The sequence below is a fragment of the Cydia strobilella genome, chromosome 5, assembly GCF_947568885.1.
Source record: "Cydia strobilella chromosome 5, ilCydStro3.1, whole genome shotgun sequence".
Lineage (NCBI taxonomy): Eukaryota > Metazoa > Arthropoda > Insecta > Lepidoptera > Tortricidae > Cydia > Cydia strobilella.
This window is the reverse complement of record NC_086045.1, coordinates 21,700,192-21,810,717: the sequence shown is the minus strand read 5'-3', so window position 1 is coordinate 21,810,717 and position 110,526 is coordinate 21,700,192. Positions and strand designations below refer to the sequence as shown.

General features: G+C 37.6%; 4 protein-coding genes and 1 long non-coding RNA gene across 6 annotated transcripts; 3 read left to right on the top strand and 2 right to left on the bottom strand.

Annotated features, from left to right (window-relative positions):
- The first annotated feature begins 36,645 nt into the window (after window positions 1-36,645).
- Window positions 36,646-49,010, top strand: LOC134741621 (uncharacterized). 2 transcript variants are annotated; one of them, XM_063674473.1, is made up of 10 exons: window positions 36,646-36,892; window positions 38,335-38,546; window positions 39,691-39,882; window positions 40,778-40,845; window positions 43,627-43,807; window positions 45,633-45,810; window positions 46,286-46,481; window positions 47,376-47,502; window positions 48,306-48,486; window positions 48,833-49,010. In XM_063674473.1, exons 1-10 carry the CDS (start codon window positions 36,750-36,752, stop codon window positions 48,936-48,938), a joined length of 1,584 nt encoding a protein of 527 aa, XP_063530543.1. In that variant the 5' UTR covers window positions 36,646-36,749; the 3' UTR covers window positions 48,939-49,010. The 2 variants fall into 2 exon arrangements, with proteins under 2 accessions (XP_063530543.1, XP_063530544.1); XM_063674474.1 differs by lacking the exon at window positions 36,646-36,892 and adding an exon at window positions 37,138-37,187.
- Window positions 49,000-65,095, bottom strand: LOC134741619 (cytochrome P450 4g15). Its single transcript, XM_063674470.1, has 9 exons — window positions 64,947-65,095; window positions 58,981-59,207; window positions 57,999-58,202; window positions 57,387-57,566; window positions 53,263-53,459; window positions 50,509-50,796; window positions 50,009-50,246; window positions 49,735-49,920; window positions 49,000-49,522 (listed from the first exon to the last, which is right to left on the bottom strand). Exons 2-9 carry the CDS (start codon window positions 59,189-59,191, stop codon window positions 49,344-49,346), a joined length of 1,683 nt encoding a protein of 560 aa, XP_063530540.1. The 5' UTR covers window positions 59,192-59,207; window positions 64,947-65,095; the 3' UTR covers window positions 49,000-49,343.
- Window positions 65,096-82,540: 17,445 nt separating this feature from the next.
- Window positions 82,541-83,285, top strand: LOC134741886 (uncharacterized). The gene has a single exon (XM_063674780.1). It carries the CDS (start codon window positions 82,612-82,614, stop codon window positions 83,245-83,247), a length of 636 nt encoding a protein of 211 aa, XP_063530850.1. The 5' UTR covers window positions 82,541-82,611; the 3' UTR covers window positions 83,248-83,285.
- A 398-nt stretch (window positions 83,286-83,683) lies between these two features.
- LOC134741643 (uncharacterized) lies at window positions 83,684-96,395 on the top strand. Its single transcript, XR_010127894.1, has 2 exons — window positions 83,684-83,762; window positions 96,286-96,395. It is a non-coding gene; the product is annotated as an uncharacterized LOC134741643 (long non-coding RNA).
- A 3,142-nt stretch (window positions 96,396-99,537) lies between these two features.
- On the bottom strand, window positions 99,538-103,037 carry LOC134741729 (uncharacterized). The gene is made up of 3 exons (XM_063674620.1): window positions 102,369-103,037; window positions 100,476-100,614; window positions 99,538-99,707 (listed from the first exon to the last, which is right to left on the bottom strand). Exons 1-3 carry the CDS (start codon window positions 103,035-103,037, stop codon window positions 99,538-99,540), a joined length of 978 nt encoding a protein of 325 aa, XP_063530690.1.
- Window positions 103,038-110,526: the final 7,489 nt, after the last annotated feature.

Sequence of the window (110,526 nt, the reverse complement as noted above, 5' to 3'; positions counted from 1 at the left end):
CTAGTTATTAATTTCGTTTACGTAGTACCACTATTATCTTATTATTACCACGATATATTATCTTGTACGTAAATAAATGGATAAAAAAAAACCTACACCTAATAAAACAAAGTCCCCCGCCCGCGTCTGTCTTGGAGTTAACGTAAAATAAAAATTTCGCGCGAAAAATCAAGCTGCTAACCTAGGTGCCGCACCAAAGGTGACTCGGTTCTATTACGCTTTACTACTATACACGTGCGAAGCCGGGGCGGGTCGCTAGTTATAAAATAAAATCTTGGCTAGGGCACGGACTTTATATGATTGCATTGGTTTGTTTTGCTGCTTTCCAAGAGAACATATTGTGGTAATGATACTCACGGTTCCCTGTATTTTGATTTTATGAACCCATAAAATATACCTCGATGTTTCTGTAATAATATAATTTATCGTGTAAACGCTAGCAGCCGGCGGCGTGAGCTTGAGTGCCGACGACGCGTACAGTCTCCACTCGCCATCAGATATATCGGAGTGGCCGAGGTGCTCAAAAATATCTTAACAAGCGAACACGCACTCTCAAGGTCCCTCCAGACTATGTGCGTGAATCGCGGCGCGACTTCGCGGAGAGAACATGTCGCGCGCGACGTTGACTATGACTCCACACTCGCAAACTTCACGGCGATTTCGCAGTTTGGTTCTCGCCAAGATGGCAGAAAAGCATCAGCTGAACGAGCTTAACTCCTAGTTATCTATGGCATCATACGTGATTTAGCTGTTTTTCCATTTTGTTTTGTTGTAAAACCGTAAAATATAGCCGCTTTATATAATATAATTATTATTTATCTTGCCTCATATGAGTCAAAATAGTGTGTAATGTAGAGTCTTGCCAGTTCGCGCTTCGCTGATCGCGCCTCCTTTGACGCGGGCTAATAAACCGACAAAAAACGGGGAACTAGGCGCGAAGGCGTGAACAATCTGCGAAATCGACGCTACACTTACGTTCGCGGCTTCGCGCCGTGATTCGCGCATGAGTGTGGTAGGTTGACAAAAGAGGCACGTTCCGGTATTTAAGAGCGCCTTGGCAGCTCTGATATATCTGATGGCGGTTGTACAAACACATGAGACGAAAATATGAATGGGCTTGTTAATAATTTACGTAACTATATTGGTGTTTAATGTTGACGTTTTAACGATTGTACGCACAATTTTTCTATTATAGTCTGGCATAGTTTTCACATCTTATCTTCGTAACAGAACCCAAGCGGTGGCGGTTAAAGGTCACACTTCTAGCTTTGTGCCTGTGTCGTCAGGGGTCCCTCAAGGCTCCCATCTTGGTCCGTTGTTATTCAACGTTTTTATTAATGATGTCATTGAATGTTTTCAGCATTCGGAAGTCTTATTGTACGCAGATGACATGAAGATATTCAGTGTTATCACGTCACATAACGATTGTCTCAATCTACAATATGATCTCGACAGATTGAATAACTACTGTCAAAACAATAAACTAGGCCTTAACATTGAAAAATGTTGTTCTATCACATTTTCCCGTAAACGTAACCCCATAGTTTATGACTACTCCATAAATGACAACCGCCTTAAAAAGGTGACGGAAATAAAAGATCTTGGCGTAAATATTGACCATGAGTTGCGGCTGACCGCCCATGTTGATAAAATTGTTCGGAAGGCCTACAGTATGCTCGGGTTTATATTTAGGCAGAGTAAAGATTTTAAAGATCCTAAAACAATTATTCTTTTATATAATGCTTACGTAAGATCTCACCTAGAGTATGCTTCCACAGTATGGAGTCCTCATTTCTCTATCCATATTAATGCAATAGAAGGAATTAAAAAAAAAATTATCAGGCGGATGAAGTATAAATTCAAAGAATTTGATTCAAATAATATTATACCCCTTCAAATCAGACGCGAAATTAGGGATCAAACCTTACTACATATATAAAATCCTAAATGGGCTGGTCGACTCCCCCGCGCTACTCGCCCGCGCCTCTCTGCGCTGCGCGTACCCCCGCACGCGCTCCTCTAAATTATTCGCTGTCCCTTTCCATCGAACCACTTACGCAAAGAACAGATTTATCGTAAGAGCGTGTAAAAATTACAATGACAAATATTCTCATGTTGACTTGTTTTTCATTCCGTCAGTACAAAAATTTGTTTCTGCAATTAAGAGCAAATGAACAATAGTTATTTGTTATACAAGGGTGCAAAGTTGTATTTTACCCGCGAGTGTGGAATTGAAACATGAGCAAGCGAAAGGATTCTATAGTTGAACCACGAGCGAAGCGAGTGGTTCTAAAATAGAATCCTGAGCGTAGCGGGTGTTTCAACACACGAGAAGTAAAATACATTTGCACCCGTGTGTAACACAAAACTTTTCCCCTCACTATAGCGAGGAAAGTGCAACATCCACAGGCGTTAGATCATCTTCATCACTGGAATCACTAACTTTTTTACGATATTATAACAGAAAACACTAGAAATTCTGATTTTTACGTGAGTCGGTGAGAAGAACAGTAAAAATTTTGTTGACAATGTTGACATTTCTGTTCTGACGTATGAAATGTCAACGATGCGTTTTGAAATTGCATCGACTCAACTTGTGCGTTCAGAATTATATTTAATATCATTACAAAAAATCTAACGTTTCTTATGGAATTTTAAGGTTTATGACTTAAATTTATTAAATAAAGCTAAATTTGGTATTTTTTATTAGATTCTCAAACCATTTATTTAATGATAATTAATATCGAACGAACCATTATCATGAGCGTTTTACGTTTTGTTATCTGTCAAGCTACTTAAACACGCTCCATCCAAGGTCAAATTACTTTCCCCACTAGTGGATAAAATGCGTTTTTCCCCGCTTGTTTTAAAGGATAATAGACGGCTTTCCGAGCTAGTGAGGGGAAAATAATATAATATAACTCTGCTACTATTAGGGCAAATAATATAATTGATTTTGATAGTTTACTACTGTAAAATTAAGTTAAATTAATGCATGTCACGTTTGTGGTTTTAAATTCGCATTGTTTAGTTCTTTAGCACTAGATCTAGAGATAGTTTAATTGAATTGTACAAACAAGTCTTGTCTGAGCAACCATAATTATCTAATTTCAGTAGTGGAAACTGTTTTGGCTTATGTATGTATTTAAGTGTAATTATCTATATGTGTCATCTTTCGCTGTTTGTTTCCCATTATCAATAAATAAATAAAAAAAAAAATTGTTAGTAGAAGTAGCAATAGAAACTAATACTAATGTAAGAATAATACAGTGGAATGTTCTTTGCATATACGCTCCAGTGACAAGTGACTCTTGTCAAATAATTTTAATGTGACTCACGTAAAATTGTGCCGTTCAGCGTCCGAGCATTGGCCGGCAAACAGTGACATCTTGAAAAACTGCATAGCAGATAATGTCAAGCTTTAGGCATATTATGCATAATTGCCTAATTAGAGCAACACCGGCTTCCGACACGTCGGAAAGAAGGAAGGAGCCCAAGCGATATCTTAAATACAGTTATTTTATAAATCAAAATCAAATCAAAAATAAAAATATTTTATTTGTATAATTAAGGGTACAAAACAGGTGGTATACAGGTTTTTTGATGTAGGAGGCAAACGAGCAGACGGATCACCTGATGGTAAGTGTGTTGCCAGCCTTTAAGATGGGAGTACGCTCTTTTCTTAAAGGTTTGAAGGTCGTATCGGTACCGGAAATATCGCAGGCGACAGTTCAGGCAGGTATGTATACCGTAAAATGGGGTGAGTAGGAGCAAAACTGACATTCAAACCTCGATAACATTGTATTTTTACATATGCAAACTGAATGGTGTATATAATAAGTGTTCCGGACGTTTGTATTTTAGTTTTTATTTTATTTTGGGTGGTTACATTTCATAACTTTGACGATAAATAGGAAAACCCACCTCACCCCGTAAGTCCCTCGTAATTGGGGTGAGATGGGTTTTCATACAAAGGTGATTTTGGATTTTGGAAGATTGTTGGATCGTTTTTTTTATTATTATGAGTATTACCATAGCTCCATTTTAAATTGGAATACATTATTTATGTAGCAGTAGCCTAAAAATCCCATCTCACCCCCCTTTCAAACCTTCTCTCCCCATTCATAACCCAACTCTCCCCGCGAACCCTACTCACCCCATTTTACGGTAATTAATTATTAAATAGGTAAAAAAACATCCAACATTAGCCGTTGATTCAAGTCGCTCTAACAAAAGTTTAGAATTACATGAAATATTAATTCTGTTCATATAATTATTGTAATCACGATTAAAATTTTGTTGAATTACACAACGAATTAACGACGGTATTCAAACTCAAATCAAACTCAAACTCAAAATATTCTTTATTCAAATAGGCCTAGCAACAAGCACTTTTAAATTGTCAAGTTTTAAATATTACCTTAATCTAAATATCAGAGCAATTTATTGATGCAGTTATTAGATATTATTCTTAAAAACATTGAATTATTATAGATATGTCAAAGTTAATAATAAGAATTTCACAAAAGGATCGTCAAACACCAAAATTGTATAAAAAAATACTTATATTGACCGGGATATAGACCGTGATTACCTTTTGTATTATTTGTGAGCTCCCGATATTTCGACGCAGTTACATGCATCATGTTCACGGGTGACTGAAGATAGCGGGTGGGTGTCAGTTGTGTAGACAGCGCTCTGTCTACCCTCATTCTTGCGCGTCGGCTGCGTTCACTTTCAACGTTACCAACGGTCGCATTCACACTTGTTGGTCCGGTCGCGTTCACAATCGTTGGTCTGTCCAAACACACTACACTCACGGTGTCACTACGCGTGTTTGATCGGTCTATATCCCGGTCAATATAAGTCTAGTGAAACTAACCGTGAATCATTCAAAACTCTAAAAAAATACTTGTCTAGAAACTTTCTAGAATAAAAATCTAAATGTTAAAAAATACGGATTACCTAATATAGGTATTCATTGAATTATCAATTTCATCATTATTAACATAATAATAAATAATCAACTTCAACTTGCCCTCACACTTTAACGTCAAATCAAAATAGCCCCCGTCAGACGGGTTTTCATTACGAGCTGTTGAAGTTATGACATGAAAGGAGTAAACATGTTCAGCTAGGTTGACGTTACACTGGTCATTGACAGAACGAGGGAAGTATGTTTGTACACCTTTCACAACGTGCTGTATGCTTCAATTCTATTTTGATCAAGCAGACAGTTGAGATGTACTCTATGTGAGTCATTTCCTTTTCGACGTTTACAAAAATAACAAGAATGTTATTGTGAACATTTACTAAAATTTAATTTTATGCTGTTAAAAGTTAATACACCTCGATTTCATCACCTAATAAATATCTGAATTTGCCCCGTCATCAAAATAATTCACCCAATTTGATCAGCTGAATAGAAGGGGCAAGATAACGTAGGACGTGCCCATGCATGATTTGCAGTATCCCCGGGTCGGTTCATAAATATAACTACTGAACTAACTCTAAACTAGCTCTGCGGAGTCACGAACTTTGGCGCTTACCTGATGTATACCTGTGCAATGCAAGCTGTATTTTAAGTTATAGCCTGTAATATAGATAACATAACAGCCACTTTACTAGATGAAGTCAAAAAGATTAATTCAAGCCATTGTACGTTCGGGGCATAGATTGCTTCACGTGTTGGTAGTGCATTATTCATGTGCTTTGATCTAATCAGTATGCCGTAAGTAGTCAACCGCCAATTTATCATTTTAGCAGTGTCAAAAGAACCACAAATGCTCCAAATGGATATCACAAATATCACGATTGTGACTGAAGGCATGAAAGTAAGCTTTGTGGGATGGTGACAATTTGTCAAAGCGACAGAGGCATTCAGTTCAGATTTAATGCGACGGACAGCGGCACACCCCAAGTTCGGAAGGCTTTCGACCCAATTTGTAGCATCATAAGTGTGTCAGTGTCATGGTACGGGTTACGGCATAAGGAAGCTGATTCTGATGTAACTGTTTGTTAAAATGTACCAAATGATATGGCGCTCCGCGCGAAACTTGCGACGGAAGATAGATAGCGCGCCGAATAAATCGGGTTACTTATAAAAGTTTTTACTCATTACTCTGAAAAACCGGACTCGCGCACCGAGGGTTCCGTAATTTTTAGTATTTGTTGTTATAGTAGCGGCAACAGAAATACATCATCTGTGAAAATTTTAACTGTCTAGCTATCACGGTTCATGGATACAGCCTGGTGACAGACAGACGGACAGACGGACAGCGGAGTCTTAGTAATAGGGTTCCGTTTTACCCTTTGGGTACGGAACCCGAAAAATTACTTGTTTATGTGTTGTAATTTTGGTAGCAATATCGATCGACCGGCTATATCACTAGCTGTTTTATACAACAATTTTACTCAAATAGTATGCAAGGTTATAAGTACCTACACCTACAAATAAAATTTATGAATATTAGACGGGTTTCAGTGATTTTTTATATGGAGTTTTTCTTTGACGTGTTTTTGGTTAGTCAGCTCTTGCAAATACGATAGTTTTCATTTTTTTTCATGAGATAAATTTGCCCGTGATTAAAAACAATAACAGTTTAAATGTGTCGCTTTTTTCTATTGACGGAAATGGCTTGTCAGAGTACGTTTTTGGGCAGTGGCATGCTGCTCAGAACCATGTCAAAACCGATACAAGAATCAGGAATCAATCATCGAAGTGGGAGAAGAGAGAGAAAGCTAAAATAAACCAAGGGGTAGAACATGGGTGTCCACTCTCACCGCTAATATTTAACATTTGCATAGAACATGCCATTCAAGAAAATATAAGAGTCAGATTTATCTTTGTGTTAACCTCGGTCTCCCCTACATCCACAAGCATTACGCATAAAATAAATAATTCGCCAACTGCACGTTTTTCAATTTCCCCGTAAGAGGTAAATCAAATAAATCTTGCAGTACTTCGTTACAAAAACACGAAAAGCGATTTAAGTGAAGTTCAAAACAAACCCATCAACACAATTGCTGCGGGAACAATAACAAAGCAAGATTGATCGCACGTGCTTTGCTAAACAAATGTTTTACAGTAAGAACCAGAAGTGGCTAAACGGGCCAGGTGTTAAAAATGATCTCAACACATTTTTGTTCTTAAGGCGGTTCCCTGAGCCAGAAGGCGAAAAAGCTCCTTATATGATCATATTATTCTAACAGACATTGATATTCGTAGACGTGGAAAAAATATAATATATGTAGTTCTTTAAAAGCGGGACCCTATTACTAAGACTCCGCTGTCCTTCTGTCCGTCTCAGATGATGTATTTCTATTGCCGCTAAAACAACAAATACTAAAAACAGAATAAAATAAATATTTAAGTGGGGCCCCCATACAGCAAACGTGATTTTTTTTGCCATTTTTCGCGTTATGGTACGCTTCGTGTGCGAGTTCGACTCGTACTTGGTCGGTTTTTAAATGTTTTGCTTTGCTTTGACCCAATAGGTTAACCGGTTAGCCCCGGGTTAGTGTAATGGTGCAAGGCCTTAAAGCTATGGCTCTATGAAATATAAGGTTAGATTATCCCGCGCCCCGCGCCCTAACCTGCCTTCTGAGCTCGGAATTCGATTTAGATAAACGGGCACCCAGGCATCCTGCCATACATCATATGATAAGGTAGGAATTATGGAGGTCACTCAGATTTACCAGATAAAATAGCATAACAAGCAAAACGGGGTACCTTCACAGCACTTCAACGTCATTTTACTACGAAGGGAAGACTTTTTGCGAACATTTTTTACGTAACGTTCGCTATAATAAAAAAAATTACACTCATTATATTTTCATATTTTGGACCCATGGTTCAAAAGTTACAGGTAGGAGGGACACATTTTTTTCCTTTTGGAGCAGCTATTTCCGAAAATATTCTTTATAAAAAAACCGGTCAAGTGCGAGTCGGACTCGCGCACGAAGGGTTTCGTAACATTACGCAAAAAACAGCCCAAAAATCACGTTTGTTGTATGTGAGCCGTGAGCCCCACTTAAACATTTATTTTATTGTATATTTAGTATTTGTTGTTATACCGCTAAGAAAACCCCATTTACTGTGGTCCTTCAGTTCGAAGGCACAGCCCTTACCATGTCGGGGAGTATTGGGATCCTCGGTGTCGACATCTCCAGTGACGTCCAATTCCGTAGCCACCTGGAAGGGAAGGCTGCACTGGCATCCAAAAACTCGGTGTGCTCAATAAAGCGAGGCGATACTTTACTCCAGGGCAAAGACTGCTGCTATATAAATCGCAAGTCAGACCCCATATGGAGTACTGCTGTCACCTTTGGGCAGGAGCACCTGGATGCCAGCTTGGACCCTTCGACTCGGTCCAAAAGGCGCGCTGTACGAATTGTCGACGATCCCAAACTCACAAGCGGTATTGAACCTTTAAGTCTACGGAGAGACTGCCGCCTTGTGTGTGTTCTACCGCCTGTACAATGGGCTGTGCTCTGAAGAATTGTTTGACATGATGCCAACGGCCGCTTTCTATCACCGCACCGCTCGCCATCGGCAGGGCGTTCATCCTCACACCCTAGCACCTAAATGGTCGCGTACTGTGCGGTTTAAGAGGAATTTCCTCCCGCGTACGCTTCGGCTGTGGAATGAGCTCCCTGCCGAGGTTTTCCCGAGGGGCTACAGTATGGGGTTCTTCAAAAAAGGAGTGTACAGGTTTTTAAAGGGTCGGCAACGCGCATGTAATTTCTCTGGTGTTGCAGGCGTCCATAGGCTACGGTGACTGCTTACCATCAGGCGGGCCGGATGCTTGTTTGCTACCGTCGTGGTATAAAAAAATATAAAAATAGCGGCGACAGAAATACATCATCTGTGAAAATTTCAACTTCAACTGTCTAGTTATCACGGTTCATGAGTTACAGCCTGGTGACAGACAGACGGATATCGGACGCGGGCGGACAGACAGACGGACATCGGACACGAAACTATAAGGGTTCCTAACTTCCTAGTTGACTACGAAACTCGAAAAAATTTTGTGATGTTACACCCACAAAGCGCATTACACCCGCGGGGCTCAGACAGTTGAGACTACAATAAAATAAACCAAATGACTATCGCCGCTCATAAAATTGCCTGATTCATTTCAAATTCACCACTCCAAGCAGATGTTGGACGGATGTCATAAAATATTACGTAGATGAGATTTAATAATAGAGCGTTTGAAATTACGACTGTTCTATTTTAATGTATGTGTCTATTTTAATGGAAGAACAAAGTGATTCAGACAGTATTTTTTTATACCATTATACAGTTTTGAATTTAGGGTTATTTGCTAAAAGTCACAAAATTTATTCGTTACCCATTTTGTACTTTGTCCCACTCATAGTGCCAATAGTATGAGGTCGCATATGGATATTAATTTTTTTAATTATACTTCTAATCTACCAAATCACAAGAAATGCCATCAAAACCTTCAGTCCTGAAAGTCGCCAGCATCGTGCTGAGACCATTTCGGGGCACTTTCTTCTTCCTGTGTTTTTTCTGCTATGTAGTAATAATTTCTGATAGCTAACGGGGTGGACTGTATGACGAGATGGGATGATAGAAACACGTATTATAAATAATACCTTTAATTAAAATGCTAAACCAGAAAATACGGCACAATATTTATAAGTGACAAGGCAGACTGACATAAATAGTATCTGACATACAAGAAGAAGCAAGAGTAAAAGGATTTTACAAAATAACATGTTCGAAAGAGGTCGCATGCCAGCCAGTCGCCAATAATTTCCTTTTCTGTGTTTGTGCTTACAAATATTTGAATTATTGCTAATCTATTCTATTATATTATGTGTTTACAAAAAGGTGACCACAACAGTCAGCGGCTTTCGCAATTACAAGTTTTGTCCCATATCTGATTCTACTGAAAAGCAATGTGTTTAATTTAACGTTCCAGTAATTACCAAAAACTACGTGTTTGTGAACCAAGGCGTGACATAATTAAGGGGTGTGTCTAAATTGGTGTAATCGACACAAGTGTTGGTTACAAGTTACAATACCGTTCACCTGTAGGGTTCCGTGCTGAAAATACGGTGAATAGATGGTGAATAGGGAATATTACGCGAAACTCTGCGTAGCTGGCGCCACTACCACAATCTGAGGGTCTATCGCGAAACGAGATAATCGAAATTTCGTTATCTAACATCTCTGTCACTTGCATATTCGAGCGATAAAGAGGCAAATAGCGAAATTTCGAATTCGCGTTTCACGGTAGGTCCTCTCCTCTGTAAACAAACCGCCTTGATGCATCAATGTCATATTTTATTATCTCTGAAAACTTTTCAAAAACCTGTTAAAGGTACAGATAACAGTATGTAACATGCGTAAGCGCCATTTTCACGGCGCTTACGACGTTTTGGTCGCATGGTTTACGCCCCGCTCCCCTTGCCTACGTTGCGATTGCGTCGGTTTCATGGCTTCTCTGTATGAAGCAAAGATAGATATAACTCCGTAATAGATGGATACAGTCTAAGGAAAAAACGTGCCTCGAAAATCAAGAAAATTTGATTCTCGTTCAGAGGGCGCTACTAGCTTTGGCCTACTGTCGTATAGATGGCGTTGACGGTTTCGTTTGTTATTTAACAATTTTAACGCATATCAGTAAAAGAACATGGGTCAAAATTATAAAAATTATTAATGCAAATAAAAAAAAAACATTTATCCATATTTAAATACATTTTAACGTATTTTTATAAATCTTCATTTTTAGTTTTAAAGTATGTCGATAGATGGCAGGGAATTTACAGTGGTTACAAAATTTACTATGACAGTACCGCTCTATCTTATTATATCCCTCTTTGGTATGAAGATGAAGTAATAGCAACTCAATGTGGAAACACGGAAATAAAAGCACGTTAGACATTTATAACAATTACTGATTTTATTTAAGCCCACTTGAAATCAAAAAAATGTTGAATTGACAAAATAAAATGTTTAATGTAATTTTAATCAGTGTCAATCGCTCTTTGTGTGACATTGAATATGTAAATAAAATGTATATAGGTATTAACCTCTAGCCGCCCAGAGACCTATAAAAGGGTCCCATTCCATTCTATTTTGAATCTTTATATTGACAAATCAATCTTTATTTGTCTTGGCAAGTTTTTACATGGGCGGCTAGCTAGAGGATAAAGTTCTCATTGTAATGACCAATGCACACGCGTTTCATACGACTTTTTCAACACACTTGCGAGGAAAAAAACTAGATTTCCATAATAATGAAATTTAAATTGTTAAAACAGTTACAAAATGTGTCATAATCAGGTCATAATGCCTGCCGCAGCCCCCTCGACTCGCCGCTGGCGGCCGGGCCCCGGCGCCTTCCAGTCTTTGTTGTAAAAGTTACTCCTTCTCCATACATACATATTAGCAATTGTTACAATCTTAACTCGATCGGATTACTTATCATACATTACTTTATTTTCATTATTTTCTTTTAATGTATGTCTATTGTCTGTGTCTTTACGAATAAAAACTATTCTATTCTATTCTATTACCGCACAAGTGCGATAATGTAATGAAAAAGCACGCGTGCGGAATGTTTCGGATTATGAACCTAAAAGCGGTGCAATAAGTTCCACGTTACATATTTTTCCTCCTCGCTACATTATTCCAATTACCTACAGAGGTAATAAATAAGACTCGTTTCAATTAATAGAGGTCGTGAAAAAACTTTAATAACTGAACTTTTTAGCACAGTTTTAATTATAGAGGTCTTAGTTGTGATGTGTTCAATTACTGAGGCAAATTTAAGAAATCCGGTAAAATCTGAATTTCATTTAAAGAGGTTCCATAATTTGTATTTTAAAGAAGCTCCAAGGGACCGGGACCGGACCGGTTGCAATTATTGAGGTTTCCCATTTATCCAGATCCCAATTCACCAGGTCACCGTTCTTGAAATTTCTATGAGATTACACTTAAATCACCATTGAAATAAAATAAAAATTGTTGAAATCGGTTAAGACGACACGATAGTTTTTTTTCTAAACAAACTTATATGCCGGGGATGTCATCGAAACGCCCGACCATGTTGATGAATACGAAGATCTGCGCGCTGCAAAAATTAAGCGCCAGAAGGACGAAGCGCGCGTTGAGCGGCAGCGCGCGCATCACGCTGTAGTGCGCGCCGCGCCGTTCCAGCGCGCCCAGGAACGAGCGCATCTCATGACGCTGCTCTGCTGCTGCGAATACGAAAGCGCACTCAAGAATTCCATTTACCTAATTAATCATTTCTCAAAGCCAATTGGTTGGAAATTGACTAATTGAATCCCCCCTCGTCCCTCCAATCGTTCGTTATAGCATATAAGCAAATAGCTGTTGATTTGTAAATCTAAATACTTATGTGCCTCAAATGTGACATTGTGCTGTTAAGTACTTGTTTACAATATATCAAGCTTTGAATGGCTTGGATACCGGTTAAATTTTCAATCTGTTATCAAGTATTTGACGTTTTATTTTGGTTTTGTTTCAATAACGGTTTCTGAGGGAGTTAATCAAGATTATTTTGAAATGACAGGTTTACACCTATTGAAACTAGCTAAAAGAACAATAAAAGTCACATAAGAAATGCTTCAAAAGTCAACAAAACAATGAAAATAGAAAAAAAAAACGCCAAAGTGAATGGATGGATGGATGGATTTAGGAATTTTAGCTAAAAAGGTAACTCACTGGGTGTTTTGATGAGCTCCGTGGCCGTGTAGACGGCCATGTCCTCGCAGTGAGAGGCGGCCGACTCCAGCAGCGCCACGTGACCAAACGATTGCAACACAATTTTTACCGTCCAGATGATGGAAATTATTACTTGCCAAGCTCCAAAGCTCTAAAATTATAGGGCCTAGTGTTTAAAATCGCATTACTTAATGTATATAGCAAGCTTGGAATGGCTTGAATACCGGTCAAATTTTCAACCTGTTATCAAGTATTTAATACGACACGATTGACACGTTTATATTTCGGTTTCGTTTCCAAAACGGTATGGATGCGTTCTGCGGTCAGCGCCGTCAGCGGTCAGGTTAAACCCGCATTATGTATGAATAACATTGACAGCAACCTTCGAAGTTGAAGTTCGACCTGACCGCTGCCCGCAGCGCGCATTCAGTGTGGCAAATCCTTTAATCAAAATTATTTTGGAATGACAGGTTTACACCATTACACCTACTAAAACCTAGGAGGATATAACCAAACGGAGACGCCACGTCTGTAATTTTGTGTACAAACAAGTCTGCCAATTTTAGCGGGGGTGGGGAACGTCAAATGTATACGTAACGTCAAAATAGCTATGTCAGATAAACATCAGTCCATACATTACAACGACTATTACCGACAGAGGGGAACGCCTGTTAACGGCTACTCCGTTTGGTTATATCCTCCTAGATTGAAACTAGTTACAAAAATAATAAAAGTCACATAAGACATGCTTCAAAAATTATTTATCCATCAGCCCGCCGTCTGATATCCCAAACTTTCCAAACAAGCCAACCAAAGTAGATATCATCAGTTTTACAGATCTCGAAAAGCCAGTAAAATCGATTTAAGTAGTCTAAATGTAATAGGTATATTGAAGAACTGCTGTTGCAGGTAAAAATGGCTGCGGCTTGCCGACCCCTGGTCTTACGTTAAAAGGAGGAGGTATCTTAGAACTTCGTCATTTCTGAACCGATTTAGAAAATTATTTTTTTGTTTGAATGTATATAGTTCCAAGTTGGCCCCGTGTTTGTCAAAACCCAGTTCTGATGATGGAATCCATGAGGAATCTAGGGAACTTCTCAAATCTTATAGGCATTATAGCGGTTTAAGTATTTTCATCAACAAACTAGGTATTTTGATCCAAAACAGAGCCATTTGATGAAGTGGAATTGCGGATGATGACCAGAACGGGACTCTTTAACACCGCATATTTCACTTTTGGCGACTTGTCCTCTTCGTCATGTTTGTTAAGCAAATAAGTTTTGAAGGAACATTTGTATTAAGATCTAGTTCTGATGAGGGGTTCTATGAGGTCCAACTCCTCAAATCTTGATAGCTTCAGATCTAGACCTTGAAACTTAATACGTACGCGAAGTGCGAAAATGTTTAGTGAAATGACAGTTTAGCCAGACAGGAACGAGTCTTACTGAATGATACTGTATCACTCATAAGAAAAACTTAAAACTAAAAATGGATAAATAAAATTATTCTTTTAAAAAAAGTAAAACCGACTTCAAAAAGGATAAAATAAAATATTATCTCGTTTTATATGCGCTAGCAACTGAACCGTTTGAAGACAGTGCCAAGCCAAATAATTACAATACTGATCATATTCTTATCAAACTACACCAGGGTTGCCATTCGATTTGACGGGGTGTTGACGCTTTTAAAATTTGTTTTGGCACCGACTTTAAACGTTTCATTTGCTAGCGCAAATAAAACGGGATAATATTTGATTTTATCCTTTTTGAAGTTGGTTTTACTTTTTTTTAAAGATTAATTTTATCTTAATTCAATATCGGAGTAAAACTTAAAATAAACCGGCATATTTTTAAGCGGTTCCGAACCTTAATATTTATTTTACTTCTGACCTGAGTTTGCAGATCATATGTGGCGATCAGAACACCGACTATTATCTTGCTGCAACTAAATATTAGATCGAAGAACAACTGGAAACAATAAAGAAACTTTGTTATTAATCGAAATAACGAATTTAAATGAAATCCATATTCAAGCCAAGTTTCGAAAAAGTTCGAAAATCTGCTGTGTCATAAAAAAATTGGTTGATAATAAAGCAATACATACTCTTAAATATTCGTACCTACGTACGTATGTTTATTTCAGTTTATACGTATGTATTTGAAGTAAATTGGCGCAACTAAAGCGCTTAGAAAAAATATATCCATTGTACCCCCCACTCTTCTATTTTTCGAGCAAATAAAAATACTTCCCAATAAATAAATAAGTACTAAAATGGCGTAAGTGAGTTAAGGAGCAAATCAGCTTCCTGAAGCGCCTCACCAACAGTTTGAGCGGTTTGTCCGTATCATCGAGTCCCTGCAGGATTTGGTGATAGATTTGGAAGTAGGGCTGCGGGCGCGCGCGGCCCGCCCTCCGGAACCCGTACCTCTGCAGCCGCCTCTTAAGCACCAGCAGCCGAGCGTCGAACAGCGCCATTACCAGCAGCTTTGTTGAAAACAATAATAAAACAAAGACTTCCAGTACGGATAGAGGAATCATAACCATGAAATTGATTTGGTAAGTCGTTACTAATTGGTACCAATTGTACCCAATCAAGGCAGCGCTAAGCAAAATAAATACAAAACCTATTTTTTTAAATCGTCTTTGTACATTGCCAAAAACCACCGGAGAGTCCAAAGTGACGTCGGTTGCATTTTGAGTATAGAATTGGTAGATGAATTTGTCTCCAGTCCATAGTGAGGTCAAAGCATTAACCAGGTAAAAACCAAAATTTAACGTCAAATTCAGTAACAATCGCCAACTGGCGCTCTTTAATATACAGAATGTGTAAATCTGGAATGCAACGACCAAAGCGATGCAGTAGGCTCTTGCGAGAGGTCGCCAGCGCGGGGGCACGGCGCGGGCGCTGTACAGCCCACACAGCAGCCGCGCGCGCACGACCAGCGTCAGGTCCAACACGCTGGGCCCTGGAGCCGCGGACATCGCGCTGTCACACGTCAGCTTGCTGCTCTCGACCTCAACAGACTGCCGCTGACGCTAGTAGCATTATTATCTCGTACTCCATCTAATTTGAAGTATAAATAAGGCCAAATCAATATTGGATAAGGTGCACCGCGGCGGTTACTATGGAAACCAGTTGAAATTTTTTTTTTTTTACTAGCCCATTATGGTGTCCCACTGCTGGGCAAAGGCCTCTCCCCTTGTTTTCCACGACTCCCGATATAGTGAATCCCGATATAGTTGAAATTATCCCGCTTAAATCTATTAAGTCTTTTTTTGCGGAAATAAACGTAGCTACATAAATAAACGGGTTCAATATAGATCCCTTGCGCCATGACTAACCACAGGAGCTCAGGTTTAGCTGTGCAAGTTTACTCTAACGAAACTTATTATTTATTATCAATAGTTGTAATTGCCCCGCGACGGGATAATTACAACAATTTTTGCCTTTTTATATAAAATGCTTATTTTAAAGTATACAGACTCAACATTTTTGGATGTGAGTCTGAAATAATGAAAAAGAGATCTAATCTACAGTATGAAGGCAATCAATTGCTAGTAAACGTACTGTAGAAATAGTAGTTTTCGGTGTTCAAAGTTGCACATATATAAATTGTGTTTTCAGACAAATAACTAAGAATGCGTAGCGAGGGATATTAAGAACCAATAGAATAATTTGTCCATTAGCGCTGCGCTGACCTAGAATAGGTAAATGAACAATGAACTCATAGCAAATACTTGATTCATAAGTCATAACAAACACATCCCTCACAAAACATCCTCGCACAGTTCAGTAGCCTCTACACATGCTGCACATTGAGACATTGACGTTATATTTATAAACAAGCACATCGATTGTGTAGGTACTGTTCTACATTTGTAGATTTCAATGGAGCTTCAATACAGCTTCCATTACAAACTGACATACCTACGTAAATTCTAATGTTTACATTACATTTCAAGCATCGCTGTTTACATTAACAAATGATACTGAACAGAATACTTATATCCGAATCTGATATCCGTCGACTATCGTTACTATCCAATAGTCACGGTCATTTATAGAAAACGTGTCAAGGAGATATATTATTATAAGCTGACGTAAAATATGACTGTTTATTACCCGTATTTGTTTTCGGACGCGGAGCGAAACGGAACCAGCCGGGCTAGCACATGACTGGCGCGACAGTATCTCGCGGCGAGATAGACTACCCTTGCTAGTAGATACCACTGCTACGTTTTAGGCTGTGACGTTCAAATTAAAACAAGAAATCTCACTTATTAACAACTAGCTTTTGCCCACGACTTCGTCTGCGTGGAATTAGTAATTATGGTACCTTAATTCTTAAACAAATCTGCTTTTTAATCCACCCTTTTTTCACCCCCAAATTGGTCCACACTATACATTTCCACCCCATTTTTACACCTTTAAGGGATGATTTCGGGGATAAAAGTTATTCTATATCCTTTCCCACAGCTCAAACTATCCCCATACCAAGTTTCATCTAAATCGGTTCAGCGGTTATTGATTCCCTATACAAATTTCCACCCCCTTTTCACCCCCTTGAGGGGCGAGTTCTGGGATAAAAAGTATCCTATGTCCTTCCCCGGGACTCAAACTATCTGTATACCAAATTTCAACTAAATCGGTTCAGCGGTTTAAGCGTGAAGAGGTAACACACAGACAGACAGACAGACTTTCGCATTTATAATATTAGTATGGATATATTTCTAACTTAAAACGTCGCGAGCCTACGAGAACGTTGAAGGTTCAAAGTCCGATAAGCCGTCTGATTTCTACTCCCGGTTGACGAAAGTAGTTGCTGCCCACACGCTAGTACTTCCCTGGACCCGCTGTGTTGTTGTGAGCGATGAAGTGCTGAGGGACGTCAGCAGTGTTCAGCCAGGGTCAGCACCAGGTCTTCAGGGTCAGCGCGGGCGTGTCATCATCAGCCTTCTAGCCTCTTTTATTAACATAGTTAGAAAAAGACGGGTAGTCTATCTCGCCGCGAGATACTGTCGCGCCAATCATGTGCTAGGCCTACAGGGGAAATGAGATTCGTATAATTTATATGTGTGCTGAGAAAACATATATTCAGCTGGTAAACACAGATACACATTAAACTCAAGACATTTCATTTTGTTAACACTGTATATGCAGCTTGTATTATTAAATGATATAACAGGACAATTTTACACAGATTGACCTAGTTCCACAGTAAGCTGAATAAGGCTTTAGTTGTGAGTACTAGACGACGATATCTATATAAAAAAACCGGACAAGTGCGAGTCGGACTCGCCCACCGAGGGTTCCGTACTTTTTAGTATTTGTTGTTATAGCGGCAACAGAAACACATCATCTGTGAAAATTTTAACTGTCTAGCTATCACGGTTCATGAGATACAGCCTGGTGACAGACAGACGGACAGACGGACAGTGGAGTCTTAGTAATAAGGTCCCGTTTTTACCCTTTGGGTACGGAACCCTAACAACCTTAACTCAGGAACAAATATTTGTGATAATGATAAACACAAACCATAAGTATTTTATTAGTAAAACTAATTTACACGTAATCACTCAATAGTTATTTGTGCAACAAAGGAAAGTTGGTTTTTCTTGCGAGTGTTAATTTTGAGTCCCGAAAGCGAAAGATTCTATAATTGTTTTTCGTTCTATAATTCGTAGCTAGTAGCGATATATGTATGAATTATCCTATTAATATCTCTATTCTTTAACCTTTGGTTTTGAGTTGGTTTTATAAATATCTCAGGGTTGTTCCGCACAAATTTTGCTTGTTAATTAATAATAAATGCTAGCCAAGGCCAAGGCTTTAATTTAATTTATTTAAAAAAAATGAATTTTGAATTTTGTAAAAAGAGGTCTGCACGAATCTAATGTCCCTACTCCACCCACAGCACGTATACAACTTTTTTGCGTCAAAAATTCCAGATTAACAGCTGTAGAGTTTCCCCAAATAATAATTCCATAACGAAGAACAGATGTGACGTAACCGTGATAAGCTGTCAGAGCAGTTGATTCATCTGCTACCCTTCTCAATCTTCCGTTAGCGCAAAGATAGATATAACTCCGTAATAGATGGATACAGTGTTGGCAACTGTCAAAGGTTTGCAGAGATGGCGCCATCATAGCTTGCCCCTTTTTCTATGAGATTTGGCTTAAAGGGCTGGCATCCAGGGCATTAAAAAAACAAAAATTTGACACAATTCTAGGGATTGACAGGGCAAGCTATGCTGGCGCCATCTGCTAATTATTTCGACCGGCCAACCCTATTATACATCTACGTACGAGAACTTAGGTCACGTGTAAAAAGGAGCGCCCTATTTATTGGTGTGAAGTGTCAATGTCAACCATGAATCTAGTATAACTGGATCGGTCATGAGGAGTGGGGGAAAATGACCGAACGGGATAGTCTTATGTATCTTTCAGTAGGAGTAGCAGAGAAAGCGCTGTTATTGTTTGTCCTTGTCATAGTTTCACTTTTCCACCGCTGCCACAACCGAGGTTGTGGCAAACAAATAAGTACGTGACATGTCATGTTTGTTCGTTGCTTGTTTAATTATCGTTGTTTTGTATGAAATTGTGCTTTCTCTTATGAAATATAGTGATGGTTAGCGTTTTGAATACTTGAACTTTGATAAAATACTGGTGAATTGTTCTGTAATCGGCTGTAATAGCCGCTCTGAGCAAAAATATGAGATCATAACCTTTCACACGTAAGTACGGTATTTTACACCTTCCTCTTAACGCAATATGTGAGAATAACATCGTAAAATTACGTTACACTCAAAGCAATGTAGAATCAAACGATTTCAATAAAAATATCACAATTATTTACGCAAATTAACAAAACATTATTTGTAAAATTATCCGCCCAAATTACGTAGGTAGGTAGGAGTCTGAGGTCAGCCATTTTTAAACTTCTTCTTAATTTAGCTGCATAACAATCATGTTAGGGATACCAGATGAAAATATTATAATTTTATGGGTAATTTTGACCTCGAAGTTTTTTCGTACTTCTAATTCCAAAAAATAAATAAACAAATGTTGTGAAGATTAAATGTGGTGTACATTAATTGGTGTGATTGCGATTTGTGATTTCTTTAAATTAAAACCCATAATACATTTTATTTTACGTTTTATTTACTAAACATGTTTAGTTTTGTACCACCTGCGCGAATTATAGGAGGTATTTCATTGTTTATACGCCTAAAAAGAACGGCCTATTGACATTTTATTTAACAATTTTTTAATACCGTCAAACAAGCTAACTTTGCCTCCAGGGTAATCGCCCCAACGTGATATCAAATATTGGGGTAATTTTTACCAATATGGTATCCCCACGTTTATGACGTCATCTATGTCTATCCCTTACGGGCGCACGCGTATAGCTGGTCTATGTAATGCTAGGTCTATGATGTCAACTATATATTTTGTTTTCAGGCAAGGGCCTGACACTCTTTGATAGAGAAAGATAGTCTTATTGCGATTCCTATAAGATGAAAGAGAAAATAGTGCTATGCTTTGTCCTTATCACCGACTGGGTGGCATCACAGGTAGGGGGCGATGGCGAAATTCATAAGAGTGAAAGAGAAAAAATCCTATGCTGCCCAAATTTTATATGAATTCTTTCTCTTACCCCCGGTCGCTCGGTGGCGCGTCTATAACTATTTGTATATACTATGTCTATGTTTTCAGGCCTAGGGTTTTATAAATCAATTTTAAATAAGACTATGAACGTAATAAAATGCAAACAAGAAGTTAATGTTATAAAAAGTAAGATTCTAAGGCAATCAGTAGGTCTGGAAAACGAATAATTCATTTAGTAAATAAACGAAACTCCTATTTGAAATGCAAATCGTCGGCAATGTCTGTATGAATAAAACATTTCAATAAATTTTTTCAACATTTTAATTATATTGGTAGGTACCTACTTACTCATTTAAGGTTTGTTTGATAAAGATAATTCAGTTCTCTTGGTAGTTAATTAATTTTTAATTTTATGATTTTTTTGAGCACAATTGATTGCAGGTTTATTTCGCAAATGATTTAAAATGCTACTTGAAATTCCATAGTAATGTTTGCTAAATAATTTATTTTTGTGTCCATGCATTTATAACGAAGACTTACTATTCCGATTCACAAATTTATTTACATACAAGATATATACAGTGGTACTACGTAAACGAAATTAATAACTAGCTTAAATCTAAAATAGGCCCTTGAGGCATTGTACCAAGGATGCTGGCGGCATTTCCCCGCTGTATCGCAATGCTGATACGTTGTGCGAGAAAGCCGCCAGCTCTTCGGTCACCAGTTACGTCAACCAGACGCTTCGCGATTTCTGCAAACAACTTATGCGCGCTGGGACCCCATGGACCTAGTTTCAACTCCGAATGGAACGAAATGATACTCTCTACCGAGGCTCTCATATTTATTACGTTTTAAAATTTCGGCGCTTTCCGCCGTTTATTCCGATTTATATAAAAACTGATATTTAAATAACACGACCTAACCTGGGTTGCCACTTGTCTAGTAGCACTTCGGTTGTGTAAAGGTTGCAGTTCTAATTTTCACAGATGATGTATTTCTGTTGCCGCTATAACAACAAATACTAAAAAGTACGGAACCCTCGGCGCGCGAGTCCTACTCGCACTTGGCCGGTTTTTACTCCCCTATGTCGTTGATTTAGGTATCTATCCAATATATTCCTCGTACCAAAGTCACCAAAGCGATAACATTACCCGAACAAAGCCTTCGACATTATCATAATGTTCTTTAACGTCCTCGGCCTATGAATGTGCGACATTTTTATTAGCCTATCGACGAGATAGCAGAGAATGGATTGGTTTATTTAGGAGCCTTTCCCAGTTTAGTGAATGATTAATTTTCTTACCTTTGAAAATTATTGTCATCAAAGTTGTCTCCGTACTTGACCGAGCGTTAGATGAACGAGCGTTAGCGAAGCTATCCGTTTTAGTTTGGGCAAAAATGCATACATATAATTCATAATCTAGGTCCATGGGGTCCCAGCGCGCATAAGTTGTTTGCAGAAATCGCGAAGCGTCTGGTTGACGTAACTGGTGACCGAAGAGCTGGCGGCTTCCTCGCACAACGTATACACACATTGCATGCATTACATGCATTGCGATACAGCGAGGAAATGCCGCCAGCATCCTTGGTATAATGCCTCAAGGGCCTTTTTTAGATTTAAGCTACTTATTAATTTCGTTTACGTAGTACCACTGTATATATCTTATATGTAAATAAAGCGTATTATTAAATAAAATAAAATTAAACATTAGAGCCGGTTTAATTGAACACCCGCTGACACCACATTGGCAGAGGGCCAACAAAATCGATGTGATTTAGGGGTTTGAGTCCCTGGAAGATAAAACAAACCCGATCCCTCACTACTTAGTCACAATACAAACAATACAATGTATCAAATCTGTAATAACTCAACCTAAGAGGGTGGGTTGATAAAGAACCGAAACGACGATTAAGTTTCGAAATATTGATATAAATTCCTTCTGTAACGTAATTTGCAATCTTTCTCAATTGAGTATTTAAACCCTGGGACCCCATGGAACTATGTAGAGTTTCAATTCAAATGGAACGAAATGGTACTCTCTACCGAGGCTTATATTTTCTTAGTTCCACATTAATGTATAGCTTTTTAACTAAATTGAAATTACAGCCAACATGTTTTGTCCACAGAAGTGACCTTTTTCAAAAGTGAGATTGATCCACCTAGTTATTGATTTATAAAAGCAAAGCGAATGGAATTTGAGGAATTTCCATTACCTATGTTTACAAATAAATAATGTACATGCTTGCGACAGAAATCTCGTGCCACGGAACCATTAATTTTGTTCTGTCGGGGTGCAAGTCACTGGACAATCAGGCCAATTCGAACTAGCACTCAGCAGAATCATATTTGAATCATGTTATTTTGTTATCGTGCACTTGTCCGTACCTACATGTATTTGCGCGGGCGAGACGCACGATAACTAAGTAACATTATTCAAATATTCTGATGTCAGTGTACTACATACGAATTGGCTTGTGTATTATTAAACTAACGCTATGCTGCGGAAATTATAATGTACGTTGTGCTTTAGCAAAACGCTCATCCCTTCCGGTTTTCCTTATATGTGTTCTAAAATACACTTTCGCCGGGATTTTATGTTACTAATTTCCTTTTCCAGTGTAGTAGATTATGCTCATAATTTTTAAGAAAAAAAAACGACTTCAATGGGGGATGCCGTTGAAAGATTAGGTACTTATTGTTGATGCACTCTTAGATTCCAGACAATGAAATTAAAAATACAGCATCTTTTGCCTTATTATGTAGAAAAGGAGGTAAAACCACCCACTTTTCTAGTAGCATTTCGTTTCTGTAAGGGTCGCAGTTCAAACCTAACATAACCCACTCTTCTGATAGCATTTCGTTACTGTAAGGGTCACAGTTCTAACCTAACCTAACCTACTTTTTTGATAGAAGTTCTGTTCTGTGAGAATCGCAGTTCAAACACACCCACCCACCTAACCCACTTTTCTAGTAGCATTTCCGGGTCCGGGTCTGGGTTCGGATTCCTCATGGATCCCATCATCAGAACTCGAGCTTGACAAAAATTTGTCCTGAAAACCTAACTTGCTTAACAAACATAACGAAGAGGACAAATCGCCAAACGTGAACTATGCGTCATTGAAGCGTTCCGTTCCGATCATCATCATCAATTTTTTTTTTTTTTTAGGTGGAAACATTTATTTACATACAAGATATATACAGTGGCCGCCAGCGCTTCGCGATTTCTGCAATCAACTTATGCGCGCTGGGACCCCATGGACCTAGAGTTTCAACTCCAAATGGAACGAAATGATACTCTCTACCGAGGCTCTTATATTTATTACGTTTTAAAATTTCGGCACTTTCCGCCGCTCCGCCCGCTTTTACATTAGTCCGTTGGAGGTGGGACGGTGCCAGTGTGTCTACGCAGGTAGCATCCCACACCAACATCCGTCCCAAACTCCAAGGAACCAAGGACATCCCATCGGGCCTCTTGCCATCATCTCTGATAATGCCAGTCGGCTCAAAAAGAGCGGGTACATTTTTCATCAATTTCACTTCTTCAAATGTCACTTATTTACTTGGGGTCGGGATTCACTGTCCTTTTTTTCCACTGCACGATTTAGTGCCAACTTTAATGATTTCAGGTCTCTTTGGACCGTCGTTCGGTGGTGGGGGTCTTCCGCGTCTGCATAAGGTCCCAGGTAAATCCAGAACTAGTTTGACTACGTGGTCGTCTGGACGTCTTTGAATATATCTCAAACGTCGTTCAACCAATTTATTTTTATTTTTTATTTTTATTTTATTGGGAAACAAACAGCTTACAATCTTACACAATATGAATTAATATTAATAAAACACAAGTCAAAACAGTTTCCACTAATTAATTAAGGCAGAAAAGCTCAAAGGGAACTTAATGAAATTCAAAATGTAGAAAAGTAATTATTCAAAGCAATCAGGCAAACCAAAAGCTATTAACTTGAATTATAGCTGAAACTTATGCTTGAGAGAAAAAAATAAAATAAAAATTACATAAGTATGCTAGGTAACTAGTTAATAACTGCTATTTTTTTTTTTTTTTTTTTAATATTTTTATCTGCAATAGGTGCTATTTTGCAGCCTCTGATGTATTTATGTATTGCGTATTTTATCGAGAAGTGTGACACCAACTGACTGTATGGAGTTTATTTACGTGGTTCTTGTTTGTGCCCCAGCATTCTGATCCATATAGTATAGCGGGTCTTATTGCTGTTTAGTATATTTTTCACATAAATTATGCACAGGGCAAGTAACTCATGAATAAAGGAATAAAGGATGACTCACGTTAGACCGGGCCGTGTCCGGACCGGAGCTTCCGGCGCTTAGTTTTCTATGACATGACAGGTGATCACGTGATGCCTTCCATAGAAAACGAAGCGCCGGAAGCTCCGGCCCGGACACGGCCCGGTCTAACGTGAGTCATCCTTAAAGCAAGGGTGCAAAAAGTTGCATAGTTGCAATATGTGGTTGCGTTGAATGAACCTAGCAGTGGTGGTGTGTAGCATGCACGAAGATTAATAGTGACGCTCTGATGGCCTGCCACATGCCACGTACTTTACACGCCACTCGTAGCTATTACTGGTAATGCACCAAGAATACATGTTGTACTTAAGGCCGTTCCATCGGTTTGCCGCTGTCACTGTCACATTTCGCAAGAAAGAACGTCAAATCAAATTTTTCCTTGTATATTGTTTCTAATTTGTCCTAATTATTAGTTACTGCCTTTACTGTTCTGAGCTATCTTCTTGCCCTGGGCTCCACGGAAGACCAGCGCTGTAGCATATACCTATATGTTAGAGCATATGCTGAGTGGTGTCCATTTGTAGCCTCTATAGCAGCATGAATATTGTAATTATTGCATGTTAGTATAAGCTACTTGTAATTTTACGTGTTAGTGTATAAGATCTTCTTCTTTTTAAATTTGTATGGTGCTGTATGTAGATTTTTACAATAAACGTTTTCTATTCTATTCTATTCTATTCAAAGACCATGCGCGCCATAATTTTGATCGAATTTTGTCGATTTTTATTTATTTTCAAAACGTTACTATCGAAATTCGAAAGCTATGAAATTACTATTTAAGTTAAGATTGTTTTTGTTTATAATAGTATCACATAATACATAACCGAGTAAAGTTTGATTAGAAGTCCGAGTAAGAGTTTACTTTGGCAATTAATTGTATCGAGCGAAGTGTCATAATACATGTATCGGAAGCTACGTTATTAAAGATAATATAGTCAAGAACTACATATATTTTTTCTACGTCGACGAATATCAACGCCTGTTAGAAAAACATGATCATATAAGGAGATTTTCCGCCTTCTGGCTCAGGGAACCGCCTTAAGTATAAATCGTAGCGTCGGGGTTATTATTTGTGTAAGCAAAGGAATTTATGTAGTTTATTCCGGATGCGATATGAAATGTTATTTAAGCATTTTTAGGGTTGCGTACTCAAATGGTAAAAACGGAACTCTATTACTATGACTCCGCTGTCTGTCTGTCTGTCCGTCTGTCACCAGGCTGTATCTCACGAACCGTGATAGCTAGACAGCTGAAATTTTCACAGATGATGTATTTTCTGTTGCCGCTATAACAACAAATAAAAACAGAATAAAATAAATATTTAACTGGGGCTCCCATACAACAAACGTGATTTTTTTGCAGTTTTTTTTTCGTAATGGTACGGATTCCGTACTACGGAACCCTTCGTGCACGAGCCCGACTCGCACTTGGCCGGTTTTATAATAAACGATTTTTAGGGTTCAGTAGCCAAAATGGCCATTTATGTCTGTCAGCCGTCCGTCCGTCTGTCTGTTCGTATGTCACAGCTATTTCTGTCAAGAATTATTAGTGACATAAGTAATTACATATTATGAATGAAATCTGGTAACAAAAAATTACGTTTAAGAAAGAATAATTTGAAGTAACTGCGCAATATCATTTGGGAAGACGAAGATATATGCTGGCGCTGTCATTTAATCCTTTGCAGAGGCATCTTCTCGTAAGATCTCATCGCATTAGGTAATTTAATATGCACACCAACATTATATTATACAAGAATGATTGATGGGAATGAGATTACTTTACGAATAAATAAGCGGGTACTTAGCCTTTACGATCTAAGCACATATTAATTTCGATAACACGTAAGCTCTTTTGCGCAAATTGGATTGCAGCTTTTAATAATGGAATAACTATTAAATTAAAAAAAAAACAAATTTGATGCCAAATATCTCAAAGAAAATTAACTTTTAAAGTAAATATGGGATAATTACTATATTTCTTAAAGCTGTTGCTGTTAATATTATGATAAGCTACAAAAAACATAATAAAACTAAGGGATTCAGATCGAAGTTCATTGGCGCCAGCCCCTTAAACGAGTATATTCAACCTCGGCAAAGGAAAAGATAGATATGTAGTTTTTGTCTATGACCAACACCACTATAGGAAAAAGTTATCGATGACTTTCTTTGACTTCAACCTTTCATCTCACGCTATTAATGTCAAAACTGCCTTTATCGAGCAAAATAGAAAAGATGTAATGAAATCGTTTTATGGTAAAAACATCGGCATAATAATATAATGCCTCTCTCGGCGAACTTTCGACGAGGTAAGTTATACAGGTTGGCTAAAAAATAAGTGCATTCCCATTGCAGGGAGGTTTTGGGATTATACTGAGCAACTTTTACTATGGGAGCAGCCACGAAATCGCGAAAAGTTACGCTCCCATAGAAAATGGACCAGCCAAAATATATGAAACAGCCAAATTTTTTTAGCGATTTCGGGGTTAGTCCCATAGTAAAAGTTGCTCGGTATAATCCCAAAACCTCCATATATTTGCCACAAATAAGTTAGTAATGTTAGTACTTATATGCAAAATATTTGTTTAAAGAAAATACTATATTTCAATTTGATCCTTCGGTCCGGTTAAAGATATCTTGAAAAAGGCCGGATAAAATGGCGAAAGGTCACGGTTGAAGGGTAAAATATATAAAACCGTTGTAAGACCTGTCGTCATCCGTGTTGGGCCCTAAAAGTGAAACGAGATTGCGTGTGACGGAGATGAGAATGTTAGGAGGGATGAGTGGCTTGTTGAGAAAGGATCGGATAAGGAACGAAAAAGGAAAACCAAGGAATAGGTGGATGGGTTGTATGCGAGTTGAATATAAAGAATATGAATGAATGAAGGGCAAGCGAATGATCCCTTGACAAGAAAACCAACCAGAATAATTCCGTAATTCTTCTCACCTGATGGTCTCATCGGAAGATCAGCGCTGGAAGTCACCAGCAACATGCTGAGATGAGGCAATTTCGTGGCACTTCAATCTTATTTTATGTTTCCTTTTATATTATGTAATGTTTGTTTGTGCTTACGAATAAAATCTTATTCTATTCTATTCTAATAATACTCGTAGTCACATTGTTTCGTTTGCCTATTTACCTAGTACTATGTATTTCTCATTCAGAAATGTTAACGGCTATAAAGAACGCAAAGAAGAAAAAGGAAGGGGACGAAGCACAAAACGACCCGAGCGAAGAAGACGCTTCAAGTGACATCGTCCGCTACAGCTCCAAGATACTTGCTAAGCCGGCCATGTCCAGGCGGGATATACTTGCTGGTCAGACGCCCAACAGTGGGCAGTCGTCGTCCGTGGAACCCGGGCCAGAGGATAAAGTGCCCAACAAGGAATAGTACACTGCATGTTTTTATTACACTTCTAAAAGGTATTTTATTATCAAGTTAACGAATCAATTCTAAATATAACAATTATATAACAGAATACATCTGTCTTAATTAGGTGTTTGAGATTTTTATTTAATCCGAGTATCTAGAATCCGTGAGACCTATCGTAAGTTTGGAGTTCGTCTATTTTATACCATAGAGTAACTTATACTAGAGCGGTACTGTCATAGTAAATTTTGTAACCCCAGTAAATTCACTGCCATCTGTCGACACACTTTAAAACTAAAAATGAAGATTTATAAAAATACGATAGAATGTATTTAAATATAAGTAGATAAATGACTTTTATTTGCATTAATTATTTTTATGATTTTGACTCATGTTCTTTCACTGATATGCGTTAAAATTGTTAAATAATAAACGAAACCGTCAACGCCATCTATACGACTGTAGGCCAAAACTAGTAGCGCCCTCTGAACGAGAATCAAATTTTCTTGATTTTCGAGGCACGTTTTTTCCTTAGACTGTATCCATCTATTACGGAGTTATATCTATCTTTGTTTATACCTATTGATAAATTTTCAAAACAAATATATGATTCCGGTTTCCACAAGACAGCAGACACTAATTAGTCAGCAAATTAAATGAATGGAAACATTTATTCAAGCTAATTATGAATGTTCCATTACTCCCTTACCTTACCTTGGGTAGCATGCAACACGGAACTTAACGTTATCTATTAAAACTATTTTACAGTACATACGGTGCTACTTTCTCGCACTAGTGCGTCAAATAGCACTTTTCGTGCATATGTCGAAAGTTTAAAGGGCCATATGTACTGTAAAACGTTGTACGATACACGTGCGAATAGGTAATTCGCAACTCGTGTCGATTTAAAACACTCCCTGCGGTCGTGTTTTAATTTATCGCCACTCGTTTCGAATTTCCTCTTTTCCGCACTTGTATCGTAAATAACTATTCTACAATGAGCGGTTTCATTCGAAAAAGTCCTCTTTAAAGCCGCATTTCCATTTGTACCTATAGATTGATATCCACATTATTTGTCTAAGTATTTATCTAAAAGATCTTGAAGGCGGTTGAACTTGAGACTCAGGGATTTGAGAATTGATCGCGTCGCAGCGGCTACGACGGGTTGGCGCCTTGCCACTGCCAGGCTTGCCCCAGTAAGGATTAAGTTGGCAACACACAGGCATAATGTAATAGTTTTTTTTTTGGGGTAGTTTGTTTAGCGCAGTTTTCTCGTCAAGTATATAATTTGGGAATGAATGTGACCTAAGTTGACGTTCATTACAAATAATATATTCAGCCTGTTTGTAGTACAGATTTCCGATTTGACCCTCATATAATTGACCAATGAAAGTTACTTAAGGCGGTTCCCTGAGCCAGAAGGCGAAAAATCTTCTTACATGATCATGTTTTTCTAAGAGGCGTTGATATTAGTAGACGTGGAAAAAATATATGTAGTTCTTGACTATATTATCTTTAATAACATAGCTTCCGATACACGAATTATGACACTTCGCTCGATACAATTAATTCCCAAAGTAACCTCTAACTCGGACTTTTAATCCAACTTTACTCTGTTATTTATTATGTGATACTATAAACAAAAAAAGAAGAAAAAACAATCTTAACTTAAATAGTAATTTCATAGCTTTCGAATTTCGATATTGTAAGGTAACGTTTTTAAAATAAATAAAAATCGACAAAATTTGATCAAAATTGACACTTGGCGTGCATTATCTTTCCCGTTCTTTCTTGCGAAATGTGACAGTGACAGCGGCAAACCGATGGAACGGCCTTAATGGTTTCGGAGATTCTCGATTTTGTATTCTTAAGCTACTTTTACGCTATAAACATTTTTTTAATATAAGTACCTACTGTGTTGGTGTAGGTAACAAAGTTTCTCAGAAAATGTGTGGCGCTCATTGCGAAACATTGTTTATAAATCAGGTTTATAAACATAAATGTTTATAGTGAATACGCGGCTTTAGATCGTGCCGTGCTACCCTATCTTTTGCGCTTTATTATTTTATTTTTGAATATAATTCAAATATGCCATTAGCAAATACTTAACGGTCAGCAGAACTAGAATCTATTACATATTAACCAAATTTGACTGGAAACTGTTCTGATGGTTTTCAATGTTCCACACATTGAAAATTTCGATGATTTCTCCGAAACCATTAATTTTTCGCAGGGGTTCATATCGGTATCTTATCGTATGAGGTTGTCGATCATTGGTCTTCGTATGCTCCATACTGAACTACGTACCGTAGTATGGAGGTCAAATACTTAAGTAAAGTAAAGTAGGTAATAGTACATTATTGTCGAGGCTCGGAAGTAGCTACTTGCTGGCTGAGGATTCGTTTTAAACGGACGACCTTGGGAGTCCGTTTAATTGAATCCGAAGCCTGCAAGTAGCCTTCCAGCCGAGTCATATATAGTGCTTTTCTCAAAAATGGCGCAATAAACACAAATATAATAGAAATATTTTACAGAAGCAACGTTATTATGTATATATTTTCACAGAAAAAGTAAAAAGATTTGCTTTGCCGCCTTTTTATTTTTTTAATTAAAAATAGAAGTGTATTTTTCTGCTGAAAATACGCCAACCTATTTGAGACACGAAAATAGTCGCGGTACCAACATTGTAATAATAAGTACTGATCATCTGTTTGGCTGTTTAATGGACCTATGCCTTCATTTGATATGGCCACTTCAACTTTTAAAAAGTTTGGAACTCGACAAATAATGGAATTTGTATGCAACATTGCAGTCCCGAAATCGAGACTGCAATGTTTTTTACTTTTTAATTTTTCGACTGACCATAAACTACGCACTTCGCGACCTACTTTTTAACCGGCAACGTCGACTTTGCCGTCCATTTTTGAGAAAAATAATTTATTGTACACAAAGAATTAGGCAGAAACAAAATTAACTGGTCTTAAAACTAAGGGACAATTTATGTACATTTATGCATTTACAATGACGGTTGTACCGGTTCCTACACTAGGCGTAGCCTGTCACGTAGGTAACCAATCCAGACACGAAATATCAGTGACATGATTTGTGCGAAATGCCAATAAGACACTATACTTATATTTAAAGAAGTTACTAATCAGCCCCCTCCCTTAACCCTCCTTTCTTCACCGCAATCAGGTAAGAATAAGATTAGTCGAATAAACACAACCAAGTCCAAGTTATGTATAAGTAACGCGATTTTATCCAGTTATCTATGAAATGAACATGGGGGCTCCGACATGGCTGAAATTATCGGAAGCGCCTTTCCGATATCGGATGTCGGAAGGCGCCTATGACAAAAACAGCTGCAAGAGAGTGCCATTGCATTAAGTCCGCCTTGCGTTTTTGTCGTTTTTTAGTAATAATGATTTATTAAATGCATAAATAAATACAGAGAAACACATATGGGGCATTTTCTATGAAAAGGGACCTTATTGTCGATGGCGCTTACGTTTTGCGCGGCATTGTATTTATATCGGAGTATCGTTTACAATGGCGTAAGCGCCATCGACAATAAGGTCCCTTTTTATAGAAAATACCACATACATTCTATATTTCACTTCCTTCCGACATCCGATATCGGATCAGACAATGTGAAAACACTCTAAGAGTACTTAAATGGATATAAAGTGTCTTCTGCGTACCATTATTTGGGGCATTTTCTATGAAAAGGGACCTTATTGTCGATGGCGCTTACGCCGCACAGCGTCGCGCGGCATTGTATTTACATCGGAGTATCGTTAATAATGGCGTAAGCGCCATCGACAATAAGGTCCCTTTTTATAGAAAATGCCACATTTAGTATCCTATTGGTTACGAGCGTTACGCGCGATTGATTATAAGAACCCATGTGTTCTAATCAATAGTGGAAGCCGTTTTATTTATATACCAATAAATTTTGATACAAGCGAATGTTTCCCTTTGATAAATGCCTGACTAAAGTAGGGACGATGAGCACGATGAATTTTGTTGTTTCAATTCATTTATTTACTGCAATCCATGGTAAATATAAGTGTTATAATCATTTAAATTGTAACAGCATGGACCCTGAATAGGGTATGGGTTTGTTTACATAGGATCGACCGGGAAACGCGAATCCGAAATTTCGCTATCTGTCTCTTTATCGCTCGAATATGCAAAAGTGAAGAGATAGATAATGAAATTTCTATTTCCTTGTTTTGCGATAGACCCTCAGATTGTGGTAGTGGCGCCCCCTACGCATAGTTATATGCTGTAGCATGTTAATCTTGAAATATGAACTCTTCGTACGCCTAAACTCATCATGGTTATCATTATGTCACCATCAATCATCTACTCGTAAAGCCTGACCAGAAATATATGATCATTGTCAAGAGGGCGCTGTTATTCTCATGTATAGGGTGACAGTTCAGTAAAGTATGAAAAAATTAGTTCCAGTAAAATTCCGCAACATGGCGCGTGATCATATATTCCTGGTCAGGCTTTAGATAACAGATAAATAACTGTTACCCGTAAGTGCCCGTGATGAGGAAGTAGGTAAGTTAGTAAAGACAAAGGGAATATAAGTACAGTATTGGAAAAAATTATGGGCCCTGAAGGGAAAGTGCCTTAAAACCTAAAGTTACCTCATTTTACTTAAAGGAAGCATTCTTTTACTTTTAAAAAGAAACAAAATTGCATTCACAGATTTTTTTAATTCGCTTGTATCGCCTGGAAATCGAACCGACATAATATTTCTTTAACAAATCAGCACTGCTAGCTGATAAACTAATATAGTACATTTCGATGCTAGTGCGGAAAGTATGTCATTACTCCACGAGTACCGAGATATCTTACCACGAGCCGTAGGCGAGTGGCAAGACTCGGGACGAGTGAAGAATGACATATCCGCACGTGTATCGAACGACGTTTTTTAATACAGTTGCGAAAAAATAAGAAAAGCAACAAGTAAGGAACGGAATTCGAAACTTTTATATTATTAATTCTGTGATGATTCTGTGACATCATTGACATTGACATTATGAAGAAGTGTTTTTCTAGTTTTTATTCGACTAGAATAGATTTTGTTATTATTATTGAACCCACTTCAATATAAGTTTTTTTTTTCAAATGCATGTTCTATAAGACAGAAACAATTGTAAATATTAAAACATTGTACTATTATTACCTAAATATCGTTATTTATGATTATTTGTGTATCGTAAATTTATTAAAACAATATCGAATGTTGCCTTTGGAAACTTAAAACATTCTTGCAGTAAGAAAATACGCCTCTTCTTTGACAGGCGTTCCGTTCCATTCAGACAACTTATTAAGAACGGTTTTTCAACATTAAAAAATAAACGTGTTATAACCTACTTATAATGATGAGGAGGTAAGTAATAAAATATGAAATATGCATATTTTTCGTATTCTTACATTAACAGTAGGTTTTTATGTTGATTACGACGTTTAAAGGAAACTAATATTAACAGTCATAAATTGGAACAAGTAAAAATTTTAAAAAATTGGAAAAGTAAAAAGCACTAGTTCGCGAAAACCAACTTTCCGCACGCTAAACAGCCACGAAAAGTAACACTTTTTGAGCAACTGTATTAAAAAAGTTTTTTACACAGTTAAATGTACGATTTTGTATACCTCTAAATTATTTGTCTGTGACAAATGAGTGTCATTTGGTTTTATTACAGAAGTTGGGCCAACATTTCACCTTAAACTTATTTCCCAGATAGCTTTTCAGTAAAACTTAGCCCAACATAAATTTTCCCCGAGGGTTTGTAATTTTGTATGCTTAAACTATAAGTATCTGCTAGGTTTAAAATTACAAACTTCTAGATACATAATTATACTTACTCATATCACTTAATATATATTACTTATTATATATTACTTAATGTAATTTAGAATAGCATTGTAAATTACTATGACGTGTAAATTTTTAATTTTATTAATAAATGATTGTATTGTATTGTATTGTATGTTTATCGAGCAAAGCTCGGTCTCACAGATATTAAATATTTAAGTAAGTACCTATTTTCATATGTTAAAGCAGACTACGGAAAAGCAAATTTGTCTTTTTTTATAACTTTTATATAAGTATTATTACATAAAAAAAATATTATAAAAAATAAAAAGGATGTATAAGTATTCCATGGGTGCAGTATTACTGTATAGCCGGGTACTCACTAGCGAGCCGTAACTGTAACCGTTGCATGTACGAAAAAACATAGTGTGTACGTGGTTCGCGAGCCTGCAACGAACGCTACACGAGCGACTCGCAGCGAGCCGACGATTGTCGGTTTTTGCCGCGAATCAAAGGGCGCTCGCAGTGCGCTCGTGGACGTCAAGAGGAGAGATTGTTGCTAGCCGCTGCGAACCAGCTGTATTTTCGAGTTATTTCTTCGTCATGAGTGAATGGTCAGAGGATAAATGTCTTTTGCTGATAGACGCCTACAGGGAAAATACTGTACTATGGAACCCTAAGGACAAAGATGAATACAAAAAAACATTTGAAAGAAGATGCCTGGGCTAAATTCGGAGGTATTCAATATGAACAGTAGATCACTTCTTTCTCGATACATTCTATGAATCCACCATCTTCGTGGCCGTTTATGATTATCGAGTAAGGCATCTATAAGTAAGTATGCTGCACAGGCGAGAGACACTTCGTCCGACATCGTGGAGTTACAAACCAAAATTAAGGATAGATCCGACAGGCCTCCCCGTACACACTAGAACCTCGTTACTGTATCTGTTTGGTTACAGTTACAGCTCGCAAAATGAGTACGCTCGCGGTGAAATCGTTCCGGCGACGTCGTGAGCCGTAACTGTAACACGCGTACACACTAGAACCTCGTTACTGTATCACGCATGTTACGGTTACGGCTCGCTAGTGAGTACCCGGCTTATCGTGAGAGCGTTTTCACATTGTCCGATCCGATATCGGATGTCGGAATCGGAAGGAAGTAAAATGTAAGATATAGGTATGTGTTTCTCTGTACTTATGCATTTAATAAATCATTATTATTGTTACTAAATGATAGATATCGCAAAAAAGGCGGACTTAATGCCAATGGCACTCTCCTGCAGCTGTTTTTGTCATAAGCGCCTTCCGACATTCGGAAAGGCGCTACCGATAAATTCAGCCATGTCGGAGCCCTTTTCGTCAGCTGTCGTACCGATAATATTTGTCTGTGTGCGTATGTGTAGGCATAATGCTTGTTGTAGTGTGCGTGACCGCTAAAGATGGCGAGCGGGCGCGCCCCCGCGGCCTGACTACGCGGATGTAGGATCTTACGTGAAAAACGCTCTGATAATGATAACCTTGAAAACGATTTCACTACACAGTTTAAAATGGCATCAATTTATGGTCTTCATTCGGTCAATTCCTCCTCGAGACAAACATTTATAAGAACACGATACAAATAAATCCATACTTAATATTATAAATGCGAAAGTCTGTCTGTCTGTCTTTCTGTCTGTGTGTTCCCTCTTCACGCTTAAACCGCTGAACCGATTGAAATGAAATTTGGCATAGAGATAGGTTAAGTCCCTGAAAAGGACATAGGATAGTTTTTATCCCGAAAATCATCCCTTAAGAAAGTAAAAAGCGGGGTGGAATTGAGATAATTAACGAAGTGCCTGCTAATTTGTGTGAATAATATGCTCAAATTTAGATTGCTATGAGATTTTCTCCAGGCGCTATTCTTAATCTAGCTGCGGTTACTAAGTCCACGCAGACGAAGTCGCTGGCAAAAGCTAGTAAGAAAATATGCGGAAGGAAGCTAAAGTAAAAGCGTGTCAGTCAAATAAATTACTTATTTAATGTAAATAATTATTGCTCGACTTGGCGGATTCTCAATACGGACCACTGAATTTGCTGATTCTTGTCGTGGCAGTCTAATTGTAGTGACGCGTTTAAATGTAGATTGATCGTTCATCCGGGCCCCGAGAGAATACCAAGGGCAATTACGCTTAACGATTTGGATGTTTCGACTAACTACCGAACGACGGCGACAGAGAAAACGATTTACCCGACACGCCCGTCTAATACAACTAACAAAACATTCCGCAACTTGGCCTTTCCCTTAGAATCGGGCAAATCCGTGTTGGCATTTCTTTATTATGTTAAAGAAAGCACCCCCGATGGCCGAGAAGCGAAATCCCCAAAGACATTTCAACAACTCACGGAGTTTTGTAGCGTTCTTGTTAGGTCAAAAAGTTCGCTTTATACGAACTATTACGAACAATCCCGCATTACGACGGCATTGTTACCCGCAAAACTAAGCCCCTAGGGATATAATTTCTCTGCAACATTTCCTGAGCTAGTAAAATTTAACAAGGTCCATATAAGAGTAATAAGATGTCTACGGTTTTTTCTTACAGCTTTATTTATGAAAGGTTTTTGGGACACTCAATAAATTTAGACAATGTTAATAAGCGCCTATAAATAATGTAATCGCAATGCGGCATCGCGTGAAAATAAGGTTATATATGTCATTTGGCTATTAGGCACCTATTCAAAGAATCACCTATTCTAGTCTCCATGCTCGCAGTGACGAGTGATGGATGAGTGGGCAAAAAAAAAAAATTAATGCCAAAATTGACAGTTACGTAACAAATGGAATATCAATTTTTATTTTTATATGGTATTGTTTATTTAAAGTAGTTAAAAGCGGTGCGCAAGAACAATGGCAGCTATTCCGAGTAGCCAATTTCCTAAAAAGCGTGAGCTGCCGAAACTGATGGCATGTATGACTAAATCTAGTGTAGATAATATGAGGAACAATTTGATTTATGCCATGGATGCGCTGGACTCGAACGCAGTAAGGAGGTAGGCAATAAAGTAGTATGAGGAACAATTTGATTTATGCCATGGATGCGCTGGACTCGAACGCAGTTAGGAGGTAGGCAATAAAGTAGTATGAGGAACAATTTGATTTATGCCATGGATGCGCTGGACTCGAACGCAGTAAGGAGGTAGGCAATAAAGTAGTATGAGGAACAATTTGAGTTATGCCATGGATGCGCTGGACTCGAACGCAGTAGTAAGGAGGTAGGCAATAAAGTAGTATGAGGAACAATTTGATTTATGCCATGGATGCGCTGGACTCGAACGCAGTAAGGAGGTAGGCAATAAAGTAGTGCCTTGCGTAATCCATATAATAAATCCGATAGTAACTGTCTGTCTGTCTGTTATCTCTTCACACTTAAACCGCGAAAGCGATTAAGATGAAATTTCGTAAATATGGAGATAAGTAGTTTGAGGTGCGAGGAATAAAATAAGTTTTTATCAATCATCATGGCGGACAGAACCTAGTTGGTTATAAAATGTTTAATTTCATAATACCTACAGCCATCTGCAATGGTATCAGACAGCACAACGCGCCAAAAGTATATCTTATACGCCTATTTGTACAACTATTCGGTTGTGGGAGATACATTAAGCGCGCTTTCCTTTCCTATATTATTTCCTATATTTGACTTAATAATAATATCTAAATCATTTATTTCGAGTAAGTTAGTTAGTAAAAATTAATTCTAAATTATGTATTAGTAATTAAACCTAGCTTAAGTAGCGGGGTCTTCTGCCACAAGTATTTACAATACTTACAAGGAGATTCCAAGCATAACTAAATTGTAAATTGTGAAATGTTTTAACCAAAATAAACAATTTTTCATTTTCATTTTTTCATTTTCATTTCAAACCTGATGTAGATTACTTTCATTGTTTGTGAAATGTTGGCACATGTGTTTTAAGACAGTATTAATACCCTCACAGCGCACTGTTGCGAGTTAGGTATTAAGCAGAAATATTAACATATCTGTAAAAAAACATCATCATCATCATCATGTCAGCCGATAGACGTTCACACAGACCTCCCCGAAGGCTCGCCACTCCGACCGATCCTGTGCCGCTCGCATCCACCGAATTCCCGCGACCTTCACCACGTCGTCGCTCCATCTTGTTGGAGGCCTACCGGCAGTTCGTCTTCCGGTACGCGGACGCCACTCCAGAACCTTCCGGCCCCACCGGCCATCAGTTCTGCAAGCAATGTGCCCCGCCCACTGCCTCTTAAGATTCGCAATTCTGCGAGATATGTCGGTGACCCTAGTTCTACTGCGGATATCATCATTTCTGATTCTATCACGCAGAGAAACCCCGAGCATAGCTCTCTCCATTTATTTATTGTAAAAAATAATTGCGGCCTATTCTTTGACTTTTAGTTTTGCTGTTATTAAGTTTTTCCCATTTGCCTAAAATTTATTTTTCAGGCGTAAGTTACCGCTACACGAATGCCTGATTTTGGAGCTGAGAGAGGCGGGATATCGAGAATCTTCCGATTACATACAAGACCTTCTGTACGACAACATGCAACTTGTAATGGAAGATGATATCGGGATTATAGTCGATCTTACAAAGAGACCCGATTATCTGGAACATATTTGTGGCGAGCTACAGAAAGCTGAAAAAGAACGGGATAAAGGTGGGTACTTTATTGAATGAATGAATGAATATGTATTTATTGCCACAACAGCGAATACAGAAAACACGATATCAAAAAAATTACTTAACCTATAAACATACTATATTATAATCGTAATGGTATAATGTAGATTGTTTCCGTAAGGAATAACATTACGAGTTACGAGTATAAAGTTATAAACCCTACTGTGGTCGCCATCTGTTCTAAAATGAGCAATATTCGTGGATTAGGTTAACGCACTGCCACCAAGTTAATCTTTGATTGTTAATATACAATCTCTTAGCTCAGTTAGTGAAGTGATACCGGTATTTGGCGACTTTAATGATCCTGTTAAACAGTGACCAAAACCGATTGTCTTAATATTGAAAGGCTCTTTTTAGGGTTCCGTACCCAAAGGGTAACAACGGGACCCTATTACTAAGACTCCGCTGTCCGTCTGTCCGTCCGTCTGTCCGTCTGTCTGTCTGTCAGCAGGCTGTATCTCATGAACCGTGATAGCTAGACAGTTGAAATTTTCACAGATGATGTATTTCTGTTGCCGCTATAACAACAAATACTAAAAACAGAATAATATAAATATTTAAATGGGGCTCCCATACAACAAACGTGATTTTTTTGCTGTTTTTTTCCGTAATGGTACGGAACCCTTCGTGCGCGAGTCCGACTCGCACTTGGCCGGTTTTTTATTAGGTGCTTGGGTATCTTAGTTGTTGGATTTTTTAAATGTATAATCTTATTTCTTTAATACTTAGCAGTTAAATAGGAAAAGGAAGAATTGGCTCCTCAAGTATATTTATATCATCGTTTTACGAACCCTTTTACATTTGAATAACATTAGCGTTCGCGGAATTCTACATCATTCATATGGGGCATTTTCTATGAAAAGGGACCTTATTATCGATGGCGCTTACGCCGCACAACGTCGCGCTGCATTGTATTTATATCGGAGCATCGTTTATAATGGCGTAAGCGCCATCGACAATAAGGTCCCTTTTTATAGAAAATACCACATATAACAGGTAAACAAGTTCACAACTCAGGTTGAGCTCTGTCATTAAGTAGTCATGTTATGTTCGCATGGCAAGGAAAAATACCATTTCAAACGCCATAACTGGTTATCAACCCGATTATTATCTTATTCAAGGTAACACCAAAAGTGAAGCCCTGTATTTATTGGGGCTAGCATTGTGCTACGCCGAAAAGGGAAAGGGAATACTTTGGTTGGCTGAAAAGTTCTACATGGCATCTATTGCTGTGGCCAGTCAGTATTTGGTGGACGGTGGACGGCAAAAAGGATGCTGCAAGTACCATTACGCGAAATTTTTGCTTGACAAATGTAAGTTGTAGGTAAAAATTTGTATTTGTATTATATGTTTTTATATACACACATGGTCTATCAGGGTTTTAAGTTTGTTTATAAATGTTTTATTAATTATACTTGATTTGGATGAAAATTAAAATTCTCCGATTTTAGTTGTTAAATTAATACCTTTGTTTGGACAACACGAAACTATTAGATATTTAATAAACTACATTCCCGCACGCGTGCGGATAAGTGGCACTTACTAATGCCAATGTTGTCCCACTTTCTGAGCATATGCATTGTAAAAAGATTAATAGCATCTCCATGGACATATCTAATCTTCAAAAATATTTTCTATACCGATTTTTTTGTAATAACTATCATTAAATTGTAGTCAAAACTATTTTTAGGCTGAACTAAGAGGTCTCTAAACTCTAAAGTGTAATAGGGACCGTGCGCATTGGAGGGTCTGCCATCTTGTGGCCTGAATCGGAACCATAAACATGCACATTGACACTTTACGCCAAAGCAAGTGCTGCCATCTTGTGGGCTACTTTGGAAGCATAAACTACACATTTACGCCTCGCGCCAAAAATCTGACGTCTCCTGTGCTGCCCCCTACAGTTTATGCACGCTCCCTATAAGAAATCGTGACTTGAATTCGTTGTCAAAGTTGACGTTTGACAATTTAGTTAGCACAAAACATCGCGCCATATAGCGGCATCTAGTTTGGCTGTCAAACCGGGGGCACGATTTTATTCTTAGAGTTTACACCTTTTCTACAATCAATAATTATTTGATAACAGTAACATTAGTTGGTCCCGGTCTTTGATAGGCTTGCGTGGAGATATAGCCCCAAGGCCCAACAACCCAACATATAGAGGCCCCTTGGAGAGCTTTAGTTGTGTACTTTAATTTTACATTTCAGTTCCAGGAGTTGATCAAGATGAACCTTTCCAGATGTTGACTCAAGTTCGGGATTCTGCTATTGGAAAGGTATTTTTCAAACTAATTTTCAAACAACTTTTTTTTGATTATTTTGTGCCCTACGTAGCGTCTTACGTAGGCGATCGACGCGCGAACGCGCAGCGAAGCGGCGCTACGCGGCTAAATCAATCCTTTGATACTCATAGAAGTGTCCTACGTGAGCGTAAAGCGTCTGGTGGGTGCGTAATGTAGGTAAGCTATCTAGGGTTCGATAGAGAATAGAGAGAGTCCCATAGATGGCGCTGTTAACACGTTCGCGGACGCGGATTGCATAGCATCCGTTTTTGTACTACTCCTGGTGACGCGGATGCTATTGAATCCTTTTTTCCGTTGAAATTTTTGGGTTGCTATGCTTACCAATCCGCTTTGTCACAGACCACAGTATAATATTATTCACCAACATTTCCTCTACCAGTGCCCAGAGTCACAGAAGACCTACTGTCATATTACATAGTTTTATCGCAGTTAAAAACTATGCTGTGACGTCTCCAATTGTGCCCCCCTTTTCTTGCTCTCTGTTCTTGCGTTCTTGCGTGAGTCATCCTTATAGACCGCGAGCCAGGCGCAAATTTTGTCAGTCATCGCCTCCCGGGCGAAAACTCGTATAGCGGTTAACGGCTGTGTATGATAAACCATCGTGAACGTCAGCTGCCGCTCCGTTGGTGGGTTGAGGAATGTCAGCCTCCGAAACGCGTAACACGGTCTTTCCGTGTATGTAAAGATGTTTTTGAACGCGATCGTACCACAAGGGACGAGGAACTCATTATAATTCAATGAAGGATCCTTCTCAATGTTTCCTACACTATTTATGAGCGACAACCAAAACGCGACGTAGGGTAAACTGGGGAAGTCGTTATATTTGTGCTCTATAAACCCAAAAACCGGCCAAGTGCGAGTCGGACTCGCGCACGACGGGCTACGTACCATTACGCAAAAAACGGCAAAAAAATCATGTTTGTTGTATGGGAGCCCCACTTGAATATTTATTTAATTCCGTTTTTAGTATTTTGTATTATAGCGGCAACAGAAATACATCATCTGTGAAAATTTCAACTGTCTAGCTATCACGGTTCATGAGATACAGCCTGAGACAGACAGACAGCGGAGTCTTAGTAATATTAAGGTCCCGTTTTTACCGTTTGGTTACGGCAGAACCCTAAAAGCGTGTAAGGTCTATACGGAGAAGACCGACTACAAGATTTTTTATCGCTTTTCACTCTTTCGTTTATATACACATAGGTACTCCGCCTACAGAAGGTTGGTCGGTCAGAAGACGAAGTTGCGGGCAGAAACACAGAACTAAAAGTGACTATAATAATGAATAAAAAAAATCGTGTTTCATAAAACAAATGCGAGACACGTATGATGGTTTGATACGTGCATTGGATAGTTTATTATGCTGTAGGAGTAGATATCGACCATTTTAGTAAGTTAGTTTGAGCATGTTTGAGTAGCTCAAATCTTCTAACCAAGTTTTGGACCAGTTCTCGAAGTAGGTAGCTATATAAAAATGCTTAACGTTATCGCGTATGTACATATTAAATCACATTTACAATCGGGTCTAACGCAAAATTATTTTGTTACCTTTATTTACCGACGTTTCGACACAGGTTTCACTGGTCGTGGTCGCGACTAACTGACGTCCCAGCGAAATGTCAAAACAGAGATTTGTGTAACTACCCGATGAAAAGTGAATGAAAAAGTTTGAGGTAGACATCACATTTTTAAACCACCACAAAACGTACCACATTGTCGCTTACCATAAGGAGCAAAATCTGCTTGTATCTTTATACGAATAACCTGTCAGAGCGTCGTTACGGCAAGCGACAATGTGGTACCTTTTGCTTGAAAACGACACATATACGGAACGCGTGTGGGCCTCCATCATGGCTGACTAAATCTGTGTTTTATTCAGGGCCGCAAGGCTTGCAAGCACGCCACCTGGCTGCTATTTATTACAAAAAGGCAAGCATTTGACCGCAATCTCACCTGATGGTAAGGGCCGATGCAGTCTAGGGTGGGTGCATCATCATGTGTCACGTGAGGAGCTTGTTACTCGGAGATGGATTGGCGAACTGCGATCAGCAAGGGTCTCCATGACTCCGAAAGCGCCCGCCTTGTAGATCTTAACGCCAATGACAGCTCGGAAAATCTTGGCCCAAACCCTCCTCCTGACTTGACTGCCACCTGCTTGAAAACGACACAAATGTTAATTATTGTCAATAATCCGACACGCAACACTGACAACATCCACGCACACATCCGAAGATAGATCCCTTGGCTTTAACGTCTGGATCATCGGTCCCCAAGTTGCCAATAAATTGAATCCATCTGTGTTTCTTGATTTCAATTGTCTCTCGCACAACTCGACGATAATATGGCGTTCAGTGGAGACAATTTTTGGTTTATGAAGCTCAATCCAGTGATTTGCGCCAGATGTAAGAATATGTTCGGCGATCGCGGATTTGTGTACTTGGCGATTTTTAACTGCCTGTATAAATGTGCTCTTTCATCCTCTCTTGCACGCTCCCGCAAATTTGCGTTAGACCCGATTTTAACGATTTAATATGGGGCATTGTCTATGAAAAGGGATCTTAATGTCGATGGCGCTTACGCCGCCCGGCGTCGCGCGGCATTGTATTTATATCGGATCATCGTTTATAATGGCGTAAGCGCCATCGACAATAAGGTCCCTTTTTATAGAAAATACCACATATGTGTTCAAAACGCGAAAGTTTTAAATTTAAGTACGTCAATAGTATTGTGCTTATATTTTTTGTCTTATTCAAGTCATGGCTCCTTTATGAGCCTGCAGAAGGCGATCAGAAGGAACATTCAAATGAGACACTGTTTAAAGCAACGGCATTGCAACTGCACAGAGTTTTGATCAGCCAAGCGCGAACAGTTCGCAAGCAAGATCCGGGCAAGGCAGAAAGGCTCGCTCGCTTGGCTGAAAGGCGTGCGGTAGACGGTAAGTCCATCATCGGTCCTAAATCCCAGCTTTTCTTAAACGTCATAGTCCTAGAGGCCTCTTGTTCATTTTTTTGCACATAATAAATATTTGCTGTCAGCCCTGAACAGACTATTTACAACTCTATGGACTGTCAGGATACTCCGCGCGAGCATTCAAATTTGAAAGCGGGGGGCATCTAATAAACATTTTGTAGCGAAATATGTACTATCGGTGTTTATATAGTAATTTACTTAATGCTGGGGCTGAAGGGTGACTTTTATTATGTACAAAATTTAGTAGGTACCCCAGGACTTAGGAGGATACTATTGTGAACTGAGTGGACGCTCGAGTTGAGTACGTTCATACCAAAGAGAATATAGTGTATAGTGGCTTATTGTCTTAGTAAATTTTGTGGTCACAGTAAATTTACTGCCATCTTTCGACACATAATTAAAACTAAAAATGAAAATGAATAAAACTATCAAAAACAACACATACCTATATTATATGGATAAATGATTTTTCATTTTTATTTTTTATTATTTTTAGAACGCCATATGACTTCGCCCCATGTTCTTTCACTGATGTGTTAGAATTGTTAAATATCAAACGGTGTCGCCATCTATTCGAGCATAATTTTTTCTTGATTTTCCCAGGTAAGTAGGTATGTTTTTCTTAGAATTTACTTATCTTATACGTAGTTACAGTAGCGGAAAATAATCTATAATAGACGCGGGTTCGATTTCCGCCTCGGCCACCGGCCACCTTTAAAAGTGGAAAAATTACTGCCCTGAGTTAGGCTTGAACTCACGGCCTTTGGATCGATACTCCAGCGCCCGACCTCAAGACCTCATCCATAGTCAACAAATCTTCCCACTATGTGGGTCTAGGGGACCCTAGCGACATCTACCGTAACTAGCGTTATACTTCTTAAACAACCACCGGTTCTAAGTCATATTGAAATTCACCAGTTACGATGTGTACCCATTTTAAATTAATTTTTAATCTAACCTTTATAGCATCCTTCGCATATGTTTCTGCTTGTTAAAAATTTATAGGGGATATAACTGCAATGTTCTGCCACCAGAGTGCATCACTAGCGCGTTTAGTAAACCATAGAGTAACTTATACATACTGTGCCTTTAACAGTTTTTTGACAAGTTTTCAGAGATAATAAAATATGACATTGATGCATAAAGGCGGTTTGTTTAAACAGTACGTACCGGGAAACGCGGGAAATTTCGCTATCTGCCTCTTTATCGCTCAAATATGCAAGAGCGACAGAGATGTTAGATAACGAAATTTCGATTTTCTTGTTTCCGCGATAGACCATCAGATTGTGGTAGTGGCAGCTGCGCAGAGTTTCGCGTAATATTCCCTTACTTACTTACTTACTGCTGTGGCGCGACGACCCGAAGTGGATCTTGGCCTCCGACACCAAAGACCGCCATGCTACTCTGTCCTAAGCCGTTTCTGTCCAGTCGACGGCGCCGAGTTCGGTGAGGTCTTTCTGCGCTTCGTCTCTCCAGGGCGTCCTAGGGCGTCCAGACGGTCTTCGGCCACTTGGTACTCCAGAGTACTCCCTCCAGACTGCGCGATCTTCCCCCATCCGGACTACGTGCCCGAGCCATCGGAGCCTGGCGGCTTTCGTTTCTCCAATGATGTTCGGCTCGGACACCAGATCTTCAATCTCCTGGTTCTTGCGGAGTCTCCAGGTTCCACCCTCTCGACGTGTGGGTCCCAATATCTTGCGGTAGATCTTCCGCTCGGCTACCAGCAGCGCGCGCAATATTCCCTAGTGTATAGTAATGTAAACTAACCTAAACTATTATTAAATACTCAGCTGAAGAAACGGATAAAACTGCGGACGCCATAATCGAAATCGGGATCTGTCAGTTGGCTATCAACAACCTAAACAACGCCCAGAAGACGTTCGAGCGTGCGTTCAAGATACACACCGAAAGCAACAACATCGAGGGCATATGCGATTGTAAAATGCACATGGCGGCTGTTATGCAAAAGTAGGTTTTCTCAGGATACTCAGTACTCTCAGGATATTGTAGTTAAAATGCATTTGAGCTTATTGGGACGTGAAGTCCGTGCATTAATCGATCCGTTGGTTCGAGACTATACAATATTATACCTAATTAGCCCAGGGGTTCATGGCGTTAGGCGCGATAGCTAAAGACGCCGGCTCGAATCCGGCCTTCACCACTGGAGAGCTTCGTCACTTTTTCTTTAATATATGAATCTATTACAGTTTATACTTTATATGTAGGTATATAGTAGTAGTAGTATCGTTGTCTGAGTACCTATAATACAAGCCTTCTTGAGATTACTGTGGGACTTAGTCAATATGTGTAAGAAAAAGAATGTCCTGTAATATTTATTATTTATTTTACATCCCTCGCTACGCATCCTCGTACATCTGCGGTGTTTCCAGCCTTATTCTCGGCTAGCTCAGTAGTAGAAATAAGATTTTTAAAATGTATTCAGATTAGGCGACCACGAGACGGCAGCCAAGCTACTGACGGAGATGGGCAGTATGGCGATGGAGCACGGCCTCAGGCTGCAGCTCGGCCGCGCGCTGCATCTCATAGGAGAGCTGCATCTCAGACGCGAACGACCCGAACTGGGCACCCAACACTTGAAGGAAGCGTTCGCCTGTTTTATGGGATTCAATTGGCAGTTTGTAAGTATTTTAAAATGAAAGGGAACGAAGACACGTGACCACTTCTCCATACAAGCGTAGTCCCTATTTTCTTCCCTGGATATTAACATCATCATCGTCATCATAACTCTTAAGAGCCTGGCTCTTGTCGGTGGAGTAACCGCCACTCCGTTCTTCTTTCTGCCACTGTTTTGAGCTTCTGATACGTCACTACGTTGATTTTCTCTTTGGCTTGGTCCAAAAACGCACGTCTCGGTCTTCCTCTGCCTCCCCTTTGTTCTATTCTTCCTTCTATTATAGACTTTATGTAAGTATCGTGCCGTATCAGGTGCCCCAACATGTTTCCCCTTCTGTTTTCAATTATTCTCAGCAGAGATCGCTTCTCACCTACCAAATCCAATACTTCTGCATTCGTTTTCCTCTCTTTCCAGCTTATACCTTCCATTCTTCTTCATGTCCACATTTCAAAAGCGCTTAATCTAACATAACATCAAATATTTTTTGTAACAATTTGTTTCAACAATAAAAACACAATTTGTTGTATATTAACCACAGGAACCCTTTTGTTTTGTTAAGATTTTTTTAATTATTTGAGTTAGGAGCTTTCAAATTATTTTATTGAATTAGTATTTTTGTTCGTTACTCTTGTGTTAATTAAATAAAAAAGGCAAACAAAGGGGCAATGGTTAATATATAATAAATTGCGTAAAAATATTTTACTTAATGTTTAAATGCAGGGAGGAAAATGGGGATTACATTTGGATGGAGAAGCGATTATCCACTATCATCTTAACACTATACATTTATTATTAGATAATGAGTGCAACAATGGTACCGCTTGAAAAGTTGGAAAGATTAGACGAAAGTAGGAAAAGGTTGATTTCCATATTTCGTTAAAAAAATACGTCGTTTTAGCCAGGCGCACAGGCATCGATGGATATTGGTAATATTGGAAGTGAGTTGGGCATAATTTTTGAGAACAAAACAGAGGTTTATGAGGAGGAAGCGGAACAATCAAGGTTAATGATGGCGATATCTTCAGGTACTTTCATAAATTTTTATACCTACATGAAAAAATCTTTATTGCTAACATTTCTCCCGTCTTAAGTATACGGGATGGACTCTTTAAATGGGGCACTGAGAGCAGCTACCAGATCCCTGCTACACCAACATGGTCTTAGAAGATCTTCCCTAACTTTTGAATAAAGCACTTCAAGCTAAAACTAAGAAGCTTTCGATCCTGAGTAGAAATGGAATCAATTAGCATAAACATTTTTTTTGGATAATTTACTATTTTTTCGCTGGCTGTAAATTTTTCTCGAAATCTGTAAATAGCCATAATATTAAAAAGTTAGGGATGGTCTAGTGAAAAGCTAAGACCATTTTGGCATAGCAGCGCGGGATCTGGTAGCTGCGCTCAGTGTCCGATTTAAAAAATCCACCCAGTATAGCATGGGTATTTTTTAAAACACTTTCTTACTTACTTCGCTGGCTCAGCGACCCGAAGCGGATCTTGGGCTCCGATACTAAATTTCGCCATTAGTTCCTATCCTGTGCGATCCGACGCCATTCAGCCGCTTGGAAGTCACATAGGTCTTCCTGGACCTCATCGATCCACCGCTCGAAGGAATTAGTAATGGAGTACGCATCGCTACATCTTTCCTAACAAAAAAATCTGCCGTTTTTCGAGGGGGACGAGGTAGCACTCATATAAAGATACTAACTACAAATGCATCTTTTCCCCTCGTTACTATGCACCCATACTAAAACAAGACTACAACACTAAGTTAAATTAGCACACTAAGTCCATCCAGTAATTTACTCTTTGTCTAACTCTTTTTTAAGGTCAAGAGAAGATGTCATCATATTTCAGTATTCTAAAGGAAGCCAAAGACTGTACGATAGCTAAAATGAAGATTATTGAATGGAAGCTGTCTCTTGCCCCTTGGTGGATGAAGAGAACACACCATAACTTCTTGCCCTGTCCGTGCGCACAGCATCACCGAACACCATTGGATGTGTTAAGGTAGGTCTGGGCCGATATTTATTTTGTTGTCGATTTTTTGTGTCAGATTTCGATAAAATTTGGTGTATAGATAGAGTTCCCTATTTAGTACGATATTAGCGCAATTTTACCTTAATAACCTTCCACTGAGTACACTTCGTAACTTAACGGAGCAAGTTGTCATTACGTAAGAAGAGCTCTTCAATCCAGCCAAATTTTATTCGAATCTAACGAAAAAAATAACGACAATACAATAAAAATCGGCCCATCTACTATTTGATTTACAATTATAATGTTCTGTATTCTGTACTGTTATCATATTTTCAAGATTATGACAATGTAATTTTAATCATTATCATAAATATAGAACAAAGTTGGAGTTTGAACGGAAACAAATGGAGATGCAATCAAGAGAGGAAACTCTGCAGAGAAATAAAAGTGCTCAGCAATTGACAAGTGAAAATGTTTTATAGAGCAAATATTTGTTTCCTAAGGCTGATTTGCCTTAAGGCTGTAATAAGGTAAATAATACGATTATATTTTTCTATGCCAATTTTTATTGGATCATCACAAGAATATTAGCTATTTACAAACGTTTTATTACCAAGTAGTTTGAGCAAACAAGATAGTCGGACACAATTGAGCTATTTGAGCCATCCTTGCACCGAGTTTTTATCTATTACTATTCCGTGAAGAATGCTACCACCATTTTTTCAACGTTCTTAAAAATATAATTAACAATAATTTAGTCAGTACTGGTATCACAAGCTCTGTTCTAATTCTAAGAACCGTAAAAAATGTAAACACTTTTACTAATAGGGTACCTACCAACAAATATATTAATATATATTAATTCGTTTTAGTTAAAGTCCCGTGAGTTAGTAAGCCTTCGCGAGCCTCTTGCGAGGCTGTAGCTTCACTTTAAAACCTTCTGCGCGTTTTAATATGATGTCGGCCTGCAGTTTAAAGTCAGATTCTTTGAGGTCGGACTGCACGCGGAAGTTTCTCAGGATGGTGGATAGAATGATCTTGAGCTTCAGCATAGCGTATTTACGTCCTGTTGGCAATAAATTTAATTAATATCACAGTAGAAGATGAACATTTTATTTGTAGATAAGAATAAGTACTGTCCGCGCGCCAATTCCGTGCATTCGGAGGTCGAGGAAGTGGGAGGGTGTGCGCCGCGCCCGTACGTACAAAATGACACCACTCTGTCATGACGCCCAACATTCCTAACACTCCTCAGCCGTTAAATGAGTGATCACTTACCGACACAACTCCTGGGTCCGGCGGAGAAGGGCACGAACGCGTAGTAATGACGGTTGGCAGAACGCTCAGGGAGGAAATTGTCAGGGTCGAATTTGTTGGGGTTGGGGTATACGTCGGGACGGCGGTGCAGCTTGTATGTTGTGATGATCACGGTGGTGCCAGCGGGTATTTTCTTGCCGTTGGATGCTGTATATAAAATTAATATTATACGCATTTATATTATATTTATATTATAATAACAAATGTATTCCTTGACAAATATTTTAATACTTACGCATAGTGATATCTTGCTTGATGTGTCGAGCGATGACAGGTACTGGCGGGTACATCCTAAGGGTCTCCATGAGACACCTTTCGAGGTATTTCATCTCAAGGGTGTCTTGGAAAGTGGCGGGGCGGTCGGAGTCCCCGAAGATTTGGTCCAGCTCCTCGATAACTTTGTCTTGGATGTCTTGGTGCACTCCCATCATGGACAAGAAGAAGCTGCTGCCGGCAGCAGTGGTGTCGTGACCCTAAATTAAAAATAAATTATATGCCTTCTCATTATCGGTGGTAAGGGAATCCACACAGTGATATTGAATTCAAAATAAATTAAGAGTTCAATACCTACTAACGCGAACCTGCTTTCCGGCGTAATTATAAATTAAAACCTAGTTACATGCACAGAGCTAGAATTTAAAAATATAAGCGCCAGACTCTAATTGGTTAAGTTCACCAGTTCACCATCATATAGGCTAATAACATATAGGCTAATAAATAACAGGTAAAACTCACCTCAAACATGATTGTGTCGACTTGCTCCTTGATTTCCTCGTCGGAGATAACGACTCCGCTTTGCGAGCTCTCTAAGAGCAAGTCAAGGAAAGCCAGACGCTTCTTTTGTCCGACGTCATTGTCCTCAACGTCCAAGTCGTCTTTCAGACCAGAGGCCTGACCGAAAGACAGACCCTCTACTGACGTTTCCTTGGCAGGTTCGGCAGAAGATGAGTTGGATTCAGTGTACTCATTCAAGATGGTGGCCTTCTTGCCAGATTTGAACTCTTCCTTCTTCCTTGAGATGACCTAAAGGTTAAAATAAAATTACATAAATATTAAATCAAATAAAATTATTGCTTAGCCCCTGGTAACAAGTATACGATATTTTATTTATTTATTTATTCTACCTATATATTAAAATCTTACATTACATCAGACAGAAAAGTGCCGTGAAACCCTATCGGGTTTGTATCGACACTGCATTCGTGGATACATTTTACATTTAAACATTATTTACATAAAAAAATTAAAAAATGATATAAAGTTAAAAATGAGATTACTTAATTACAAGAAATAAGATTATCGGCGGGTAAAACAAAATAGCTCCCACTCAAATACACAACCGGCATATTTATTTTTCTTTTCAGAGCCCGGTAACGATTTTGGAACAAAAATGTAAATTTGACAGATTTAGTCGTTGAAATTATACACGTTTTGTTACGTAATATCTAAATAACAAGTATTGGTTTCTATTAGCACGTCTTCTCATCTTGCCTTTTAATAATGAGGTCGCAAGCGTGCGTCATTCACCGGTAATATATTATTATGAATAGTACAATCCGATTAGGTGAATTAGGTCTAACCTCGAAATCCCGCCAAAGTTATGAAATTTGGTATGTATGTTAATCATAGAGTAACTTATACTAGAGCGGTACTGTCATAGTTAATTTTTAACCCCAGTAAATTCATTGCCATCTGTCGACACACTTTAAAACTAAAAATTAAGATTTATAAAAATACGATAAAATGTATTTAAATATGGGTAAATGATTTTTTTTATTTGAATTAATAATTTTTATATGATTTTGACCTATGTTCTTTCACTGGTATGCGTTAAAATTGTTAAATAACAAACGAAACAGTCAACGCCATCTATACGACAGTGGGCCAAAACTAGTGGCGCCCTCTGAACGAGAATCAAATTTTCTTAATTTTCGAGGCACGTTTTTTCCTTAGACTGTAAACATCTATTACGGAGTTATATCTATCTTTGATGTTAATTAAAGGTCTCTTTTTCATGTCCACACTATTTGACATTTGGAAAATGTGTACCACCCTGGAGATGCGTTTTACTCTAAATATACGTTCTTTATGAAAATATGGTGTAAGGCAACATTAAAGCTTATTAAATTCTACACAAAAAGTCCTAAATATCTTTGCGGAAAAAATACATCTTGTTATAGAAAATAATAGCTGAATCCAGATTTAGCGCTTATACCCTTTCAGGGGATATTCTCTTAATAGGAAACTTGTAGGAATATGAGTTCCATTTTTGTCTATACATTTGTACCAAAGAGGATATAATAGGTACTGTCATAGTAAATTTTGTAACCACAGTAAATTCACTGCCATCTATCGACACACTTTAAAACTAAAAATGAAGATTTATAAAAATACGATAAAATGTATTTAAATATGGATAAATGATTTTTTTTATTTGCATTAATTATTTTTATGATTTTGACCCATGTTCTTTCACTGATATGCGTTAAAATTGTTAAATAACAAACAAAACCGTCAACGCCCTCTATACGAGAGTAGGCCAAAGGTAGCGCCATCTGATCGAGAATCAAATTTTCTTGATTTTCGAGGCACGTTTTTTCCTTAGACTGTATCTATCTATTACGGAGTTATATCTATCTTTGATTTGTACACGTTATACCCCAATATCAACATTTTACTCGACTGCGACTTAAACAGAAAGTAGGGTTATGGGTTTAAATACCGATAATCAGTACACCCTGTAGCTCAGGATACTGGACGATTTTCTTTAAATGACGTATCGGTAGATTCCTCTTGCCCTTCACAGCCTGTTTACACTTGTTTTATTAAAGAAAAATCAATACAGCCGCCTTGAGAGGATGCCGAATATTAAATCATATTTTTACTTCTACCGCCTAAACTTGAGTGGATTTCAATGAAATAGACACCAGTAGATCCATAATTGGTACACTAGTGCTATGCAATACAAATTTACTAAAATAAATGGAGGAAAAATATTTAGGACTTAAAAATGTGACTGCAAAAACAGATTTTAGGTCTTAAATGGGGTTTAAACAATAGTGACAGTAACGAAATTTGACACCTACAATTTCAGGGCTCCCTGTTTGCGTGTCATAAAATTGGAGCTTCGGGGACCACGGGGATCAAACGCTATCTTGAAAAGTATAAGTCTTTTTTGGTTTTTCTTTTTTTCTCGGAATATTTGGGTTTAATGTAAATACGGTGTATGACGAAACGAAAGCTTATTAAATTCCACACTAAAAAGGTACACCACAATGTCCCAAAAACGAAGCCTTTTTCTAGAAATAGGGCAATCATTTCTAATTAACTGTTTTAAAAAAACTGATGTAGAAAGCGGCAAGATGAGAAGACGTGCTGATAGGAAACCAGTACACAGACTTGTTATTTCTATTACGAATCAAAAGTTGTACAATTTCAGCGACTATATCTATCAATTCGATAACGGGCTCTTTAGAAATAATTTAATACCTTCTTGGTAAGCCCATGGATGGTGCTCAGAAGCTTGGTTTGGTTCTTGGCGTATTGGGTGAGGCCAAAAAGTAGATCGGGTCTCAGCCAAATCTTGGTGTGTCTCAAATGCAGGATGTCGCACATCTTCATAACCGCCATAGCGTATTCAAAGCCGCTCTGGTCCTGTGTGCTCTTGCTGACTCCCATAGCGGTTTCTGTGAACATTAAAGGTGAAAAGAGCTATTAACCTTCAAGGGTTTCAGTACGTTGCTTAACGAACGTCATAATGGGGGCTACAAGTAACAGTTGACGCCGTCGATGGCGAGAACTGCCCATTATGTGGTGCGACGTGAGTCCGTGGGGGGTCGCCTCACTTGACACACCGCTTACCTTCTACGCGTATTTCCTCTTAGACCGTCATACAATAATAAATACAAACAATTATAGTGTAATGTATCATTGCAAGGAAGTAATTCCATACAATCTCGGTAATTGTTGTCGTAAACAACCTGCGAAGGCAAGGTAGTGGACGGTATTCTCTATTTACCGCGATTCCAGTAATATAGGTAATTTTATTTCACAATTATTATTTTGTTGATTATTTTGACCGAGAAAGAGATGGCGGGACGATTTGGATGCGTTCCAGCGGGATTGGCGGGATTTTGCTCAGCACAGGGAGGATTGGAAAGGGAGAGGTGAGGCCTTTGCCCAGCAGTGGGGCTGACACATAGGCTGATAAGAAAAAAATTGAAACCTAATCGAGTGTTTTAGCAAATCATTCAGCAATCGGGAATGCAAAACCGGTTTTTAATTGTATTAAAAAAAAAACTGGTTAATAACCGGTTATTAACCGAAACTTCATACAAATAAAAACCGGTTTGCATTCCCTATTCAGCAAATACGTTATCAAACATAATTCTCTTCATCGGATATAAACAAGTTAATTATTCAAATTAGTCTGAGCTGATCACAAACTGGATTCTCTAGCATCGCTAAACGTGTCACGGTTAAGTATTATTGCAGATTTTATAATATTGCCAATCTACAGTTGACAATGTTAGCAACTTTGTAACGTTTATACCGTTGAAGATCAGTGAGGATCTGGGGGCACGGCAGGGCCCCCGCCAAGTCGAACAAACCAAAGAGGCACGGCCGTACCATCCTTTTCTCGAAGCCATTCAGGCCATTTTCGATGTCCTGTAATTTTGTGCTGGCTAAAGCTAGAGCCCTGAATTTTCAGTGACATATAGGGCATGATATGGCTTACATATATTCCCAAGAGCATTCAATTTGAACTTGTAGTTTAAGAATTATTGCACGTCAAAGTTCTAAGTTGGCCAAGTCATTATAAATACGTATTAAAAATTAAAGATATCTAATATTGATGCGGTTTTAACACCCCCTGGCACTGACTAAAACAACCAACTTGGTATCACATTACATCTCTACTTTTTTGTAGTAGAAGTATTGCGTTGCGAGACTGGCATCTTTTTACATGTAATGTTTTTGATGGGATATAAGTATACTAGATATATGAGAATTCGCGAATTACTCATCATATAAACATTAATGGTTCGCAGGTTTCGCAAACGTGATCATTTGCGTCAAAAGCACGCTTAGCAAATGGCGTGGCCTATGTGGTCACCGCTTCACTAGCTAAGTACGTGCGAGACATCGAAATCACTTCATTTTTATTAGGGTTCCGTACCCAAAGGGTAAAAAGTGTAAAAACCGTACCCTATTACTAAGACTCCTCTGTCCGTCTGTCGGTTTGTCTGTCTGTCTGTTTGTCTGGCTGTCCGTCTGTCTGTCACCAGGTTGTATCTCACGAGCTAGATGGTTGAAATTTACACAGATGATGTATTTCTGTTGCCGCTATAACAAAAAGTCAAATCAAGTTTTTAAAAGTCGCTGAACAAATCGTCGCTATACTTACTCAACCTCATATCTGCAACAATCATCTGATGGAAATGTCGCTTTTCTTTCATTCGGAATACGGGTGTTTTCGTCATCAAATGAGTGTTCAAGTGTTGCAGATACGAGGTTGAAAGTATAACGGCGAAATGTTGGTCAGTATGAGGACAGTTTAATTTAATTTTACTACAGTTTAATTTTTTACCCGTACAGGCCACACCCGGTATATATCGTAATTAAATTTTTCCTTGTCATGTATGATTAATGTTGTTACACATTTACAATTTAAATACTGAGATTAAATTTGTAAAGCAACATTGAACCTGCACGTACGTCTTTAGCACGGCTGGAGAAGAATATATATGAGATAGGCTTCCGTATTAGGCAATGGGATACCGACTACGAGTCCAGATGTATTCGTCACCGCTTTTTGAGTCTCCAGAATAGAAGAGTATTATTAGACATCACTGCACTATGTGATATACTCTCAGGTCGCATTGACAGTCCTTCTTTGCTGTCGGAGATCAATTTCTCAGTGCCATCTATTAGAACGCGTAATTCCGAGCGCTGCCTGTTTAGTCTACCCAGAGTTCATACCAACTATGCTCAAAATTCGCCCATAAATCGTATTCTAAAACTTTATAATAAACATAATATTGTCTTCGGTTACCGCGATAGTTACTCATGAAATAAAACTATGAAAACGGATTATATCGGGATTTTTTTTTTTCTCTACCACCAGCTTGGGATCCTGTAGTCCACCTGATAAAGGAGCAAGCGAGACATAGACTGTGAGACCGTAGTGTTGGATGATGCTGGACATTCTGATGTTTTGAAAAGATGTGTCCCGCCGAGTTTGTTGCCGGTCCCATATTGGGATACCCTCCTACAATTTAGGAGGGAATTAAATCTTCTCGGGTCCGTGGTGTAGGGTTGGAGCCGGCATAGTTTATTTTTATCGCGTATATATATATATCTTTACTTGAAAAATAATTATAGTGTATAACTAGCCTTATGAACCGATTTTGCATGTACAACCAGCCTTAAAGTTTGTAGTCTATGATTGTTCATTATTTTAGTATGTGGGTATTTTTGCATTTTGTAATTTTTCCTCAGTCACCCGTTGACCACGAACGCTGTAAAGAGTTCGAAACGTCGGGATGTATTATAAATTCAATATACGCGATATAATCCGTTTTCATAGTTTTATTTCATTTATAATAAACAATTTAGTAGTATCGACTTGTTCGACTGCACAAAACCAACTTTAAAAAAATGAGTTCAGTCACTGCTACTGAAATATAAAAATAACGACAATTGACGAAATCTAACTAGGTAAATAATTACAAACCTTAATCTTTCCGTCTTCCATTACACACTCAGTCACAGTCACATACACACACACACGAACACGCACACACAATCACTCAAAACACACACGTACACATGTTATGCAAGCCATATCTAGTTTGTATAGAATGCTTTTTTACTCCCTTCTTTTTTTTGTGTTTCCACTTAGTTATTGCATGTTAATTGTACTTTTGTGGACATTAGTTATTGGCTATGTTTTCTGTTCACTATGATTTGTATAAATTTTTGTATTGCTGTTGATGCCCCAATAAAATAAAAAAAAACGTTATTTTAAACCCTTTGTTATGATAATACGCAATGCTATTAAAACTCAATTAAGTGAATTCGGTAATAACTTAAGTTCTTATCGAGACAGGATTGAACAATACTCGTAATAGATTTAGGCGTTACGGTCTGAGTTTTATAGAACCACGTTATTAAACTAGAAAATTTCCATCGTCTGTGTATTAGTTAATTACCTTATGTGTGTTCATTAAAAGCATTGACTTATTTTCTATTGAATTTAATTACTTAGCAATATGATATGACGATCATTATTGGAAGTATCCATATTATTGACTTATGTTGGCATTAAATTAATTTACAAATGTTCTCATTATATTATATAAAAATATTAATCGGTATGGGTTACTCGGCTTTTCTTTCGACAAATTCGATCTAGTTAGTTAGTTAGTTTTGCTGGGCATTTTCCGCAAATCGACATCCAAATGTGCCTATTTTGCGTGAGACGAGGTAGCGCTACTCTAACCACCCCGGCTCCTCCACGAAGCCTAGCAAAGTCTTCAGGTTGCTAGCTGCCTCCTTCAGTGTACAATGGATTCCCTAGGTTAGGCTAGTTAGTCAACAAAGTAAGTTACCAAGCAGAATTTCTACGGTGCATTCGCTCATATAATCGTGGCAGTCGAAGTCTGCGGTTTCCTTCTTCAGCTTCTCCACCACAGCTCGGGAGTTCGCGTTGAACAGGTCGATAAAGCTCTTGAGCACGTTCAAGTGGAAGGTGGGGGCGATCAGTTTGCGGTGAGAACGCCACTTTTGACCTTAAATAAAAGATTAATTCAAAAACTGCTATAGATTCAAAAGTATGATGCAAAAATGTGTGGAAGAGTTATTTACATGTACACAGAGAAGAACTGTTTATAAAGATATAAGTTGCTACGTTACCAATAATTTATTCTCTCATCTGACAGTTTTATATAAATAATCTAGGATGAACTACCGTTACCTAGTTGGCGTTTGTAACAGCGCCATCTTTCATGAAATTTGGACATCAAACTAAACAAGAACTGAGCATAATAATGTAACGGAATGGCTTGTGCCTGAGCCGTTGCTGTCAGACTTCTCACTCCCGTTCCGTTTCGCGTGTAGTGTACTACATTAAGAGCAGAATCATTACGGAATAGTTCGGTCTAGTACCGTGGAGGGAATTGAGTCTTTGACTTTAGTACATGTAAGTACTACACAAGATTTACCAGTGCTGATGAGAAGACCGTTTCCAAGCCAGGGCTTGAAGAATCGGTATTCGTCGGCCTTGTCGATGAGCACGTGGCTGCTGAGTATCAGCTCAACGTCCCGGGGGTCGTAAAGGAACACTAGCAGTCTTGGCCCGATCCATAGCTTTACCATGCCTTCTTTATCGAATTCCGCGCTCTTCGCGACGAGATTCTTGAAGATATCTAAAAACATACAACAGGTATGTAGTTAAGTTTTATCATAAGATTTAATAGCGATGTTGGCTGTAGTTAAAATAAATTAGTTTTCACGCTATGGATGAAATAAGGTTCAGTCAGACATCCTAGCATGAGTTGCGTTCTCGCACGCGACTCCATACATCTAGCGCGATTTCAAGTATGGACTCGCGCGCGAGAACACTACTCATGCTAGCCGGTCAGCAATACTATTAGCTTGGCACTTTAAATTTCGATGAAATGGGGTACCTTTTCTCTGCAGCTGACTGTACTAGAAAATTAATGGAAAATTATAAACCCAAGTCATTTTTGGACAGAATTTGTATTTATAAATCACTTAATAATAACTACGAAGAACAGAGGTAATTTGACATTAATGGCGATCTGACGTCATTGCCTGGTATTTCATATGTCTCCTCTATGATATCGTTTTGATAGTTCGAAACATAAGCTAATGGGATTGGCAACTGTCAAAGGTTTGCAGAGATGGCGCCATCATAGCATTGCTCCGAGCAATTATTAGGGTTGGCACAACTTGACGTCCCTTTGCGTGCACGACCACAGATAAGATAATGCCTTGAATTTTGACAACCCCAAGTAGCCGAAAGGGATAGTGCCATATATTAGAAAGGGATAGCATCGACCCTGAACCGCTGTCAAACTTCTAGGAAATTTCCTTTCTGTACGGTAGTACTATCATTTATTCTGTGACAATACTATTATTTTGCTATGGAACTGTCGTTGACTTGTTGCTTTCGGCACTTACCATCAGAACCGCCGGTGAATTCAAGGGCGTTTCCGAGAAGGGGTAGGCCGGGGGGTCCGTCGATTTTCTCGGCTAATTCGTACATGTGTCGCCTGGACATTCTCCAGTAGGCGTACCATAGGATGAGGGCAGGCACGAGAAGCATGTAAAACATGCTGGTTGCCGCCCATGTGGTGCTCGCGGCAACGCTTTCCGCTGCTGTGTAACTCATTTTGGTGGATTTTGCTCTGTAAACAAAGAGTAAACTTTAATTAAGAACGCTGCTGGTAAAAAAACCGGCCAAGTGCGAGTCGGACTCGCGCACGGACTTCCGTACCATTACGGAAAAAACAGCAAAAAAATCACGTTTGTTGTATGGGCCCCATTTCAATATTTATATTATTCTGTTTATAGTATTTGTTGTTATAGCAGCAACAGAAATACATCATCTGTGAAAATTTCAACTGTCTAGCTATCACGGTTCATGAGATACAACCTGGTGACAGACAGACAGACGGACAGACGGACAGCGGAGTCTTAGTAATAGGGTCCCGTTTTTACCCTTTGGGTACGGAACCCTACAAAGAATGTGGACGCATTCGGTACACCACCGTTAACCCTAAGTCCATATAGCGGCAACATACATGCCATCATAATACTTTAAACAAGAAGGCATCTCAACAATAGGAATTACGGTATGAAATCGAACGATTAGAAATTGTCAAATGGTTTAAGGGTTATGCCGTTATTCATAAACGTTCCAAAATCCTCAAATAATATTATCCGTTTCTTATCATTCGTCAATTTGATATTTGTGTTATTAGGAAAGTATAAAACGTATTTAGCTTATGGTCACGTAGCACACGAGTGGTTGAACTCCTATACCGGTTTAAAGAAAATAAATTAAATCCTTGTTTTTTAAAATTCTTTCAATCCATGATTTCAAGTGTCTCTGAACCCTTTTGATAGGTACAAAGTTATTGGAACAGGTTAGGTAAGGTTTGGTGACGTCAATGGCTGCGAACTTGTTTCAAATATGTAAATTTGGTAGTATAATTTGTTATTATAATTGCAAAATTACGAGAATTTGCGTCATACAACCAATCTTGATATGTTGAACATTTTATATGTAATTTTACGACAATATTGGATTGTGTTGTCCGATCGCTGAATAGTCGCCCATTATAATCTTCTATTCTATCTTAATATTAATCTTAATCTAATTAACCGGATCCAAAGGTGCCCATCACGCTCGCCGCGTTGCCACGTTGAACCGCGATGGATATCCTTTGCATCAAGAAGGACCCAGAGCGAGGATCCAAGCCTATCTCCCATCTATCTTAATTAATTCACGTAAAGGTACCTCCTACTATTGTATCTACCGCTAAAGTGCTTAAAACTAATGAGGTATTTATATACTTTTCTTGAACACATAGCCGTATGCTTCTAAGTCCCAATGTTCTTGTACAACGGAATAAAAAATCCGGCCAAGTGCGAGTCGGACTCGCGCACAAAGGGTTCCGTACCATTACGGAATAAAACAGCAAAAAAAATCACGTTTGTTGTATGGGAGCCCCATTTAAATAGTTATATTATTTTGTTTTTAGTATTTGTTGTTATAGCGGCAACAGAAATACATCATCTTTGAAAATTTCAACTGCCTAACTATCACGGTTCATGAGATACAGCCTGGTGACAGACAGACGGACAGACGGACAGCGGAGTCTTAGTAATAGGGTCCCGTTTTTACCCTTTGGGTACGGAACCCTAAAAACGCTCCAAATTCAAAATTGCAGAAATGATGATAATTATAATTGTGCCTTTTTCAACCAAAATGGTACTTATTGTCGGTTGTGAATAAGGCGCTATTTCCATATAGCTTCAATTCGAAATCAACCTTATCGACAAGCGACAATGTGGTACCTTTTGGTTGAAAACGTCAGATATATGTAAAGTAAACATTTAATTGTTTATACGTAGTTGAATGTGCATCATTACGAGTATAGGCAGGTAATAAAGAACCACTTCTGAGTTGTCGGGGTTAACTGGTTATTCTGCTAAGGTTATGCGTATGCACATATTTTTAATCATATTTCTGTATTAGATTTAATTGTATAGTCCGACAAGAAATTGTGGAGAATCATTGAGAGCGCCACTTCCTACGTAACTGTCACATTTTTGACGTAAAATGCAGCATGGCAACAATTTAGTATGGAATTTTTTTAGTTCCATTTTATTTAATTTCTACTATTTTATGCCGCACTATAAATGTAGTGTCATAATGTGCGTGGTAGTGGGTATTAAGATACCTACTATGCATTAAATGGGCATTTGTATGTACCCAACTGGCATTTTATATTTTGGAATTTGCATATTATTTCCACTCAGAATCACGAGCTCTTTCGATCCTAATAAAAGACAATAACGAGAAAAAAGTTGTCCCCAAATGTTTTTTTATATCTCATGCTCTGACAGTGGGTCGTTGTTGTTCTAAAAAGTGCGCAGAAGGTGATACGTTTCTGCTCTAGTGCAGAAAGGTGGCGTACTCCTCTGCGTCCCCGTCCCACGAGCAACATGGGTGGAAACAAAATGGAAAAATTGTGTCTTTATTTCCCCGGTTGGTTATTAATCTACTATTTTTTTTCGTTTTGTAACGATCATAGAAGATTGTATTGAAAAAAAAACCGGCCAAGTGCGAGTCGGACTCGCGCACGAAGGGTTCCATACCATTACGGAAAAAACAGCAAAATCACGTTTGTTGTATGGGAGCCCCATTTACATATTTATATTATTCTGTTTTTAGTATTTGTTGTTGTACCATCTGACGAAGCATTTGAACGCCAATTGAGGTCCTTTTTATTGGATATTTGGATAATCCATATAATATTATATAATATTATATTTATTGTAATGCATTGTACTATAATTTGACGACCATTACGAGATACCTAGGTATAACTAGCCATATTGACATCTTTTTCGTAACCATGCTATTATTGACATCGTATATTTATTTCCCAACACTTATTTGACTTTGTGATGAATTTTTATCTGTATTGACATTTGTATATAATAAGTGACGATCATAATATAAATTCGTATAGATTAAGTTAAAATAATTTATAATGTAATTTAATATTATGAAATAAATAAATCTAAATCTAAATCTAGCGGCAACAGAAATAACATCATCTGTGAAAATTTCAACTGTCTAGCTATCACGGTTCATCAGACACAGCCTCATTCATTCATTCATTTTGTTTCGGCACAGCCTGGTGACAGACAGACAGACAGACGGACATACGGACAGACGGACAGCGGAGTTTTAGTAATAGGGTCCCGTTTTTACCCTTTGGGTACGGAACCCTAAAAAGTAACCAAATGGACAAACAAATTGGGGCATTTTTTTCTTCAGTAAAAAAGGAAAAAGCTCGTGATGTGATTCTAAGTCATAAAAAAATCCCAATTCTAAACAAACGTTGGAAGTACAATTTTAAATAAAAATGCCCAAATATTAAAACAAAAAATAGTTTTTAACAGCTAACACCATATGCATGTGTAATGAGGTTGGCCGGTCGAAATAATTAGCAGATGGCGCCAGCATAGCTTGTCCTGTCAATCCCTAGAATTGTGTCAATTTTTTTTTAATACCCTGGATGCCAGCCCTTTAAGTCAAATTTCACAGAAAAAGGGGCAAGCTATGATGGCGCCATCTCTGCAAACCTTTGACAGTTGCCAACCCCATTTAATTACCTATTCGGAATTTAAACATTTGTTTTTGCATTCCGTAGATATTATTTCCTATTTTGTCCGTGTGCAAGGTTCTTATATTACCTCGATTCTGGCGACATGCAAAAGAAACTCTATTTTCAACATAATAGGACTAGTTTTCCTCAAAATTTAGTGTTCTAGGCAATGTAAGTAAGGCTAGAATGCTTATGACTCGACCCCGAAGTGGATTTCAAATTGAAATCCATTTAATGCCAATCTGCATTTAACCTCGTAAGACCCACCGTGTAGTTTTTCAATTTTTAATTTGAACCCTATTCTATAAGTAAATTGGAACGAATTTAGTTTAGTTTTGAATGATTCACGGTTAGTTTCACTAGACTTATATTGACCGGGATATAGACCGTGATTACCTTTTGTATTATTTGTGAGCTCCCGCGATATTTAAGCGACCGGACCAACAAGTGTGAATGCGACCTGGTAACGTTGAAAGTGAATGCAGCCGACGCGCAAGAATGAGGGTAGACAGAGCGCTGTCTACACAACTTTGACACCCACCCGCTATCTTCAGTCACCCGTGAACATGATGCATGTAACTGCGTCGAAATATCGGGAGCTCACAAATAATACAAAAGGTAATCACGGTCTATATCCCGGTCAATATAAGTCTAGCGAATTTAGTTTGTTTTACAACGCAGTGATACAAAAGAAATGGTATTCTATTTGTTTCATCAAAAGGTTCAAATTAGATTGCAATGAATATGTACATTTTAATGTACATATAGCCTCACGAAGTTAATGGAGGTGGAAATTAATGCTAGACAAAAAGCTTAATCCTCTCTAGTGCATGTCATATATAATTATTTGTTTTTTTTAATAGCTGTCAATAGAGTTGAATATTATACCTGCCATATATAGGGCTTCATATGAACTAGAGGTTTTGTGTACAGTCGCCATCAGATATATCGGAGCGGCCGAGGTGCTCACAAATATCTGAATCTGAACACGCCTCTATTGTTAAGGCGCTAGAGTGCGTGTTCAGATATTTTTGAGCACCTCGGCCGCTCCAATATCTGATGGCGACTGTACAGCTGCGTAACAATATAATTGGGAGTTGTAACTTTGCTGTATTCGCAGTAAACAAAATTGACCTTCGGAGAACTTGTAAGAAATGAAATGTGTTATTTTATATTTACAGAATTTGTGTATTGTCTTCGGTTACCGCGATAGTTACTCATGAAATAAAACTATGAAAACGGATTATATCGCGTATATTGAATTTATGATACATCCCGACGTTTCGAACCCTTTACAGCGTTCGTGGTCAATATACGCGATATAATCCGTATAGTTTTATTTCATTATTCTTTGTAAGTGCATTAGGTATACTTTTATACAATTTTATTTGTTTAAAATTTAGTCAAATAAGTATTATTTACTGCTGCATAATGTTTTTTCCCATATGTTTATTTTGGGTTTTGGACCTACAAAAAGTTCACCGTCAGATATCCCGATTTGGAAAATTGCCTGTTTTTTTTGTTAGGATCGGTAACGTTTAACCTTTAAGAAAAGCTGGAAAAAGCGGCCAGCGAGGAGTGACCCTACTTACGAATCTGTAGGTTGTTAGTTCGAATCCCGGTAAGAGCATTTATTTGGTTACGTAAGGGATATGTTCGCCTTTTGTTCAATGCATCCCTGTTATGAAAACATGTTTTGTGTTATAAAATCTTTTTTACCTACTACCCACTTAGTACCGGCTTAGCAAAAAACTTCAAAATTTTTCACATCACTAATTTTACACCACTTTAACATTTACCAAATATTAAAAAAAATAGGCTGGTTCATAACTGTGTTCCCAGGACAGCATTATACACTAATCACTGTTATGTTATGTGCATGAAACTTTTTAACAAACTACCTGAAGCTATAAGAGAACTACCTGTACATATATTTAGAAATAAATTGATGAAGCTATTGACTGATAAAAGCTATTACAGTGTAAAAGATTTCCTTTCTCAAGATATACAGCCAGATTTGTAGTAGTTTCTTGTTTTAAGATTTTTACATGATAGTACAACCTGTAAGTATAGTACAAAGCAGAATAAGCAACCAATTGTCACTTACCACCCACACTATTGGAACTACATACTTTTTGCAAATAAGTACTTACTTGCATGTTTAATAATGTAAACATTTTATGAATATTTTATTAAATTTTCACTCGTTCACTTTAAAATGATTGTACAAAACTTTCCTACCTTATTGTTCCGCGGACACCCTTCTTAGTTTGCCAGACACTATAACACAAACACGTTATCCCCAAAGGACGCCTTCGATGTCTCAAGAGAGACTATTTACGAACCGCACGCGCATCGATCTATATACGCGTCCGTGGCGTCACGAGCTCACGAGCGACCACTACGTAAGTACGTACCCTCTGGCCGGACATCATCAATACGCATATAATATGTAAATCATTTCGATCGATTTTGCGTAAATCATTAGTAATTCGATATTGTTTTAAGCAATGACAACAATTTAACACCATCAGTCCATCACATATGCATTGTTACGTTAAAACGAATAAGTTAATTATTTGAATACCACGCTGTTAGTTAAACGTCTTCCGAAGATTTCTTCTATTTGATAAAATAAAATAAAAATAAAATTTATTTGTGTGATGAGCACAGATATTTGTTCCTGAGTCTTGGGTGTTTTCTATGTATTTATATATTATATATATCATTGTCTGAGTACCCATAACACAAGCCTTCTTGAGCTTACTGTGGGACTTAGTCAATCTGTGTAAGAATGTCCTATAATATTTATTTATTTTATAAAAATCGTTTATTTCAGATGTGCATTGATCCATAACGGTGTTAGTATAAAAAACCTAAAAACCATGTTAAGTACTAAATTAATTAATAACAGTACAACTAAAAAAATAACTATCTCTAGGTAAAAATAATATCACTAGGTAAAATGACATTCTGAACGCAGTAGACCAAAAGTATCTCTACTAAAATAAAAAAATTGGGTTTTTCCTTTTAACCAAAGTTTGAATTCTTCCGGTAGTGCCATGTTGAATAAATAGCCAATTTTTTTTATTAACCGTTAAAATTATTAGGTATTGTGTTTTTGTTTGAGAAATTTTAATACGCAACAACGACGTAAACTTGGCACAGTTACATTTACTTATATATAGAAAACTGTACTTTCTGCTTATTGAAACCTAACAGATTATCTACATAAGGCACCTCTGCCGAAATACTGACGCAGACTGTTCTCACACGTGTTAGTAAACTAGTACCTATTCAAGAATTTAAAATATTTAAATATCAACAGTTACAATACGCACCACTGCATATAATTATTATGATTGCAAAACCTGTTCTTAAAAGTCTTCTCTACTTCTATAAATAAATCGAAACGCTACTGAAAAATGCGTCGTTGATAAGTTTCAGTTTGGACTTCACCAGCACTTCACAAATGGTGCTTTCCAAAACCAATAAAACCGGTACCCAATAATGGTACTTGAAGAATTCCCTCAACCCTTTCATGGTCATATTTGACCGACTTTGAACCCAAATGAACATCAAACCGGAATACTTGCATAAAAAAAAAATTAGGACCCCAACGAATTGACTCATTCTTTTTTGAAATCAGTTAAGAAGATTATTCGACGTAAAATATTGTGACCACGTGCTTCAAATTGTGATATTTTATTCACCTTAATTAGGTTAGTTCCATTGCAGTACCTAATGGGTAGACCAATTAACGGCCTATACATCTATATTTAATTGGTTAGTTCTTATAATATCTGTGTTAATCCTAGAGTATATCTCGAAGTCGGAAGTAAACTACAGTTTTAAGGCAAGCGATTTGATTTATTTTAGTATTTTTTTATGTAACACTAGCTTTTGCCCGCGACTTCGTCTGCGTGGAATTAGTAATTTGGGTACCTTTTTAATCCATCCTTTTTCACCCTCAAATTGGTCCACACTATACATTTCCACCCCATTTTTTACACCCTTAAGGGATGATTTCGGGAATAAAAGTTATTCTATATCATTTCCCACAGCTCAAACTATCCCCATACCAAGTTTCATCTAAATCGGTTCAGCGGTTATTGATTCCCCATACAAATTTCCACCCCCTTTTCACCCCCTTGAGGGGTGAGTTCTGGGATAAAAAGTATCCTATGTCCCTCCCCGGGACTCAAACTATCTGTATACCAAATTTCAACTAAATCGGTTCAGCGGTTTAAGCGTGAAGAGGTAACACACAGACAGACAGACAAACTTTCGTATTTATAATATTATAGTATGGATTCCATAACACTGCCGTGATTGCAGATATTGTGTTTTTGGCGAGCTAAAAATTATCGCTAAAAATTGTGGTTAGAGTATAGGTACCGCTGTATGAAAGTATACATCGAAAGTAATACATCTAAGAGCCACTTGCACCAATCCACGAACCCGGGGTTAACCCGTTAAACCTTTTTTTTGCAGGGATACATTTACGTATCTCACAGAGCTGCGAAGGCCCGTTGGGGATGGGGTGGTATGTGGGACTCGCTCCTCCGGTACTCCCTGTTACTCAGAGGGGAGGAGAACACCCACTAACTTCCCCTGCGGCGTTACCCTCTGCCATTATTGGGAAACATCGTGAGGTCACGAGTATTATCACGATGTAACTCGTTAAACCTGGAGTTACCATGGTTACCAGTACAATTTGACACTGGGTTAACGGTTTAACCGCTTAACCCCGGGTTAGTGGGATGGTGCAAATGGCCCTAACTGTATTTATTGTGAACCCAAAATATGTCAATGTAAACATACCTTAAATTTATTTCAGTAGTGCAAATTACGCAAATTACTCATTTACTGAAGTTCAATTTGTGAGTAGGGTGTAGTTTTAGTTAATAAGGCCTATCATATGTAGTTTACTATATTGTGTTGGAAGGTTAGATGACAGTCGCTTTAGTAATATCTAGTAATAATTAGTAAATACTTCCTCCAATTTTTACAATTAACAACTTAATAATAAAAGTGGAAGCGGTATTTCATCATTAATCAAACATATTTTTTAGTTGTTTGATCCCACACATTAAGAAAAGTACCCATACACTAGATAAGTTTTTTAAACAATGACGAAATAATTTCGACAATACTGAATAGCCACATAATTCGGGCAAATTTGCTAAAGCCTTTGTAATAAATGATTTTTATTTGGCTTTTACGATTTTTATTGTTGTATTGTGTGTTAGTTTGAAAGGTATGTATCTATAGGCCTTAATAAATGGTATTTAATTTAATTTTAATTATATTAATTGAAATTGTATGACCTCAGGTTTCCGAATGTGTTTATGTAGAAAACCGCAGTCTACAGCGTCATGTTTTAACGATATCAAGTATTTTCCGAACTGCCTAATTACGAGCTGTTTAGTTTAATCGTTTCATAAGATGGCCCGGGGCTATTCTAGTCATAAAAAATATTTTACAAGGTACATTCAATGTCGGTGATCACATTTTGTTATATTGCATTAGCCATGATGCATCTACATAAGAAAGGTGAGATAGCTGAGAAAATAACGAATCCCGGGAAGAAACGAGTGGGTAAGAGGCCAACGTGTCGGGTGCATTCGTCCAATTCCCACTTTTTGGGAAAATCGTTATAACTTCGCCAAGTTGTGTTGTATCAAATCAGAAATACGCCATTATTACAGACAGATAAGTGGACGATCAAGTAGCATTAGTTTCATTTTAAAATAGCTGTTAGTTTTTATTTTACAACGCTCAGATCAAAAAGCGCACAAAGCTCCACCTTCCCCTTTAGACAACTGTTAAGGGGCCCACTGACTATCAGTCCGCCAGACGATATCGGCCTGTCAGTTAGAACAAAAATTTGACAGTCCCGAACAACTAACAGGCCGATATTGTCCGGCGGACTGATAGTCAGTGGGCCCCTTAGATAGAGAATCGCCGATTTTTTAAGCCGGGCAATATTTTGCATGGTAGGCAATGTTGAGCAAGATTTTGGTTCAATAATCTCATACTAGGAATGATTGTATGTAGTGCATTAGTATTAAGTATAAATATCATGGAAAATTATTAGGTTCTAAAAATATAACAAAATGACCTCATTCATATCCAGTTAACTAAACAGGTCTGGGGTTTGTTAGCTCGTTGCTGATCTTGAATCTTTAAATAACACTTAGGTATGCTAAAAATAACATCATTTAGTTGGGCATATTTTATTTTCAATAACAAATCATCAAGCCAACTAGACTGCAAAATGGACCAAAAGTTTCCTCAAGGTTTTTTTTTAGCTTAATATCGTGCATGATTTTTTCGTTTTGCCTCAAATTAATATACTTACAGGGTGGCTTAAAAATAAGTACATTCGCGTTGCCAGGGAGGTTTTGGGATTTACTGTGGGAGTTTTACTCGTGCTATGGGACCAACCACGATCTCGAAAAAGAAATTTACACTCCCATAGAAAATGGACCAGCCAAAATGTATGAAACAGCTAAATTTTTTGTCGCGTTTTCGTGGTTGGTCTCATAGTAAAAGTTGCTCAGTATAATCCCAAATCCTCCCTGGCAACGGGAATGCACTTATTTTTGAGCCACCGTGTATGTGTCACGTACATAATTGCTTACTGATTCTGGGAAAAATCCAAACTAATATTATAAATGCGAAAGTGTACGTGTCTGTCTGTCTGTGTGTCGGCTTTTACCTATCTACTTTCGTATGGTCGAGGACGGTAGGCAAATTTTGGAAAAAATGTGGATATTTTCTGACGAACTTACAAATTTCAAATACATAAATATATGATGTTGAATGAATCTTTTTAAATAGGTATACATATATTTTTTAATAAATCAAGCTTAAAACTAATTATTACAAATTAAACCTAAACGAGCTACAACTACATAAAACTAAAACAATATTAAATAAAAACTAAATGTAAATAATCTCCCTTAAGTCACCCGCTTCCGGGAAACTCCCCAAAATGCTGGCGGCATTCCCCCTCTGAATCGCCAGGCCCGGCCTCTGCGCAAAGAAGGAGCCCGCCCTATGGTCGCCTGAGACGCCTACTATTAGTCGAACCGACACTTCTTGAAACTCTTTAGTGTCGGTTGACCACGGACCCAACGTTTCCACCGCAAGGGCCGCAAACCCGTATTTGTTCGTTAAGAACGCATACTTGCGGCGCTTCAGTGTCTCACTGTGTCTGTGCCTGGTCCGCGGCCGTCCCTGGCTTCCGAGCAGACCCCTCCACGTGGGACGGGGCCAGCGTGTCGACGCAGGTAGCGTCCCACGCTAAAGGGCGACCCAGGCTCCATAGCACGAGAGTGCAGCCGTCAGGTCTCTTGCCGTCAGCCGCCGACAGGCCCGACGGCTCCAACGTCGCGGGAAGACCGGCGGTGCTGAGGGCGCGGCGGATTAAATCGTTCAGGGTGGAATGCCTGTAGAAACGACCAGCGCTTATCCTGCAGTGCAGGTCATGCCGTCCTAGAATGTCCACCGGTAGGGCGCAGCGACTGCACGCATGGGTCTCACAAATTTTCATGCCCATACGAAGGCAAACCGCGATTTGCAGAGCATTTGGCTGTGGCGCGGTGCCACGGTTGCGCGATGGGAGCGCGTTCAGCCAATACCCCGACTCCTTTGCCGATACAGCCAAGAGTCTAGCGCGCTCATGGTGGTCACGGGATTCCTGAACGAGGCGTTGGTGTCGCATCTTAACGTCGATAACGTCCCACGTCGCTTGGCTTGACATCCTTCAGGACTAGATCGACGGCATGGTCAGCCCCCCAAGCAGATTCTGCCTCTGCCAGGCGCCAGGCACGACGCCAACACGACAGCGGTTGAAGGGATACGTAGAATACCGCCGACGAGAGGGAGTGTGCTGTAGGCAGATGACAGAAACGCCGGGAGTGCTAGATCAGCCGTCAACCGGATACCGAGTCCACCAAACTTTATCGAGAGGGAAGCCTGCGACCAACAGAGGGAGTGAAACTTACATTCAAATTTTACCAACTGCCTCTTACAGAATACGATCAACGTTTGCCGTAATCATGGGAAATTTCCAGACAGGCGAACAGCAATATACATAAAACGCAGCGAGAACAGGCAAAGGCGCAGAATGTACTTACATTGCCCATGTGCGGGTTAGTTTTGTACAATAAGTCCGAACACTTATTAAAATGGTCGACCTTAGAATCTATAGACGCCGGTATAGATTTCTCTACTCGGATTTTATATTGAATAATTGAATAAAATAGGTTCTAAAACTGTCTGGTACTGTAATATAAGCTAGTGTTCGCATGCATTTTTTTTGTAATATGAATATTTCCCTGTATATCTGTACTGTTTCCCCAAGCTTTTAATTAATTTAGGCGGTAATTCGTCGATGCCGTAATTTCATTTTTCAAGTTTCGTATGATCGCGTTTATTTCGTGCGGCTCGACCGGTCGCAACTACATGTGTTGAGTGTGCGTGGACCCGGCCGCCCGCGCGGCTCCTCGCCCCCGGTGACTCGCCCGACACATGCAAAAAATGCATTCGACGATTTCGACGCGTTTGCTACTTGTTTCGGTTCAGACCGTCTGACTCAGACGTAAGATTAGTATTGATCGCTAGTTCAATGTTGTGTTGTGGTCGTTTGATGACTTTGTTTGTGCGTTCCTTAATAATTTTCCACATGGCTATAGACACGTTCTAAATTCGGAATGCTGTTATATATTGATTCCTTTTAGATTGTAAAATGGCGCGTTTTAGTAATTTTGCATATTGCGTGTCTTGTAAGAATTGGAATTTTTGTATGTTACTAGTTAGGGTTCCGTACCCAAAGGGTAAAAACGGGACCCTATTACTAAGACTCCGCTGTCCGTCTGTCCGTCTGTCTGTCTGTCTGTCTGTCTGTCACCAGGCAGTATCTCATGAACCGTGATAGCTAGACAGTTGAAATTTTCACAGATGATGTATTTCTGTTGCCGCTATAACAACAAACACTAAAAACAGAATAATATAAATATTTAAATGGGGCTCCCATACAACAAACGTGTTTTTTTTGCTGTTTTTTTCCGTAACGGTACGGAAACCTTCGTGCGCGAGTCCGACTCGCATTTGGCCGGTTTTTTTTAAAGATTATTTTGTGCTTGCATGATAATTTAAATTTGATCCCTTTAGTTTAGTAATAAGTCATTTTCTTTTATTGTTTGACTTTATTGTGGTAATTTTTTTTGGAATCTCTCTCTCTCCCTCTCCCTCCCTCTCTCTAACCCTACACCTCTGCCTCGAGAAGATATAAATCCCCCCTCAATTTGAGGAGGGTATCCCAATATGGGACCGGCAACAAACTCGGCGGGACATCTTTTCAAAACATTACATCTTCTAATTAACATGCATTACGAGTAAATAAGAAAAAATACAATTTAAATTACTATAAAATTCATGCAATTGTATACAGTAGGTACTTTTCTTTATAGAAATTTGATTTAAAAATATATATGTACATCAAATGATACTAATACTCTTTAGCTCTTTCAGAAAATATATGGAATTCCTAAAAAACGAAAATAAAATAAAATCAATAAAAGATATGAGAATATATAAAGGCTGTTCCAGAATTAAAGAGACAACTTCCAAAGTCTTACTGGATGAAAGTATTATTAAAACAAATGAAAAGTGTTGGTGTCGTTTCATCTTCGATTTCGTTTTCTGTCATTTAAAGCGGGAATTTCGTTATTGCATATCTGGGGGCACGGCCGTGCCTCCGCTAAGACGAGACAAAGGGCAAAAGGCAGTGCCTATCTTTTCTCGGCACGTTTCGTCGTATTTTCGAACCCTTGTAGTTTCGGCTTGGATAATGCTAGAGAGCTGAAATTTTTAGTATACCATGTCCTAAGTAGACTTATCGAAAACACTAAGTTTTATGAGGCTACCTATTATACTTTAAATTTTATAGATACCTTAATTTTTTACTGTCCGAACCATATGAGAAAATACAGACTACTTCCTGAAGTCTTAAAAGGCTGAAATTTGGCATGTAGGGATGGGCCTGTATGCAGACACATATGGTGACCAGAAATCTGTAACTTTCGCCCTGCAACTCCTTAAAATGGGGTACCTAAAAATACCTCTAAACCTGTAAACATTGGTTCCTGAAGTCCTAGAATCGTGAAATTTTGTGTGGTAGCAGTGATCGGAATGCTAATACAAAAACAACAATATTAAAAACAAAAAGTTTTCGAAGTACAGATTTAAACCGGGTTCACGTAAACCAGCCAAATAGCGCCCTCTATATTGACACTGTTTCTTGTCGTAATCTTTTTAAAACCTTACTTCAAACACAAGCGCTGGTGGCCTAGCGGTAGGAGCATGCGACTTTCAATCCAGACGTCGCGGCTTCAAACCCCGGCTCGTACTTATGAGTTTTTCGAAACTTATGTACGAAATTATATTTTTACAGTCGCTTTTCCGTGAAGGAAAACATCGTGAGGAAACGGGACTAATCCTAATAAGGCCTAGTTTTCCCTCTGGGTTGGAAGGTAAGATGGCGGTCGCTTTCGTAAAAATTAGTGCCTAATCACAATCAATGTAATAAGCGTAATCTTGGGATTAGGTGAATGATGAACTTTAAACACAAGGGAGGTTCTGTGAGCTGTAGAACCTCGCGATTTACACGAACCAATGTCCACCGTAATCAATTAGTTATTCTGTGCCTACTGTCAGGGCATCCATCGTATAAAAATAAAAATGGAACCACGACACGAAAAGAAGAAGAAGTAATTAACATAGAAGTAATTAACATAGACTGTGAGACCTTAGTGTGGGATGATGCTGGACATTCTGATGTTTTGAAAAGATGTGTCCCGCCGAGTTTGTTGCCGGTCCCATATTGGGATACCCTCCTACAATTTAGGAGGGAATTAAATCTTCTCGGGTCCGTGGTGTAGGGTTGGAGCCGGCGTAGTTTTTATCGCGTATATATATATATATATATCTTTACTTGAAAATAATTGTAGGTGTATAACTAGCCTTATGAACCGATTTTGCATGTAGCCTTAAAGTTTGTAGTCTATGATTGTTCATTATTTTAGTATGTGGGTATTTTTGCACTTTGTAATTTTTCCTCCACCCGTTGACCACGAACGCTGTAAAGAGTTCGAAACGTCGGGATGTATTATAAATTCAATATACGCGATATAATCCGTTTTCATAGTTTTATTTAAGAAGTAATTAAGTTTACCTCAATAACCTACAATATACATAACGGTTCTTATATGACATAAATATAATGGTATAATATGTACCTAAGTAATTTTATTTTTAAGTTAATTTTAAATTTTCCCCGACCTTTGATTGAGACTTTGACGTTGTAAATATTTTTGTGAAGTTAATCTCATTCTAATTGGCGCGTTCGGTATTGAAAGGTCAACGTGCAGGGTTAATAATGAATTAATTTAACGTGCCTGTTGAAACGGATGGGAACGACCAATTATTGTACACGTTGGAATTTAATCTATATTAAATAGAGTTAGAATCCACTTGGCGTCGTTCTGTGGAGCAAGAGCTGGGTGTATTGGGGATGGGGTGGGAGGAGGTTACCCAAGCTGCCCAAGACCGTAGTCAATGGAAAAACAAGACGCAGGGGGTAACAGGAAAAGAAGAAGAAGAAGAGAAATAGAGTTAGACCAAGAAAAGTCTGAAGAGATTTTGACAGCACACGCAGTGCAGGTGTTATTTTAAACGTCAAACTTCTTTGAAATTATGACTTATAAATAACACTGGCACTGCATATGCTGTCAAAATTTCTGCAGACTTTTCTTGGTCTAACTCGAAAAACGAATTTAGGCTGCACCTTTTAAGTACACTGTACTAAAATCCGTTTTTAATGAAAACGCGTTTTCCCTAGTTAAAACAATTTTTAGGATTCCGTACCCAAAGGGTAAAAACAGGACCCTATTGCTAACACTCCACTGTCCGTCTGTCTGTCTGTCACCAGGCTGTATCTTGTGAACCGTGATAGCTAGACAGTTGAAATGTTCACAAATGATGTATTTCTGTTGCCGCTATAACAACAAATACTAAAAATTGAATTTGTACGGAACCCTCGGTGGGCGAGTCTGATTAGCACTTGTGCGGTTTTTCCGTATCGCCTCGGCGAAAATGCGTTTTTACTAGGTAACCATAAGTAGTTAGGTAAGTTTTGACAGAGGCACTTTGCGAAAACTAGTTTTAACCTGAGAAAACGCGTTTTCACTTAAAACGGGTTTTTACGGTAACATAAATATTTGAAATCCATTCCGTAAATTGAGATTTGTTATTTGTTCAACTATATTTATTTATAATAATGAAATTGACGTATCTATACTTAGTGACCTGGCGTTTTCTCGAAAAGTCTTCTAGAAAATTCTGTGTTGACCTTACATAAACGTGTGTTTTTAGCCTTTTCGCCACCATTGACTTGATATAAAGTCAGTACATTTCGTGCCCCCACTCGACACGACTTGATATGTTATACCTACGGGTTGTTTACTTGCAGTTTGTGGCTTGGCGTTCATGATTTTGGCTTTATTAGGTACTTCATTGACGTGGAGGCGAAAAGGTTAAAAATAAAATTTTTGTCAAAAATAGGCCAGGAAATGAATGCTCAAAAAAAGTTATAGAAGGAAATGCTTGGAACACACTTTTTGACTTCGTAACTTTGTTTTTAGGAGGTGAACATATTATCAAAAGTCCCCGCCCATAATCCCGGTGCCGGGGTGGAGAGGGGGGTTTGAAGGTACCATTTTTCGGTTTTTCGATTATACCTCGGAAACTATTCGTATGAGCGACGTCGTCACTTGATGAAAAGTGGTTTAATTTGTTACAAGTTTTATTCAGTCCAGTTTTTCGATGTCTTGTATAGTTTTTGTGATATCCGTTCCGGCTCTCATTTTTATCTTGATTATATACATCAGTGAAGGTGAAGGTTTGGTATCAAACAGTTATGGAGTCAAAATTTTTGCTCCTAGCATCCCTTCTCTCTTCCATCTTCCCTCTATACCTTCTTATTGCTTTGCCTAAAACATAATTTGAATGATCTCAAACAGAAATTAATCTAAGAGAATTTGTCATTAGCGAAATCTGGTTTCTTTCCACAGTTCCCGTAACTCATTTATTTTTATTTGTTGTTTATCTCTGATCCGCTTGGCTATCTACGTAGGTAGTTAGGTACCTACTACCTACTGACGCAGATGTTCTAATAACCAGTTCCAGCGGTGGCAGCACGGTGGCATTTTTATCGCCTGTCACTATGCATGTCACTTTCGCACATACTTGTTAGAACGTGACAGGCATGGTGACAGGCGAGAAAAATGCGACCGTGCTTAGCCCGCAGTATGATATAATGAACTTGTATATATTTTGCTACTAGAGTACAAACGTGTCTGCACTCAAAATATTATAAAAAACCGGCCAAGTGCGAGTCGGACTCGCGTTCCAAGGGTTCCGCGCGTACATTATACAATTTAAACAATGTATTTTTTATGTGAAACGTGAGTGAAATATCTTTAAAAAACCCGTAGGGGTCGGATTAAAAACTAAGTAATTATGTCCGACTCACGCTTGACTGCACATTTCTAATAGATTTTCCTGTGAGAAAGATCAATTTTTTGTATTTTTTCAAAATTTTAGACCCAGTAGTTTCGTAGATAAAGGGGGGAATGGAAATTTTTTGCCTAGTTTCTTGAATAACTTCTAAACTTTTTATCCTAAAATTATAAAAAAAATATATTTGAGATTCTCACAATAAGCTCTTTCATTTGGTATGTAGCACGATATAGTTTGAAAAACTTTATTTTTTAATTTTATAATTTACCCCCCAAAAGTGGCCCCCATGTTTAAAATTCATTTGTTTACGTTACATGCCCGTCTTTGGGTCACAAACTTACATACGAATACCAAATTTCAACTTAATTGGTCCAGTAGTTTCGGAGAAAATAGGCTGTGACAGATGGACAGACGCACAAGTGATCCTATAAGGGTTCCGTTTTTTCCTTTTGAGGTACGAAACCCTAAAAGTACCAAAACATCATCTGTGGGTGTGATGGTGTTTTACTGTGAAGTTGCTTGTTTATTTGACACTAACTTATAAGGTTTTATTAACTGGGGCCCGTTTATCAAAAGCTTGTAGCTTGTAATACAAGTGGAAGTCTCTTTCTAACAAGAGCTGTCAAAAAGGGACTTCCACTTGTATTACAAGCTACAAGCTTTTGATAAACGGGCCCCTGTAGATAATCAGTAGTACAAATCATCTATAATAACCAATCATTATCTGTATCCATATTTACGACGAACTTATATATATATATATATATTGTCAAAAAAAATATTTCGTGACACACACCTTTATTAGGGTTGGGTAGCTAGAGCCCAAAAATTAAAAACGGGACCCTATTACTAATACTCCACTGTCCGTCTGTCTGTCTGTCTGCCACCAGGCTATCTCATGAATCGTAATGGCTAGACAGTTAAAATTTTCACAGATGATGTATTTCTGTTGCCGCTATAACAACAAACACTGAAAAACAGAATAAAATAAATATTTAAGTGAGGCTCCCATACAACAAACGTGATTTTTTTGCCGTTTTTTGCGTTATGGTACGTAACCCTTCCTGAGCGAGTCCGGCTCGCACTTGACCGGTTTTTGCTGCATGTCTCTAAATTACTTCTTAATAAGCCTAAACACGATGGGTTTTATGTTTTTACATCTAGGAGTTTCGTTTGACAGTACCTTCCGACTGCTTCATCAGAATGTGCCATTTTCAACCAAAAGGGTACTTATTGTCGCTTGTCAGTAAGGCGCTATTTCCATATAGCTTCAATTAGAAATCAACCTTATCGACAAGCGACAATGTGGTACCTTTTGATTGAAAACGTCACAGATTAGCTCCGTGCATTGCCATCCGAATTACGGAAGAATCAGTGGACCTACCGCGAACCAAGTTCGACGTGCTCCCTCCCTGTCACACTTACGTACGAATTGACAAGTGCGTAAGAGAGGCAACACGTCGAACGTGGTTCGCGGTAGACCCTCTGATACCAGAAAGTGGTTTATTTATTTCAATACAATTCTAAATGTTTATTTCAGGCTGAAATGCCTATAGATAATATAAAGATAATATAATAAATACATCTGTTTAAAATTAAAATACATAATTATCAATAACCATGAAATAAAACTATGAAAACGGATTATATCGCGTATATTGAATTTATAATACATCCCGACGTTTCGAACTCTTTACAGCGTTCGTGGACGGGTGGGTGACACCCGTCACGCCCACGTCACCCGTTGACCACGAACGCTCTGAAGAGTTCGAAACGTCGGGATGTATTATAAATTCAATATACGCGATATAATCCGTTTTCATAGTTTTATTTCATGAGTAACTATCGCGGTAACCGAAGACAATATTATCAATAACCATTTAAATTACAAAGTAAATTGACAAAACAAAATAAATAAATAAATGACAATCAATTTCACAACATGTCAAAACAGAGAACAGAGCTAACAAAAAAATATTTCCAATTATTGTATTGTTTTCCCTTCAATTCGGTTACCACGATAGTTACTCATGAAATAAAACTAAGAAAACGGATTATATCGCGTATATTGAATTTATTATATATTTTTTTCCTCATTATTATTCACAACGACGGGACTTAATCGCGTAAAATAAGTTTTTACCTATGCTGTGCGTATTTTTTTCCTTCTATTTAAAAGTAATTAATGCATTTTAGACAATAAGTAATATAATGCCAAATGGCACGTAAGGTTTATCTGTTAGTGCTGATTGATTGATATAAATAAATAAACTAAAAGAAAAAAAACAACACGTTCACGATTTGGCGTTTTACGCTTGACTTTATTTTATTCAATTGCCATCTTCACTGATTTGCCGTTTTAAATAAATGACATGCTATCTTGAATTCATAATTATATGCATATACATATGTAAATGCATTAGCAAGTCAGTGATCAGAACACGTGTAATTTAGTTGACTTCGGATAAAATAGCAGATATTATGATAGAAAGAGGAAGACGTCCACATCTTACGAGTAAGTAATTGAATGTTTCCGCAATTAATTAAATAATAAACAAATATTATAGGACAATGACACACAGAACAATGATTTAAACTTTTACGATTCTTACTCATTATTATTCACAACAGCGGGACTTAATCGCATAAAATAAGTTTTAAATTTACCTGACGTTTCGAGGACGTCGTTGTCCCCGTGGTCTCGAAGAAGACTGACTAAAGTTGACATCAACATCTAGCCGCGCGAGTTTTTCGAACTACCCGCTTATGGTCTTGTTTATCAGGAGGTAAATTTGCAACTTATTTTACGTTATTAAGTCTCGCCGTTGTAAATAATAATGACACACAGATCGACCAAGTCTCACAGTAAGCTCAATACTTACATTTATATAGATAGAAAACATCTATAACTCAGGAACATATTTGTGATAAACACACAAATAATGCGCTTACCAGGATTCGAACCCGCGTCGTTCGAACTTTGCAATCAGGGCCACTAACGACTGCCCGTCAACTTGAGTTGTAATGCCAAGAAATTGAGGATGAAAGCTTTAAGTTTTGTTGATGTAATTATACACGGCCTGCGGGGCTAAGATGGACGGCTGTCTATCGCTTGTCACCATACCTGTCACGCTCTAAGAAGTACGTAAGTGCGAAAGTGACGCATTATATGACAAGTGACAAAAACGCGACCATAATACCGGTGCTGATTCGAACTTTCTTTAAACAAAAACGTCACTTTTGACTGATATATCCGATCCTTAACGTATCTTTGGCAATTTTTTGACGTTGGTATCTTAACCTTTTGGACGCCAGTGACCGATATATACGCACCGTAGTTTCAACGAATGAATGAGGTGTAGGAGGATGGAAAGGATTAAATGGACGGAAAGAAAGACGAATGAAGAGGCTTTGAATATGGTAGGAGAAAGGCGAAGCTTATTAAATAGCATAAGGAATAGGAGAGGCAAGATGTTAGGACACCTAATACGAAACGACAACTTTTTCCTAAACATCCTGGAAGGCAAAATTGAAAAGACGAGAGGCAGTGGAAAGCCTAGAATCACATATCTGAGCCAAGTAAAAGAGAATGCATCGTACGAGCAAACAAAAGACTGGCTCAGGAAAGAAAGGATTGCCAATTACTCTACCGACAAGAGCAAAGCTCTTAAGTTATGATAATGATGAGGTTCAACGCCAAAGACCGATTAATCCCTCACAGACCACAGAACATTGTAGACCTACGTGCATTGTGCATAAAGTTCAATTTCAGTTTTCACACTTCGGTGACGTGGCGTCTGGATGACAGCTTTTGTGTTTGACACGGCGTCGAAAAGGTCAAAGGCTCAAATCAGGCCGACATTAAAAAACGGCAAAAAAATCACGTTTGGTGTATAGGAGCCCTACTTAAATATTTATCTTATTTTGTTTTTAGTATTTGTTGTTATAGCGGCAACAGAAATACATCATCTGTGAAAATTTCAACCGTCTAGCTATCACGTTTCATGGGATACAGCCTGGTGACAGACGGATAGACAACGGACGGACGGACTTAGTAATAGGGTCCCGTTGTTACCCTTTGGGTACGGAACCCGAAACAATGATAAAGCTGTCTTCACATTGCATAGCGCTGTTTCGCTCGCCCTCCGAAGGGCGTTTGTATCTATATCTACTTCAGTTTGATAACTGCGTTGAAACGTTAAAGTACGTTAAAGGTGATAGGTACCCATACTACCTATTATTATAAACAAGTTATAATATGCACTATTCGAAGACACAATAATGATTATGAATTGATTAGTGACTTTGTATAGGTAATGATAAATACAGTATGGAATGTCGTCGCAGTGAATACGACAAAGTATAATGATAATGATATTTAATTCCCATAAAGCGCAACTTGTTCACTGCTCAGAACTGTACAACGTGTTCTGAAGGGGTCTCTATTGTTTGACATAATTATTGAAATTTATAATGTAATGATTGTCATATTATCATTAGTCATAATTTGGTTTTTCTCAGAAACGCGTAACTTTTCAGGATTGCCATAAAACAAACCTAACCTAACCTAACCTATATCTATAGGATAACCCGAGGAAAATCCTGAAAAGTTAACGGTTTCAGAATTTTGACTAATGATAATATGACAATCATTACATTATGACTTTATATAATTATGTCAAACAAAGGGACCCCGTTCTGAACAGTCCTGAGCGAGCAATAGTTCGTTCTTGCAAGGTAAATGTCACTTCAGCGAACGAAAGTGTTCATCCAGTGATCATCAGCTGGACGCGGCGAACTTCTGAGCGACGAACGAACAATTGCTATTTCACTCATTCATTCAGTGAAAAGGACGTCCGAGCTCTTGTTCTGAACATAAACTCGGCGTTGTACGTGCTCGGTGCAAGGGCCTGACACTCTTTGATAGAGAAATATAGTCTTATTGCGATTTGCGATGTAAAGGGGCCCACTGATTACCAGTCCGCCAGACGATATCGGCCTGTCAGTTATTCGGAACTGTCCAATTTTTGTTCTAACTGACAGGCCGATATCGTCCTGCGGACTAATAATCTGTGGCTCCTTAAAAACGAAATCATCATCATCATATCTTCGCCCACTTCCGAGCATAGGCTTCGCTTTGTGTCCGCCACTTGTCCCGGTCCTGAGCTAGTTACATACGACAGAAGTGCATTGCGTAAGCGACAGTCACTCCCTTATACAGAATTACGCTGTCCCTGATTCTTAATTAATTCATCAAGATCTATGCTAATCAGTAATCTCCATTAAATTTCACATTAAACTTCCAAGGCAATGGGGCAGCATCAGGAGTCCCCTGTTTATGAGGGCTACCGCGTTTAATTTCGCTGCTAGGGGCGCTAGTTTGCATGGAGGTCTTTCAAAATGTCAAATGCATAGAGTTTTGGGGGTTTCAATCTTTATTATCGGGAATTTCCACCATATTCATAATTGTGGTAAATCTTTGTCCATTATTGATTAATCATGGTAAACAATAGATATAGCTCATTAATGTTAGTGGTTTAAAAAAGTGCCAACTAAAATATATGCAATATTAAACAGGTTGAAAAAATGGCACATTTAAACGTTAAAATCACAGACCTAAAATTTATGCTTATACCTTTGTGTATATAGAACGCATTGATTTTATAAAAATAAGCATAGAAGAATTTTGAGATCTGTTTTTCTGGACCTACATCTACAGTGGCGCCAACTGGTGAGCACAAATACGGTAGCCCACATTGGCACGAAATGTAAATGTCAAGTTTAAGCTTCCAATGTAGCCCACAAGCTTGTTTGATACAAATAAACATTCATTCATTCATTCATTCAAGATGGCAGAACCTACAATACACAAGAAAAAGAACGTAAATGGGGTTGGCAACTGTCAAAGGTTTGCATAGATGGCGCCATCATAGCTTGCCCCTTTTTCTATGAGATTTGTCTTAAAGGGCTGCCATCCAGGGCATAAAACTCCATTAAAAAAACAATAATTTGACACAATTCTAGGGATTGACAAAGCAAGCTATGCTGGCGCCATCTCCTAAATACTTTGACCGGCCAACTCCATTGTAGAGGGCAACTTTCTTTGGCGTGAAGTGTCAATGTACAGTTTATGTTTCCGATTCAGGCCACAAGATGGCAGACTCTCCAACGCGCACGGCAGCGAAGTATGCGACCTATTCGATGAGACCTCATTACCTATACCTTCCCGATTAAATTTTACAGCTTTTAGTTACGTCAAACAGACAGATAATGTCAAGAAATTTTTTACGGAGAAATTATTGTGTACAAAATTAAAATGCAGAAACGACGACGTAACTCATCGGTTTCATCACCATCTCGATTTGAACGCCCAGTGCCAATAACGCATATGAACAATGGTTCATCTTCAAAAGTTCCTTACCTGCCCACCGCAGCACTCCAAATATTAAAGGAAGAATCAAATATCGACTTGGCTGAGGAACCAAGCGAGCAGTACATCGAGAGTCAAGCTTTCAAATCGGAAATCGAAAGGTTTATAGAAATTTCTAAATATTTTTCAAGTCCTGTAAGAAAAACTGCTTCTTATCTATGCGAAAACCGCCTAGTTGCATATCCTAACCCGTACAGAATCGAGTACAAGCGAGGTAGCATTACGACAGAGCACATCAAGTTCTCCAATCTTACGCTGGATCCGGTTTACATTAAGTTCTTCAAGCTAACCCCTGACATAGAAGAAATTAAGTTTATCAATTTGGCATTGTCCAGATGCAAGCGGATACCTCCGGGGCTATCTTTCAATCTTGGCTTTGTCTATGACGATGTAAACGAAAACTTACCATGCAATGCTAAAATGATATTTGTCGCATCCAGAAAAACTACCACTCCTTGTTATCAAATGTGCGAAATCGATTTAGATATTGATGTAAAAAAGACGAGAATGGTGGTTACGTAAGCAGAGTATTCATCTATAAATAAAATCTCATTACGTCTAAGAAATATGTAATGATAGCCTCTAGAAATATCGCCCTTCTTAATATCAAGTGGGGGAAGCAACGTCCATCGGATTGGAGCATTATTGAATAGCCTACTATATCAATGTTGATAGCAAATCATAACAAATTAAGAAGGAATTGTGTCAAATATAGCCCCATGATGATATTATTTGTTTCTTTGTATGGTTAAGGGGCTACCTGAGGTTTTCATCGATTTTTGACAAGTTTTGAATCGTATCTCCTACTTTTGCACTACATATAGAATTATAAGACAAGTGGCTATCGGTTCTTCAATCTTTTATCTCCATTTTTGTCTACCGGATTGTGAAAAAAATGAATACTTATTTATTTATGATTGTTTTAAACATTGTCTAAAAAAACACTTTTTTCGTATCTCGATTGCTGTGAAAGATCTTACTTATACGAAATCTACATATTAAGGTTCGTCTTAGACGTCTCTAAAAATTTGTCTAAGGTTTTAATTTTAAATTAATTAACACAAAAGTTTTGGCCAGAAAACCAGTTTTTTGGCCTAAAATTGTTCGACTTTGATGCCAAATATTTCGAAAACAATGAACTTTGAAGTTAATATGGGATACTATATTGCTAAAATCCGTTGCTGTTAATATGATAAGCTACAAAAAACATTAGAAAACTAAGGAATTCAAATCGAAGGTCATTGGGGCATGGGATCCCCTTAACGCACACATGCCGCCTCGCCTGAACCTCCCCGGTCTATCCGACATAAACCTAATCTCGTACAGGAATAGAGGCCAGAGGCTACAGAGTATATTCAGTTCAATTCAATTCAATTATTTCAAATAATTTTGATCCATATAGTGTTAATAAGTACAACAAAACTTAAAATTAATTAAGGTTAGTGACATACAATTACAATTTACAAAACACACACATAGGTACAATACAATAAATTATAAAATAAAATACAATAACCTGACCTGAATAAGCTGACCTGGCTATAGTTTTCCACTCATCTACTCGAAGGTTAGCTGGAAGAGATCCCTTATAGGGATAAGTTCGCCTTTGTACTTCCATTACTGTAATTTATTTTTGTAAACCTGTGTTGTGTACAATAGAGTGATTACTAGGTACTACTACTACAACTACAATAATAAATAAAATAAAATCTAGGCAATCTAGAATAAATAAATAATATTTAGTTATTTATTAATATTTATACTCTGTAAATAGTATAATAGTCTGCAAGTATGATGTAGTTAACATTATAAGTAGCATAAAGATGTTCACCTAGGCTTGACCACCGCTCTGTATGATTACGAGTAAAGGCGAAAAGTTCAGTTAGCAAGGACGACCGGCAACGGCAGTTGCGCGAATTTGATTAGAATACTAACTTACTTAAATAAGTTTATCTAGGAAAATAAAAATAACAACAATATTTAAACCTGCCGTCTGTTTGGGCGGCCAGAATTAGTTATTTGTGCAACAAGAGAGGAAAGTTGGTTTTTCTTGCGCGTGTTTATCTTTCGCTACGCTCAAGATTCTAACTTAGAATCACTCGCTTCGCTCGTGATTCAATTATAGGATCTTTCGCTTTCTCGGAACTCAAAAACACGAGATGTAAAATAACTTTGCTCTCATGTTGCACACATAATTTTTCACCTCAGTAGTGAGAACATATTAAAGGTTAAAATGTATTTCGAATTACACAGAATAATACAGAGAATTTTTTTTTTATAAAAGTATGAAGTGGCAGTTCATGGCCTTCACTAAATTAAAAAGCTACTTAGTTTTACTCCCTGGAGTAAGGAATGTCTCACTTTACTCATTCCAGGGAGAGACGAAAGAAGGCTTGTTCGAGCTGCTGAGGTGAAAAATATTTGTTCAATCTTGAAAATTCAACCATGAGGACAAATTCAACAGGTATTATATATTTCTATGAAATCTGCTATTTTATTTTATATTTTTAATATTTATAATGCTGGAGTTAATATAAATTAAAGAATACTTTTTTTACTGTGTCGCAAATTACGTTTTCTCTATTCGCTAAATATGAAAGTAATCAGTGGAATATTTTGATGTGATGATACATTCATACAAGTTTAAGTCTATAGGATAAATCGTTATTTACCACTATGTTTATCTTTTATTTCAATATTATATATAAATTTTAATTTATTAGCTCCGTGAGCTGTTAACCAGGCCAATTTCTCCCTTGGGATGTTACCTGCGATTGCATCGGGGTCTGGTGTTCTGCCTTTTCTCCGAAGTTGCCAACCAACTTTCCGCAGATGATTTACTTTGGCAACCAACATTCGGCAAACTTTAATTATGACATCGTTTTACTTGGTAGAATTATTGTTAAATATATTATACAACATTTGGATTACATTTCTTACGCCAAATCATTCATTTGGCTAAATATTTTAAATATGATAACGTCTAGTCATGATAGGTGCGACGACGAGCGAAGCGAGGATGAGCGTGTTAGGATTACAACTTTTTCGAGATATAATTTATATGTAATGAAGTACATATGATTTGATTTCAATCACACAAATGTGAGGTGTTTGTTGCGAACTACTATTATTCTGCGGTTTTATTGAGATTTATTATTTACATTTACTAATAAACTGGCGGTCTTAAGTTTTTAAATCCAACGTAAGTATGTATAACCAATTATTATTTATCTCCACGAGACTTAATCGCGTAAAATAGGTTTACGCGATTAAGTCCCGTGGAGATAAATAATAATGAGTAAAAATCGTGAAAGTTTAAATCAGTGTTATGTATAACCAAGTCAGTTTTTTAATTTTGTACTATCTATGGGAGCATTTATTAAACAACTTTGCCATAAAATTATTAATATTATTCTTTATAATTTTAATAAGAAATACAGGCCAAGCTGGCCAAGTATGAGTCAGTCTTATATAAAAAATTCGAATAATTAAAAACAATACTTATTTATAAGTATGAATGAAACTTGCAGGATACTTTAGATTAACTTATTAATAGTTATTTATAGATTTACTTTTTTGACGACCGGTCTGGCCTAGTGGGTAGTGACCCCCTGCCTGTGAAGCCGATAGTCCTGGGTTCGAATCCCGGTAAGGGCATTTATTAGTGTGATGAGCACAGATATTTGTTTCTGAGTCATGGGTGTTTTCTATGTATTTAAGTATTTATATATTATATATATCGTTGTCTGAGTACCCATAACACAAGCCTCCTTGGGCTTACCGTGGGACATTATTAAAGGGCTTTTTCGAGTAAACGAATATGTCGCCCCAAGAATCTCCTATAATTTTTATTTATTATTATTTATTTATAGATTAGATTAGATTATTTATTTCATAAAATAAATTACAGTACAACTACGCACTACTACACACCTAGTACCTATAGTTTTGTTTAAACAATTACAAATTCAAAGCTACCGAACTTGACATTGCTAACAGTAGAATAACAGAAAATACATCACCAATAGTTCCCTACCTAAACTCACACGTTTTGTATACGTGACAAGAACATTTACATTTTAATCCCAAAGTCACGGTAACTCTTTTTTAAAGTCCATTTTAACTAGGGCTCCCGGTATCCGTGTTACACGCCGAAACGAATACCCGTGTTCTTAAGCCCGGCGGTACTAAGAACCCGGTTTACACGGAACCGCCGGGATTCGAAAACGTTTCGAAGGAACGTTCCCAAGAAACGTATCTCAGACACGTATCTCCGTTTACACGGGTACTTAAGACCGTTCCGAACGGGTCCGATTACTCCGCACCAGTTTGAGCCTATGTACAATGGTAACAAGGTCCACTTTCAACTATTATTATGTTGACTTCAGATGAATTCGTTTGTCGTACGATTTTTTAAGTAAAACTTTTATTCTATCGCCCCAATTTATTAAGTTAACATTAAAACCGCGATTTTAATACCGTAATTCGAATTAATTTCCGATTTTATTTTAGTTAAATGCCTACAATCCGAAAAAAGTTTCACTTGTATCGTGGTTTCATAAAACCGCACAATTACTTTTTTTTTAAATTGTTTTTAACCGTATTGATAAAACATAGGTACTGAGCCATCTTCCTATGTTTAATAGTAGGTATATATAATTTTTATTTTAAACTATTTATATCATTTAATAAAACCGATTGCTTCTAAGCTAATTACATAAATTTGATATCGATCATAGTTTTTTTTATAATTACATAATGGTATAGTATTTTTTCGTTAATAATAGGTGTGCAGAATACAATATTAATTAAAAATAACAGTTTAATTATTTCGTGGTTATTTTTATCTCGGGTGTATTACTGCTTTGCGAAAACAACAAACCTGCCAACGGCGCAAAAAAGTTCGGTACACAAAAGCGGGATTATCGAGTAAACATGCTCAAATGAAAAGCAGAATTTTACCCAAGAACCATAAAAACCCATACTACCTTGGATAACTTGCGATAATATTACTAATTACATTAAGATAGATCTTTAAATTGGTAATCATTCATAATTCACTTTGGTCACTTTCTCACTAGCGTTCAGGTAATAAACTTAAATGGTCCATCCATCCATTGTTTTCCAATATCCTTTTGTTTGTCATCGTCGAAAACATGTGGGTTCCCAAACTATTATCACAAGTGTCACCGCGAATTATAAGCTTTATGTCGTTGTAATAAGGTCAAAACATCTGCACAAGAAATTGTTTTCCATTGTTTTGTAGCCGCGCCGCACTAAAAAGTGTTTTACTATGGTAAGAGGTACCTAGAGCAAAAACAATTAGAATTTATTGAGAAGGTGCAATTTTATCAAGTTGATTTAAAGTGTATATTAATAACTAGCGACCCGCCCCGGCTTTGCAAGGAGAGTCAAGCATAATAAAATACATTCTGTAACAAGTATTCACATCGGAAGCCCAATAATACTAAGACTTCCATCCACCTGTCTGTCACCACTCACTAGGCTGTATCTCATGAACCGTGATAGCTAGACAGTTGAAATTTTTACAGATGTATTTCTGTTGCCGCCATAACAACTAAAATTTAAAATTTAATTTTGTACGGAACCTTCGGTGGGCGAGTCCGACTCGCACTTGTCCGGTTTTTTTTAGAAGTTAATAATGGGTTAATTATTCTTAAAATATAGACAGACAGCCATCGCGCACTTTTTTGTAGACTTTTTTCCACCATACATTGTGTCGTTATATCTCAAATAGATTGGGCAGCGTTTTCGATTAAGCTATTGGCCAGCGTGATTTTTTCTAACTTCATTAGCAAACATCGTCATATTTCTACCAATTTAAACAAAACCTTAACAATATATACACATAAACATTCCCAAAGAAAAACTTATTCATAGGTGAGGTCTGGTTATCGCGAACATACAGACAGACATACAGATACGGCGGGGGACTTTGTTTTATAAGGTGTACCTACACTACATTATATGACAAGAAATACAATTTCATATCATGTTCTCAAATTGACCTAAAAATAAAGAAGCAAGTTAAAAATGTATTTTTTTATAAATACTTACCTAATGCCAATTTCGAACATTAGTTTGACTTCCTGCCTACATACTGAACTCGAAGGTTCTAATGTTTTTTTTTAAATAGGTACTAGCAAGTTTTTATTTTATTTTATTGCTAACCCGCAACGTAAAAAAAGTAGCTATTTAAAGTGCTATATAAAATACTACTTTGATAAGAAGCGTGAATACTCGTAATACCTAATGCAAGCAAAAACTACCTGCTCAAGAAAGGGTTTTCTAAACTGTTTATTGAATTTCGACTCTATGACCCACGGAATAAGATTAAATATGACAGAAACTCGTCATGAATCTTTTGTCTATTCATTTGTAGCTGGCGTTCGTTCCTTCGCTACTATCGTCAAGGACGTGTCCGGAGCCACGGATAAATAAGATACGTATCTTCGAATACCCGTTTATCCGTGTACACGGGTCTTAACTACACGTTTCTTAATTAAACGTGCGGAACGGGCCAGAAAACCGTTTACGTATTATTCGGAAACGGGTATTCGAAACGTGTAAACGAAACACGGATTCGACCGCGAGCCCTAATTTTAACTAGACCGAAGACTGAACTCGGGTCTACATTATTTTATAACTTAAGAGAATAGTGGACGACCGATTCTCCATACAAAAGTAGTCCCCAGTTTCCTCCCTGGATATTGATATTGTAGACTATCATTTCGATGCTAGTGCGGAAAGTATCTCATTACTTAGCGAGTGGCAAGACTCGGGACGAGTGAAGAATGACATTTAAGAGTTATACTCTTGTCGGTGGAGCGATTTCCATAAGTGTCGGTCCTCTGCCTTCTCCTTGACAGCCTGATACGACACAACGTTGAATTTTTTCATCTAGATATGTATGTTCTCCTTGGTCTCCCCCTCCGTATCCTTGCCTCAACCCTCCTCCTTGTCCTTGCTTGCTTGTCTTGTCAAAGGTGTGATTTTAAGATTGTAAGAGCAATAAATTTTAAAATTGTTTGTGGTTTTGATATTGATATGTTACGCGCTAATACGTGATACGCGTACTGGTACGCGCGAAATGCACTGCGATTTTTCGAGTTTGGTTTGACAAAAATACTACTTTTAAATTACTTCAATCACTGAATTACACAGAGACAGAAGCTATTATACAGTGTCACCTAACCCTAGTTTATTTAAGTTTTTAGTTTTAAGTATTACATTTAAATTTTAAATTTATGTTATATGATAAAGTATGTCCTGTTACCTAAGGACGAGGAGAGCCGACCCCAAATGAAGGGATAAGGCTAGGAAGAAGAAGAAGAAGAAGATATGATAAAGTATGACTTGCATACGAAACAAAATTCTGTTGTACAAATGTAACTGGTTCCCCGCTATACAGGTGCAACCTAGTGCGGGGGCCCCTGGTAACTATGTTTTATAAATCTGTTTGTGAAATAAACTATTCTATTATAAATATTCTATTGAAAAAGTGGCAGGACAAGTGAAATTAAATTGATTATAACATAAGTCTATGTCCATTCTATGTCGATAAAATTAAGACGTAAGACGTTAAGTACGACCATTTTGTTATTTTTAAATACCTATTATATGAATATGATTTCAATCTAATAGGTACCAATACTTCCCAATCTTCATTCAAGAATTGACCTCTACGTATGACGCTCGACTAATCTGTGACGCACACCCAATTGATACACATTAAATCACTTCATTAATTAAGTTTTTTTGTATCCTTGAAGTTGTTTATTGTATGTCGAATTCTGAACAATGATAAAACGTATTGTTCGCACTTTCACAATATTTATTAATAACAAAAAACGGCTAAGTGCGAGTCGGACTCGCGCACGAAGGGTTCCGTACCATTACTGAATTGCCCCACTTAATTTATTTTATTCTGTTTTTAGTATTTGTTGTTATAGCGGCAACAGAAATACATAATCTTTGAAAATTTCAACTGTTTCACGGTCACGGCTATCACGGTTCGTGAGATACAGCCTAGTGACAGACGGACAGACAGACAGACACAGCTAAGCTAAGAGTACTAATACTACTAATTCTACTACTAATAGCTTACTTAGTGTGTATGTTGGCGGCAGATCGTAAAATCGGGCATATCGAGATATTCCTAGGCGAAACGCCGCCATTTCATGATCTGACTAGCGACTACCAGCCATTTCGTTCAAACCTCAACGTTTGACGATTTTCCTGGCGTTTAGGCATATCAAAAAAGTTGGGTGTGATATTCCTAGACAGATCATGAAACGCCGGCATTTCCATAGCCATATTGTGCAAACTTCAAGTATAAGAAATACAAATAGTCATACATAATTATAAATATATCAAAGATCATTTATATTCAGGCAACTATAAGGCATTAGGATTGAAGCCAGAGGAGCAAATCACTTTTATATATTTATATTTATTTAGCTTATGCACCCTGAAAGGTGGGCCAAAATGGTTACCGAGTGGGACCCACGGAACACCATAGATGGTGCTGGCCGGGGTGCAGGCAGGCCGAAAAGGAGATGGCGGGACGACTTGGACGCATTTTATCCAGATTGGCGGGACACTACAAACGACAGGGTCGAGTGGAGGAAACGAGGGGAGGCCTTTGCCCAGCAGTGGGACACTAAAGTAGGCTATATAAAAAAAAAAAACAAAACTAACATTCAATAATTGGACCGTTATTTTGTCTTTTATGATGATGTTAAATGAATTATATTGAATTAAAAACCACAAGTTGATAATTTATGCGACAGTTTTCTGCCCTGTCACTGCTTTTCCGGTTACCAACGGCTACTGATGTGCCGTTGGAAATTTTTCAAAATTGTAAATTTCCACGTAGGTAAAACGTTTAGTTCTTATTTTTGGACAGGAATCGAATTTTTTCCAGTACCAAAATAAAAAATTCCTTTGTTTCCTGTGAAATTTCCGATAACTTTTCCAACATTTTGGAAACTTTCCGCAACTTGCACTACAAACTTTCCAGTAGTTGATGACGGATATTATTATGTTTGACTTGTAACTTGTAATTATCTAGGTACTGGTTATCGATAAACAAATAATCTTCATTGAAAGCAATCAGGACTGTATTATAAATAGTATACCCGTTTATATTCATACCTAGTATAAGTTGAGGAAAAAAACTACATTAACATCCGGGGTATGAACGCCCTCTTGCGGAAAAGTCCAATACTTATGATATTTAATGAGGCAGTGGTTCAAGTATACTTGCCCACACTCGTGCCTACTTCACTTCGTAGTACCACAATGTTTACATAGATGGCATTGCAATCAAAGTAAAAATAACAGTTTCATTATTATTTTCTTCTAACATTTTAGTTTTACATTATTATCGAGAAGGATTTTGGAACTAGGGGTACGCAATAAAAGTTTTCTAGATTTAATAGTGCTATTTTAAACACTACCTAAAGCCTACGCAAATCAAGGCGCAGTGTTCATTATTTCAGAATTGTAGGTAATGTTTTTTTGCAGGCGTCACTCTGTGGTTAATAAAATATTATCTTCTTGTTGATTACTTTAAATTAGGTACAGTGGGAGTAGGAGTTCACAAACGTATTTACAAGTCAACGTTTCAAAATATTTTTATCTACACACATATCATATCATAATCCCTGTACCTATATTGCCTTCGAAATCCGTAAATGTGACGTTTTCAACCAAAAGGTACCACATTGTCGCTCGTCGATAAGGTTGATTTCGAATTGAAGCTATATGGAAATAGCGCCTTATTGACAACCGACAATAAGTACCCTTTTGATTGAAAATGGCACAAATAATAGCCAACATAAAGATAAACTGTTTAGTTACAGCAAATTTCTTACACCTGTGAAAATGTTTAGCTTCATTAGTATATCTAAATCGATTTCATAATGACAATCAAATTTCGAACATATCTGAAAAAAAAAAAGCAATTTGATTAAGCGTTCGAGACCGCGCGAAAACTACAGTAACCAACGATACAGCCGCTCTCATCGCCGTTTCCTGTCGCGTCCACGAAACCATTCGCTATAGTGGTGACCACCGACTGAACAAGAAGCAAGAAGAGAATCACAACCAAGAAGATGGGTTTTCCACCGACTACCTCAGCTCTCGACACCCAATTCCTCATCGGCGAGATAAGAAGATTATCACTCGAAGTCGCCGAGCTGCGTTCGAGACCGCGCGAAAACTACAGTAACCAACGCTACAGCTGCTCTCATCGCCGTTTCCCGTCGCGTCCACGAAACCATTCGCTATAACCCTATTCTAATATCAGTCGAGATGACATTTTATTCGAAATGAAATGTCAATTGCATACAATTTGAATAATCTCGCAAGTATCGAACAATATGGAAATCGACCCCGACTCTAGTTTGTATCTGAATTTAAAAATTAACTACGGATGCGTGACATGCGTGAGAAAAGTTTTCTTTACCGCCATTTGACGTGCAGTTTATCTTTTAATGAGGGCTAACGCGTATGATTTCGCCGCTAGGGGCGCTAGTGTAGATGGTGGTCTTTTCCATAGTTCGAAATGTCAAATGTCACTTGTTACTTCAATGACTGACAGCTGTTCTTTAGTCTTTTGGACCACCATCAACAGAGGCGCCAACTGGTGAGCAAAAAAACGATAGCCCTCATTAGTTTGTAAGTAAAAAATAATTTATTTTGTTGTTTTTAAAGTAACTAGCAAAAGTTTCGTGCAAATGTGCGATAAAGATTTTTCGGAGTCGCCACCTCATATCCGCGAATTCCGCCAGAGAGCAAATATGCCTCAATATGTCGGCTGTAATATGAGGTAAGTGAATATATCATAGACAGTTTATAATATGTGTGTAGATAACAGGTAGCAAAGTGACGTCAGCAACGTCATAATGACGTATACAAATCTGTTAGGAACGCAGTGTCAGGAATTATCACGCGCCATGTTGCGGAATTTCACTGGAATTAATTTTTTCATACTATACTGAACTGTCACCCTAATCCCTATAGAATGACAACGCCCTCTTGACTATTATCATATATAACTTTTACTGGTCAAGCTTAAACTGTACATAATAGGGGATATTACTGCAATGTTTTAATTCATTTCTATATATTGTAATGTATTGTACTTATTTTAAGTATCTAAGCTTGTAACGACATACCATGTAATGCACATATTACTTTATGGTGAATAAATGAAAATGAAATGAAATGAAATGAAATGAATGAAATGTTCTGCCACTAGAGTGCAGGACTAGCCTTTTTAGTAAACCATAGAGTAACTTATACATACTGTACCTTTAACAGGTTATTGACAAGTTTTCAGAGATAATAAAATATGACTGTCCATGGTTATCGCCTGTCACTATGCCCGTCACTTTCGCACTTACATACTTGTTAGAACGTGACAGGCATGGTGACAGACAATGAAAATGCGTCCTTGCTACTGCCGCAGGGCGCCAAATCTTAAAACACGCCAGTCAATCAAAGTTATTTTAAAGGGGCCTACTGACTATCAGTCCGCCGGACGATATCGACCTGTCAGTTGTTCGGAACTGTCAAATTTTTGTTCTAACTGACAGGCCGATATCGTCCGGCGGACTGATAGTCAGTGGGCCCCTTTAGGTTAAGTTGAATGTATAAAACTCTTGTACAAACCAAACAGAACTGGTAGCTACTTATTTCTTCGGCAAGAAAAGTCCATTTATATATCCGTAACAGGTTGATTAGCGAAAAAACGGCCCGTGTTGTTTTGCCCAGGGCTATCCCCATCGCTTCGCAGGCACTCGCCTTTAAGTGTGACCTTCACATACGTAAGAACTTCGCTCCATAGGGGTTCAGCCATGAACTGGTTTACCGGAGTGCTCCGCAGTACTTAAAAATCTCAGGACTTGCTGGTACCGTTACAGCTACGTGGGGCGGCGCCCGGGCGCCGCGTTGCGTTGCGCTCGCCGCTCAACAGGACACGAGACATGGACACAGAGTACTGGATGACAATCGTTAATAGAAACGTGACCATAACCTGCCATAACGTGACTTTTCGTAGCATCTGACATCCCGATATATTTTTTTCTTTTCGTTTGGCGTTTGTCAATGTACGATTTACGGCCTTGTAGCCTGTAGTGACCCTGTGTATGAAGCAGAGGAGGTCCCAGGTTCGAATCCTGGTTTAGTTTAATTTAGTTTATTTAACACAATGTATACAATTTTCACACAGGTAAAATATACGTACATTTCAGCTTGGTACTACCAAAGATAGATATAACTCCGTAATAGATAGATACAGTCTAAGGAAAAAACGTGCCTCGAAAATCAAGAAAATTAGATTCTCGTTCAGAGGGCGCTACTAGCTTTGGCCTACTGTCGTATAGATGGCGTTGACGGTTTCGTTTGTTATTTAATAATTTTAACGCATTTCAGTGAAAAAACATGGGTCAAAGTCATAAAAATAAATAATGCAAATAAAAAAAATCATTTATCTATATTTAAATACATTCTATCGTATATTTATAAATCTTCATTTTTAGTTTTAAAGTGTGTCGACAGATGGCAGTGAATTTACTGGGGTTACAAAATTTACTATGACAGTACCGCTCTAGTATAAGTTACTCTATGCTATGACAGTACCGCTCTAGTATAAGTTACTCTATGGTACTACTGTCGTCTAATGATCGTTTTTTTTGTAATAGACAAGCTAGATAGCTCTAAAACTTTGTACAATACAATAGGATAAGGTTCATAATGTATATCTATGTCTGTAATTAGTTTATGTAGCTTCAGATACCATATTAGTTTAAAATAAAATAAATTAATAAAAAAATTAAAAACACGACTGCGGAATTTTAAGCGAACTGAAAAGCTAAAAATAATTTTGATGTTAGTTACATAACTTTATGAATTCGAATTGGAATATAAATGTACACTTACGGTCATTTACAGTAAATACAAAGGTTTATGCACATTTACGATGTGACTGTACCTGTGTATTTTATTTTGATTGCAATCGGGGGACCTTTTGAACGGGAAAATGCACTACATCAAGGTCCCCCGACTAATAATAACATTAGAGAAAGAAAAAAATGTCCCAATTATAGTCTACTTTTACATTCTTTGAGTCATGTTTTAACAGGGTAGATTTTTTTATCTAATTCAATTAGAACATATTAATATTGTATTCGGTTACCGGTTATATCATATAACCGGTAACCATTTCCGGTAACCGGTTTGGTGGGTGAGTCCGACTCGCACTTGTCCGTTTTTCCGGTGGCAGCTCATTGATCTTAGAGTAGGTACCTACGGCTGTAAAAGATCTTCCAGTGATCTTACATATAGGATTGTTCTTTTCTTCTCTTCATTTGTATGTTTTTACTGACGTGTGCCAATAAAGAATATTCTATCTATCTATATACGAAATCTACATATTTGGGTCGTCTTTGACGTCTCTAAAAACTGGTCTAAGGTCACTCTAAGGTTTTAATTTTAAACTAATTAACACAAAAATTATGGCCAGAAAACCAGTTTGTTGGCCTAAAATTGTTCAATTTTGATGCCAAATATCTCGAAGACAATGAACTTTGAAGTAAATATGGATACTATATTGCTTAAAGCCGTTGCAGTTAATATGATAAGCTACAAAAAAACATTAGAAAACTAAGGGATTCAGATCGAAGGTCCTAAACTTTACAATAAGATCCCAACGAACATAGAAAACGATCGCACCAACAGGATTTATACTAAAACTGAAGTCGTTCGTTCCTTTAAGGAGCCCACTGACTATCAGTCCGCCGGACGATATCGGCCTGTCAGTTGTTCGGAACTGTCAAATTTTTGTTCTAACTGACAGGTCGATATCGTCCGGCGGACTGATAGTCAGTGGGCCCCTTAATCCAAAAGGCCTTTTATGCCCTTTTATTCTTGGATGAATAGCTCGACGATTAACTATTGCTTTTAATTTTGTTTAATGACGGTCTTAAAATTTTATTGTTGTATTTCTCTTTGTAATAATGTATTTATGTTTTGTTTTGACATCCATCTTGCATGCCTATGTACCTAATTGTAACACTGACACTGATTAATACAAATAAAAAAATATGAAAAAAAATATATGAAAAATATGGTCATTGGGGTCCCGTTAAAGTGAACGAAGTCAGAAAGTTTCTGGATCAGAAGACGGCCGGGATAGCCCATGAGTCAGTGCATCATGACACTGCTAACGGTAGCTTTCCATCTCGGCAAGTCCGCCAGGATAACGGGATCGCTCCCTTCGATTTCTGTTTCGAACGCCTTTCGATTTCGTGGCCCGTGTCGCCGTACGACCTCCAGCTTGCGTCACCTTCGTGTAATCGGGCTTTAGAAAATGAAATTCAGCACATTCGTGTCCCGCCTTACATGGCAAAGTTATGTTCTTTTGGGCCACGCCAAAGTTATGTTATCGCACGGCTTTGACTTAGATTTTTATCTCATAATACGTATTACACAAGATGGCGTCAAATATGTTATTGTGTGAATACTTTTATAAATTACCTGCGCAATAAAAGGCTCATCGTAATTCTTTTTTTTCTTAAACATTGGTTAGCATAAACAGTTGCAGTTTTGTCTTTGGCACTAGAGAGCATAGATGCAAAATTTGAAGCCACATTTATTAAAGTATAAAATTTTAAAAGTCGGTTAGCTTAAGATTCTTAAGAACCAGGCTTCATTGGTGCAGGTACGTTAAATAAAATATAGTAAGAAACATATTAAGATCATAATTATTACTCTTTTTTTTTGTAATAATAAAATTGTAATGAGAATTTCAATAAAATGATTAATACTTTTTTTTTATTGAATAAGGAAACAAATTACAGTTTGTTAGATTATTACAAGACCCATCGTAGGCAAAACCTTATGGAGGTTTGTGTGCCGATGGGGAGTTCGAGAATAACATAAAGAAAAACAATATTATATCCTGACTGACTTTCTTGTTTCGCTCTGTAATCTGACTAGTTACTAACTTACTAACCCAATATACTTAGCTCTTATCTAAATTCGTTTAAATATCCATACGAGACAAGATAGCTTAAAATAAATTGTTGATGATCTAAGAAAATAACGGTAAAACTTTATACCCTTAAAAACCTCATTGTCACACGGGTCGCGAGCGTCGTCGCTTCTGCGCCATTTTCCGAACGCACTTGTGTTAGTGCGAAAATATTCCGGGAGTGAGCGAGAGGAGAATGCCGAGGTGTACTGATGTGCGAGAGGGAGGAGCGCTATGCTAGGTTGCCGCGGAGGTCAGGGAACCACAAGTAGGTCGGCCTCATCCTTCCTCCACCGCGGCTGCGCGGGCGCCGTGGCTGTTGAACTTGGACGCGTTCGCGCAAAACACGGTTTTTGAATATGGAACAAAGCTTGAATTGTTTTTTACAGCAATAATAATGAGTTGCTAATGTGTCGCCTCATACGTAGTTTCTTTGTTAGAACGGATAAAGTCCTCTGAGATAGTTTTGTGTTAGGGCAAATTAAAATGAATTGGCATTTAGCATTTGAAGTAAGTACTTAAGTTAACATAGCCATAAAATATGAGTCTAATAGTTACTCGAAATGAATGATATCTCGAAATAAATATATATTCGAAAATCACGTAGCTGAAACATTCCGGTACTCTATGTGCCGTCTAAAGGTTTCATACAACGTTCGTGAATTTCTCGTGAATTGCATTATAATTACTTCGGGCAAAACTTTCTACATAAAATTTTCTACAAATTACTAAATTACGATCAATACTTTAGGAGTTACAGGCTGTTTAAGTTAACAAAGAGATAAAAATAGACGATTTAAGAAAATGTCGTATCTCCCCAGTTGTTCATCATGATCATGTTTTCGAAAACTGCTTTTAAGAGTAACACGGACCCGCCGCCACTGAGCCGCTGCGCTGCTGCCATACAATCAACCCAGGTAGCAAAGTGACGTCAGCGACGTCTTAATGACGAAACAATGACGTCATTATGACGTCATAAAGACGTCGGTGACGTCATAAAGACGTCGGTGACGTCATGATGACGTATAAATGCTACCTGGGAACACATGAAACATGAAAGTTTTGTAGGTATAACTTCTACTCACCCTATTATTATTTTTATGACAATTTCTAGCAAAGAAAGTTAGTAGGTACCAGATATAATATAATTATATAACACTAAACTCGCGTTTTGTACACATAATTAATGTCATTAACATATATATTAACATATTCATAGTTTAAATGTATTTAAAGTTGTAAAATCGTGTTTTTTCCTTCTAATTCAATTTAAAAAATTTAAAAATGAGTGCTTCAAATTCGAATTTCTAAAATAATGAATTCTTGAGAATAAAATATGTAACTAACAATATGTGGATCCTGGTTATCTAAATAACCAACTTTTGATTTAGATTTTTTGATAAAGAGCAATTATCCACTTTTCTATTAAAGAATAAAGAGAATCAATCTGATCTGGTAAAAAATTATATGTATAGAGTTATCTACCTGCCTGTTACCCATACACTTTAGAATAATATGTACCGATTTACCTAATCTACCTACCAGTTACCGACGCAGGTAGCAAAGTGACGTCAGCGACGTACAAGTGATGTCATAACGACGTCATTTATACGTCATAATGACTTAAAGGTCGTCATAATGACGTCTAAATGCTACCTGGGGATACACTTTACAATAATATGTACCGATTTACCTAATCTACCTACCTGTTACCGATACACTAGAATTATTGAGTTTCCAACAATACAACTCTAAAAGATTTTGTTCACCTGCAAAATTAATAAACTGTAAGTGAATAAAAGACTGATGAAGTTGATCGGTAGCGAATTGTCGATCGGTATGATGCGCCAGATGTGAAACTTAAACGGCCGCAGCTTTAAGTAACTAATGCCTTTTGAAATGGCGGCTCGTAGATAGACATCTGAAAATTAAACAATCCATTAGGTACTTGACCACTTAACTTACCTAGATCGGCATATCATCTCACATCATCATATTTTTGCAGAAAATTGAAAATACATAGGTAGATATAATGTATGATGATGATTGGTAATTAATTCACGATTCACACCATGGACACCAAAAAGTGCAGGCCGTTTTTCAAGACATGCGTTGCTTAATGACATAATCCGCCGGTATCTTGCCACCGTCAATGTGCCTGCTCTTCTTGAGCCGACTGGCATTATCAGGGATGATGGCAAGAGGCCCGATGGGGTGTCCTTAGTTCCTTGGAGCTTGGGACGGGTGTTGGTGTGGGATGCTACCTGCGTAGACACATTGGCATACCGTCCCACCTTCAACGGTCTAATGTAACAGCGGGCGGAGCGGTGGAAAGCGCCGAAATTTTAAACGTAATAAGTATGAGAGCCTCGTTAGAGAGCCATTTTGTACCATTTTGAGTTTAAACTCTAGGTTCCTGGGGTTGTTTGCAGAAATCGCGAAGCGTCTGGTTGACATAACTGGTGATCGATAGAGCTGGCGGCTTCCTCGCACAAAGTATCAGCATTGCGATACAGCGAGGAAATGCCGCCAGCATCCTTGGTACAATGCCTCAAGGGCCTAATTTAGAATTAAGCTAGTAATTAATTTCGTTTAGTAGCACCACTGTATATATATATCGTATGTGAATAATTGTTATTAATTCTTAAAGATCAAAATAAATAGCTAATTAGTAAAGGTACATGATTACCGTTACATTTGGAATACTGGATTCTCAGTATTAATGAAATATGATCAACTTCCATCTGGATCAGTCCTATTAACACTGCCGGAGTAGAAACTAGCACGACTGCGTATATTGTATCGCATAGATAAACCCTCCAATCGATCTGAAACATGTAGGTATAACTATTTAAATGAAAGGTACCTCTGTGTTTAATAATAGATAACGGAGAAATAAAAATATTATTAAAATTCATACCCCCTCAGAATTGGATTGTAATAAAATATTTGCTTGAAGTTGTAAGATACAGTGTAAGAAACGCATCACCAGGACCACAAAGTACTAAAAAACAGGAAAATATATATAATTAATTAACGAACGACATCTATAGTGAATTAAAAAAGAATAGTAGTAGGTATTAGCCATTTTGTCGCATAAATAGTGTTTAGTTTTAAGTTAATAAAATAGGTACATATATTATGTACCTATTATAAGTTAGTTTGTAAGGTATGTATATTTAATATGGGCCTGGTTGCCTGCATGATTGAAATTTTAAACGAATAAATAATAAATACAAAACTTTGGGACCAAATCAAATTATTTTATTAAATATTTTGGTTTGTGTTTTTTAAGTAGTAGTCAAACTACTTACATATAAATTATAAAATGAAATAGATGTCATATATTACAGAAAAAGTGACGAAGCCCGGATCACCACTGGAGGGCGTCGTCACTTTTTCATTAATATATATGACATTTCAGTTTATAAAAAATAAATAAATAATCGTCTTATTGACATTTTTAACAAAATCTATCAAAAAATCAAAAAACAATTTTAGCTTTGTTTTCTGATAAAAAAAATCGGCCAGGTGCGAGTCGTACTCGAGCGAGGGTTACGTTCACACAGTATTTTTTGAAGAAAAATATTGTTTTTTCCTTAGGTTTGACTCACGCTTGACCTTTGTAGGTTTTCCTACAATCTGTGGGTAATGAACAATTTTCTGTAAATATTTTTTTATTCTCTTGTTTATCCCCTGAAAATGGCAGCAACATTTAAAATTCTATGACTTAAATTACTCGTCCATCAACTCGGTCTAATAGTTTCTGAGAAAATTGTATGTGACAAACGAACAGACAGACAACAAACAGACACGCCAGTGACCCTATAAGGCTTCCTAAAAATACGAGTATATACTTATTACTAATTTTTATTATACAAATACAAAATACAAATAGTTTATTATCATAAAAGTTGTTTACATGTGCATCGATATATCCGTCAGACTCCAAACTAGGCTGAGCCTGTATCTTGGAAGTCTGCGAGAGCGATTGACAATTATGTCCACGTTATTATTATATCTTAATACTAATACTAAATACTAATACTAAAAGTAATTACTACAATACAAGCTAAAGAATACAGAAGCTAAACTAAAAGATCTAAACATGATATTCAAGTTTGGGTGTGAGCGTGTGTTTGTGTGGGTGGTATGTGTGAGTGTGCCAAAAAGGAGTGTGTGCATGTTTGCAGGTTTGTATTATGTGGGTAGGTTAAGCCTTCATTGTCAGTTTTTCCGTCTCAGCATAAGATAAAGTATTCAACCATCTTGTCACTTTAAATTTGACATTGTGAACCGACAATGATTTTATATCTAGAGCCCTACAAATATTGTTATAGGTGTACGGATGTGCGAAGTCTGGAGACTTTCTGGCCAACGCAGACCTAACTGGGGGTAGACGGGCTTTGAAGGTTCTCTTTAGTAGCATCTCCTTATATGACGAAGAGTTAAGTAAGGATCGGTGGGTACGCGTGACTGCTTTTAGGATGTGGAGCTGACGTTTATAGTAGTATGGTATATCTTGTATAAATTAAAGCTAAGCGAAAATGTTGCACCTATATAATTGCAATGTGAGAATTACCGTTGCTTGCAATTTATCCAGAAGCTTAACGCTATCGACAAGCAGTTTATAAGCTAATAATCCTCTTTTTAAATCAGTTGTCATATTTGTGTAATCACCAGGCGGCCGAATGAAGATACGCTCAAAATAATTTCGAAGTTTTATCATTCTACCGTACAATATGTCAAATATAGAAATTCTAATAAGGTGACTGAAATCCATAGAGGTATAAATGAAGAAATACATCAAAAATACTAGAGGGAGATTTAAAATAACTTCCAAAGCGTTAAGACTAATACAAATTCTTATAAAAGCCATTGAAAAGAAGATTACGTATAGCCGGAAGCTTTCTAAGTTCGAAGGATTAAGTTCGAGGGTTCGTGCTGCACGTTTGATAGAACTCAGATATTTTATAAAACAGTCGTTTTCTACTATGAGAGTAATCCAAATACTGATGAAATACTCAAAAACTAATATCCATTGTGCACCAAAGTTCAAGTTTCCAGAATAATATAATATCAATGGAATAATGAAGGATAGAACACTGCAATGTATTTTTTGGGTAGTCAAATATAACTTATTGCAGCTGAAGCTGAAATAATGGCCAAAAATGGCGCGAATAAAAAAAATTGTATTCAGAGGCAAATAGTTGTGCAGAAAATTTAGAACTAGATCACAGATATAACCCATACTAAAACCAGATATATATATTTTTAAATGGACTTGTAAAATACGTATATTGTATAAAAAATTGATTGAATTGAATAACTAAGACTTAAAATGATTTGTTCACTGCGAAAGTCTGAATGCACAGTAGGTTTAGTACTGAAAGTACCGCGTTACTACTGACATAAAAATGAGTACGCTATGCGCAACTGTATTTATCAAAAAACCGGCCAAGAACATGTCAGACCATTCTCAGTGTAGGGTTCCGTAGTTACCCGTCCGTGACAACAGAATGCCTTGAACGGGGTATTAGTAAGTAAGTATTCGTCATCCTGTCCTGACCGGTTTCGGCCTCGGCGACTGAGTTTCTTTTGGCTAGTGAGTATTATATAAATGATGATGATGATGTATTCCCAGACGTATCCGTCGACGACGATATCCTGACAAATTAAAAGGGTCATATCCATAGCTATGTATTACGTGCATGCACATGTTTGCCTGCATGTTTTGTGCATGCGAGCGTGTCAAAACAAGCAAAATACACAAACAAAAGGGACAGTAAGCTGCATAGATAACTGACACCCCTGCATAAAAATTTGTTTTAGGGGGGTCAGTTTGCGGTTTAACTTCGCAGCGCTTTGTACGTCTTTTGACTAAGAAGATAAGACTTTTTGCGACTCAAAAGCGGCTTTACATTTGCTATAGTTTTTATTGAATGTTTTTATTAAGCTCTACTGTTACGTTTTTTTATTTCATATTTGTTGGAGCCATGGTTCAAAAGTTAGAAGGGGGCACATTATTTTTTCTTTCAGAGATTATTTCCGAAAATATTTACTTTATCGAATATGGTTATTGAAGACCCCAACCTACCTACTTATTTTAAAAGACCTATCCAACGACACCCCACACCATAGGGTTGAAACGAAAAAAAAAACATCCCCACTTTACGTTTAGGGGAGGTACCATAAGTTTTTATTTTACCACTTTGTCGACATGATTAATTTATATAATAATTCCAAATTTATCACTAACGATCACGGAGCAAAGCCTCAGGAGACAGAGAACATGGCGAAACTATAAGGTTAGTTGACCACGGAACCCTAAAAATAGTAACTGATTAGTATGATTAGACTCGTGTAATCCATACTAATATTATAAATGCGAAAGTCTGTCTGTCTGTCTGTCTGTGTGTTACCTCTTCACGCTTAAACCGCTGAAACGATTTAGTTGAAATTTGGCATAGAGATAGTTTGAGTCCCTGAGAAGGACATAGGATAGTTTTTATCCCGAAAATCATCCCTTAAGATGGTCAAAAGCGGGGTGGAATTGAGATAATTAATGAATAGCCTGATAACCTTGAAGTGTATTAATAGGCTTTAACAGGCTTTAATTAGAAAATTTACTTTAATTGCACTTTTGTTTTGTTTACAATTTATCCATTTTAGTTTTATCCATTTTTGTTTTATTTTCCATTCTTGTTTTATTTTTGTTAAAATGAAAGAGTATTGTTGTAACATTGTTTTGACAACTTGGAATTTCTATTTCTAGTCTAATTTAGTATTTATATAAGTCACATGGTTTTCATACTATTTTTTAGGAAACTGTAGGTCTATAAGTCTATTACCCTACATTGTAACAACTTATTAATATAAGAGACTGTTTGTTTCTAAATAAATAAAATAAAAAATAAATAAAATAATTTGTGTAAGCAATTAAGCATATGTTCAAATTGAATGATTGCCATTTGAATTTATCTAGGCGCTATTAGATAGATAAGAACTTTATTGCAAAACATTAGCGTGACAAAAAAAATAATGTACTTATAATAAAACTAAAACTTATGTCTAAGTACTATACTAAAAAGTAAGTAAGTATGGTAAGTTCTATACTGGTAGAGAATGCCTTTAGGCATTAAGTCCGCCATTTGTACTTTATTTGTTATATTGTGCAATAAAGTTACTACTAAACTAATTACTAACTAACTACTAGGTTTTTTTTTGTCACGAAAGGCGCCGACTCAGCATGTGCTGCAGCATTGCTGCCGCAGCGCTGGTATTCTGCCGGGACCTAGCAGTGACAAAAGAGACAGCAGTAAAAACGCAATGAAAACATTTGTGAATAAAAGTCCACGACAGACGAAGTCGCGGGCAAAGGCTAGTAATTTAATAAAGACAGTGTTTACTTGCAGTCTCTATGGCAACATCAATGTGTATCATACACGTAGCTGATTAAAAGATACCTAGGTAATTGCATTGACACACTTTTCTACTAAGTACATTTCCTATTAATTTTTATTCATGTAATAACAATTAGAAATACATATAAAACTTAAAAAACTAAAATTAAAAATAAATAAAACTAATCTTAAAATAAATACCTAAAAACTAATCCCCTGCGGCACGCGGCATGGTGCCGTAGACGCTGGCAGCATTTCCTCGCTGTATTGCAATGCTTACTTTTTGTGCGAGGAAGCTGCCAGCTCTACGATCACCAGTGACGTCTATAATTTTTTTAGCCAATTGCTTAAATAATGAAGACGCATTCGGACCCCACGGGCCAAGGGTCTCGACCCCAAAAGGTACGAAATCGAAAATAAATTAGTTTTTAGGTAATTATTTTAAGATTAGTTTTATTTATTTTTCCTATTAATAACATTAACCAAAATAAATTTAGCTTAAAATTCAAAGACATTTCCGAGCACCCCGTAGACGCCTCTGGTGACCAGAGGGCTGGCAGCTACTTCGGCCAGAGACTAAGTCTGGCCATCCAAAGAGGTAACGCTGCCAGTCTTCTGGGCACCATAACACATGATAGCGACCTGGGGAGCATTTTTTTATTTATAAGTTTATTTTAATAATAATAATAAAAGTTCTTTATTTAGATAACCAAGATCCACATATTGTTACTTACATATTTTATGTTTTACTTATAACTAAGGTTAGTAGGTTTATAATAATAATAAAAAAAAAAATTATAAAAATTAAATTATTATTTTATTTTAAGTTTTATAAGTTTACTTTAGTTTTATATTAGTTAGTTTATTTAATTTTCACCTCAGCAGCTCGAACAAGCCTACTTTCGTCACTCCCTGGAGTGAAGAAAGTGCGACTTTCCTCACTCCAGGGAGTGAAACAAAGTAGCTTTTTAATTTAGTGAAGGCCATGAACTGCCACTTCATACTTTTATTACAATTTTTTTTTCTGTATTATTCTGTATAATTCTAAATACATTTTAACCTTTAATATGTTCTCACTACTGAGGTAAAAAAATTATGTGTGCAATAGGAGAGCAAAGTTATTTTACATCTCGTGTTCTTGAGTCCCTCGCTACGCTCAAGATTCTAACTTAAAATCACTCGCTTCGCTCGTGATTCAATTATAGAATCTTTTGCTTTCTCGGGACTCAAAATAAACACTCGCAAGAAAAACCAACTTTCCTCTCTTTTTGCACAAATAACTATTTAATTTTTCAACACACTTGCTCAAAACGACGTTTTTATTCCACCGATTTTTGGCCCATACTCCTAGTTATTAAATACCCGTGCTCTTTCGGTGTATTATTCCACTCGTGCTTTTTCATTATATTATCCGACTAAGTTAAGAAGGTAACTGATTGCAAATAATATGCATGGAAAGGGAGCCTTCTTTAATTGGTCGGACTAGCGGCCCGTATCTTTTTTTTTCTCGCAAGTGTGTTGAAAAACGTCGTATGAAACGCGTGTGCATTGGTCATTACACACATCGGCTTTCTTATTGCGCGCTCGCTTACAGCTCGCGCGCACAATATCGCCTCGTGTGTAATGACCAACTTAGCACACTTGTATCATAATGTACTATTAAAATTTACCTAAATAATTATAACTTTGTAACAATAAATAAAATGATGACCTAAATAAATAACATTTTTTATTTTATTTAATAGGTATTGTCAGCATGTAGTGATGTTTTTATTTTGGCCCAGTATGAGGTGTCGGTGGATCGATTTTTCAAAACGAATAGGAGGCATCGGTTGAGCCGTTTTTGAGTTTCCGCAAAAAGTATTTCCTCAATTTGAATAGTAAACTTTCTATATCTTTATCTTTTTAGGTTTCCGTACCCATAGGGTAAAAACGGAATAGGGTCTAACTGGATCTAAGGACTAAGACTCCACTATCCGTCCGTCCGTCTGTCATCAGGTTGTATCTCATGAACCGTGATAACTAGACAGTTGAAATTTACACAGATAATGTATTTCTGTTGCCGCTATAACAACAAATACTAAAAAGTAAATACAAAATAAAATAAATATTGCAACAAACGTGATTTTTTTGCCGTTTTTTGCGTAATGGTACGGAACCCTTCGTGCGCGAGTCTGACACGCCCTTGGCTGGTTTTTACTTGTTACATACATTAAATGTGTCGTGTCCAAGCAAAAAGTCCCACTTTGTCGCTTGCCATAAGGACGCATTGACCGTTTATTTGTATCTTAACATTTATTCAGCAAATAGGCCACAGGGGCAATTTTACATGTAATTTTTTTAGAAGCAATAAAATAAACCAAAAATTACAAATATAGAATCAATGAAATATATATAAACAAATAAGCAAATCGCGTCCTTATGGTAAGCGACAAAGTGGGACTTTCGACTAGACTTCTACACACTCTTGCTACAAATTCACACATATTCTTGTTACAAATTCAATTACAGACATCACAGTAACATATCAGTCACTCACTCGCACACTTATCACACACACTTTTACATTTCCGCGGCAATTTGATGATTTGTTTTAGTTTTAGTCTTTGTTTTAGTTTTAGTCTTAAGTTTAGTTCGTTCTGGTGTTGGTTTTTTCTGTAACTTTCGTTATAAATATATTTAAAAAAGGCGGTTATTAATATTTTGTTTGTCTTAATTTTCTGTTTAATAATGTTTGTATTTTTATGTAAATGTAAATTTTATTTGTGTGTCGTTGGCGTACGTGTCGCCATTATTTTTAGATTAAGCCAGGTCCCCACAGAAAACCAGCGCCACGGTTTGCCGCGGCACTATGCTGAGTGGGGATCCTTTTTGGCGTCCAAATGTTTTTTTGTCTGCATGCTTTTCTTTTTTATGTACTATGTTGTGGCGTCAAATAAATGTATTTTCTTTCTTTCTTACATATAAACTAATAAGTACTTAAGTACTTTTATTTAATTACTTACTTAAACAAACTTTGATTGATGAACTGAAGTTGTAAATAATAAATCTCATAATACTTATATCGTACCTAGATGTAGATGTAAGGTAGTGTAGGGACGCCCGGCCGGAAGCAGGCGGGCTGTCGATCGCTTGTCGCGTTCATTCAGCCCAATTCCCTAGAGTTGGAGCTGCAGGTTACTGTCCCGGCGGCATTCCCACACTATTCTCCTCAAATCTTCTTGTTTTCCTGCAGAACAGAAGGACATCTTTAAGTTTGACGTCCTTTAGTTCGTTCTCTTTCAGTGTGTCTCTTGTCTCTACCGAATGTATTATAACGCGGTGCCGCATACATAATACACTCTGCTAGTAAGTGAAAGCTAGTCTCCTCCTTACCACAATATCTACTAATTTCCATTATCTTAAGGTGTCTGTTGAGAGTGTTATGACCTGTAATGATACCTGTCAGTAGTCTCAGACTGCTCTTACCTAGTTTCAGAAGATACCTGGTTCTCCTGTGATCTATACCTTTAATCATCATCTTCGATTCTCTGCATCCAGCCTCTTCTTCCCATTCTCTCTGTGCTTTTATCTCTTTTACTTTCTCAATTACTCCCTTCGTGACATATTGTACCTATTTAATGTTAATACGCTTTTATAGTATATTTGCATGGAAATAAATTATTTGACTTTTAACAAGTTTGGGAACAAATCAAAATATTTTATTAAATATTTTGATTTGTTTTTGTTTTTGCATATAGTCGAGAAATTCGGACGGGCACCGCCGTGGCGGGGTGGCCTAGGGGTTCATGGCGTTAGCCGCGATAGCTAAAGACGCCGGTTCGAATCCGGCCTTCACCACTGGAGGGCTTCGTCACTTTTTCTTTAATATATGGCATCTATTACAATTTTTTTATTTGACTTTTACTTTGTTTCTATTACAAACCTCTAGCCACTTTTTTATGATAGGAGGCAAACGAGCAGACGCAAGCAAGTGCGTTGCCGGCCTTTAAGATGGGAGTACGCTCTTTTCTAGAAAGTTTGAAGGTCGGAAATATCGCAGGTGACAGTTCATTTCACAGTTTAGCCACTAGGTATTATTTCGGCGTCAAGCCAATCAATTATTGTAATCGTGACAACAATATTTTTGGGTCAAGGCCAATTGTACTAATAATTCGTAAACAATGCTTTGTAAATTTGCATTGTGACCTTCAATAAAAATATTGGTATGCTCCATGAAAGGTATACCCTTCGTTGTAATGTAATTAGGGATACCGCGTTTAATTTCGCCGCTAGGGGCGCTAGTGTAGATGGAGGTCTTTCAAAATACCAAATGCATAGAAGTTTTAGGGTTTTCAAGCTTTTTTATCTCATTTACGAGGAAGTAGTTAAAATATAGACATGTATAGTATTTAAGAACAAATAGCATTATTACTCGTACCAAAGATAGATATAACTCCGTAATAGATGGATACAGTCTAAGGAAAAAACGTGCCTCGAAAATCAAGAAAATTTGATTCTCGTTCAGAGGGCGCTACTAGCTTTGGCCTACTGTCGTATAGATGGCGTTGACGGTTTCGTTTGTTATTTAACAATTTTAACGCATATCAGTGAAAGAACATGGGTCAAAATCATAAAAATAATTAATGCAAATAAAAAAGTCATTTATCCATATTTAAATACATTTTATCGTATTTTTATAAACCTTCATTTTTAGTTTTAAAGTGTGTCGACAGATGGCAGTGAATTTACTGGGGTTACAAAATTGACTATGACAGTACCGCTCTAGTATAAGTTTACTCAATGCTCGTACCATTGTGATACTCAAACTAGCATAAGCTAGCATAAGCTTTTAAATAAAACGCACTTACAACCCCTCTGGTGTTGCGGGTGTCCACGGGCGGCGGTAATCGCTTACCATCAGGTGATCCGTCTGCTCGTTTGCCTCCTATTTCATAAAAAAAAAAATATTTTTATCTTATTCTGAGTTTGCGCTAAATTGCGACTTATATTAACTATTATTTACCATTGTGTTCAAATTTTCTACCCCTTTATGGTTTCCCCCAAATGGCATTGATATTGTTAGCCCGTTCTTGTAAACCTTTTGACAAACATTTCTATTGTCAATTTCCAAAATTGTATTACTTTATGCCTAAACTACAGGATAATAAATCACGTCCTTAGAAATAGAAAGTACAGCCGAAGCGAAAGTATTGTTATTGTTTTAGTATTATTGTTGCGCTCTTTTTATAAAGGATTACCGTGAAATGAAACTTTCCGTTTTAAAATAAAAATTCCGTTACATATTGGTTCGTGTTGGTGTGTACTTACAATGTAGTGCAATAAACCTTCGGCACT

What these genes read in the sequence shown, in the direction of transcription:
- LOC134741886 (XM_063674780.1), top strand. Translation starts at nt 82,612, where the DNA reads ATGCAGAAACGACGACGTAACTCATCGGTTTCATCACCATCTCGATTT.
- LOC134741619 (XM_063674470.1), bottom strand. Translation starts at nt 59,191, where the DNA reads ATGAGTTACACAGCAGCGGAAAGCGTTGCCGCGAGCACCACATGGGCG. An exon ending in CAAGCAAGATATCACTATGC is followed by an intron (nt 49,921 to 50,008) that starts GTAAGTATTAAA and finishes TTTTATATACAG; the next exon opens with CATCCAACGGCAAGAAAATA. An exon ending in CGGACCCAGGAGTTGTGTCG is followed by an intron (nt 49,523 to 49,734) that starts GTAAGTGATCAC and finishes TATTGCCAACAG; the next exon opens with GACGTAAATACGCTATGCTG.
- LOC134741729 (XM_063674620.1), bottom strand. Translation starts at nt 103,037, where the DNA reads ATGGGTTATATCTGTGATCTAGTTCTAAATTTTCTGCACAACTATTTG. An exon ending in TGGATAAATTGCAAGCAACG is followed by an intron (nt 100,615 to 102,368) that starts GTAATTCTCACA and finishes TACATGTTTCAG; the next exon opens with ATCGATTGGAGGGTTTATCT. An exon ending in CCAGTATTCCAAATGTAACG is followed by an intron (nt 99,708 to 100,475) that starts GTAATCATGTAC and finishes TTTAATTTTCAG; the next exon opens with ATGTCTATCTACGAGCCGCC.
- LOC134741621 (XM_063674473.1), top strand. Translation starts at nt 36,750, where the DNA reads ATGGCAGCTATTCCGAGTAGCCAATTTCCTAAAAAGCGTGAGCTGCCG. An exon ending in TGAAAAAGAACGGGATAAAG is followed by an intron (nt 38,547 to 39,690) that starts GTGGGTACTTTA and finishes ATCTTATTCAAG; the next exon opens with GTAACACCAAAAGTGAAGCC. An exon ending in GGGATTCTGCTATTGGAAAG is followed by an intron (nt 40,846 to 43,626) that starts GTATTTTTCAAA and finishes GTCTTATTCAAG; the next exon opens with TCATGGCTCCTTTATGAGCC.